Source organism: Lepisosteus oculatus, chromosome 20 (assembly GCF_040954835.1).
Source record: "Lepisosteus oculatus isolate fLepOcu1 chromosome 20, fLepOcu1.hap2, whole genome shotgun sequence".
Lineage (NCBI taxonomy): Eukaryota > Metazoa > Chordata > Actinopteri > Semionotiformes > Lepisosteidae > Lepisosteus > Lepisosteus oculatus.
The window spans coordinates 1974098-2117176 of record NC_090715.1 but is presented as its reverse complement, the minus strand read 5'-3'; the positions used below and the strand labels follow the sequence as shown (position 1 = coordinate 2117176).

Below are 143079 nucleotides of genomic sequence, written 5' to 3'. Positions count from 1 at the left end.
AAAGCCCCAAGAAGGAAAACAAAGAAATCGGCTGTTGTTTATGAGTGGCCTGCTTTCCCCTCACTCTTCCTCATGCTCTGTGGACCTGTCCTGTCACCTCTGCCCCCAGCCTCTCCCTCTCTGCCCTCTTCTCCTCCGTGTCACTCTGCTATGCTCCTTCCTCTTGTCACGATCGCTACTCCTTCTCTTAAGGGCGCTCCAACTCATCCCTGTTCAGCCTCAATCCCCACACCTGTTCCTTATTCTAACTCCCTTTCAGTCCACCTTAATAGCAGACGCTCACATCATTCGCGGCTCTACATTGAATCCTGTTTCATGTGAGCCCTGGTCCTGCTGCGTCTGGCTCCGTCATGTTCTTAACTTTCTGTTCCTGTTCCCCCCGCCGGTCCCGACCCAGTTCCCGTTCTTATTCTACTGGATGGATCGCCTGGCCCTGGACTTATGCTTGTGTTTTGGATTCCCCGTTTGGACTTCCTCTTGGATTGTTCGCCCCGGACTCACTCCCCCTGGACACCTGCACACCAAGGACACTCACCCTGTCTCCATTCCCGTCTCCTGCATGACTTTTTCCCCAGTGTTTCCTCACTACTCCGGATTGTGTCGTCTGCATAGGGCCCGGAAAGAACTGTTCGTGACACCTCTTCTCCTTGAAAATGCAGACACAGAAACTGCCCTTTCCTCACAGTTTATTCCACACAGCTCCTAATCCTGGCCCTGGTTCTCTCTCGTCTACACTGCCGAAACTCCCCCTTGGGCGGCTTCCTTGCCTACTCTGTCCACCTGCTCCGGCCCACGCAGGATTCTGCAAGCTCAGGAATCAGAACTCACCTTGAATTGTTTATCCTGTTCCTCCTGTCCCTCCCACTGGCTCCCTCTCCTGCACACATCCGACTCAAAATCCGAGTGCTCATCTACTTTGCTGTACCGGCACGACTGTTCCTTGCAATTGCACACAGAGCAAATTCTGGCTGTAGTGTCGCACACTCTGGATTAGGGCTTCTGCCAAGCAAAAAATACAGGAGGGATATTGGAGATAAACAAGTTAAAATACCTGGATGTCTTTCTTCTTGTAAAATGCCCAGAGGTCTTACCCTGGTGACCAGGCTGTGAGCAGAAATTCATTCACCAATAACAACCGGCATTCCCCTGACAGAGCTCATTCCTGCTCACAATGGGGGCATTCAGTCGAAGACAGTGGGCCACTGCCTTTGATCTGGGGATCTAATGGCTTGTATGTGTTTATGCCCTCAGAACAATGTTAGCAGGGCGGCCCGAGGAATTAGAAACAAGAAAGTGTGTTTCCAAAGGGAGGGGAGGAGATCAAGAGGGGACAGCAGGCTGCAGTGTGTTTAAAGCACAAAATTGTGACTGTTGCCCTTTTACAGAGTAAAGGAGGAATGTTGCTAACGCCGGACGCTGATTGAAATAGTTATTTTCAGGGGTCTCCCTCTCCATTTGTGAGCTTTTTCCAGGAGGCTGGTCAGCGAGAGGAGTGCAGAAGATGACCTTCCCTACTCTTGTCCAGATGAGCACCATCCATCTTACCTCACTGAGCACAAAGTCATGCCGCACTGACAGCATCTCCATCCCTGGGGCTCCCAGCAGGCAGTAGTCAGGGACCACAATGCTTTGTGGTTTCTGTTCCTCCCAGGGTTCTTAACTTTTTATTTTTGTGTCAATTGGTCACAATGACCATCTTTCCTGGGACTTTAGCAGGTGAAACATATTAAACCTAGAGGAACAGGCATTCCTGTTTACCAGTTTTGGGGTGTCAGCGACTGTGATTCAAGGGGAGTAATACTGGAAAATACCTGATGTCCTGAAGTCTACAGCCACTGGATACTCACAAACCTTTGGCTGCTAGTGATTTGCAGCTACTTAATGTTATCAGTGAGGAGTATTAGGGACTTGGGCATTACAGCTAAAAAAAAGCATGTCAGGCCCACTTATTCTATACTCTGATACTCAGCCATTAAAGGAAACTTTTGACTATAAGGTCACCTGTGTCACTTCCACATGTCAGCGGAACAGTGTTTAGCATGCAGGGATATGGGATCAGACTGCGTAACATCAACACACCACTAAAAGGATGTGCATGAACTTTGCTAACATTATTTTGTAACAGAGCTCCAAGGACACAATTCACATGTAGTACAGTAAAGTCCCTGTAATGCCTCAGACATCCTGTGCTCTTTGTCTGATACTATTTGTACATACTGGTGAAAACTGCAGTGGATACTTGTATACTCCATATATAAACCCTATCGTATCTATTCAAAACCTGCCACAGTTTGCTATGCAGCACCTCCCCGATTCAGAGGAGCATCAAAGAGAAGCAGAAATTTAAAAAGGGAGCATTGCATATTAAAATAAATTATAAAGCTGCTCTACATATGAAAGTGCCTTGCTGGCAGAGCTTTGTTTTTAAGACGCGTCTAAATTAGGTGCTGATACTGTATTTTATTTTCTTGGCTTGTAGCGCAAGGGGGAGAAGGGAAACGAAATGCTACTGTCCCACTTTAAAATTCCTTTTTATCTAATAACCCAAACAGGGCCTTAAGCTCCCTGCGCAAATGAACCTAATTCATCCAAATGAAAGTGAATAAACCGATATTCAGAAAAATCTTCAACGAGTTTGCAGAAGAGGAGTGAGGAAAACAGAAAAGTTTTCTTGATTAATGCTGCACCTTGATTGTTGGGAAACGTAGCTTGATAATCAATCATTTCTGCTTTCGTACCGTCCTCTTGCCTATCTGTACCAGTGCAGTCTGGCTTTTGAAGCACCCTGGATTTAGCCTGCTCCAGAACGAACTCACAATTAGTGTATTCAGCAGAGAACAGTAGGAGATCCCCTTTGAAGTAGGGATCAAATGAAGAGCTGTGTGTTTTTGTCCAAAATGACAGCCTTGCCAGGTTTACTAATGGGTAGCTAATAGAAAGAGAGTTTTATGATACCCATTAATTACACAGCCTGTCATGCGCTGGAAGGAGGGAACTAAGGGAGACACAGGAAGAAAGAAGGCGAACGGGGGAGAGACTGAGGAGGGGGGAGGGTGAGAGACAGGCCTGGGGGGGGGGAGAGCTGTGAAAGGGAAAAAGGAAAGGGGGCCCCACCAGCGAGAGGGGTAGAGCCAGGCTGGGAGGGGGAGCCGAGAGAAGGTGGCCCAGCAGATGAAAGACGCAGGGGAGATGAAGAACAGACCCAAGAGAGAGGAGAGGAAGAGAAAGAAAGGCAGAAGCGAAGGGGGGCCGGGGGCAGGAGAGAGAGGAGAGGAAGAGGGGAGATGGACACGAAGGGAGATGGGCCAGGAGAGGAGAGGGAGGTGACACGAGCTTCAGAGAGAACAGCGCCAGTCTAGCTCCCCCACAGGCAGAGCGCACACTGCCCAGGACAGGGCCTGCCCACATCCCCACGCTGCCCGCTCCACTGGACAGCTGACACTCACCTCTGTGGAGCGCCCACTTGGTCCAGACACTGCTCTCCAACGTTGGAATAAACCGGGTGTTTTACGAGAATGTGGGTTTTGAGGGCGAATATTTCTCAAAAGGCGGTCGATTTAATTGAGCACTCAACTCGACTTTCACCTGGCAATTTTAAAAACACAGCATGTCTAGAAATGAGGTCTCAACAAGCTGCAGACCTACATTGGGATGCCATTTTCACCCTGTTCCACCTGAGGCCTGATTGACCCCACTCTTACAGACAGTTCAACTGCTGACAGGGTGGCCATTGACTTTTCCTACACTGACATGCAATAAACCTGAGCCATGATAGTCTCAAACAGAGAAGACTGACCTGACTGAAGTATTCAAAGTCCACAAAGCAGATGTTGATGGAGTTTATTAGTCCTCATTTGGATAGGGAACTGCTCTGTTTTGAATAGTTTTGTCTAGAAACTGTACTTCCTTATTGGGCTCAGTCTGGGGACTATATATTCTAACATCAGCATATTACCAGCACAAAAAGACAATGAGTGTGGGACTCACAGGTATTTAACAAACCTCATTGCCCAGTACAGCCTATTTGAATAATATTGCTGGGCTTTTCATAACAAGAAGTCTTTCTCTGCACACTTCACCAACCAACTATCTGAAACAGTTTCTCCTAAATGTTCATAGGAGTTGACAAAATACAATTTTCCTAACGTATACATAGAAGATTATCTCTCATTTTCATGTGACATAAACCTTTTTTTGTTAAAACAACACAAGTATTTTTAATAATGCCATTTATTTTACCAGTGGGATTTATGAACAAGCAACATTTAATTTATTATCTATTGTGTATATACTGTATAATGTTTTATTATACTTACTGGTGTATTATACTTATATTATACTAATTATTGCAGATTTAAACTGACTATTTTAACTGACTAGATGTAATTTCAAATGCCACCTGTTTGTTCACTTTTTTCATGACGTTTTAAACTCTTTCCTTAAAATCCAATGGAAGCAGCCATGTTCAAGAGAAACAGGGGCCAGAGAGACAGACTGACAGGGAAACGTGCTCTGTGGGTAACCATGACAAAGTAAGAGAAACCGGAGAAGTACCAGGCCCACTTGCTGTGGTTAAACACTGCTGATGGAGGCGCACCAAGGGACAGAGACGATCAAATGGAGGAAGATGAAGACCCAGGCTGAGCTCTGGAATTAACCCCAGGACACTGACTTATGGAATAATGCTGGGAAAAACGATTTTGATCAGCTGGCTGCTGGCTCAAATATATTGTTTTTGTGATTGTTCAAATCAAACTTTGTCCTTGTCTATTCTATGTATTGTAAACTTGCAACACCACAGGGATGCTCCTATGATCATTACTGTACACACTCCTAACCTGTACAGCAATCAGTATCCTGTACTGCTCCCTCTACACATTCTAGAAAATCAGAAACATGAAGACAGTGAGAGTCTTTGGGTCTCTCCTCATGCATATTTTGTTTCTATTTCAGCATGGGTTGGTTCTTGTAGATAGCTGTTATTCAGAGATAGTACTGAAAAAAGCACCAAAAGCATACAGTAAGTTCTGCTGCTATTAATAATAATTTTAAAAATTGACATTCACATTCAATATATAGAGAGATTTTTCTCAAGATCTAAGGCTGTGGAAAATTATGTATAAATCAGAATGCAGGTTGTCACCAGTTACAGGATAAATACACTTTTCACCTTTGAGGAAACAATGGTTGAAACTTTAAAAGTCTAGATGTTTAATAACACAGACAGCAGAACATTTTGTTTGCGTTAAAACTTTTTTTTCTTTTTACTAACACTGTAAAAAAAGACGTTACTGTCTGAACACTTTGCCCATTTTCTTTTTAAAAATACATTGTTATTGTTTGACTTGCGAGCCCAGTGTGAATCATCACATCTGGGGAGAGAGAAACACAGTACTAAAAAAAGACCTTCTGAGAAGAGTATTGTTGCTCATAAAAGACAAGTTTGAAGAGTCTTTTCTTTTAAAAAAAATGACTTTTAAATGAGTTTTTCCACTGTAGCAGAGCTTTCTGCTGGGGTGTCTGTCTGTGACACCAGCGTTTGTCTGCTTCCTGCGTCGCCGTGCTCAACCAGCCCTGGCGTGAGAGGTACGATGAAGGCAAACGGGGTTCCAGAGGAATTCTGGACCAGCAGAAAGAGTCTGGACACCATTCAAAGTGGCCGTTGTCTGCATTTTAAACTGTGATCCTGCCCTTTGTTTCTAATTACATTTTGCTGATAAAGGAACTCGGGTCCTCTTTCACCACAAATGGCAATCCTACGCGATTCCTGCTAAACAATCCGGCAGGAATATGTTCTGTTTGTTTGCTGGGATCCCACAGGATTCTCTCCGAAGCGGGCCCGCACATCAAAGTGCCGGCTGTTTGTTTTGATCCTGGAGAGGCCCGCAGTCCAGGAGAAGGACAGAGCTGGGGTTCCCGCTTCTCTGGCTGAGGAAATCTCTGTTTCCTACAGGACCTGATCAAACGCTGGGCAGGATCTTGCAAAAACTCCCAGTTCCTCTCTCCCACAGAATGCACCCTTGAACCAATTGTCAGATGCAAGCATCCTGGACTTCCATCTTCACTTCTCCACCCACTGTCGGAGGGAGGGAGGGTGTTTACTCCACATGCAACCACCTGCGTTAGGGAGCCATTGTCTTCCAGAGCCCCTTATTTCTCCAGATTCTTTTGTGATTCCCAGCTGACTCAGAGTCTTTTCATGCTGTGGCAGCCTGGCTCCAAAGTACAACTGCGTCAACCGCGGGGCTGTAGGGGGAGGACCCCCTCCTTTCATGAGGCACAACTCCAGACTCTTTGGGGGTCTGTTTAGGTTCGACTGCCACAGCCAAGCCATTCTCTCAGAGAGGCATTTACCCATCTAACTATAAAATCTAGCGAGACACAGTTAGTGATTCCTAACTAGGCACATCAGCAGAAAGACCGATATGAAAAAGATTAATGTTGTGGGGGATCTTTCGCTTTCATCTCCCTGGATCCTTTCAGTATAAAAGCTGGGTTTGGCCAAGGAAAGAGAATTGTTTTTCCTACCTGTGTTCGTTCAGAGCACGGAGAGATAGGCAGAACAATCCACAAGACCACTGAGACTCTACTAACGTTCACAAACCCTCTGAGCCTGATGATCAGCACAGTTGCAGCAGGTGACACAGCGATCGGTATGGACAGAGCTTTTGGCGCAGACCTATTTCGGTGCCGGCTTTCGAGAAAACTAGTACATTTCGTGAGGCGGCTTCAGGGGCACGAGCCTAGAGGAGCTGCATCTGAATTCCTTTTGTTGCTGCCTTTTAGACCATGAAAAACACTGTAGAATTTTTGGGGGGCTTTAACAAAAAGAAAGTACAAAATATGCACTGATCTAAAAGTCTGATACACCCTGACCAGAAAAGATGCCAAAGACGATAAAAGTTCAAGGAAAAGACACAGTTCATACAGGGTAAAAAGATCCCAAATGCCATTCCTATTGTTTTCCCATACCAGATTGTGGCTGTGCAGCACCTGATTCTGATATCTTGGGAACTGCCCCATAACAAGGCTTAGTTTGTTGCCTAATATAGTGCCCCCTGCCTCTGCTGAGCTGGGCAGCTAGACATGAGCAGGAATCAGCTGGCCCCCACCCACAATGGGACAATTCATCTTCCTAATGAAGCTGTACAGAGCTGGGGAGGGGGGTGGCGGGCAGCCCTGTCCCAGTAAGGACTGTAACGATGGGCTTTTCTGTTGAGGCCAAGGGGGTGGCGGGTCCCTGGAGGACAATGATGATGTCATCTGACAGAGTGCCAGCTTTTTTCTTTTTCGGCGCCCACTCACGCCTGGGAAAGAAGCTGCGGTGGCACTCTCTCCGCTGGTGGGAATCGCAACAATTCCACATGAAGTGCCGCCGAAGGCCGCGGCTCGGGTCACATGCACAGGCAGGCCGAGGGGAGGGAGGGAAGGAGAGAAGGAAGGGGATGGGAAGGGAGATGGTCCCCTTGAACAGCTTCAGCCAAAGCTGCAAGATTCACTTTCTCAGAGTTCCTGTTCTGCATCAAAGATCGGATTCCTGGTCTCGCATAGTCCTGTGTTGCCCCTGATGAAACAGAGGGGCGGATCATTCCATAGGGACATTTTTAAAATCATGGGAGTCCATATCCATCTCAAAGCTGCCTGGCACCTCACTGCCTTGCTGACTGCTTGTCTTAGTCTAGTCCTGAAAGTTGACTTCATTGCTGGTCACTTTTGCACCATGATCTTCCAGTCATATTAACGACAAAACGTCATTCCTAGGAGGCACAATAATATTGTGAGGTCCCACAAAATTAAGACCAAAAGGGACAGACCTCTCAAACACAAGCTTTTGTTTTTGCAACGTAGCTCAAAGAGCCCTCACCACCAGAAATACAATCAGGCATCAAGAATGAGAGGGAAAATCGCTGAAGGTGTAATTACAGCCAGGCTTAGATTTTCGTTTTCCCAAGATGTTTGATTGGCTTCCACTGCAAGGCTGTTAAGTCGTGTTTTATATCTTTCTCTAAATCAGGATTGCAAAAACACAGGAATTCGGACAGAACACAGTGGAATGTGGGGCCCACTGCAGAACTCCCAACTGTTTCTGTTCACCAGGGGAGCTGGGGGGGGTGGCAGGGGGTTAGCTGACTTGTTCCACCTGCATATATCTCACCATCTGGCAGGCGTCTGGGTTCACTTGCCAGGAGACAGAGAGGCCGAGGCATGTGGGCGAGTATGTGTGGGGTTCAATAAATAAGGCAACCTTTTCAAACAAACGCCAAAGGCCGGGCCCAGTCTCGGGCTCCAAACGCCAACACAGGAGGCCGAAGGAAGGACTAGAGCATGAAGATGGCACACCTGGTAGTTTGCCAAGGTAATGCCACACACAGATGAAATAAAATGCTTTGTTGGCGTGGCTTGCATGAAAGTCTCTGGTGTGCTCAGAAATCCTGCACTTATTAAAGTAAATTAATTCTTACCCCAAAATCATCAACATTCAATTATTAACTTTTCTCTTAAAACCAAAGTGATTGATTGCGAAGCTTGCACAGAATTAGACAAATCAGAAAGAAATAAACAAGCATGCATGGTTTCCCTGTTTACTTCAGATTGCTTTTCGGTGTTTTTCCCTTTATTGTGACTGTGGTAGGTGCACTGAGCTTTAGAGCCACAAGCACATTCATTGCGTAAAGGCTCTGACATTGCCGGTGACCGATAATGGCACAGAAAAACGAAGAGATAGACAGTCAGGAAGAGCATGAGGCTCCGGATGTGTGTTTGTGTGAGGTGTGCTTGGAGATCAACAGAGCTGCCCACTTCTTACCCACTCCACAGCAGCACCAAACACACAGAGGACCAACAGAAAGGCCTCCACATTCCTTGCTCACATATGTTATTAATTAGGGCTGGCTTTACTGTTGGTTTACAAGACCCAGAAGTGCTTAGGGCTCTCGGCCTCAACTTTCCTGCTTTTCTGTTTGATTTATGACCTGCTAATTAGGTATAAAATTAGCTAAGAAAGTGAAATTCCAGTCTGATTCCAGAATACACGATTTAGAAAGCCGGAACATCAACCCGAACGGAGCTCAGTGTTGGCAAAGACTGCTGACAGAGGGATACAGGACGCACATCTGCAGCTCCCTGTCTGCACACCACAGCACAGTTCATCTGCGATGGCCTTGACAATAGCTATTCCCTTCTCACGTAGAACTAAATTAATAGATCCCTTCACCAGAATACAGTCCTGAGCAGAAACAGTGAAGATACCCTTTCTATCAGACCAGTCCTTCCTGAGTGCTGCTCTACATATGTCTGTACTATTCATTATTGCATTTCAGGAATTGCATATTTCCTGCTACTCCACAAGTGTCCCAGTCCTCTCCCGAAATGCCCCGTTTTGAACCACAGCAGTCCCAGATGTGTGAAGCAGTATTTGTGAGACCTTTAATTCTCCAGGATGCTCAGCTCTCTTCATGTGGACAGGCCTTGGCCCCTCTCCCCCTCCCCAGTGCAGTTCAATCCATAATTAAGAATGTTCTGAAGTGCTGTGTACAGAAATCTCCCAATCCGAAATGTAAGGAATGTGTTTTAAGCCACAGCTGACTGCCAACGAGAACCCATCGAACCCTGGAGTCTTAGAAGCACATACACACAGAAAAACTGGGCCATAAAATAATCTGACAAAGAAAAACAAAGAACATCTAAAAATGACTTTCTGAGCCAACAGAAGAAAAGAAAAATGAGAAACGCAAGTTTCTCATCCAGCATTTCAATTTCTTTTAAGCTTTTTTTTTATATACCCTCAGAGGGATTTCATGGCTTTCGATACGTGTTAAATATTTTCAAGCCCAACTGGTTTTTCTTTCTCCCTCCATCCTCGCAGAGTGTCCACACCGGCCCAGTTCACTTCAATCACCCGCTGTCTGGCCTGAACAAGCCAACAGCAGGAAATGTACTCAGCACCGAGGTGCCTCAGACAGCACATAGCAGTGTGTGCAGATCATGCAGGCTGAGAAGCCACCGGCTGGTCACGGTCAGCTGAAGGCACAAGCTGGACAGACTGCGGCTGTGGAACCTGCTCTGGTTTATCTGTCCAGAGAGGTTCAAGACAAGAAAGGCCCCACCTGTAGGACAGGAACACTGTCGGCCAGGGCTGACTGTTGGTGGAGCAGCTGTGTTCCAGCTCAAGCACTTCGAGCTAGTGCTTGCTAACATGGAGCTGGACCGTTCCTATGCAGCATCTTGACTTTTCCATAACTGAAAACAATAATAATAATAATAATAATAATAATAATAATAATAATAATTGCTTACACTTATATAGCGCTTTTCTGGACACTCCACTCAAAGCGCTTTACAGGTAATGGGGATCCCCTCCACCACCACCAGTGTGCAGCCCCACCTGGCTGATGCGACGGCAGCCATAGTGCACCAGTACGCTCCCCACACACCAGCCCTCAGTGGGGAGGAGAGCAGAGTAATGAAGCCAATTCATAGAGGGGGATTATTAGGAGGCCATGATTGGTAAGGGCCAATGGGAAATTTGGCCAGGACGTCGGGGTTACACCCCTACTCTTTTCGAGAAACATCCTGGGATTTTTAATGACCACAGAGAGTCAGGACCTCGGTTTTACGTCTCATCCGAAGGACGGCGCCTGTTTACAGTATAGTGTCCCCGTCACTATACTGGGACATTAGGACCCAGACAGACCGCAGGGTGAGCGCCCTCTGCTGGCCCCACTAACACCTCTTCCAGCAGCAACCTTAGTTTTTCCCAGGAGGTCTCCCATCCAGGTACTGACCAGGCTCACACCTTCAGTGGGTTGCCAGTTGTGAGTTGCAGGGTGATATGGCTGCTGGCCAAAAAGAAGCGTCAGTGCCTTTAAAAACCTTGTGCACTTTGTTTATTGAAGGTCTCAGGTTCTCCTTCGTTTTCAAGTTCAGAATATCTACAGATTCTCCCATTTGGCAACATGTGCTCATAATTGAGACCAGATGGGAAGCCCTCGTGCACCATAGCTCTCTCCCAGCATGCTTACACAGTGATGTCAGTGTTACCCGTCTCGGGAGCTCACAGCGGGCAGCTGTAGGGTACAGAGATGGAGGTGTTCCAAGGATGCAGTCAACACAGAGGGGCGTCTGACAGGATTGAAGTGGCAAAACTCCCTGTTGGCCTGGACTGGGGTGAGCAAAACACAGCAATGAAATATTAAAAATCGCCTAGGTGGTAACACTTTGTCCTCAGTTGCTAATGGCCTGTGGAAAGGGCTTCTACTTTTCAGCACATTAAAAGCACATTTGAGGTTACTCCTCGCCAGCCCTTTGAATCAGGCTTAGAAAGGTTTTTCAGATGCAACATATAAAGCAGGTGTTAATCCTTCATTCACTGTCACGAGCAGGTTTATAATGCATTAATAAGCACACACCTGTCTGAAATCTTATATTTTAAAATATATGTGTATTTAAGCATTTGAAACATATGGATGCAATCTATGAGGTGCTAAACTCAAACAAAAAAATGCAGGACCTCTGTGTGAAAGCACTGAAAGACACCAAAGAATCACAGACACATCCATGACAGTTTGGGCTCAAAATGCTCCAGAATATATACAATCGCTCTGGACAGTGCAGAGGTCAGCATAGCCTTCTGGTCTGGATCAGAGTGGAGAAGTAGGTTATTCAACAGAGGGCAGCATTTATATACTGTTCTTCATAAGGATTTCAAGCCACTTAGTGTAAAATAAGCTTTCCGGCATAGGCTCTGGCCCCACTGCAACCCTGAACTGCATAAAGCTGAAAATGGATGGATATACACAGTATACACAACCATTAGTCGAAAATGGTAATAAAAGATCTCAAGAATAAAAAACAGCCTGCTATACTCGAGGTGTCTGTCTAGTATGTTTTACTGATAAAAGAGAGGTGCTGAAAATGCACATTTTCACATGTTCAAAGATGAGCGGCTTTGAAATAAACATCCTTCTTCTAGGCACCCAGTTCAAAATGAATGAAATATGAATCTATAGAGGGAAATACATTTCTCAGCCTGAAGCTCAGCATCTTTCTTAAAATAAACACACAGTGCAAACCTTCTGAAAAAAGGCAACTGGGAAAAAATCGAAACGGCACGTCGCAAGATGAGCCAGCTGGAGGAAATAGACTTTTATGACCAGTCATTTCTCCAAAGAAATGAATGAATAAGCAACCCCTCCAAAAAGTAATAAAGAACAATTGAAACATCACAAATATCGGCATTGCGGCTTCCTCCCTCCTCTTCTGTTTACCAATGCAGAATTTGTCTTGAGCTTCACATGTCTCTCATTAATGCAGAAAAATAACTTTAATCATCTCAAGCAAACAAAGAACAGGAGTGCTGTGGGGGTTCTCCTCCTGCCTGCAAGATGTCCTGCTATTTTACACTGCATCAGAGAGAAGAGACTACCATACGCCCAGCGAGCAGTCCGAGATCCAGGATCACAGAGCAACAGGGCCATTGTGCTGACACAGAGCCAATTAATCACCGACACTGGTCAAAGGTCACACAGAACTGCATGCTGGGAGTGGCGGCAGGTACTGTTGGAGGCGAGGGCAGGAGTGCTGCTCTTGAGGCACAGTGGTGATGGTGAGATGGGGAGTGGATGGGGCCTCATCCAAGGTTTCTCGAGCAGCCTGATACCGGCAATAAAGACTAATTGGCAAAAATGTTGTAACTGCCTCAGTACTGATTGCATACCCCACTTGTACTATATGTATATTGTTATCCACGAAGGCAGGTTGACATCATTGTTAGAAGTTGCTATGGAGCAGCAGTGCTTGTTGGTTTCTATAGTGAGAGACAAAGGGAGTGACAAGGGTGAATGGCCTCAAACACTTACTGTGCTAGTGCAGCAGAAATTTCCTCCATATAAATTATTAACTGGACCTCCCATTTACACATAGTAAAAGAAAAAATAAAGGCTCTGCAGAATACTTCTGTTACCACTACATTAATCATCTTTTCTTTAAAACCTTTACAGGTGTCCATGTCCAGGTGAGATGTTAGAGCTGTGGTTTAAGATTCTCACGTTTTATTCCAGGCCGTCTGGTCTCTTGTGAGGGGCTGCAGACTGTTACTTTAATGTTTGTCTTCCCAAGCAGGTATGAGACATCCCAAAGGAGAAGACAGATTGACCTCACCCTTTTCAAACATAAACTGTAGCAGGCCGTTATTCCTGCAAGCAAACGTGCATAAATATTAGCTTAAGAAGTTCTCATCATTATTATCATAAACGTACAGAGCTATGCATTAATGCCCCAACAGACTCTGGAGAAACATGAAAATAAGAACATCAATTTGACATCAGCCCAAAGGCTTGTGACTCGTTTGATCTCACGGTCCTGTTCTGTTAAATTTCCAACCACCCTCTGTTTTACAGACCGGTTATCGAACTTCAAAATATCTCTGCTCTCAGATGGTCAATGTAATTTTGATCAACTTAGTCCCCTTTGATCCTGAAACCCTTGCGCTGATCTGCTCAGTGAGAGTTCAAACTGATTCTGTCATCCCAGGCCGGAGTGCTCTATCCACTAAGATTCCAAATCGGAGCTAAGCTGTTCCAGGCTGCCTGAGCTCAAGACAGACATGCCGAGTTGAAAGCGATTCTAATTCTGATGATCAGTGTGGCTGACTTGCTGTTAATGGGCTGTGCTCTGTTCTTCTCCATCAGTTTTAGAACAGTCACGTTCTTTCTTTTCCTTCAAAAACCTATGAAGTTTGCAAATTGTCTTGTTTGTTCCTGTATTCTTGTGGTTTTTATCCAGACAGGATGACAGCTCTTTTAAGCAGTTTTTTTCTCATTAGTATTTTTTACTGAAGCACCCCCAGTTATTTGGAGCTCCGGTACTGCAGGGGTGACACCCAGACAGAGCAGGAGTGGGGCGCACCAGGAGGCTACCAGGTAGGGACCCTGGAATGAAGCTCTTTATTAAAACTAACAGCCTGATGATTATTTCTTTTTTATCTCACACCTTTCAAGTCCTTGACTACCTCATCTTCACTACAATCCCTGACTTTACATCAAGTACATGGAAGTAATATTTGATTTCCCTTTTCTAAAATACGTCCCAATCACTTTGGCAGGACATTAGCCCCAGGGAAAGCAGACAGCGATCAGTGGATAAAATGTGTGAGACATTTTGTATCCCTGTTGACAGAATAATGACACAGATTGACTTGTGGCTTCAATGTCTTGGAGTAAATGAAAAAAAAAACACATTGTTACACTCATTTGCTGTATAAGCTGAAGAAGTATTCTAATTGACCTTTCCCCACAAAAAGGTCAGCTTCCTGCTTTCTCTTTGCGATATCAAGTTCATAATCATTGTGAATGAGAATCAATAACTTCCAGAAACCTTAACTGTCAAGCGTTGATAAATCACCTCCATTTGCATATACTGTAAGAACAATGTACTCCTCCTTGCTCTAATAAGCTCCAAGCACTAACTTGTTCCCCTTTGTAAACACATCTTTGATGTTTCAATTACCTGACAATTATTGAGGCAAAACTTTTCCCACTGTGGAGGGAAAATCTTGCGAGTTTACCCGAGTGTCAGGGAATTGGTCTTTTCTTCTTTTAAGACTTCAGACGATCCCGACCTTGTCTAAGTGAGCCCCATTTATCATCATTTAAATGTGCTTTAGAGTGTAATTGTAATTAATTAATTCCTACGACAACTGTCTGACAGTGCTTCTGAGAATTATTTGGCGGCCAGGCTACGCACGGTCTGACAAACAAGGTTTCGGAGTCTCTTTCCCACAGTGTCCGGGGCCTGGGATGACTTTGCTGTTGTGTGTGAGGAATTCTCTGAGCTCCATGGTAGAGGAGTCCCTTTCAGCCTCCGCAGAAATATGCAAGAAATTTGCAAAGAATTTTACTTGTCTCCTAAGGGTCATATTCATGGCTAATGAAACCATTTGTCATAATTTTAGCATGCTTTGGAGCACAGACATAAAATGTAATTAATTAATTCCGAAGGCAAATGTCTACCAATTACAACATTTCTAGGGAGAAAAGTATGATGTAGCCAATTTGTATTAATAATGTAGCCTTTTTAATTTGTTTATTAGCAGAAAGCAACACTCATGAAGTCTTGGGTCAGAGCCCACTCATTATCAAAGAATCTTCAATCAGGTTGTGGTTCGCAGAATTTTTGTGGCTGCATATCCTTGTTTGTCTCAACAAAAAACAAGTAAAACAGAACAAAAAGGGCTGTTTTATTACACTTAAGGTGTCAATGGGAAAACTCCACGGACATTTGTTATTCTGGAGTATAAATAAGTGCTCATTCAACATTATTCTCAATAAAAAAAAAACTTTTAAAGCTGTTTTTATGCTAATGTCTATCTTAATTGGCATTAGAAAAATTGCTTTGGCATGCTGTGGGGCTCCAGATTAGCTAAAAGAGAAAGAACAAGATAAAGCCTTCAAAAGGCCCATTTCAGAGGAATTATAGCTTCCTTTGAACATCTTCCAAGTTTTAAATACATTAAAGCCTGTTGGCATACATGTAAATTAAGCAGTACCAAAGCATTCCAATAAAACTCGCCATGAATCAGAGCACGGGTGTTAGGACAGGCTCAGAGGACATTTAGCCCAGAAAGCCAGGCTGACCAACTGGCAGGAGTTTTAACTGACCCCACTGCCCTCTTCTTTCTCTCCCTCTCTCTTTCTCTTCTCTCCTGCTCTCGCTTTCTCCTTTGCCTCAAGATTTCCCTCCCTGACATTTTCAGGCGCAGATGAAAAGAGCTGTGGCCCCAGTTGCCAATTCAGGAGTGCCAGGATGGGGGCACAGCGCAGAACCATATCTCCCCCACTGTTCCCCTAGAAAAGCACCACTGCACTCGTGCTGACCGCTGCAGTCCACCGCCAAAGCACAGAGGATCAAGCCAAATTCATCCGACTCCGGCAGTTTGCAGACATACTAATGTGTGATCTTTGGCTGGGGTGTTAATAGATGCAAAAAAATTGGAAGCTGTCTGACATGTCATACATACCCTTTACATTTTTCGCTAAACCAGCCTGTCACTGATTATTGCAAGTCATTACTTGCAATGCGGAGCTATCCAGTTTTCATCTACTGCTCAACGTACTAATGTACGAACATGAGTACTGTCGTTCTTTTTGCTCGGATAACCTACATTTATATTTATTTGATGCCTTTATCAAAGGTGACTCACAAGCACATGTGGTCAAGATGCGAAAGGTTCATATAACAGTAGTGTCAAAAAACATTAAACCACAAGCTGAAGGTGGGCACGGCAACTACAACAGTGCCAAAGGCCAGCCTAAAAAAAACACCCGCATGCTAGTAATTCCGAACTGTATCAAAGAGTGTAATACAGGAGTGACTGCTACTGTGGGGAGTGCAGAGACAACACATGTCTACAGCATCCCTAACAGACACCTACACAGCCACTCACAGCCTTATCTGTCTGCGAGTGTCTGTGGTGAGAGTGTGGAGAAGTCAGATCTATCAGTGCCCAGATGAGTTCCATTGTGTGGGGCACCACAGGTCAGCCTGTGGCACTGTGACCTTTGCCCCCCCTCCCCGGGGGTCCGTGAAAGCGTGCCTGAGAGCATGAGAGATTATGGCACTGGAGGCTCACAGAGTGCTTATCCACTCGGGACTCATGATAAACAAGGGAGACACCTTGCTAATGGTAAGAGGTGCTGGGTGATAACAGGCAGCCTCCTGCTGGGGTCTCAGTTTGTACTACACAGCCCTGGTTCTTGTGCCAAGGAGGAAGTGAAGGGAGAGTCCATCCCACACTGTGTCCTGTCTCCAACAGGGCTCGTGTATTTATTAAGCAGCTCTGCATGTTTGCGGTGGTTGAGCTCTGCTAAGCAATGCAAAATTTCACCTCCCAAAAAAAAACAGACCACACTCTACCCAAAGACCTGTGCTGTGTGGAACACGTTGTCTGATGACGTTGTAGAAGCTGAACCACTGGGATTCCTCAGAAATCTAGTACTTTGAATCAAATACCCTGAAGCTGGAGCCAGACAAAAGGATAACATCCTCTTGTCTGCAACTTTACACATGCTATCAGGTTTTTAATTATCAGATCACACGTCCCAGGAACCAACATCTGATTTAATAAACATCAAGTGTTTTATAAAAAATAGGAGGTTCTTTATTATAGAACAAACAGAATGCAGCACGGTCTGAGCTCTGCATTTTAACAGGACATTCATAGGATATCTCACATTCAAATTCAATCCTAACCCTCACTCTGAGATGCTGAGTTCAAGTTTTCAGATTTCAGAAAGATACATGTCAGCTTCCAGACACCCAGAAACCCCTCCAAACCAGCACCATTCCTGCTCCCCAGCGATAGTGATTCCATCCTCTGCACAGCATGCTTTGCTGTCAGTTCAATATGCTGATGCCTAACATTCGATTGGGCTCTAATACTAATGTTCTAACTATACATTGAAAGATCAAAATATTTATTTTCCAGGAGGCTTTATGTCCAAAAATGAAAAGTGACTTGAAAGCTTGGATCTTCAAAAGTCTGAAGCACTTCATTTAAAGCTAAGAAGATTTAGATCAAAAGGTTAGAAAAGAAACATTCAAAGGACAGCCTTTTGAAAAAAAAAACGCGGACCTCACAGATTTAAGCTCTGCAAGTTCATGGCCATTACAGGACACAGTCCATTCCTTCACCACTTTCCCTGGAGATGAAAGGGAAAATCGTCTGGCTACTGAAGACGGCACGGCTCCTTTTGATTCAGCTAAGAACCTGCAATGTCAAAAGAACGCTTGGCCAAGTTTGTTTTCCGAAGTCCTGAAGACACTTCTAAAGGCTCCTCATTAAAGCAGGCAGAACTGACAGAATTTGCACAATGTTAATTACTTTGCCTTGCTGGAACATAAAGCTGTGAGCTGCGGGCAGCATTCTTCTGGTGACCTGCTGGAGACGAACAGAGAGCAATGAACGCCTGCTTTGTCTGAGCACTGAACAGCACACTCTTCAAAACAGTAAATACTAGCCTCTCCAGCTGACAACTACTCACAAAATGGCCAAATTTGCTGAAGGAAAAAAAAAGGATCTGATATATATTGTATTTCACACCCCCCTCGCTTGTGAAACAATTGCTCTTTGCAGTGGATCCCTAAAAACACTTCAGTGCACTAATCTCACGTCTCTGCTCGGTTGCAGCTCTGCTTTTATCAAACTGGGGGCCTGGATGTAGTGAAAACCACAGCTAAAGCACACAGGGTTTGGTTTATCTTACAGAAGGTCGGCACTCATCTAAAGAAATTCATAATAGTCTTCTGGGATTGCGGAGATCTGGACAGTGCAATAAAACAGTCAGTTTATAGTTTAGGGGGTTGCAACTTTTACAGACCGTAGTCTGTAACTGTATCTGAGGCTGTTATTTTTATCCTAGCGGCCATAACCCCAGGGTAAGGATTAAGGGTGTGATTCACACTGTGGTCAGATTAGGGCTTTATAACTAACATGCACGCTAATCCACAGTAAAAGGTGAAATCTATACCAGAGCCACATCAGCTCCCTGAGTCAGAGCTCATCCTGGTTGCCGTAGTGTTAAGCAGACTAGAGAGCACAGGGCTCCTACCTGGGTGGGACAACAGTCCATCACAGAGATCACCCCTCAGCAATGCCGGTCCCCACGTATGCAGCAGGGTGGACTGGAGCAGCTGGGGAACATCTGTGTCTGTAGAGATATGAACCCCACGCCCATCAGGCGTGTGAAGATTTCCAAAATTTGAGTACCAAAATTAAGACACAACATTTTCTAGTAACATGCACGTGGACAGTAGTTCATCTTCATCGACACCCTGTTAATTCCCTAACTGTGATATACTGTAAAGTTTAAAAAAGCACAGCTGAAAATAAAGTAAATTAACTGTTGCAGAAAAGACACTTTAAAGAAAAACAGTTTCCAGAATAAAGAAAAATGTTATCACACATTGTCTGATCAGAGCTCTGTATTGAAGGGGTACGAGGTTAATATCAATGTCTCCTTTGAAAAGCGTTGCACTGAATAAAAACATTTTATTGTATGTTTTCAGTCAATTAAGGCCATCTCCCTGAGAAATCTCTCACCAGGTTCCCTTTGAAGATGATGCATTTTGATTGAAGTCTGTTGAGGTAAATTTCAATAGTGTTCCTTCCTGATGTGATGAATGGTTGAAATTGTTCCAAGAGGCTTTCCGAAGAAAAACAAAAACAATATTCCCCACCTCATCTATCTGGTATCATAAAACCACAGCCTAACCTCAGCATTCAGTCCACACCAAAGTGTTTATTGTGCTGAAAACTTTTAACGCCTCTGAAAGGCTTTGAAGTGTTTGATATGTCCCGCGCTGTTTTAACTCCAGGAAACACACACGATCCTGGGCCACACTCAAGTTCAAGTACACAGGAGGCCAGCAAGGTCTGGCCTGAAAGTGGACTCGCACATTTATGCCTCTTCCTCTTTCCAGGCCTTCAGGAGAGTCAACAAGCAGCCAAAAGCTGCTGCAATGCCCCCTGGGAGGCCAACTGGAAGCAACCTCATTATTAACAAAAACGTCTTTCATGTTCCTCCTTTCTCGGGGTTATTGACCCGGCCAGCTCCTGCTTTGCAGCAGGGGATGACCCAGCACAGACGTTTGTGAAGTGTCGTCAATCCTGTCAGAGAAAACATATTTTTTAAACCCTCGATTTCAGCACAGGGCTGTTTCGGAACGGAGGACCCAGGACGGTGTGGTGTGGCCGCGTGGAGTAATCTGTCACATTCCCCTCTCCCCTCCCAGCAGAAATGAGTGCTGGACAACCAAGAGCTCCGTGCACTGTGCCAGTCTGTGCCCGTTCACAGAACAGGAGAGGGGCAGTGTGTGGAGCTGCCTTGCTTGTCCTCTTCAGCTCACACTGAGGAAGGTAAAAGCTAAATAACAGGACCCCAGGATGTATCTGGCGATTATTCTGACAAGCTGGCTGGAGAACAGCACGCGCAGGAAGCTGGCAGCAGAGACATACTTGTCTCAGGAGCAGTGAAAAAGCTGTGAGTCCAGGTCCCACTCACACCAGCCCCAACCACGGTGAGCGGACCTGCACTGTGGGGCCGCCTAAAGAGCAATTCTCAGACTTTCCTCTCACCGTGACCATGAAGGCTGGGTCATCTCTGAGTGGAGTAATCTTTAAAACAGAACGCTGTCCTGCTCAGAGAGGTGTAGAAAACCTGCTTCAGAGTCTTAGAGAGCAGTGACAAAAATGAAGAACAACCACTCTGTGGTTTGGATGGAAAGATACGGGATGCGTAAAAATCTTATCAGAAGCACTGTGCTACACTATTAATTGCGTTCAATATTTTCAAGCAAAAGAGGCATTGCACAACCAGGCAATCCATTCTCCTTCAACTGTTCTTCCTCCTTGCGAGTGCATTATAATCGGTAGGTTTGTGTCAAAACTTTCTGATTTGACAGGGAACATTCAGAAGGGAAACTGAGGTCCGTAGGAAGGGGTGAGGAAGGAGGAGCTGTTGAGCTGCAGCCCCTTACCTCTCTCTCTCCCTCTAATGTGCACAAACGTCTACCCATGTACTGTAGATGACTAACCTGTCATCCAGAGAGAGATCAGCACCTGAAGACGAGCCATGCCAGCAGAGCTCTTGTCCTGACATGCAGCGGGGCTGTGATGAGTAATGGTTCTACTTTGCTGTTTGATTCAAGAGCTTGTTTTCTTGCAAACACCTTCCTATTAATCCCTGCATTGCTCCCCTCCCGGGGAACTAGCTTATTAGGTCCTCTCAGTGACTGGGACTGGCGGAGGAGGTACTATTATAATAATATTTTTTACACTAACATAGTGCTTTTCTGGACACTCCACTCAAAGTGCTTTACAGGTAATGGGGATCCCCTCCACCTCCACCAGTGTGCAGCCCCACCTGGATGATGCGCCGGCAGCCATAGTGCACCAGAACGCTCCCCACACACCAGCTCTCAGTGGGGAGGAGAGCAGAGTGATGAAGCCAGTTCAGAGAGGGGGATTATTAGGAGGCCATGACTGGTAAGGGCCAATGGAAATTTGACCAGGACACTGGAGTACCAACCCAACTCTTTTCGAGAAACGTCCTGGGACATTTAATGACCACAGAAGGTCAGGACGTTGATTTTACGTCTCTTCCGAAGGACAGTGCCTTTTCAGAGTATAGCGTCCCCCTCACTACACTGGGGTCTTAGGACCCACACAGACCGCAGGGTGAGCGCCCCCTGCTGGCCCCACTAACACCTCTTCCAGCAGTAAACTTAGTTTTTCCCAGGAGGTCTCCCATCCAGGTACTGGCCAGGCTCACAGCTACTGAGCTTGAGTTGGCTGCCAGCTGTGAGTTGCAGGGTGATATGGCTGCTGGCTTTAACTATAGGTAAAAGGCTGGCCGTCTCCCACCTCCAATCACCCAAATTATACAAATCTGACACCTGAATCAGGAAGGAACACAGTGTACTTCCTGATCTAACAGCACATGGCTGTCATAGCTGAATGTCCCTCAGTGTTTCTACAGGCAAGCACCTCTTCGCTCTGTACATTAAGCATGTGTCCATTAAAGGGGTCCAATCCCAGCCTGTAGCTGTGCTCAATGTAGCCCCCTTCTAGCTGTGAGGAACCACTCATACATCAGCTTCCTTGTGTAAAATATGAAAGACAGATGTTTTTCGAAATGATGTGAAACTAAATCCCCTCCATTTGGAAAAATAATGGCTGACACCCTTTTCTGTTTTTTTACTTGATCTTTCGTTGGAAAGGACTTTGTTTGAAACCCTGTAACAGCCACTCAGTCCTTAATCAAATAAGACTCATGCAGGTCGTGCACAGTTTTGATCTTTTAGAGTAAAGGGCTCTGTTTTTCTAACTGACTGCCAGGACACAAAGATCAGAGCTGTTGCTGGATTTAGTTATTTCGCAAGAGCTTGCAAATAAACAATATCCCAGAGGTAGCGGAGATATTAGTGCTATTTGATCTAGTGACTGAACATAAGAATTTGTCTGTCTGCACTTTTCATTTTCAACTGAAGATTTGAGATATGCCATCACTGCAATACAGAGGTCCAGACTCCACTGTTTGGAAAGATTCCAGTTCAAGGATTTTAAGTGGCTCATTTAGCGTATTACATGTCAGTACTCAAGGCCTGGACTGGTGTTCCTCAGCTGCTGCCCAGCCACAAGGAGAGGAGGAGCACATCTCAACAGGCAACATGTACAGTCTGTACCACTGGACATAGCTCATCACAAAAGAAAACCAGGTGATTTCTGGGGAATTGCAAAAACAAAAGAGGAAAATTCTGAAATGAGGCAATAATTTCAATTTAATAGAAACCAAAACTGATAATATAATCATTCTAGATTACGTTAGTTTCAATCTACATACAGTATTTTACACTGCATAAAAGATGCAATGTCATGGTGCCTTTTGCAAAAGTTTAAATAACACTGATCCTTCCAGACACAATTTAACTCGAATGCTCTTACCAAAAACATATCTAAGAGCAATAATGGTTTAGACAGCCTGACCTGTGGGGAGATACTGTCTGGCAGAAACAGCATCACTTGACTGAATAGTATGGAGATTGAGGTTAGAAACATCTATCGGTTTGGCTAAATTTTTTGATTACATAACAAACCACCTTTTCCGTGTTGTGTAATGAGCCAACCTTCACAAGCACTCCCCTCGGGGAGCTGCTAATGAAACACAGCCCCTCGTTCCTCCTGTGTGCACGCCCGCGCCGGGCTGTGCACATATTGAACACATTTAGAGCAGAGTGCAGCCAGAGCTGAATGGTATGTGCAATAATTAGTCCCTCGATTCCTTGTTGATGTCATTGTTTAAACCCAGTGAGCGAAAAAGAAAAGAAAAGAGGAAAAAAAATGGGTTTCAAACGCCTCACTAAATATTTATACAATCCTTTACTAAAGGAGATTATATCATGGAATGCAGTGTATTAGCCTGAGATCTCCTAATGTTTATTTGCCTGTAACTCAATCTATCCTCCCCTCTACAGTTCTCTACAGCTTTCGCCCTTTTTAAAAGCGCCACTTTTAAAAGCTTGTGCCAGTTTAATTTATGTCTTTTAATCATTTAGCTCAGTTGTGTCACACTAAAAGTGTGTGTGTAGGGGTGGCGGGGGTCTCTAGTGATTTATATTAACTCTCCAAGTGTGGCACTAGAAAGTTTCAAGGGTTTCCAATTAGCATTAATCCTACAGAACTTTCAACAGATCCTACTTTTTCCTTCCATAGCATATTAGTTCATTTCAAAACAGGGCTTTGCTCGCCCAAGTGAAGAGGAATATTGCCCTGTTCCTGAGAGTCTCACTGGAGGCTCTCCCTGGGGTATGGTCTTGCTTCAGGAACAAACGTTCCTGGAGATCCTTCAATGTGCAGCCCTGCAGCACCGTGCTAGACTCTTCCCCTGTGAAGTCCCAGCTCTCCCGGCTGCACAGATCTGGAGCCAGACTCCCTCTCACACACAGCTGCGACATGGGGACATGTGTTTCTACTGGATCCAGCGTGGCCGTGCTGCCTGTCTTTCTGAGAAGAGGCATGCTGTCTGGTAAGAAAAATGATTAAATGATTCTGATGTGATTCCTTATGTGTGATTGAATCTTTCCTGTTTTATTACAAAAAGCGGAACGCCTGCTGTTTGTCATCACCGGGCCTGGACAGCCACTCACAGACAGCCCCTGTTCCAAAGGGCCTATCAAGCCAATTGCTTCTTTTCTGATGTGAAGTCCAGACAACACATCCGGAGGAAACACTCTAATTCCATGATTGAAGGCTGAATTAGAATTGCTTAATACCGAGCTCCCAAAACAGTCTTGTCTGATGAATTGGGCTCATAAACAAAACCTTAGCTGGTACCGCTTCTTGTACCAGTACGACCGATTCCTGTTTGCTCCTTTTGGCTTTAAATCAGACTCGTCACGAGATGGAAACCAACGTGCGCTCGTCTCCGACAGAAACACACGCTTTCTTTCACGGTGATGTGTTTCATGTCCGTCCAAGCCCCGAAACCCACAGCCTGCGCCCAGAGCCACACAGATGCTGGCATTTCAGGACGGCCACGCGGGCGACATTTAACAGGCCCTGACCCCCCCTGACTCCCTGCGTAGTCAACATCATGCCTTCAGGCAATCAAAGACAAAAGCAGCCTTCTCCCTTACTCACCATCAAAAGGATTGATAAAAGGCAGATAATTGAAGAACTGCGTCCAATTCTTCAGAAGTGCAAAAATCAAGAGTAATTTATGCAGATTTTTTCTAGGAGCGGTGGGTTGTGGAACAATTACTTTACACATGGTGTCCATGAGTAGCTACACTATCTGGGTTTTGAGTGTTTATCTGGTCTGAGAGGGTGTAAGCATGCCAGCCAGAGCTGAAAGAGAAATGGAATTGTTTTAAAAAGATCTGCAAAATGCTACAGCTAAATCAAGATCCCATCAGCTCGTGCAACAAAACACACGCAAGTGAGGGGCAATCAGATAAAGTCAGAGGACGACCAAAGCGGCTGACGTTTGTTCAGACAGGAGAACCAAGCTGGGCTTCAATTAAACACTCGTTGGCGCAGAGGGGGAAGAGCAAGGCTAGAGATAAAGATCTGTCATTGAGGAGGCAGGGTCATCTGCACCTCAACACAACACACAGACTTGAGAACAAAAACGCGCAGAGGAAGGTTCGTGGAAGAAAGGAGGATCCATTAAACAAGGAATTTCAGTCCAATTTGTCTTCAAAAGAAGGTAAAAGAGCTCATTATGTGAGCTCTGCTCTTTCTTGACTATTAGATTGGCCAAAAAAAGAGGAGTTAGTCATGCCTGCTTATCTCACAACCTTATAAGCACAGGATTAAAAGATCAAAGGCGGATTTGGTTTAATATTATAGAAAATGTAAGCCCTTTATAGACGGTCTTTAGACCATGCGCTTTTCCCTCTTTCAATGCCTAGATCAAAATACAGAAATTTCATATTAATTTCATACATTATCCCATGTGAGATTAATGACCACATTTTTCATATTTAGCGCACAGGGACAACAGAAACTAGTAATGTACTTCCAAGCAGAACTTTTAAAAGTTCATGCACATAAGTTGATTTTGTTCCTATGTTTTAAAGACAAAATAAAACCTAGACATAACATGGGCGCTTTTGGAGCCACAGGTAGGGAAATACATAACCCTGCAACTTTTGAAAATAAAGAACACAGCAGGACTTTTGCGAATGTTAAAGCTGCTCGAGTTCTTCACTCCCTCTCTGAGAATATGTAGGAACTGCATACAATGAAGAGAACATAAGAGAGTTCAGGAATCATACCTGCATTTCTCTGCTAATTACATTGTATTAACTATTTCACAATGCACTAAAATACAATCCTCTTCTCTCTCTCCTGATTTCCTCCTATGCCCATTTTCAGATGTATTGTATGATTGATGATCACAAATGCCACTGTGTGATTATTAAGAATATTTATGGCTGCCAGACACCCACAAGTTTACACAAGTGGCATTAAGGTAAACCATACCCAGAAAACCATTGTAACTGCCCGAACCCGTGAAAGGAACAAGCATGTTCACACAATGACTAGGTCTGCGCCTTTCAAAACATTGTGGGTTTGGCGTGATCAAAACCGCATCCCTGCTACATTCCCAGTGATCAAAGTTCTTGTAATAAGTAACTTTATCAACAAGCTGTTACTGGTGCAGTTCTAATAGGATAATCTGATCCTCATTGTTGAAGTAATTGCTGTGATGAAGCTCTAAAAGGTAGACGGGGACTTTGAAGGTGTTCCAGGAAGGGCAGGTTCATTGCATATTAAAGTGTTCTTTATATTTCAGATCCTCTCAGCCCAGTGAAAAGAACTTGCCCCCCCCTCAGCTGAGCAGCAGCTCCCAGCGGCAGCACTTATACCTGCCAGCGCAGAGACTTGGGGCCCGCTGAGAAGCAGGGACAGCAGTAAACGATGTCACAAGGCACAAGGCAAAACACCTGACCTGGCCACATTTCAGCCATCACTTATCCCATAATATCAATTTGGTTTGCCTTTAGGGGCGGAGCAGTGGTACTGTGGCTAAGGATCTGCGCCTGTGGCCAGAAGGTTGCTGGTTCAAATCCTGCAGCTGGCAGAGGACTCCTATTTTGTTGGGCCCTTCACCCCAACTGCTCCAGGGGCGCCGTATAAATGGCTGACCCTGCGCTCTGACTCCAAGCTTCTCTCTCCCTGTCTGTGTGTCTCATGGAGAGCAAGCTGGGGTATGTGAAAAGACAAATTCCTAATGCAAGAAATTGTATATGGCCAATAAAGTGATCTTATCTTATTTGTAAGAATGTCCTAGTAATGTGAAGCAGAGAGGCAGTGCAGGGGGCTCAGCTTGCCCATAGAGGCCCCGAAACCTCTTGTGTGTGAAGGAAAGGAGCCGTCCCAGAAACGTGTATCCGAGCTCATTTGACAATTCAAGAAGTAAAACAATTCCGAACAGATAAAGTGGGACCGGTAGGATGAATAGTGCCGCACTGTGGTGAGATCTCCCTGTCCAGACTACGGTACGTTACCTGATAAATGAATTATTTCTTATTCCCCTCCTTCCTTTTTTCCAAATCCCCAGTGTTAATGAACCCGGTGGGCTCTTCCTGTCTGAAAATAGAGATCTGATCTAAAGCTCAGGCTATCTGCAGGCTGACCACAGACAACAATAATCTTCTTAAGCTTACTTTTCCTGAATTCATGTGGTGTGTGATTTGGTAGCCTATACACTGGCCAGCCCTGGACACTGGGCTCAGCCAGTGGCCCAGGGAGGGCTTGGGAACACTAATTTCCTGCTCAACAGGCGCCTTTCAGTTAACACCAGGGCTCCTTCAGAGGGACTTCAATAGAGACTGGGAGAGCCCGGGTAGATGGAGTAGGAACAGCTCAGTGGTATGGCCAAGCAACAAATCCAATTAGGAACAATACGACTCCCCATGGCTGCTCCTGTAGACTGGTGCACACTCCCTGAGTCTCCCATTTAGCACACAGCACTGGGGGGAAGAGGCACAGAGGAGGGAGAAGAGTGACCACACCTTGCAAACTGCTGGCTTGGGGTCCGTGTGGACGCCCTCCCTGATGCAACCCTGAACGAAGAGCATGATGACCCACAATGCTCAGATTAGCATCATGGCAGCCACTTTTGGAAATGCTGTTTTCTTATTTTAAGAATAAATATGTCCACCTTTCAATAAGCACCCTAGAATTGGAGTCCTTTCCTAAGAGCACCCTCCCCTCCTCCAGCCCCGATAGAATTGAATCTGCTATAAGGAAACCCATAACGAATGTGGTACAGTCCTTCATCACAGATGTTGTCTCGCAGCCACGAAGCCATGAAAGCTCCACAGCGTGTTTTCACTGTAGTACCATTATTACTCCTCTGAAAGCTTCGAAAGCTCAATTAAGCTGGGCTCACTGGAGAGAGAGATGCTGACAGGGTAAGGTGTGCCAAGAAAGTGAATGTCAATTAATCATCTCCCTGTTCCACATCTTTGGGCCACCATCTCCTCAGGAAAACAAATAAGTCCTCACAAAATATTGCCACAAACAGAGCCGAGACAGGCGATGCTGCAGCAGTGCTTTCAGACCTCTGCTCATCTCTGCACTGTGTAACTCTTGTCAGTCTGGTTGTCAAGCAGGTAGGAACAACCTCAGGAACATGCTGTGCACACTTTCCTGCACAGACCTGAAATATTTTTAGTGAAGATTCCCTTAAGGCCTAAATGAATGGAACTCTTCCCACAACATCTGTGTTTAACTCCCTCTTTATTCAGGTTCACAAAGCAAGCAAGGTGTCATCACCATCCAGTTGCAAGGGTGGGGATAATTTCACCTGCACTTCAGAGCACTGCAAGTCATTAATGTTTGAAAGCCAGGTGATTTGCACTTCACAGAGGGATGTGCTCAGGCACTACAGACTGAGTTCCTCCTCCCAGGCTTGTAGTGCGTGGAGCTGCAGGAGGCCAGACCTCACTGTACCCCGGGGTTTGTGCAGTTAAGATCAGCGCTTGCAGATAAGACAGCCCCAGCACATGTGATTAATTATGCGAGCTTTCAAGTCATCCCGGACTCACATCCAGCTTGCTCTTGCATGGGCTCAGGCAGGAGAGAGAAGAAGAAAAGTCAGAGACACAGAGAGCAACGATCAGATCAGAAAGCAGAAGAGAGAGTGAGAGACAGAATGGAAGGGAGAGAAAGATTATTTTCTCTTAAAGGAGCAGAATAGTGTAAAAGGCCTGCTTTTTCACCACCTGCATAAAAGCCCAATTAGTGCCAACTGTGGGGATTGTCCTGTTGTCACTGGCAGAGCGCCGAACAGCAGCTGAGACACGCATCAATTAGTGCACCTGAGCTCCGCTCAGCTGTGTCCATCACAGACAGGAGGCTCATTGATAAACTGGAGTGCAGAAAACTGGCAGGCAGGAATTCTGACGAGCCTTGCTGTCCTTGTGATGGTGGGTCCTGCTCTGTGATGTCTCAGAACCCACACCGCTGCACAGATCTTTCACAGGAACAACAGGGTCTTTGACAAACCTGCCCTCATTTTTGTTCGCAGAACTGCAATTGGAATCACCGCATAAAAAAACATGTATTTATATTGGCCAAAGACTGCTTTGATGGGTGGAGACGTTGACTGAAAATAGACATCTGGAGAAGGGGAACATGGGTGCAGCCAATGGAAGTCAGAGTTTCCTCTTCCTATTTTCTCTCTTTCACCGTGAAACCCCGAGATGACAAACGTGCCCACATGCGCTGCAGTCGACAGCGAGGACACCAGGCGAATATTTCAGAAACTCGGGAGCAGTTTTCCAGGCTGTGCCGCCTCACGCTCAGAGGCGCAGTTTTATCCGTCTTCGGAACCAGACAAGATGAAGAGGATGACAGATGGGGGAGCTCGAAAATCCAGATCCTAATGACTGGAGCTGCTCGGTGCCCCTGACGATTGCCTGCAGCCCTGGTTCTTCTCAGGCACGGAGCTTTTCCCCTGCGGGGAGCAGCTCTGCTCAGCTCGCTGTGACAGGTGGAGCTCAGCCCTCTGCGGTGCTCACTGCTACTTTAGCAAGTCTTGTCTCACAAGTCAGGGAAACAAATCAACAGATCTGGCGGTTTCATTTGATCTGTCTCCATCCCCAGCCGTCATTAGGCAGTTTAGCAAGGAAATAGCTGTTGAAATATACATTTCCTTGTCAGTCTATATATATATCTTCTGAAAGCGTGCATCCCTAAGTGAGCTTTTACATGGAATACTTAAAAACGTCACCAGGGACTCGCTCTGAAGCATGCTCCTAATGAGTGCTGTTTTTCGCTCTGACATTCCGCTATGGACTGGATGGACAATTGTGCAGACAGCACAAATGCCCGTTGCCCTGCAAATGCCTTATCAACAGGAGCACCCAGCTGAGAAGGGCTCAGAACTAACTTGCAGCTCGTTAGAGGAGCTGTAAGCTCTGTGCTTCTTCAGTACCTCTCTGAGCGGATGCACGGCGTCTTTCAGCAGAAGGGCTGGGTCTTCGGAGTTACAGCTAACCCATGAGCTTTCCAGGCTACAGGTGTCTCAATACAAATTGGATTTGGTTAATCTGTCTTTTGATCTCTCTACTCTGTAATACACATTTTCAACAATGACTCCTGTCAAATAAAGGATATCGCCTGGATCTTCAATTCTCCAGCAGCTGAAAGTCTTTTCATCGGATAAATGCATAATAGGAGCTGTATACCATTGCAAACCCTCAGGTTTTATGTTAAACATGTGTCAGCACATTTCACTGTTTTAGAGACATAGTATAAGTGAATCCACCCTAATCAGCCTGGAAAAGTCTTAATCCACTGGCACCTCCCTGACCTCTGAAACGATCCCAGCAGTGCTTGTAGCTGCAGTTACCAACCCATCGTATTAATTGTGACAGAGCTCCAGTGACAATCACTATGGCAAATCTCAATCCAGCAATTCCAGCCGAAGAGCAGGTAGGTATAGCCAATCTTTCAAAGATCCATCAAAACAAAAGCAGCAAAATGAAGGTGCACAGCTCCCAAATTAGAATTTGAGCAAAGGTGAAAGACTTGTTTGCTGAAAACCTCAACTTTTTTAGCTTTTCTGCCTTTAAATGCGCAATATCCAAATCGTAAAAGCAGTGAACAAAAGAGTTTAACTGCTTGGAATGCTGTCCTTTTTGTTTTTATTGACCGATTTCGGAAACATGATACACAGACAGATAAGGATGTGTACACATCTGCTCTAACACTTCAACACTGAATACTTGCTTGCTCAGGTATGGCCTCTCTAGCTGTTTCATGCAGGTCTGCACTATGCACGTTTTGCATGGTTAACCATGTTGTGGTTTTTTTCACTGCTACATATGAGCTGTTCTGGTTGTTATTATTTATTATGTCGTAATGTACCGTCTACATTGTGTGGTGTTGTCTGCTGTACTGTGTATGTCGCAGGGGATCAGCGCAAATAAGAATTCCGATGTACAAGTATGGCAGTATAGCAATAACCCCTCTACTACTCCCTACTGGAACCTCAGTTCTGCACAAGGGCTCTGCGCCTCAGCAGCACCTGAGCTCATGGCACAGCCCTGAAGACTAATCCAGCACAACGCTCGTATTTTGCCCATTACTTTTCCTTTTGCTTGTACAGCCTTCCTCTGCCGCTCCGAACAGATTCCACTGCCGGATCTGCATCCCTAGAAGTTTCCCAGCCCCCCGGCGTGCAGAAAACGATTTCTGTCCAATGCACTTTGAAAATCGATGTCAAGAGAGCTTTTATCATGGAACAACAGCAGATAACAGAGCTGCTGCAACACAGACATGAGTAAGTTTATCACACCTGCTGCCTCACGGTCATTCTGCCTGGGGAGATATTGACAACCTGATCATTTCAGACAGTAGCATTGGAATAAATGTGTCTGCTACCTTCATTTGTCCCATGGAGAATTCAGACATCATATGAAAATCTATAAGTATTTGATCATTCTTTTCTATTTCAATTTTCCCAAAGCATTCTTGACAAATAATCAACCATTATGTAATTCAGTCAATGGTCATTAAACAAAACCATACCTGACAACAATACCAAAACCAGAACCAACTGCAATAGCTGTAATGGCAAAGGACAACACATTCCACTTATTTTCCTTCTTCTGTGTGTATATGAATTTGCAGTCCAGCGGTACAACGTTCTTAATGAGTTATTCTTTTTACAGTATATTGTAAAAGCACCACCTGTAATTAATTTATTAAGAATTTCAATGTTCAGAAGGAAAGAACCTTCTCCAAACCCTCTATACCACTCACAGCATGCATCACTGCACACACACCATACACAACACCATGCACACACAGCAATAATCACATACACATGCAGACACTCAGCAACTGACACACACAGCACCACAAACACATGCACACGCAGCAAAATACACACACATGAACACACAGCAACTGACGCACACATGAACACCATGCACACACACAGCAGCACGCACATACACACACAAACACACGACAACTGATGCACACGCACATACTGTACACAGCACCATGCAAACATGCACACACATGAACACACAGCAACTGACGCACACGCACACACAACGCCACACACACATGCACGCACAGCAACATGCACACACACACATATACAAGCACACACAAGACCAGGCAGACACACGCACACACCTACAGTAACACACACACTCGCACACACTGCAGCGCTTTCAAGACGCCTCTCTGAGAGAGGAGATGACAACAAGCTCCGGAGCTCAGCCTCTGTTCCCAGCGGGCACTCTCTCTCTCGGCTCGCATCCCCCAGAGACGAGGGAAGATTAAAACAAATAGGAATTAAATCCGGAGATCCTGCGTTTTCTGGGAGGCAGCAGTAGCGCTCGGCCTCAAAACATAAGGACCCCACTCCAGGACGACTGCTGCAAATCAAAGCTTCCTGCTCGCCACTTGCTGCTCCGCCGATCCATATCACAACAACAAAACCAGCAGAAACAATTATTTATTCCTTTTGATGTTGGTTTTGAAGTTACCCCCCTTCCCCTCTCTGCGTTTTTTTAAGGAAACAAGGTCAAACAAGTTACTGTGAAAGGGCTCCTTTAAAAAGAGTTGAAACTGGCAAAAACTGGATTTTTCCTGTTTTGTTCACATCCATCCATTTTCAGAAAGTGCTTCGTCGGCCACAGGACGCAAGGCTGAGTTGTACTCGGGTAATCTGGATGGGACACCAGTGGATCACAGGGCAAACACACAGGGGGGGCAATTTGGAGTCGCCGACGAACCTCGGCAGCATGTGTTTTCTGGTTTGACTACCCACTAGTTTAGGCAAACACCATGTGGATTCAGTTCTGCTGTCTCTGCCAACAGCTGCAGCAGAGATGCAGGAACTGTGAAGAGAATAAAGGCTGGCCTACCGTACACTTCTCAGGATCAGCCTATGACCGCACACCGTAGACATGATCATACAGCATTAAACCTTTCCCTTTCATTCACCAAATAAAGAGATCTTTTTACAGCCCAGATGCCTTTTAACACATCAGTCAGTTTAATAATAATAGTAATAAGAATTCCTTAATAATAATAATAATTCCTTACACTTATAATGTATAATGGAGACCAGAGTAATGAATCCAATTCATAGATGGGGATTATTAGGAGGTCATGATTGGTAAAGGCCAGGGGGAACTTTGGCCAGGATGAAGGGGTTACACCCCTACTCTTTTCAAGAAGCACTCTGGGATTTTTAATGACCACAGAGAGTCAGGACCTCGGTTTTACGCCTCATCTAAAGGACGACGCCTGTTTACAGTATAGTGTCCCCATCACTATACTGGGGCATTAGGACCCACACAGACCGCAGGGTGAGCACCTCCTACTGGCCCCACTAACACCATTTTTTTGCAGTGCCTTCTGCCTAGCTTCAGTGGGCTGCTGGTTGTGAGTTGTAGGGTGTTACAGCTGCTGACAAAGTTTTTTTCTGCATTGGCCGGGAACTGAACCCAGGCTTCCTGGGTGGCAGGCAAGAATTCTACCACTGAACCATCATTGCTGAGGTTATGGTCCAGGCAGCCTTTAGAAGTCTTTGCTGAGGCAGCCAAAATTTCAGTTCCCAGTATAGAGATCCTTAACACTTAAAAGGATGATGGCGGACGTAGGACAGTGGACAGCACTGGTCAGGTAGACACAAATCTGGAAAACGGTACCGGAGCATTCAGGCCCGGACTACCAGACTCAGAGACAGTTTTTACCCCCGCACTATCAAACTGTTAAACTCCCAGCCTCTCTCACTCTCACCTCACCTCTCACCTATGATCTGAACCTCACAGTGCCTTCTTCCTTTCTTACCAAAAACTCACACATTGAAAATCTACCTCTACCATACATGTCAAAAGCTCACTCCCCATAATTTCTATCCCTTTATTTCATTCTGTTGATGCATATTTTTGCACATAACCTGTTACCTTTTTATTATTTTGCACATTGCCTGTTGTTGTTTTTGCACGCTATCTGTTGTCTCCGTCTTTCTTTTATTATACAATTGTATTGTTGTTGTTTTTTTCTTTGTACTACTTATGTCCAAGAGCTAGCTAAATAGCATTTCATTATACCACATACCTGTATATGAGTATAACGGCAATAAACTTGAACTTGAACTTGAAATATTAACTGCCCAACCTCCTCAAATGACCTCTTCTGCTATAGAGCCTTCAGTCTTTCAGCTCTGGATTGGACCAGCATTCTGAGATGTGCAGTATACTTCAGTATTGATGGGCAAATTGAATATCCCCATGCACGTTCGAGTGGTCTATCAGAATGCGATGCGGCTGACATCCTGAAGAAAAGAAAGCTGTCCTACTGCTGTGAAAAATATCCATGAATGAAAAGGCTTTCACGAGAGTGGAGGAAGGGATGAACATTGCAGTTATAAAAACAAATAGATCCTGATGCATTCCCACAAGCACGCATCCTTTTAATTCAGCACACCCCCACCCCAGCCCCCACCCACCACAAAACAAACATTTAGACCAACAAAAGTGCGTATGAGCTGGGACAATGATTCCCTGGCACAAGGAGGAACAAGGGCTTGCCAACAGGGAGCGAACTGGCACTGGCCCACTAGCAGTGAGCCTGCCTGGACAGTTTCAAGGCCAAAGGGCTGTAAAGACCTGACTCTTCCCAGTTTGGCTGCTTTGATCTGCGTTCTCAGCTGCGCCCATTCCCACGTTCCGAAGATTGAAATCTATTGCTCCAAGAAGCACACAGGAGGGACAAGTTAAAACTGTGCTCCATAACCGTGGGATTTTCCTGGAGCGGTTTGTCACTGCCCTGCTTTGATCAGAGTTCCCCTTGAAGAGGAACTGGGGAGCCATCATGCGGGCAGTAGAGCAGCCTTGTGGGAGTTGAAGTCTTATTTCTGGAGCCAGTTTTCTCTCATTTTATTTCATGCTTTGGTTTGTTTGCTAACTGAAGTCTTACAGCCTTCTGCAAAAAACACATGCATCGCAAAAACAAATAATCTGCAAATAATGTGCAGACAAATCACCCAAACACTGAACAGAAACTAAAATAAGCTTTTTAGTAGGGAGTAATAAGAAAGGTTACAAATGAGAGGAGGTTATTTGGCCCATCTAGCTTCTTTAGTAGCTAATTGATCCGAGGATCAAGACATTTCTTGAAAGTATCTGGGTATCGGTTTTAAAAACATGGCTGGGTAGCTTGTTCCATACTCCCAAACCCTTTGGGTAAAGGAGCGCTTCCTTTTCTTGGTTTTAGATGCACTTCTATGTAGTTTCCACTTATGGTGTAAGTAGAGCCAGCAGGGGGTGCTCACCCTGCGGTCTGTGTGGGCCCTAATGCCCCAGTATAGTGACGGGGACACTATACTATAAAAAAGGCGCCCTCTTTGGATGAGATGTAAAACAATAGGCCCTGATTCTCTGTGGTTATTAAAAATCCCAGGGTGTTTCTCGAAAAGAGTAGGGTGTAACCCCTCTCCAAATATCCCATTGGCTTTTACTGATCATGGCCTCCTAATAAACCTAATTTATGAACTGGCTTCATCACTCTGCTCTCCTCCCCACTGAGAGCTGATGTGTGGGGAGCATACTGGAGCACTATGGTTGCCATCGCATCATCCAGGTGGGGCTGCACACTGGTGGTGGTGGAAGAAGGTCACCATTACCTGTAAAGTGCTTTGAGTGGAGTGTCCACAAATGCGCTATATAAGTGAAAGCAATTATTATTATCATTATTATTGTTATTATGTGCATTTGGCTCTATAAATATAACCCTAACTCCCCTCCTGCTGCCCACATTCTCTCCCCCATCTGTTTCATGTCTCACTGTTCATTCTAAAGAAGGCTGCTGGGTTGATTTTGTCAGGACCCTTGAGGATTTTCACAACTTCTATCAGGTCCCCTCTCAGTCTTCCCTGTTCAAGACCAAAAAACTCCATAAGGCTGCCAGTCCAGTGAAGAGCAACCAGATACAGCCTGGGGCTTAAAATCTGTCCTACACTGATTCCAGAGCAATAGGAATAATAATCCTCCTGTAAATCAGGAACACTACTCCGTAGTGTACATACTGTAGATGAAGATGAGATGCAAAACAGGCAACAGAACTGCCAGGTTTATCATTTCGTCTTTCGAAAATATTCAATTTCACTACATTCCACGCACACACAGTACACTCATAGTTAAAATTCTTCTCGCATCAAACAGAAAGCACGTCTTCAGTCTGAACAATATTCTTTCCGGTTAATCATGAGCTTGTTGAGGATTTAATTTATGGAGTTTATCACGAACGTCTGGAGGGATGACAACAACCAAGTTCAATCAGACTCCGCTAGCGGTAATCCACACTCACTCCCGACTCATTTCCTCTCCCGAAATACAGTAAGTACTGGACGTGATCCCCTTCCCTCCATCACAAACGTCTTTTGGCGTCCCACCTCCACCTCTGCGGCCGCCCCTTGGCCGCTGCTCACTCTTCAAGGGGGTCCCAGCCTCGTTGCCCTCTGGCCAGGAAGTGAGCCCTCTGGCAAGCGGGTGAAGCCAAATGTTTGCTATACACTCCATAATCCTTTCGGTACCCTTAATTCTTGGGTGCTGTTACTCCTAATGAACCTTGATGTCACGCCCAGCATGGCTAGAGGGCGCTCTACTTCTCTCCTGTTCCTAGTTCCCTGTGATTATTCATGTCTTTCTGGTGTATCTTGTTGTGTGGCCTATTTACTTCCTGCTTCTGCTCTGCTCCACTCTCTGCATTGATGTGCCGATGTCCTGAGACCCCCCTAGCACCAGGTCGCCCCACGTCCGCTGCCTGAGGGCATTGGTTTCTATAAGACTCCTGAACTGCTGCGCCTGGGCTTTTTCCCCGTTCCGTCGCTACGCACATGGGTCTTTTTCTGCTCTCCTGCCTCTCCACGGTTAGTCCCTTCCGACATCCGTGACACTTGAATTCTACTTTCAATCAGTTGAGTTTTGAATTGTAATGGTGGCCAGGAGAGGCTCCCATGAACAGGGAATGGAGTCGAGGGAAGACACACAAGGTTTATTGGTGTTCACAGTGATGCTAGGGAAGTCCGTGCAGAACTGAAGGGTAGGTATCTACTGCAAATAAATCCAGGGTGGTCCACAGGAGAATCAGGAAACAGTCCATATGTCCATTATCGAGAAATCCATACGGAGACAAAACAGGAACAGACACACGAAAAAACAAGAGCCAGGAATACGGCGCTTCGCCCCAGGCCCCGGGCTCAGAAGGTCGGGGTGACTACAACTGGCCTATGCCCTCAGACTTCCCTGCGAAGCCTGGTGGTAGGCGGGCCATCAGACAACCATTTTCCAAAGCTGAGCCCCAAAGTCTGGGAGGAAGAAAACTTAAATAAGGGACTTAACTAGACACACCAGGAAGTAATAACTAAAAGGACTATCTAGAGAGGATTAGAGCGCCCTCTGGAGGAGGGGATGTGGACTGCGACAGAATTTACCTTAATTAAGGTCTAACTAATTGCCTGACCCTCAAAACAGCACTTCAATCTTCAGTGCAATACTAGGAGTGGGGTGAAGCCATCAATCCGAATTGAAGGTGGAATTTTAGGGGGTCCTTGACCCAAAGTCACACGGCATGCAGCACAGAAACGCGTTTTCTCTCTTCTGGCGTGTCACAGACAGCGCCGACGTATTTTCCCATGCTCACTGACGCCCCCTCACTTATTCTGAGGAGGTAAAAAGTCCTTCGTGTCAAATAATTCCGGGTTAGCATCAGCCTTTTGCCAAGACAATACAAATATTTTATAGACGCAAGTGAAACAGTGGCTGCTTCTCCGTGCTCTTTGAAAGAAAAGAAGAAAACTAACCAGCTTTCCTCTACCCTGAGTTTCCTATTCCCGGAGTCTCTTTATCTGCCTTTCATTAGAGACTTGCTCAGCCTCTTAGTGGGAAAGACTTCTGGGAAGCAGTCGCTTTCTCAGACGCTGTGATGTTCCTGCAGATTACAAAGCCTCTTTGAAGTTGTTACTGTTCTCTGTAAGCCCCCGTTGGTGCAGGACCTCAGAAAGGCCCACACCATCTGGCAGACCGACACGCAGACAGAATAAAGTGATTGAAACGGTTTCTTCAAAGCGGTCATGACTGCCTAGCAGATTCGTTGATTTGGGGCATCTGCCTTTTATCTGTTGTCACATGCGGCAGGCGCGCGACCACACCTAGACCAACTCGAGCAGAGAGGGCTTGAGGAGCCTGCAGCCACAGCAAGGGGGAGGCCACAATTATATCTTTAACCGGGGGGCATCTTTCTCGTTCTTAGACAATTAACACAATCCCCACCCTGGCAGGGTGTCTTTTTTCCCTTGAAGCTCAGAGGGAACCTGCGCGTTTCATATCGAACTGCAGTTTGTACTGCAGGCTGACAAGACGGAGGCCTGCAGTCAGGCTGTGGGACTCACAAGCCACCCACATCACTTTAATTTAGATTTAGGGCTGGGATGCTGGATCTGTGGGATCTTCACAAGATCTTCCACTTCCTCAAATGCTTCCCAAGTTTGAGTTGCAGGCCTATTTGTCCCTGGAATGTGCTTAAACCATATACTGCCCACGATGTACAGTACCATTTTGCTTAGTGGTTTACTATACTTTCATTTTGATCCTTCTGTATTTCTCTGCTCTTTTTTTCACCATCCCCACAGTGCAGTGGGCTTTATAAAGGAGTTATAACTGCAGTCAAGGAGTCGTGAACCTCTGTCACAAACTATCCCTGTACAACAGGAGTCCCCAGTCCTTGTTCTGATGGACTATTGTGTCTGCAGTTTTTCACTCCAGCTGAGCTTATAATGACCTGTGTCAACCCGTTATTGGTCTTACACACTGGTCAGACAGATTCTCCCAGGTCTTCAAGAGCTGCTATGGTGAAAAGACCTGGAAAACCTGCAAACAGGACCAGGACTAGGACTAGAGACACTACACTGAGGCTGTACACTATAGCTCACAGGTCACTCAGTGCAGGCTGCAGAGATTGTGCACTAGTGTTTGAAGGTAGAGATTAGTGTTACTGTGTGGACGTTTAGAGACACCTGGCCTCAAATTTACAGATTATCGTTACACTAAGGCTGGAATCCACCCTTTCCTGATTAAACTTCTTTCTAATTTGGGCCCAGATCTTAACAAAATAAGGACACCCCTGCTAAAGCACAAATCAGAAAGACCCAGTAGCTTCCACTCAGTGAAAGAAAGATGCCTCTATAAAGCAAAAGCCATCCAGCTAGAGCTGGGATCTTAATTCTTCTCGGCCTTATCGGAGAAGTGGCTGGAGGTTTTGAATAAACCTAGCCCTAAGTAAACCTTCTCAAACTAAGGGCTCTTGACTCAGGCCCCAGCGCTGCTCCAGATGCACACAGATGGTGGAAAGGAAAGTTTTGCAAAAAATAAATATCAGATGGATACCGGAAATGTTTTTTTTCCTCTGCTTTCTTTCTCGCCCCTACTCCTTCTTGATAACCATTTAAATGCTGTAGAGAGTAAATGAGGGGAAATTGTGCAGTAACCGATTTAACCTGCAGTACAAGCACCATCTGTTTGACTTATCTCTGGGTATTGCATTTCAAAAGAATAAATAGTGGTGTCTGTTCATTATCAAGTGACGCAGCACATGTCAGCCCCTCTGTTTCAACTTCACAGACATTCCCGTGATCTGCAACATCTGCGCAGAGTAATCTCTGTCATACAAAGCAGCAGGACCTTGAGGGAACGCTGAACGCTGCAAACAAGCTCCAGATAATGCGATACTGGCCAGGGGGCGCTAGTGTCACTGGGGCAAAAGACTACAAGACAAGCATGGCAATAATTCCTGAAACCACAGTCAAACTTTTTGGTTGTCTCATTCCCACGTCTTTGCTTGGCTCATAAACATTTTAATACTGGGGAAAAAAGGTTCAATCAGGGGTAAGTATAAGTGCTCACATCCCATTTTTACTACAAGAGGTCTGTAATCTGTTCCCACTTGTAGTGCTACGCGAATCAGCAAATCACTGTGAACTGTCCTTTATTAATACCGCTCCGATATTCCAGTGCCGGCATCCATCTGTTTCTCCAGGACTCTTTCAATCCTCAGCAGGTGAGGCCCTTTGAAAAGTGTCCAGGAACGAAAACCCAGAGACACTGCAGCTTGCCCTGCAGGACTGGAGTTTTACATCACTGCTTTACAGGGACAGCAATCCTTATGAGAGCACACCAGGGTTAATACTCTGTAGATCTTCATGGTTTCCCTGTTTGCCGTGCACTGTCTGTGTTATGACGCTTTCCAATAGGCTGGCCTGGGTTTCATCAAAGAGCTCCACTGCCTCGGACCACAGTTGCACTGAGTTTTTTACCATGGTATGACAAGCAGGTTTTTACCAGTACCAAGGTTATAAATTGCCATGAAAACCCTAGCGCATTGTGAATAAATACTCACTGGCACACAGAAATAACAGCTGCAGAGGCCTGTAAAGAAAATGGCTCATATTTTCAGCCTTTGCATTTATGAGGGAGGGAGGCTCTCCTGCCTCACACAGGAGCCTCATGTTGTAGTCTTAGAGGTAGAGGCAGCACATAGATCAGCGGCCCTTGTTTAAGAATCCCTCCAGGCAGTTAACAGATGTGACCTTGAGCAGGGTCTGTAGTCTGTCCTTTTCATGTTCCAATTCCTTCTGGCCCTCTCTGGGTAAAAACATTTCACTTTTAGGCCCATGAACTGCAAGGCGTGCCCAACAACAAGACAACTTCTATAAACAGAGCTTTCCACACACTTTGTTAATAATTCGTATACATATGCGGCTTTGAAAGAGGGAAGGACAAGCACTGAGCGATGTTTTGAGCACTTTTCTGATCGCTGTGTGACAGTAAGAACACCCCCCCTTCCACCACACCCTGAAGACCTACAGCACAGCTGAACCGCCTCTCCATTGTGATCGCATAAGGGTGCAGTTAAAAAAGAATATTCTATTAAACTCCCCTGAAGCACAATAAACAGAATATTACATTAAAATACAAAACAACAAGTAGCTCAATGAAAAAGACGTGACAGTGATTGGATCAACAAGGAACAGACTTGGCATTAAGAAAATCATCGAAGATAAAGACAGAATGCGGTGTTTTAAAATGTGGTTGACAGCCTGGTTTTAACGCCATGCATCCATTTGTGAAAGCCGGTGCTGTTTTGCATGAGAGCATCAACAAAGAAAAGCACTTGAGAAGCAGGCTTAAGCTTCCACAGGTGTCTTGACGTCGGGCCAAGATGTATTCTTTTCCAAACCGTGCCTCTCCCAAGCACTGCTCAGCTTTCATACCTGTCAAAAGGTGACTCTTTAGTGGTTTGGGCTGGATAGATTGGATTGTCTCAATGGCTCTGCCAGAGAGGTTTCATGACAAGAAGCAGTTCTTCTGCTGTTGGACACATCAAAATCTTGCCATTGCCACACAGGGTCTCCAGTCACCAAACGTCAGATTGGACTCTAACTTTTTTGTATTCACTGCAATGCTATTATCGTTTTGATTCTTGGACTTTGGTTCTTGAAGGCATATTTTCCCCCGTGTTCTGTACAGTACTGCTCAGCTGGACTGCTCTGTGGCAGGCCAGGTAGAGGAAAGGATGTAATTACAGCTAATACACCACGAGAGGCCACTACATGGCCTCTAATCTTTGTACACTGTACCAGCCACAGTGGGGATTAATTACAATATGTAATTATTAGTTAATTGTTCAAGGGTTTAGGAATTCACACTCACAAAAGTAAATAGGCTTTAGTTTGGTATTTAAAGGGAGCGCACAGTACTAGCGGCGGTTGGGATTTGTTTTGTTTCAACAGAAAAGATGGAATTTCACTTCTGCAGGCCATCGTGCCTGAAAAGGGCAGGATCTGTCACAGTATCATTAGAGGGTCTGCTTGCCTACCTGAAAGTGAAAATTACTGTGGACCTACCAGCCCAAGACACAGCGCTCTGGTCCCATTTGAATTTAGATCCCAGCTTCTTAAAAGTCCCCCCTTAATTCCGCAGCTGATGTCATTTTCCACCTGATCTGCTGTGTACAGTATGCACTTCAGTGATGGATGAAGTGGGTCCCTCTTATGGGCAGAGCACTCTGGGATTCTGTTGAATGAAAAGCATCACATGAAGGCAACAGTAAGCATTCCATTAGTACCATCATGAAAGGCGGCTGTACAGAAGAAAGGGGGAGGGGAAAGGGATCAAAAGGGCATTTGTTGTCCAGTCCATTGGCCCCCCAGCCCTGACCCTAGAGGAACACCGTCTCTCCCGGATCTCCTCAGCTTGCTGATGTATGTCTGACCTTTGCTAGTTGATCAATTGATATCATCAACTGGGACATGGATGGATACCGATGTCAAATCTGATTTGTTCCTTAAAGAACTGAAGGCAAAATTGACCAGAAATGCCCCAAACAGAAAACTGAAATCACTTAGCCTGTGATTAATCACTTATCCTGCTCTATTGGCACGACATGAAGAAAGAGGAATTGTACATACAATACAATCAAATGCAGCTCTGGATCCTAGGATTATTATTTTCTTGCCAGATTTTGTAAACGGGGCAGATGTGTCTGTTTACACACCACATAAAACAAATAAGAGATGTTAAATAGTTTCAGATTTTGTTCCACAAATTCCTATGCACAAAGCGTTGTTTTCCAGGACTGATACGATTTTATTCTTATAGATAAAGTCCTGTAGTACATGAGAACGACATGATCTTTCTGCCCTGCTTTCAGTCTCCTCTTAAGAAGGGAATCTGAGCGCATCTTTCCAATGCGCAAGTGTTTTGCATTTTCTAGGAATGGGCAGCGAAACTAACCACATGGAATATCATGGAAAAACACCACAGATATTTCTTTGTTTGCATTTTGGTTCTTTTGTTTCCCTCTATAACAGCGGCATCTCATTCCACATGAGCTACAAAGGGGAGGTGGTTTCCCAGGGTTCTGCTGGGAAGACGCTTTCATGTGAAAATGAATTCTCCCCTTCTCCCTCCGCCCCTCTGCTGTGGCAGAAGATGATGGATTTCAGAATATCTGCCATTAGCTAGCCCTGTTTGGTGTAAGCGATCTCCCTTTCTAATCCTGAAACGTACATCCCTGTGCAGAGTGCACGCTACGCCCCAGCTGACAGAAAGCAGACGCGCCTCCTGAGCAGGGGGGGGGTTCAGAGGCTCGGACTGGGACGGGCTGACTCACAGAGGCCGGAGAAGGAGAAGACTCCCTGTGGGAAGTTCACTCTCCCCGACCTCCCCCTTCTTTAAATCCTCCACGACCATCTTTCCATCAGCCGCCAAGTCCAGAAGGCAGGACTGGAACGCACGCCTCGTCCTTCACGATCACCTCCTTATCCTGCTTCTGCGTTAGATCTGGAGTGCGCTTCAAAGAACGGGCAAAACATTTCGTCCACGGATAAAACGTCTGGCATTCCTCGCTCAGCATGTGTGTGTGTTGAGTTAACATGGTAAATCTGCTCTGAGAGAGGAAGAGAGATGCAGGAATTCCCAAGAATGACCCTATGACTCAGATCCCAGCCCTCTCGGTCCGGGCGGAGAGCTCTCTGGGAGTCGGGGATTCGAAGTGCGCAGAGCAGAGGAGGGGGAGTCAGTGTCCTCTCTGGGCAGTCTAACACAGCTCTTCCGGCCTGAGGCTGAATAACAGGTTGCTACTCCATCCCAGCTAAGAACTATCCCAGAGTATTGGACGATCCCCTGCTTCACCTGGTAAAACCCAACTGGGCTTAAACTCAGGGTTCAATGTCAGGTGATGGTTAAGTCCGACAGAGGGTTGAGTTTGGGACAGGACCTGTGTACAAGTACAGCAGGTGTCTCCATCTGGGTGGAGAGATTTGAAGGGAGAGAGTTTTTAATACGGGCCTGGATGGCTGTGTGGCTAGAAGGCCGCCAATGAGGGAATGCTGGGAATGCTGGGAATGCTGGAGATTGTGTCTGCGGGCTGTGCGTTCGGGCCCAGTCGCACAGAAATGGGGTCAGACAACAACTGCTAACATTGTCACAAGCATTCTGAGCCACCCAGATGGCAGCAGTCAGTGTCGTCATCAACAGTTTGAAAAGAACTAACTCCGCTCTGTACTACTGCTCTGACCAGGACAATCTTCTTCCACCTGCTGACACCTCACGAGAGAAGCAGGCTGCTGACCACGCGTAGATAACAACGCCCTCTGGTGGTACGACAAAGCCCAAACCAGTACAACTGCCCAGGCGCTATGTGCTACACCGAACTTCATTTCAAGGTTCATTATCCCCGAGGAGAGATTTGATTTACGGTATATTCGATACAACAACCGACAAACATTACCAACAGAGAAGACTGTACGATCGTGTTACAGGAGATAAGAGAGTTGCTTTTTAAATAATAATTTCAACACATCACCTCCATCATTTCGGTCAGGTAACGCCAGATGTCTTTCTTCACTGGCTGTGCTCACCGGGACATTAGAAAGTTTCTCGGCACAAACACGAAAGCCTTTACACTCGCCTGCTCTTTGCCTGGTTTGTAATGCACTTCAATATACCTTCCCTCTTCAGACACGTCAAGGATTTGTATTGGGCAGATCCATCCATTCCACGCAATCTCATGTCGAGTGTTTAGTCATTACAGGAAAGCTGTTTTCTATATGCTAACGAGAGCTAATCTCTCACATTTGCTAGTTTGCTCGTGTTAAAAACAGCCGGAGTAGACGCAATATCTGAGACAATCATTTTAAAGTTGCAAATTGATAGTCACAGCTTTACCAAATTGATGTTGCTGCTTACTAACAGGGTGGACCCGAGAGTACAATAGTCCTCAATGATTGTTAAAATGGGAATCCGTAGTATTCCCATTTTACTGTATTTGCGGTGATCTATCTCGACGTGCTTTAAAGTGTTCGTTAGTAATAGTAACACATTACTGCACAGCCGGCGACATATGTTATGTGCAGACTGTGCATAGTAAGACCACAAGATGAAGATGACGATGACGTACAGTATAACTGCTTTTAATGGCAATAAGCTTTTTTTAAAGGATGGCTGCCAGAGACGGGTAGGCTTACATTAAATTGACATATTCTAGATTTTTAAAAACAGCATATAAGACTAGTATGGTTAGAACCCACCGACTCTGTACTTACAATCTGAGAGAACATAAGCCAAGTATGGCACTGAGCTTCGTTATATAAGCATGTACACGTTTGCTGAGGAAAGCTTGAATTTAACTTTAACTAGAAACCACAGATCATGTTTTACTTATGATGAGAGAGACGTATTAAAATACTTCGGCTTGGTATGTTCTGTGGAGGCTGAGACGCGTGAATGACAGCGTGTTCTGATGAGGGGATGTGGTTTCGAAAAATTAAACAGAATTACGAGATGCACACGCACAAAAAAATAGCTTTTTAGTTCGCGATTCCAGCTCCGCCGCTACTGGCCTCCATCCAGCAGAGGGCGCCCGAGAGGAGATTGTAACTCTCGATCTGTTCTCCCTGATCCGGCGCCTGCTCTTCCGGGTGCCGAACAAAAGAGCCGGACTGAGTCGGTGCTCTTGCTGCTTCGTGCTTCCGAGAAGATAAACACGTCAGATTCAAAACATGGGGAAGAAACACAAAAAACACAAGTCGGAAAAGCATACATACGAAGGTAAGGATTTAAAAACGACAAGTCGGAATGCTTCTGAACTCTGTTCGCCTAACTGGCGATCTCACGTTTCATAAATAGCTGGTTATGAATTTACCGGCCTTTGTAGCGGTACTATATCATATGTATCGCATGAACTGAATCCTTCGCTGGTATTAATGCACGCCCCCATCATGATGGCAAGTTTTAATTAAAATGGTTGGTGACAGCTGTCACTCATTTGTGCATCAAAGGATAGGCCAGCTCGGCTGAACAGAACTCATCTTTACGGACATAGTGTGTTTTGCCTGCCTTTCTCATATTGATGAAACATTTTTCTATCAGTGCGTTCCTCAGCCAATAGTCTCAAATAGGGGTTCCCAACCTTTTTTGTCAGATGAACCCCCTCAACCTCAATGATTTGTTAAAGTCCCCCCTTGAGATTTTAACTAAATCAAACCTCAATAAATGTAGATAAATGCTACAGCATCCCTCTTAACACGCTTCTTATCACTCAGTAAAATATTAATATTACTACTGTTGGTTTCTTATGCTTATTATTACGTTGTTATTTATTAATAGGACTATTTAACAACTCAAACCAAACATTTTAAACTCACTCAATGGCTCATTTGCCCTGGCATAGACCTGATGCTGTTCTAAATCGGCTAACTTTGCCTTGAAATACTCAGCTGGTTGTGTGGCCAGGTTTGCATGTCTTGTTTCCAAGCGTCTTTTCAAGAAAGATGGTTTCATAGTTTCATCTGAAGCTGCTCCAAACAAATCACACATTTAGGCAGAGGTTTGGCCTTGTCACCGTCCGTGCAGGTGAAGCCAAATTTTAAACACTCCTCGCTGTACCTGCAGAGCTTTTCCCGGTTTGGTGCTTTTGGCTTCTCCTGGTGATTTCTTTTCGTAACCACGAATCTGTCCATTTTGCTACCCGTGATCACGTAGGATTAAGACATGCTAACAACATCTGATCACATGACATTCAACAATTAGGTGAATTCTGTCATTGGTTTTTGCATACAAAATCACGTTAAAGTGTTACATTTGATTGTTTCAATGTAATATATTTACTTTCATAAACTATATCTATTTTTAGGGCGTTTCTCGAAAAGAGTAGGGGTGTAACCCCGGTGTCCTGGCCAAATTTCCAATTGGCCCTTACCAATCATGGCCTCCTAACAATCCCCCTCTATGAATTGACTACATTACTCTGCTCTCCTCCCCACTGATCGCTGATGTGTGGGGAGCGTTCTGGCGCACTATGGCTGCCGTCGCATCATCCAGGTGGGGCTGCACATTGGTGGTGGTGGAGGGGATCCCCATTACCTGTAAAGCGCTTTGAGTGGAGTGTTCAGAAAAGCGCTGTATAAGTGTAAGCAATTATTATTATTATTATTATTATTATTATTATTAAAGACTAGTGCCCTGTTTTAGGCGGAATCCCGTGTAGAAGGTGGCTCGGCAGAGTCAGTGATACTAGAACAGAGCCTCCTGCCTCTCACCCTCTGCGTGCGTCGTCTCTCGCTCAGAGTACGCGGAGAAGCCATTGAAGCTGGTGCTCAAGGTCGCGGGGAACGAGGTGACGGAGCTGTCCACAGCCCCCCCCAGCCACGAAGCCAGCAGCCCCCCCGAGGAGAAGGCCGACCATGACAAGCACAAGGACAAGAGGAAGAAAAAGAAGAAGAAAGGCGACAAGGAGAAGCACAGCCCCGTGCCAGCGGGGGAAGAGAGGAAGAGGAAGAAGGTAAGGGGTTCAGTGTGGCACTTGGGCGGAGAATGTGCTGTCACCACCTCACTCCAAGACATCGACCCCTCTACCAGCGGAGGGGTGGTTTCTGGGTGGCGGCAGGCCGCTGAGAATAAGCAGGAGAGAGTCCCTGTGTTAGATCTGGGTAATTGAAGATGCTTCGGTCGAATCGAGACCTTAGACGATTTGCTGTCTTCTTTCTTTCTGCAAGATGACCAAGAGGAGGAAGGGCCAGGACTCGCTGGACACTGACCCGGACGAGCAGGAGAGGAGCCAGACCCCTGTGAGAGCTGAGGTGCCCCAGGACAAGCACGTCGGCACCCCCATAGCCCAGATGGAGGGTGAGTGGCGCCACTGGCTGTCCTTCATCAGTCCAGTCTTCCTGCAGGCACACCCCTCCCTAAATGACTCACCTCGCCTTACCCTAGTAAACTATAAGCTGCTCACACCTTTACTGCAGGTTGTTTTTTTTTCTTAAATGTTTTGCTTGAAGGTTTTTGCAGTGTTGTTTCTGCTGCCACTCTGGTGGGAGGTTTCCTTGTGGGCGCTGGTCAGTTCTGTCTGGAAATCTAGATAGAGTGGTTGTTCAGATAATAAGCAGTAATGTTCTGAAAAAAATCTGTGCCCTTTGAAGTCAAACAGTAGAAGTGAAAGAGTCAATCTGTGGGAGAAATAAGAAAGGAAATGGGAGAAACTGAACCCAGCTGATTGAGGGAGAAGAAAGGAGAGGAGCCCAAATGCCTGTCAGAGATGAGGAATCAGAATGTACTTCCCATCCTGTGACTGAAACAGCCCTTGTTGAGTTTGCTGGGGATATGAGGATCGCCTTTTCTTTTTCTGCCTCTTAAGGATTTGATTTGGCTTCAAAACAACAACAAAAAATTAGCTCCCTCTATTATAAGACTGAGAATCGAGAGAAATGCTGTGTGAGATCCCCACTTGCAACTTAAAAATGCCTATTGGGTCATTATTGACAGAAACTGGTTACCTGGATGATTGATTTGGTCACCCCAGCAGTTTCAGATTTCTATAGTTTCAGTGAGTGTTTTCCTCCTGCTCAGTAGCACAGTTCCTTGTGAAGGCTTTTACTGCAGTTATGTTGTTTTGTTATTTTTGTTTTGTTCACTTGAATTCCCATATTGTTTTTAACTCCCTGCACTTTTGTAAGTCTGCAAACTCAAAAATGAGCCATCTAACACGTGGGTGTAACGCATCTCTTTCAGAAAAGGAGCTCTCTCCCCTCCAGGAAGCCCTCACTCAGCTCATCAGACAGCTCCAGAGGTGAGCCTTGCTGAGCCTTCAGTTTTTACTGCTTGTTTAGGGCTCTTTAATTGGATGGCTGAAAGAATTTCAGCATTTTAGACCTCTCGACTGATCAGACAGGCGGTCTGCGTGTAAACGTCTCTCTTCAGCTGTCGTTTAATTGTGTTTGGTTGGCAGGAAGGACCCCAGCGCTTTCTTCTCTTTCCCAGTGACAGATTTCATTGCCCCAGGGTACTCCCTCATCATCAAGAAGCCTATGGATTTCAGCACCATGAAGGAGAAGGTGAAGAAAGAAGAGTATCAATCTCTGGAGGAGCTCAAGGTATCCCGGTACTGCTGACAATAACAATGGCATCATCTCAGCCGTCGTGGGCTGCATATTCTTTAGCAGCTTCAGAGCCCCCTGATCATCAGTGAAGTACTGTACTCTGCTGACTAAAGGGGTAAAGCCAGCAGCAGTAGCCAGCAGCCATATCATTCTGCAACTCACAACTGGCAACCCACTGAAGCTCAGCAGGTGTGAGCCTGGTCAGTACCTGGATGGGAGACCTCCTGGGAAACACTAAGGCTGCTGCTGGAAGAGGTGTTAGTGGGGCCAGCAGGGGGCGCTCACCCTGCGGTCCATGTGGGTCCTAATGCCCCAGTATAGTGACGGGGACACTGTACTGTAAACAGGCACCGTCCTTCGGATGAGACGTAAAACCGAGGTCCTGACTCTCTGTGGTCATTAAAAATCCCAGGGCGTTTTTCGAAAAAGAATAGGGGTGTAACCCTGGCGTCCTGGCCAAATTTCCCATTGGCCCTTACTAATCATGGCCTCCTAATAATCCCCCTCTATGAATTGACTTCATCACTCTGCTCTCCTCCCCACTGCCCACTGAGAGCTGATTAATTAAAGAACTCATCAACCTCAGCTTTGAAAGAACTTAGTCTCTGTGGATTGTAGGATGAACCTCTGGGGAGTTCTCAATATTACGCCTGCTGCTGTTTTTGCTGGTGCTGTCTTGGTTGTTGATATTTGTTTTGTCAGTGCTTAAATTGCTCATTCAGTTGAGTTTATGTGCTGGCAGTGTAATGTGGGCCAATTAATTGTGGCTGCCTACTGTTCCTGCTTGTCTATGTCTGACAGAGAGAAAATATGCACTGCACATAAAGTGAACAACAAGGCTTGCCTAGACCAAATCTCCTGTTTGTGTTTTAACGCAGGCGGACTTTAAAATAATGTGTGAAAACGCAATGATATACAACAAGCCAGAGACCATTTACTACAAAGCTGCCAAAAAGTTGCTTCACTCTGGAATGAAAATCCTGAGTCAGGTAAGCAAAGCTTAGCATTGGAGGACTTCAAATGTGCACTCTGTTTCACCCTCTTTGTCTAATTGGTTAGCAGAAACCTGATGCATGATGAAGACAAAGGGTTAATGGTAGACTTGCTGGTGATCTTCAAGCACAGCGTCGCTCGTGTTACAAGGCCAGTAGGTTCAGTCGGTTTGGAGGAACAGTGGTACAGAGGAGACTGTTGAGACTTAAACAGAATTGTTAATCAAATGCGAGTCTGGTTTCTTGCTAATTGTGTGCTCTGCTTCTTTCTTGTGTTGTTGTCAAGGTATTGTACTGGTAATTTAACTTGAGAAGAATGTTATTTTACCATGCAATTGACATACAATAACATCAACATGACTCTTGGTGTCGTAGCCCAGCTGGAACAGCAGAGGGCGCAGAAGATCTGCTTGGTGTCAATGGCTGCTCTATGAGCAGTGGGGGCAGAGAGCTGGTGTTAAGAAAGAAGTGCATGTGGAGTATCTGACAGGATGATCTGGACAGGCGCAGGTCTGAGTTCATGCTTTGTGCACCGAAAGCTTGAGAGGATTCTTCCCGACTAACTGCTGATTTTATGAGGAGAACAGACCCTTTGGAGTGTCCTGGCTCTCTGTTTTTCTAAACTATAAAAATGGCCTTAAAGCGAGAGCACAGTTTTAGGGACTAAAGGGCGGCAGCTATGTAAACAATGACTGAACCCGCTTCTCCTCAGAAGAAAGGAATTCTATGATGTGTCTCTTTCTCAAGCATCAGTCCCACTCTCTGTGGTTGACTTGGCTTGGGGGTGGTTGTCTCACATACTAATCCAATGCATTTGAGCTTTTTTAATGAAAACAAACTAAAAATAGTTCACGAAACCACGGGCCAGTAACCTCTGTTCTGATTGTCACTGGCCCCAGTTTGCGTTAATCTATCTATAAATAAAACATTGGCTTGGCAGTGGAATATCGTATTAAGTGTGAGAGCTGCCTTTTGATTAGATGCTCAGACCCAGCCTGTTTGTTTCCTTTGATTGTAATAGCCTGCTCCAGATCTCAAAAGTAGTTTTAATTGGTCATACCTAGTCTTAGCCATCCCAAATCAGTAGACTGACTGCTTTACACCTGGGCGGGATGCTGTTATATCATAACAACTATCCAGGTCAGGAAAACGAATCTAACAAAACTGAAAGTGAATTGCTTTTTAGCTTGCAGGGAAATCTATCCAAAAATAATGGGAGGGATTGAGAAACTCCTCCAGATGGTTTTATTTTTCTGGCAATGGAGGTGTCTTTTTTTCTAACAGCAATGTCTGTCTTGCAGAATCAATATTTTTATAAACATGGCAGTGAATATTATATTTTTAATCCCGGTTAAGGTTGCTATATTCTAAGATAGTTTCACATACATAAAAGAACAAGAACTCTTTGTAATCGGTTTACCTTTGTAAGAGTTTGTCTTCATGATTCAGAGGCAGAGTGACTTCTGGCCACTGTGCAGCAGATACTGCACTGCTCTCTTAATCTTATACCTCTCGGGTTTCCTGTGAAGTGTGCAGTGATTATAGCGCTGTATTGCAGCTATAGTTCAACAGCTGTACAGCAATGCTGTGGGCAGAGTGAGGTTTCAGTGAGTTTCTGGTCGTACAGGAGAGACTCCAGAGCCTGAAGCAGAGCATTGAGTTTATGGCTGACCTGGAGCAGCCCAACACGCCGAAAGAGCAGGGACAGGCTGTGAAGGAGGGAGACTCCACCTTGGACCAGCCGAAAGATCCAGGGGAGCCTATGGACACCACCGAGCCCACAAAATCGCCAGGCAGAATAACCAAGGACAGCAGGAGGTAACATCACACATCAGCACTGCTGAGAGATGCTACTCACTCCCGTAATCCAGTACAAAAACTCCAGAAAAATAATCCAGTACACTGTTTGACATAAAGATTTGTTAGATTAGTTATGTGCTATAAATTCTTATAATGGTTATCTTCTTGCATCCCCCTTGCACCTCTATGGGTACAAATGTTCACAAATTCTCACTCGAGAAGCCAGTTTTCTTCAGGCAAGTCTACACAGGGAAATGGTGTTGATATTGTAACTCTCTGATCTGCTGATGCAGAATCTGTATATTTGTGGGGTTTAAGAGCCAATATAACAAAACTTCATTGCTGAATTGTCAGGTGCTATTGCCTAAATGGAATGATGGGTTTTCCAGCAAGTCTTCCTAGTAAATAAGTCCCTCCACTCTTTTGCAGGGGATGTGCAGAAATGTTGAGAGCACAAGGAATGCCATTTTCAGGTTGAATCTTGTCCATTAATGTTCCACCACTCATCTAGGTGGAAAAATCAAGTTGCAGGTCTCTAGAGTGTTTGATCTTGTGCAGTCTCACCTTCTACTTTCCACAGCAATACAGTATAAAAAGGGAAAAAACATTTTAGGAAAAATAACTCTGGAATTTCACAGAATATTGGGGAGGGATTGGCTCTATCAATAGAGAATCCTAGAGTGACTCTGTACAACAAAAAATCTAAAGTTGTTTTTCTTCTGGAGGCTGCTGATTCCAACACAGACGACTGTTCTCTACCTCATATTTATTATACTCTCTGTCACTGTGTGAATGCTTCCCATTCACATATCTATTGAATTCCCTGACACTTGTTCCCTTTGAACCATTCATTAAGCTTAGCAGTTGCTTAGAAAGATGAGAACGAGTTAGAGTAGATCTGCCGGGTCTCATTCCTGCTTTTCTGAAGGGCGCTCTATGTGCTGTGTTTTGTTCTACCTGGATTGTCACCAGGCAGGACAGAGACTCCAAGGACGACGTGCTGAAGGGGGGTCTTGTGCCGGAGAAAGAGCTGGAGATGATCCAGAAGCTCGTCGAGGACTCTGGCGGCAGGCTGAGCAGCAGGGAGGTTCAGAGCCAGGTATGGGGAGCTGGGGGACTGGGCTTTGTGTCCTCATTGAGAGGAGGATCCCGAGCTCTTGCGTGCCAGTGAGAGACACCAGTCCAAATTACACTGGAGTATCATCTTTCCCCCTTGCTTTGGATGAACACGGTGCTGCTTGGAGGCCTGCCAGTATCTGCATCCAGAGCTGACTTGATCTTTTCTGCTTTAGCTGCAGTTTGAGAGGCGGAAGACTGATGGGACCACAACCCTTGGAGTCCTCAACCCTGCAGACCTGTCGGCAGGAGGTAGGGCCCTGGAGAGCTGGACAAGAGGCACGCGATCCTCAGCAAGCTCTGAAGAGAGCATGGAAGTTTCTTTCTGGGTTAGCTGGAAGGCTACAGGCTGCATGTTGGCAGCGCCTGTCAAAGATTTGCTGGAGAGCTGTTGCTTCATGTTCAGCTGTGTTCTCTCAGAATTGGTTATCTTGGTTCCCTGAGGTTTACAAGATTCCAGGAACTCATTCCAGCGAACGAGCAAGTGTCATAGGCACGTTTCCAGCATTCGTGATTGGTTTTTGTTTTTGCCCCCTTGTTCTGTAGAACCCGGGTACTGCCCTGTGAAGCTGGGCATGATGACAGGCAGGCTGCAGACTGGCATCAACACGCTACAGGGTTTTAAAGAGGACAAGCGGAACAAGGTGACTCCAAGTGAGTTCCAGTGCTGCTCAAAAATGATTTTTTTAAATCACCTTGCACATCCATTTGTACCTGAAGACTGTTCAGTCTTAAGTTGGATCAGGAAGTCTTAAAAACAAACAAAAAAAAACGGTGTGAGAGCATAAAAGCAATCATTGTGCTGTTATCAAATATCTGTAGATGCAGCTCCTCAGTGGCCCATATTTAACTAAAGGGTAGGTTGTGCCTTTGTCTGAGTAATCATGCCTTTTTTTTCCCCCACAGTCTCATACATGAATTATGGGCCATTCAGCTCTTACGCTCCAATTTATGACTCCAGCTTTGCCAACATCAGCAAGGAAGACTCAGACCTGATCTATTCCTTCTATGGAGAAGAGCCCAGTCTTCAAGGCTCAGAGAGGCAAGTACTGTATCCACGTTTTCGACTTCCAGAGGGTAGAGACACATGGCTTCACAGCCAAGACTGCATGAGCACTTAATTTGAAAGTGCATTGATCTTTTAATCTCCCCAGATGATAGTCAAGTTAAACATAATTAGTAATAGCTTTTACAGTTAAAAAAGAGGCATTATGAAAAGCAATAAATGCTTTTGTTTCCAATACGAATTAGTTTCAATTTTAAAGCCTTGGTATGTATTCAGAGTTCATTTTGGACGGCGCCCTGATTTGGATCAGATTCTTCTGCTGTTGACACAGCCAGAGGTTAGGAGAGGAGAAACCTTTTCAAATCCTTGAAAGGGTCTGTGCCAGACATTTTGTCACTGCAGCCTCATCACTGAAGCCAGAAAGTAATGGTTTTGTAATGAGATATGTAAAGCTGAAAACTTATTGTCTGTGTGCCTAAAAGCAGCATTGCAGTTCTGAAATGAGCTTTTGTACCTTTTGAGGTTTTCCTTGTCTTGTTTGCCCTGCTCTTCACGTCAGGCTAGGGTGACAGGGTCTTGTGCAAAGCTCATTCACCAACCCCTGATATAGCAGACAAGGAAAACCAATGTTGTATTGTTCAACAGCATTCAGGAGTTTCTTTCCAAGGCGGGTGAGCATGTGTGCCACGCAACAGACAGTTTTCTGGATGCCCTGACCAATGGAGAGCACTCCAGGATGCTGAAGGAGATGGAAATGGTAGGAATGAGTGATCTGTCCAGTGAGCACTCTCCGCTCTGCAGAAGTGAGGACACAACACAAGTCGAGCTCTATAGTACAATCACAAGTTTACCTAGAATCTGACAGCAAAAACAAATTTGGTTATTTAGTGGTTTCGATGTTGCTTTGACATTGTAAATATATGTAAAAAAATGGTAGGAGAGACGTACTGTTTTTGAAGATCGGTACTGCTGCCTGCCTTTGCATGTGAATTGCATTGCACTTGATTTAATGTCACAGTAGATAGGGGGGCCTGAGCACAGCAGGCCTGGAGTTTGCCTAAACAAACAGCGTGCCTCCCCGCAGCTGGACTGAGATGAGAGTAGTTCAGTTTGAATGGGTAAACTGTAGTAAATCCTCACAGAAGCCTTTGATCCTACCACAAAGAGCCTAGATTATTTTTTCAGTGATATAAAAATCTCTGATTTGTCAAATCGGAAAAATATACAATTGGTTATTCACCTCATTCAGTTACATTGAGCTTGCAGAACTAAGATTCAACACCTAGTACAGTCTTGGTGATATGTATAATTATAGATTCTGTTAACAGGGATCAGCTGAACATGAGACTACACATAAGAGGTGCCATATGGCCCATCTGTCTTTTTCCAGTACTTAGTACCTAATTTATTGGAGGATCTCATCCAGCTGCTTCTTGAAAGAAGCCCGCGTTTTGGTTTCAATAACTTGGCTGGGTAATTTATTCCAGATTCCCACACCTCTCTACGTTACAAATAATGCCTCCTCAGATTTAACCTCATTTCAGTTCTCTGGATGTGTTTCACTCTTGATCCTGAAGTTCCTTTCTCTGAGAGTTCTGTGTAAATGTTAGTGGCACTCCGTATCCTTTTCCTCTGTCTCCGACAATCCAGGAGGGCGAGGAGCAGACGGACGGGCCTGAAGCAGCGAGCGATGCGGAGGTGAGTCTGGCCCGTCTCTCTCTCCTCTGCAGAGCGCCGGGCTCGCCGCAGTCTGGACCGGCGCCGGTGCTGGTCCGTGAAGACAGAAGGGGGGGGTGGGGTGGTGAGCAGGATGTTAAATTCATCCCAAAAGAAAAACCAAGACAGGATTCCTATCACAGGGTGATCTTCCAAGAGAGAACCGATTAAGTTGCGAATTCAGGGTTGGAAAGCTGTTTCCGTGCATGGTGTGTAATATTCCAAGAAATATCGGGAGCCAGGTTAAAAAAAAATCAGAGATCCCAATAACAGCACTGAGAATTATTTGGTTGGTGGGAGTTTGATTGTTGGGTTACGTGTAGTGGAGGCGTCACAAAGCAGTTGGCTTCTCTTTGAAATGTATTTCCCAACTGGAGGAACAACAGTGAAGATCACTTTTTGGGACATATGTGTAATGAAGGTCAAGCAGGGATCAGAAGGTTTCGACAGGCAGGTTGACAGACAGAAGGGTAGAAATGACAGGTGGAGGTGCGAGAGAGAGTTAGTGTGCTGCTTGGAACTATTTTAACTTTTTTTGACCACATATGGCAGTAGAATTAGCATCTTGTAGCCTGCTCTCATGGGATCTAGCTTCCTAGGGCTGGTCGGCACTGGGGCGAGAGACCTCCAGGGCAAACCAGAGGGGTTGGTGGACGAACAGTGCCCAAGTACAGTGTCGGAGGGGCACTGTGCTCTGGATACATCTTTCAACCGATGTCCTGAGTAGTTTATCCCACTCTGGGCTTGAACTGTGTGGCCCATAGAAAATTCAATAAAAATAAAAGCAATTCAATAAAAAGCAAAATTCTCACTTCCCTATGTATTGGTATTGTGTTTTGTGGCTGTTGGTGAATGATGGCACGTATATTAGTAGCAGTATATAAAGGCTAGGAATTAAGTATGCCTGTCCATTGGAGACTTGTGTGATGAGCTTACACTTTGCAATATTCTTCTTACCCCAGATTTCTTCTCCTTCACAGATAATCGACCCCGAGAACAGCAGCAGGAGCATCCTCACTGCCCTGAGCTCTGTGGTGGGCTTGGATCTGGAAGGGCAGACATTTGACTCTGAAGGTAAAGAGCTGAAACCCTCAGGTATGTGGTCTGAATGAAGGATATGGGAGTGTATATATACTGTAAGGACACTGATGTAATTTGGCCACAAAGGGAATTTGTATATCAAAAGTCATGTATTGCAGTGGTTCTCAAACTTTTTGGACCAAGTACCACCCCTGATCAAACCAAGGCATCCAAGTACCACCTACAAGTCATCTTCTCAAAGGAACCAAAGGAACCATCTTCTCAAAATCTCAATGACCAACATGAGCACGCGTGCATGCGCACACACTCACATAAACTTATAATAAATATTATAATAAACTTTATTTGACATAGCGCCTTTAACGGTGGCTTCTCAAAGCGCTTTACAGGATGACAACAGGAACAACAACAATTAAAAATAAACAATAAAGAAGCACCTTTTCAGTGAGAGAGGTGGGCCTGTTTAGTCTAGCAAAGCAGATGTGAATTGTATCAAGGCTCGACCAATGAATTCACAACAGAGTCTAAAAGATTTTAAAACGTCTGGCATTTTCTTGACGGTGGATGCTGCGGTGCGTCCACTTCACATCTGGAGCACCCTCTCGAATTCGTGCAACCACACCGCTGTGTCGGCTTGTCATTGCTCTAGCACCGTCTGTACAAACTCCGACGCAATTTTCCCAGTCGAGGCCATTCTCTTCGGTAAATTCATCCAGAAGCTGAAATATGTGCTCTCCTGTAGTTCCTGTTGGTAGCGGCTTACAGAACCGAAAGTCCTCATGGGACATACCCTCAACCTCGTATCTAACGTAAACGAGCAAATTAACCAATTAAAGGCATCTATAGACTCGTCTAATTGCAGTGAAAAACAGCTGCTCATCTTAACGTGCTCTACCAGTGTACTTTTGACATCATCCGCCATATCAGTAATTCTGTGAGTGACTGTGTCTTACGAAGGGGGCAGCAGGTCGAGTTGTTTAGCAGCTTTTGCTCCACACATAATATGCGTCGGCTCTTTTGCCAACGGTAAACAAAGTTCTTAACAAGTAGTGTGGGGCTTACCTTTATTGGCCATATACAATTTCTTACATTAGGAATTTCTTTTCACTTACCCCAGCTTGCTCTCCCTGAGACACACAGGCTTACCTGCTTTAGCAATCCGCAAGCTTGCATTTTCCCTGTTTCTGTTTCAGAAGTCTGTCTCAGAAGTTAAAAGAAGTTTTTATTTCATGCGTATGGGAGCAAAACACAGACGCTCGGTGTATTTTTTTTTCAAATTAACCTAGAACAGTCCTTAAATATTTTTCTATCACACTTTCCTGTGCTCACAAGATTGCCAGTGTTCCAAAACCATGCACAATCTCCTACCTCCCTATTTGCTGAAGATAAATGGAGTTTTTAATGAAAGTTCGGGAGGAATGAAGACAGCCGCGCTCATTCGACACAGCTGCTGCAATTCTCACTAATCCTGACGTAAGCAACCGGTCTCCATAAATATCAAACGTCACCCTCTCCTCTTCCTCGTTCGTTTTCTGCATCCCTCCTCCACCCCCTCTCCACCTTTGCAGCTACCCCATTGGTCGCATGGGGGTCCTGTCCTCCCCGTCCAACGGCCGGGAGGTCGGCCCTCAGCCAAGCGGGTTACGCCAAATCTCCACATCCCAATAAACAATTCTAATATCTCCCAAGCTTTCGGCTGCTGTCATTCCTCGTGAACTTAAAAAAAAAATACAATTGGTCACTTACGTCCGTAGCACGCATTCCTATACAATGGTGTAGAATGTGTCCTCTCAAGAATTAGCGCGCTGTATCATAGTACGTAGGCTGCGTATTCAACACAAACGAATTTGATAAAAATAGAAAATATGAAAACTCCAGGGTCATATGGCGTACCACCTGGCAGCGCTCTGAGTACCACGAGTGGAACCGCTGATGTATTGGGTACGCATTCCACTGAAGGTTTTTAATAGATCTGATCCTTTACTTCCAGTAGATCTCTTTGTCACTGTGAGAAAGTGAGGAAATAGCCTTGCTGTTTTGTGTATGTGATTTGGACCATCCATTGCAAAGTCTGTAGCCTGAGTTCCAGCTGGTCTGGATCTTCATTGTGATGACGTTCTCCTGCCTGCTGCTCCAGAGGCCAGCCTGTTCCAGAAGAAGCTGGATGAGACGACGCTGTTGCTGCGGGAGCTGCAGGAGGTCCAGAACGAGAGGCTCAGTGTCAAGCCACCCCCCAACATCATCTGCCTGCTGGCTCCCAGTGCCAGGGAGCTGCAGCTGGGTGCGTCAGCTTTTCTTCTGCCCTTCTCCTTGCTTGTGCGACTGTTTCCATGCACGTGTTCAGGCTCCCGAAGTGCAGGTTTGAGCTCTTTACAGGTCTTGCCTTGTTCTCCTCCGTGGAACGATCAAACCCACCAGTTTTGCGGTCCTTCTGTCCCCGAGCCAGTTCACTGGAGGGGGGGGCACATTGCACGGTGGCGGCCTGAGCGACCCTCCCTGACCTTTGCTGTCTGTCCATCTACAGCCGAGAGGGTGACGGGGAACCTGAAGGAGCTGGCAAGTCGGGTGACCCCAGGCGACATCACCTGTCTGTACGGGATCAGGAAAGCCATGGGCATCTCCATGCCAACTGGGCTGCTGGACGACAGTCTTACAGACCTCACCACAGGTCAGTACTCCGCCCTGCAGAGCGTGTTCAAAGAAACAGCCTGGGAAAACAACCACTTACCCACATTCCTGCTACAGATTATGCAGGAAGGTTAGCTTTTCCTTGCCATGAGTCACTGACTGCTAGGCAATGATGAATATGTCACTGCCAGCATCCACATCACTCCTGAATGGGCAGCATCACTTAAGGGCCTTATGATCACATGGTAATTCCAGTAGACATTGAGAAAGTGTATTGGAGAAAGTGAATAATGTGATGCCTTTTCAGGCTGAGAATCACAGGGCTAATTAACAGAATACACTTAATTCTAAGGCAGTCTCGAAGATCTAATCCATGCGCTAGATGACATGCACAAGTGTAACAGAATATGATCACGTCTGCTCCCCCACCCCCACTCCCCACCCCCCCATTTCCTGTGGTCTGCTCTGTTCTGTGGGTTCTGTGATAGTGGTGGTTACAGTCATTGAGAGCACAGCTATGCATTCGCTCTCCAGGCTGGCACAGAGCTACATGAGAAGCCATGAGTCTTTCAGGGGCCAAGTGCTTCCCACCACCTCTGTTATTCTTTTTGTAGATGCGTCAGAATCTGTGGTTGGCTTTACTGCCAGTCAAGAGGAGCTGTCAGTAGGAGCTGTGTAAACCAGCCCAGTAACCAGTTACACTAAGGGACAGATGTCTTTTCCAAGCCTGGAACATTTCATTTGAGTTGCTGTATAGAGGATGTTTTTGCTCGACGTTTGTATGCTTTTCTACACAATAAATTTCTTAGAATAGCCGTTGTACTGTGTATATATATATTTTTTTAGAAATTAAGATACTATAGTTTTTGAACCATTAAATGAGAGGAAAAAAAGTTGGTTTTGGTCCATGTTCATTTAATGGATGCACGGAAGATTGTCTGGTTAGGAGGTGGGTTCAAACTTTCATTCTTCTCTGAAAAAAAATCACAATCAACCCAGACACGCACACAAGAAACACAAAACTGACCTCTAAGTTCCTATTATAAAATGAAAATAGCAAAACTGAACAGCAGATTCACAAAGCGCTGTCAAAGTAACCAGGCTGGTTTTGCACACTGCTAGACTTCCGGTGAAATGTTTCCCTTTTTGTGGGGAGGTTTTGCAGGCCCAGGTCCTGAGCCTGGTGCATACTGCACTGCACTGGCTAATGCCTTTCCTGTGAGAGGGGAAAAAAATAAACACCCTCCTGTAGAAAGTGTTGTGAAAATCCTTTATTCCACCCATGGAAAAAATGCCAAATTCCACACCTGCATTTGTTCCTCATTGCCTGAGCTGAAGCAGCAATAACAGAAATGATCACAGGAGGGGGAGAGTCTTCCTCATTGGGGTATCTCACGGCAGTAACAGCAGCAGTGCTTCATATTTCATTACATTTCAGAGGCACACAGAAAAATCAGACTTCCCAGGGGCAGTACAGCTCAGTCTTGCAGCAGTGTGTAAAATCGCCATCGTCCATCCTTTTCAGTATAAACATTTTTTTTTAAATCACTTTGTTGCTTGACAAAGGCGCAGAAGAAAGTGTTCAGAAATAGCTTCTGTGCAGTAGGCAGTGTACCACAGCAGTAGAGAATGGCACATGTTCATAATGACCTGTAAGATGCAGCTGCACAGAACAGCGAATGCAGCCACAGTGGCGCTCCTGTCCAGTTTAAGGACACAGAATGGCAGTTTTATTAATTTGTAAGATCAAAACTAGGAAACCGTGTATTTCACAGTGCCCATTCACATTCTGTAAGCAAGAAAATATCTTGAGATTTTTGCAAGCTTTTGCTTTCCAGATTGATTGTATGGCAGTTTTGGACGCACTAGAGGTTACTTTGTTTTGGGTCAGGAACCAAAACTGCAGTATTGGTCAGAACTTCCTAGCTGTCTAAAATTAAAAACCTTTGTTACACATAATGAAGCATTTTGTTGCGACACCTAAAATGGAGCATTAGCTGTTAATAAGACAACAGGGTATCAGCAGTGGCTGTTTGAGAATATTTGGCTCAAGTCAAGTCTTTTCTCAACGCTAACCAACATGCCTCAAGAAGGACAAGGAAAAGTAACATACTTGCAACTGTTGACCTGTGAACTTAAATTAAAACCTCCACCCAAGAAGGTCTCTTACTCTTCAAGTGCAAATCGGCTGCTAAGGACTATCTATGTACATGGAGACTATTTACAGAAAAGGGGGTCCAACAGCTTAGCTAAAGCATCCTAATGCAGGCAAATACTGGAACTGCTGTTACTGCTAGGATCCCGCTGAACAGCAGCGTGTGGAATATTCCACGCGGAAGGACGGTATTCTTTTCTTAAAGGCCAGCGGCTCAGGCTGATGTCTTGACCCCTCGCTGCCAGGCAGTGCAGAGCCTCCCTCGTCGCCCCCCCCATCTCCAGCCCCAAAATGTCTTATCGCGCTGTTGCTCGTCACCGTAGCACTAAGAGGTCCGTGTGAAAAACAAGACGGGCGCAGGAGTAACAGTTAAAAGAAAAGCGGCGTCGCGGTTGGCCCTCAGCTCAGCGCCAGCCCCAGGGACTTGCTCATGTCCGTGCAGACGAAGAATGTCGTCAGCTCCCCTTTCCCCTTGACCTTGATCAGCCCTCGGCACTCGCAGGAGTAGCCCAGCTTCTTCAGGATGTTGGACGTCTCCTCGGTCACCTGCGAAACACGGCAGCCGGTCTTTAACCCCGGGGGGCAGCAGTGTTTGCTGGTTCTCATTCCACCTGTTCTTAATGACCTACTGCAGCTGAACTGGACCCCTTTAATACTGCGCCCAGGCCTTCAGCTGCTGATGGTTTAAAGAGACCTGGAAAACCTACTGTGTTTTAGCCCTGGAGGACTGGAAGACTTATTGTATCTGTGAAGGATTTTCTAAGCTCTTGTACTCTCAAAGGCTTTTGTTCCCTCTTCTTCTGAAAGCCACAATATAGCTTAAAAACACAAATCTAGCAAACGGCCACCAGAGAATGGAAAAGCAAACTAAATTCCTCAAACCTTGGGGAAATACTTTTCCCATGAAACAACAGATCTAAGCTGGCAGTGTATTTTGTAACGGTAAAAAAGTAGGAACAGTTTTCTTAAGCTTTCAAAGTCTCCTTGAACATACTGTGCACAGATACAGAAAACCATCATAAAAGACATTATTATGGTAGAGAGCACAAACATCTCATAGATACAACATCAACGACATAGATACATCTGCTATCAGAAATGTCAGTTATCTTCAGATTGTTCCAACCAGAGAGATTTCTTTGCTTTTTAACAAAGTCTGGTTTGGTCAAACGTGTGTTTTCCCCAGGGAATGCAAAAAATATTGATGTCGTGCTGTTCATCAAAGCACACAACCTCTGTTCAAATAGGTAATGTGCCATTTAAAGGAACTGCACTTAACAAGCTGTTAAAGTTGAGCTACTGTAGATGAAGTAGAGGCAACATTAGTCTACCTGGATCTTGCCCAGCTCTCCAGTACTCTCCATTCGACTGGCCACATTCACAGTGTTCCCCCAGATGTCATACTGCGGTTTCCGGGCTCCGATCACCCCTGCAATCACTGGGCCATAGTTTATCCCTGTCAGGAGAGGGAGGAAGACTTGGAGACACACTGGCAGCCAATAATGCACGTTCCCATCTTCTGTGAGAGAACCTGTTACCTCCTGGGAATGTGCTTGTCAGTACAAGAAATCCTCAATTGTAACACCCACAGGCAGAGGAACACAGGATGAAACATTCAAAAGGGAAAAAAGGCACTTCTTTACACCAATGGTTGTGGGTGTATGGAACAAGCTACCTAGCCATGATGTTGAAGCTAATACTTTGGCTTCTTTTAAGAAACGGCTAGATGAGACCCTCTGATCAATCCTCTAGCAAAGCGCAACTTAGAATTTTGCCTTCATAAAGTACTGCACAGGCACTTTTGAGTGATTTGTTTTTCAGATTGTCTCATGCATTTCTACGACAATCCAAACCGATTCTGAAAATCCTGTTTGCTTTAGCATGTGTAAAGGACTCCTCGAAAAGGCCTGAGGCCCACGCCCCTCCAGAGACACTCACCCACTCGCAGCCTGAAGCTGTTGAAGGAGTGCCTGTTGATGCCTTCCAGCTTGCCCATGAGTGCAATGGCGAACTCCACCATGTTTCCGATCTGCGTGTGCTGTCTCTCTCGGTCCTGAGCAAGCACAGCAGCAGAAATACAGGATTGACTGGGGGCTCAGTTTCTGCGTGCAATACAGGCCTAGCCAAAGACCTAGAGCGGGAGAATTCTCACACTGCATGTTACCATCCCCTCCACTGCTGGACCAAACAGCACTTTCATTTATTTACTGATCATTTAATGACGAGATAAAAGATATTCTCAAATTGCATGTGGATTGGAGGATTGGGACCTTTTATCTTGAGTCCTGCAGCTCGGGTAGCAGCCCTTCCAATCCACTCCATTTGAGCACCTTAAGTAGAAGCAGCTCTCTGTATTGTTAGAAACCCTGTATGGGAATTCTAAGCTGATCAGGGCGGAATAATACAATGGAGCAGACTGGTAGACCCACTCCTGAGTGCTTCCATCCCGAATCAGAAGGGTAAGAAAGCAGGAGACAGGTGTAAGTAGATTCACCCTGCAACTCACAAGTGGCAGCCCACTGAAGCTAAGCAGGTGTGAGCCTGGTCAGTACCTGGATGGGAGACCTCCTGGGAAAAACTAAGGCTGCTGCTGGAAGAGGTGTTAGTGGGGCCAGCAGGGGGCGCTCACCCTGCGGTCCATGTGGGTCCTAATGCCCCAGTATAGCGATGGGGACACTATACTGTAAACAGGTGCCGTCCTTCGGATGAGACGTAAAACCGAGGTCCTGACTCTCTGTGGTCATTAAAAATCCCAGGGTGCTTCTCGAAAAGAGTAGGGGTGTAAATTTCCAATTGGCCCTTACCAATCATGGCCTCCTAATAATCCCCCTCTATGAATTGGCTACAGCACTCTGCTCTCCTCCCCACTGATAGCTGATGTGTGGTGAGTGTTCATCTAGGTGGGGCCCCACCTGGATAATGTGACAGCAGCCATAATGTGACAGCAGCCAGAGTGCACCAGTCCGCTCCCCACACACCAGCTCTCAGTGGGGAGGAGAGCAGAGTGATGTAACCAGTTCATAGATGGGGATTATTAGGAGACCATGATTGGTAAAGGCCAGGGGGAAATTTGGCCAGGTCGCCGGGGTAACACCCCTACTCTTTTCGAACTGGCTGGTTTGCAGGTCTTTATCCACTGAGCAGCAAGACAGCAGCTCTTGGAGACCAGCAGAGAGCGACCTAGAAACCAGCTGAACTATAGAGCGCAGTGCAGTAAAGTTTCCTCCTGGGCTAGATGTTAGTCTCATGCGTTCAGGACTGCAGCCAGTGTGTGCAACAGCCCACCTCCAGCGGACAAGAGCTGCACCATCATCTCGCCGGAGGTACCTGGTTGTTCTCCTGCCCGGGGGTCACGCTGAGGCCTGCGGCCGCCATGTAGGTGCTGCCGATGGTCTTGATCTTCTCCACCCCACTGAACTTGGGTTTGGACAGGAGCTGGACAGGAGGACACAAAATCACAGGGGTTCAGAGCTTGCATCTTTGCAGCGTGCAACTTTTAATTCTTCCCCCAGACCTGAACACATTTTTTTTGTGCAAGGAAACAGTCAATCGTGCTGCACGCTGGCTTGACGTATTCATGTAATGTCAGCCGGGATAGCGACTGACCTCATCGAAGTCCGCGATGATTTCATTCAGCAGCCTCAGGCACTCCAGCCCCTCCTTGTTGATGTCGCACTCAGTGTAGAACTCCTTGAAGTCCGGCACGGACGCGAACATCACACACACGCAGTCGTACGATTTGTAGTACAAATCCTGAAACACCACAAGAAGTGACACACCCCCCACCCCATCCCCAGCATCCACTGTTAGTATCCTAGTTCCAGCGGACGACCGCAACAGCAACAAAAAAAGACAGAAAACGGCAAAGTGATTTAGACTGCAGGCAACCGGCAGCACTCTCTTGTAATGGAAATGAAGGTGCCGAATGAGGAATGAGCACACGCTGCCGAATACAATACACAAAGACCTTCCACACTGCCTGCAGCAGACACAAATGCCACACAGGGAGGGAATATAAAAGCCTGTCTGCTTACCTAACTGACACTAAAAACTCTGTCTGCATGTGGCTCAATTAAACTGGGTACTAGTTTCCTGCAGTCTGGACTGCAAAAGTAAACCAGGGTTTTGCTGTCTCGCAGGTCCAAGTGCCGCTGACAGCAACCTACACCACGAACAGCCACTCTTCTCAGCTTCTTTCTTCCGAAGAGACCTTCCTAGTTCCTCAATTACTTTTTTTCCCACAAATGCCAATCCATGCGAAATTCGAGCAGAACACTTCACGCCAAGGCCCTGTGAAGCACAGGCGCCCAGCGGGTCCCTGCGTGCTCAGTGATTTATAAAACACACCACAGGGGAGCAGATCTCGGCACCACTTGTAGCGGGTAATCATCAACCACACCAGGCAACCGATGACAACTGCCTGGGCTACTAGTGTGAGGAAAATGCGAGAAATGATCGTTGAAAGCTGTAAAATTCCAGAACTAAGTGTCGCTTTTTATCGGATTACATTACTACTCACTTAAAGCGCATGTTATGTAGAAAACGAAGCTAAGGCACTGTAAACCAACTCACCTTTATATGTGATTTACCCATGCTAAAGTATAACATAAAATTAAAAAAAACACATTGATGATATAAATCCTGATATATAAATCGTAGCTGCATTAAAAGTGGTTTACATTTTAAGTTGGGAGGGGGGGTTGTGTCGTATTTGAGCTTTGTATTGGACTATAGTTTTAAAATGAACAGGAACTGACTGAGCAGTAGATACAGTACTTCACTCTGTGTCCCAAGAGGCCGTCCTGTAAAGCCCTCACTCCGAAGTGAGCAATGAGTGTGGGTGAGTGCTGTGCCCAGGCAGTTCTGGGAAGAAAGTGGTTTTCCAGGAGGCTGGGTGGCGATGTAGGTGGCAGGCTGGTGCACAGACAAGTGATGTCACAATGGAGGAGGAGGAGGGGGGGGCAGGAGGAAGTCAGGACAGTGACTCAATACACATTAATGAGCACCAGGGCTGCACTCAGTCCACATCCCCGCACACTGACCGCTCCCCTCCAGCACAGCGACGAGCGCCCCACATGGACAACAATTTCAATTTGTCAGTGTGGGGGGACTGGAAACCGACCGCCCATCCTGATGTCAGAAAAGGGGAGAGAGGTTTGGGGTGGGGGTGTTCGCTATCCACATGTCAGTGGTGAAGTACTGGCACACTCCTGTGTGGGACCCCTACCTTATACTTTTCAGTAAGGAAACTGTTTTTGAGGAATCCCACCTCGTTCTTTTTATTCTCCCCCACGAACAGCGCGGCGACGTGCGCAGGCAGCACGTTCTCCAGCAGCAGACGATTGAGGTTCTCCATGGTCTCGATCTCGTCCTGCTCCTGCCGGTTCTTATTCTTGAGCAGGAAGTCCTGGCGGCAGTAGTACTCCATCTGCCCAGAGAGCAAGCGCAGCACAGTGTGTTCGGCAGTCATCATGCAGGAAACCCACTCCGGGCTTCTGGTGTGCATTCTACACACGCTCTCAATCACCAAGGTGAAGGATCACATGAATAATATTTTACACAATTAGTTCTGCATAATTGCTTTTGGCTCCTGGCCAGTCGCAGCTGTAAGGCTTAAGTGTTTTACCAAGTTACGTCATCTGGACTGTCAACCAAAAGGCACACAGGCACTAAACAAAAACTCAGAACAGAACATACTTTTTTTTTACACATGGGGCTATGGGAGTCTGAAACCAGCTACCCAGCCATGCAGTTCAAGCCGATATCCTGGCTCCTTAAGGAACATACTGCAAACGAGATCTGGCCCATTTGCAGTTAGTAGTTAATTGATCTGAGGATCTCATGCATGTGTTTCCTGAATGGAACCAGCAGATCTGCTTCACTTCCTCCAGCACTTCCACTCCAGAAACAGGGGCGCACAGCCCGAATGGTCTCCGACTTTCTTCTCAAGACATCAGACAGTGGGGTATGCGTGCAGCTGTGCCTACCTGCCTGGTCAGAGTCAGCATGGTGATCAGGAAGAGCGTGATGTAGACACAGCTCATCACCTGAGGGTCCTTCATGATGCCCGACTCCTGGAGAACAGATCCGTTACTGGAAGACAGGAAGGAACATCACGTAACCCAGTGCTCTCTCAGGCAGCACTGCTGCAGAGCGCTGAGCCAATTCGGGATACAAAACAGGCATTGTAAGTGTATTGTCCAAGACAGGAGAACCAGTAATGGAATTTCAGACACAATCCAATTTACACAGCTGTAAACAAACACATTTACCTTTATTAAGACTACCACAACCATAGATCGCTTCTGATTTCCTATGGACAGGTCCATAAAATTGTTATTTGATTTATTTGTGTTTTTAAAAATGCAGTTAATTCAGAGAGCTGGAGTCTCAAAACAGAGATGAAGGCATGCCCATAAATACACCAATACTGGAAATCTATACATATAACTCTTAACAGTTTAGTAAATGTGAATACACCATTTGAATTTTCTGTTACGTACTTGGGCAATTTCGACTTGGATGATACTGAAGTAAAGGACAGATATATATTAAGGATTCTTCCAGCAGCTAGTAAAAAACTAATTAAAATGCTTTATAAAAGAACCTCCAACACATGAACAATGGGTTAATGCTGTGAATGAGATCTATATAATGGAAAAAATAAACTTTTCTTTCTAGACTTTTTTGTTGTTTGTTGTGTTTCTTATCAAACAATTGTATTTTTTTTGTATGACCCTCCATACCTGCTGGCACAGTGTAAATAGTTCATTTTGTACAGTATATACCCTGTATCAAAAATGTAAGATGAAGGCACATGTTTATTCTGCTGTTTTGGTTATGTTCTGTTTGTAAACCTTTTCATCGCTAAATAAAAAGATTATAAATAAAAATAAACAGAGATGAAGGCGGCACAGGATGCCCACGAGGCAGCCAGTGGTGTGTGCTGGGGCTCTGCTAGGGTTGTGGTACAGGGAAGGGGATCTCACCTAATGTTGTACAGCACTTTGCTGTAGCAATCGAAGAGCTCCTTCTTTGAGTACAGGATGATGATGTAGTAAACCATGGAGGCCAGTGTGAGGAAGGTGAGTTTGACTTCGAAGCTGATGCGTAGGAAGACCCCACAGGCCACCAGGCCCAGAATACAGCAATACACAGAGTACTGAGGAAAACAAAGAGGATATTACTGACATGAAAGAACTCTTTCTTTTTCAAGACCAGTCCAGGACAATTCAAGAAATTGTCCTTGTCCATTATAGTCTCTGAAACTACTGACTGAACTTGCTTTTCGATCTAAATATTTTGTTTCTGATCGCAATACAATTGGACATGACTCTGTGAGTGACTTTCTTGACACTTGACACACATCTTTGGACACTCAGCTCAGCTGACAGCAGCACACTCAAGACAGTAAGCTGTGTGCCAGTGTCCACAGACACATCTTCCTTTATTAACGTCCACAAGGTAAATCCTCAGAAATACTAAATACTACACTCCGAGACAGCAGTGCAATGCAAACACAACAGAGCTGCTGACTCTTTAGTTGTAATAATGTATTCAATCAATCATTCTGTATGGTATAGCACCCACCACAACACTTTTCCTAAGAGCGGTTCATAGTCTTTGATTGCAGTTAAAAATATAACAGTATATAACAACAGTAGCACAGCTACATAAGCAGAACATAACTCTCAGCGGGTGAAGTCTCTGGAGGTCCCAGGGCTGATGGGTGCCCCCTCTCCAGGCAATGTGCTTGTGTTGCGTTAATTATGTTGGATTGTGAGCAGTGTTTCATTTGTCATTTACATACTTTAACCTAAAGCCACTTACAGAAAAAGCAGGGATCAGCTATGTCTCAACATCTACCACTGCAGAGTTCCTGACAAGAGGGATATTCTACCAGAGTGTATCAGCTTTAGAGCTCAGCCAGGAACGATAATCAGATGAACAAAGCCAGGCCTTTAACTTGGAACCTCCTGGCACCCAACCCCCCACCTTAAGCCTTTACCATCTGAAAACCTGCACGCCCCTGGGAGTGGGTGGTACTCACTGGCAGGTAGAACAGCCCAAAGTCCTTGTTGCTGCTGTCTGAGGCATTAGAGGGGATGTAATCGGGGTTGCACCGGTCTGGCTGAGTAAAGATGCACTGCAAGAGAGAGGAGTGGGACTCATTCAGCTTCAGATTCAGCTGTTCATGAGCTGCATCATCTTGTTCTGCTTTCAAATAAATACCCACCTATCTCTTCATACTCCCTCAAGACTATGCTAAATTAACCAACATAGGCTACTCACAGTACCCAAAAAAACGGTTAAATAAGCAGACAGGGGTACACTTGATCAAATCTGGTCACTGCAAGTCCCCACACTCTGTTCAAGAAAGAAATCCCGCTGCATACGAAGAGATGGGGAGGAGAGCGCGGTCTTTACCAGGTTGAACACGGCGATGATCAGGATGACCGCAGTGGAGACGATGGCCAGTGGGAGGCGCACAAACGTCTTCTTTACCACAGCCTCAGACATTGTCCCCAGCCACTGACAGGAAGCCAGTCGCTCTGGGAAACACCGCTGTCCAGAGGAGGAAAACCAGAGAGGAAGAGAATGGGGAGTGTGAGGAGGTAGGAAGGGTGAAACGTACAACTGTCGAGAGTCGCAGCCCTTTTCTGCCCAAGTACAAACAACCCACAGAAAAGGGCTCAACAAGCTGTCGTCGAAGCTGTAGTGCGTCTCTGTCCAGCATGGGAAGCCTGAGACTCACCAACAGGTTTCCAGCAAAACAGATGCTGAAGGTAAGCAGGAGGACACAGGCCGACACCCCAAACGATACGCCCAGCATCGTAGACCTGGGGGCACAGGGGACAAGAGCACAATTACAGACGAGAGGAGGCAGTTCTCCACTTCTAGCTCAGTGATTCCAGGGCCACATCCAGCTGTTTCTTGTAAGAAATCAGGGTATTGTCTTCATCACTCTGCTCTCCTCCCCACTGAGAGGTGGTGTGTGGGGAGCGTACTGGAGCATCACCCAGGTGGGGCTGCACACTGTTGGTGGTGGAGGGGATCCCCATTACCTGTAAAGCGCTTTGAGTGGAGTGTCCAGAAAAGCACTATATAAATGTAAGGAATTCATAATAATAATGTATTATTATGTATTTGGTAAAGAAGTGCCTCTTATTTTCAGTTTCTCAGCTTTTAATGCACTTTTAATGCACACAGTTTCCACTTGTGTCCTCTGGTTTGTGTTTCAGGGGTCGTTCTGAGCAGATCTGCATCTGTAGATGCGTTTGAGGATTTTGAACACCAATATATGGTTCGTGTCAAGCAGTGCAGACACCCTAACAGACTGCCCAAGACTTTCTTTTGGTCCGTACTATGCAAGGAACAACGAAATACACAACAAGGAGCTCAGGTGTTCTTGTTTCTTGGTAGATTACAACATGACACTGGTCAAGTCTGACACTGGTGCTGGTTTCATTATTATTTCGCCACTCGGACACAGTCTGCCACTTCACAGTAGCATCTTGAGGAAGAAGGTGAGAGAATAAGAGGGCTTCTTTTCGGAGGATGGCTGGTATTCAACAAGGTGAGGGAACAGGAAAGAGCTGTAAGCCAGTGTACCTTGCCGATGATCACAGGGACAAACGTGTTGTGACAAAGAGCACAAGCATAAAATTGTCTGGAGGTGGGATTAGATGCGCCCAGATCACCCTGAAGCTCTCTTCTCCTATTGCAGGATGACCTGCTTGCACTCGAATTAACTAAATTGAAAAAGACTGGTGCCCTAATGCTTACTACACTAAGTGCCTTACTACAAAGGAATCAACTCAAGGTGGACAAAAAGTCTCCTTTCACCTCTCTGACTTTAATGTTTCCAGGCTGACTGGATCCCTTGAAGCCTACAGGAGGGGAAATCACTCACTGTTTTGCCACAAACATCTGGACCACGAAGATGCAGAAGAATATGAACGTGGCGCAGGCAATGTAGTACTTGAAGCCAGAAAGATCGATGGCACGATACTGCAAAAGAGAAGCCGCAGGGCAGACAGTAAATGACCATGTTCGCTCTTTACAAGTGATTTCAACCATAGCCATTGTATTGCTCCAACTGACATCACCCTGAAATGTTTCTCTGCGCTGCACAGCTGTCAGATGGATAGGATTGCCTGTGCAGATGTCTACAAGCAGAGTTCCTATCTGAAAAACCTCAACGTGGCAAAACCATAGAATGCACTTAGCATGGTCCTGTTTATATGCATACTTGCTTCCACTAACCTGCAGTATGCATTACAGTTCAGAAGTTATAAGCAACAGAATGGTCACCCTGTACATAAGTAACATACCTGCTTTTCCAGCTCTTTCTTAGTGAACCACAGGGTGAGGCTGAAGATCTCCTCTGATTTAATCCACTGCCTGAGGAAAGGATCACCAACACTGGCATGAGGACCTTGGCTGTCATCCTGTCTGCACATCATGCTCTTCTGACAACAGGCACTGCCGATCCCTGGATTAATCGCTTTCCCAGATCCCTTTTCCCTTACTAGGCTGTTGTCTTCCAGGTGCTCAGCTCAGGTTTCCATAAACTGGAAATTTGTATTCCCCCCATCCCATGCAGTTTACACATGCCAGCCAATTCAGCGTAATGAGCAATTGAAAAACATTAACATGAGAGGTCCGTACTTGCTAGAGCTGAGTCCGTCAATGGTCATGATCATTTTGTTGTGAAGCTCCTCGTCGAACTTGCTCTTCTGTGACTTGTTCCTGCAGAGGGGAGAGGTGGAGAGAGTGAGGCAGAGTGGACTAAGGGGTGCACAGTGTTGTGCTGCCCAGCCATGCAGGTTAGTGCTCTGCCAGACCATGACCGTCCCGCAGCCCAACACCAGACACTCGTGCGCAGTGCAGGGCGAGTGTCACTCCGCGGTCCTGGCAAATTAGTGCAAGAGAGGCAAGAGTGAGATTCTTGTGCATTTCAGAAAGGGACTGGAACATGCCAAACACACCTTGGGAAGATAGCAGCCTAACCAAAACAGATCAAAACTGGTACTGACGTGGTGGAGGGGGACCTCTAGAGCATTTCCGGACACCACACATTTCTTGTCTAAGTTTCATATACCGAAAGCAAAGGTGAACTTGGTCAGGGGGTAATAAGGGGAGATCTGCGCACGTCAGAGTTGTTAATAGCCATGCTGGTTGTTCTGGGTATGATGCCAGTCTCTGGAGGGCCTACATGTCCAGGAGGACAGACAGACAGGAAGACAGGTGAGTGTTAGTGGAGCTCTGCCACGTTGCCACTTGCTTCTGGAAGTTGGGAGTGAAGGCCGGGCAGGGCATGCCACTCACTTATAGCTGGTGAAGGGAGAGGCAGGGAGGTAGAACAGCTCCTCGAGAGATTCGTCCAGGCTGCCAGAGTGGACAGTGAGAACAATCACACACATTGAACATCTCACAGGGACGGGACTGGGAGTGCACGATGACCACCGACTCAACACAGTGAAGCCAAGCTACAAGCCCTCAGCCTGGCGTGATGCCCGGGCCTGTTCTTGCAGTCCCACCAGGCTGGGCACACAGGCAGCACGCAGTCAGACAGGGACAGGAACAGCACAGTAGAATCACAGCACAAACAGAATCACAGATGACATAAGTGACATCTGCTTTAGAGCATAACTACAGTGAAAAACAATTAGGTCTCCCAGCACCTCTGCCCCCAAAGCCACACTGTGTTACTAACAGCTGCATTCTAGTATTTCACAAGCTTTTGCTTTTTTTTCTTTAAGACTTCTGAAGGTAGTTCACTCCAACATAAAGGGTCCAATTCAGATTACAAGCTATTTCCAAGCATTTGTCATACATGCAGAATAGCTTTGCTGTAGAGTGAAAGAGCAAAATAACATCCCAACTTTCTGTGCCTCCTGTGTCCCCGATCCCTTAGCCCCATAATCAAACACTACTGAATGCATTCCGTTTACTACTCCATTACAAGGCATTACACTCTGCAGTGAAATAAAGGACCACTGGTCCTTTCAGAGAGATATAAAGTCAAAAGCTATGTCATAGGAATCATACAGAGCTGGTGAAAAAAACAGCACAGAGTAGAATTAGAGGTCTGGACCTGTGACTACAAGGTAACTGCGATTTCAATAAGGCTCCTCCAGTTAAAATACCCAGGTGTGCAATTGGACACAAATGTAAGTCACTTTGGAAGAAAGCACCACCCTCATTTCTAACACTGTGGCATTAAGCATTAAGCATTAAGCCTTCCAAACAACAGGTGAATCCAGACACCTCCAGGTTCTCTGTTCATCTCTGAATTCCAGGGTCACTGCAGATCCCAGAGTGTTCCAGCGAGCTTCTCTTCTGTGTTTGGACTGATATTGTGGCCGAATTATTTGAGCAGCAGAAATGCTTACCTGTCTGTGGTCTTTGGGCCAGAGATTGATCGCAAGGGCATGTCCTGAAAGTGAGAAAGACACACTTAAGTATGACTGGAAAGACCTGTTTTTTATGACAGGAAAAAGTCTCAACTTGCAGAATCATTGTCATTAATGTCAGAACTGAGCAGTGTCAGACACTTCAGGTTTATGTGCAAACGTCATTCCCTCAACTGGGGAAGGGGTTCCTTGAGCTTCAACACCCCAAAACTCAAGGAGCACTGCCGGTGAAAACTGAGAGGAGCCCGTGTCCGCCGAGCGGCATGGCGGGGGGCTCTGGGGCTGGGGGTACCTTGCGCAGTTTGCCATTGGCGAGCGCGTCGCTGGCAAACCCCTCCCGGCTCTGCAGGTGGGCAAAGGGCTTGGCGGCCCCCCAGGACTCCAGGTAGCGGGTCATCCTGACGGACGCTCTCATCTTCAGCCCGTCGTTCACTTTAGGCTTGGGTAAGTGCCGGCTGTTGGAGGACTGGTCCTTCGACTGGGGGAAGAAGGACAGGTAACCGTTAGAGACGCACCATTAACCTGAGCCCCACCATGGGCAAAATGGTCGTCTTTCTCAACACAGAGGTACAAGGGGTCCTCGCGCTCTAATACTGTCTGTACCAGCCCTGCAACAACACTTAAGGCAGAGAGACCAGACACCATTGGTGTCTACTCCATTGTGGGCTTGGAAAATGGCGAGACTCCGCAAGACAGCCAGCATGACCACACCACTGGGAAGAGGAAGACAGTCTGATGCCTCATATCTAGACTCCACCCACCATCCATTAGAGCCACGAACAGCAGCTAAGGACCATGACAGAAAAGCCAGGCCCCCAGCACTTCTCCGCTGGGAACAGATCGGTCTCCAGCGATCAGGCAACCGGCGATCTAACTGCATGTGTAAGATGGGAGGGGAAGCAAGCTTGTGGAGATGAGCCCCTCTGACAGGAGGGCGCTACCTCCCGGGCCTGTGGGTGTGCAGAGAAGCAGCGCGCGGGCTGAGGTTCTCACCCGGGGGTCGATGACCAGGTAGGTCCGGATGTTCAGCTCTTTGAGGTAGGGGTCGCGCAGGTGCCCGTTGCCCTCCTCCACCTCGTAGGCCTTGTTAAGGTGTTTCAGGGTGGCGTCTGTGATGTGGACGCGCCTGCAGAGAGTCGCCAACAACCACAACAACTTTCAACACGGCAACCCTGCACTCTGACTCAAGATCCTGTATCTCCGGGGGGGCTGGGGAGCAGCAGCAGCATCTAGCCCCCACTCCTAGGCCAGGAGCTAGGCTCTGAGTCTTGTTAAAAAGAACAAATTCAAAATGATCATTTTAACTGAGCGATCTAAAATATGGAAGACATGGAAGATACGTTCATTTCAGAGCTCCCTGCTCCCCTGCATTCAGGATTCTTAACAGCCGCGCGCTTGTTGCCACGGCCATGACCGGCCTTCCCACAGGGCTGCACTCACCCGGGCAGGCCTCCAGACTCCATGTGATTGGCTAGGGTGACGTCATGTGACCACACGTCGAACTGCCACTTGCGGAGGCCGATGACGCCGCACAGCACGTTGCCCGAGTGCACGCCGACCCGCATGTTGATGTCCACGCCCGTCGCCTCCCGCACCTGCCTGGGGAAACAGGGAGGCACGGTCACGCACACCTGCGCCACATCTGCCAGACCTGGCAGCGAGCTGCACTTTTCGGCTCGGCAGCTCCCCTGCATGAATAAACACCTGGCTACAGCGTCGGGAGCTGTTTCCTGATCCCAGCCACAGCTGCTGTCCATGAGCAAAACACATCCCCACTGCTCAGGAGGAGCGTGTCTCTGACCTCTGGCCCTCTGTCTGGCAGGTGACAGCCGCTCAAGTCACTGACCAGCTGACAATTCAGGAAACAGCTGGAAGGAGGGACCACCATGATCCTGGCTTCACATCTGGGCTGATGGATTTGTCAGCTCTTTGCAGTGCACTAGTGAGGCCTCACTTGGAATGTTCTGTTCAGTGTTGGGTCTCCACACCGCTCAAGGGATATTCTAGCAATATCCTCAGAGCAGCTACAAGACAGTTACATTCTTAATAGACTGTCATGTGTGAAATCTCGCCCATCATGAACGAAAGGGACTGAGAGATCAGCCGTAAGGTCTGAAGGAGTACAGACAGGGTTAGGCCAGGAGACTATTTCACACTCTGTAGAGAAACAAGGACCCATGGTGTGTGAGACTAAGAAGGAATTTGTTTAGGATGGAGAACAGGAAACACTTCTTTGCACAAGAGGTTGAGGCTAAGAAATGTCCTGATGCAAGTTTAGTTTTGGTTAGCTACTAAATTACCAATGGCGTTCTCTCATTTCTGTCCTTTCTTATTCAAATGAGGTCATGTTCTGATAATCTTATAATAAAAAGTAATCACTATCATGTAGATAATGCCTAAAAATATATAGTCTACAATATAAGGCAAAACATATATCATTCAGATTATGAAAAATGGGGTTTGTGCTGTCCTGGAGTGGTAGCAAAATGGAATAGCCTAATCAACTAGTGAACCTTGCCTTTTAATGTGTTTCTCATATGTGAAGTAATATCTCAGTTTAAAACATGTTAAAGGGGGCAAATACCTAGAAATGTGTTTAAAATAGCATTAGTAGCCCAACCTACTTTTCTGAAAGAATAGAAAAAGTGCTAGTTGACTTGGAAATACAGTATTCTTAAAAACCCTTGACTGTGACAAAATCTCTGCACTTTCCAAAGAACCTCACAGCTGAAAAGCTCAAATGACCGACCAGTTTCAGGCCTTTTGGTAGAAGGCATCACTAATTATTAAGGTATTAATCAATCTTAGAAAAGAGCAAGAGAAGGAAAGCAGCTATACGGGGATTTTACTGCTCTTAGCTAAGCTGACACTGTCCTGCAAAGGAGCATGACATGTTTTAACATCATTAAAGAACATGGTACAAAGCCAACAGTTACAGCTTACTGGCACTGCAGTAACTCAGGATGTGTCGAAATGACAGCAATGACTGTGCATTTAGTAAAAAAAAATGCTTTTTTACTCTAATAGAGTAACAGTCTTTAAGGTTAAATTTGAAAACTATGTAACTGTACTATCTAGTGCTATAACTCAGAAGCCCATGTTATCCCCTGGAATGTTTACAGTACACCACAGAGACCTGACTGCACTATGAGCTGGTCCTCATGTTTCTTACTCGCACTGAGATGCCTTTATACCTCTTAGAACCTCTAAGGCCTTTGTACTGTGCTTCTGTTGCCCAAGAGTCAGTTTGCTAAATCTGCCAGTTAATGAGTAAAGTATCAATAAAATGACAGAAAGTTGTAGAAATGTAAAGATGATTCACATGGGATCCCTCATTTGATCAGAGCTAAGAAATGGAGTGAAAATGCCCTCTAATCCAGCAGCACACAAGACTGGCCCCAGAGACCCTGTGGAGTTTTCAGTCTATCGTTCTACCCAAGCTCTCCATCTTCCCAACCGGACGAATCCGACAGCCTTTCCCAGCATGTTGTTCCGGACGGTTTGACCCTCCAGGATCCGGGCAGCCGTTGTGCAGTGCCCACTGCCCTGTCTGTTCCTTCAGTGCCCCCCCCCCAGTCCCCTGCACTCACTTGATAGCCTCACACATGTCCAGGCCCATCTTCACACAGTTCTTGGCATGTTTGGGCAGAGACACTGGCAGCCCAGACACACAGTAGTAACAGTCTCCTAAAATCTTTATTCTCATGCACTCATTTTCCTGCAAAAAAAAAAAACAGAACACCAGTAAGAAATCGGTATGACCTGAGACCTCCTTCACCTCCTCCAGTTGCACAGAACACAAGTACGAACACACTGACTCCACTAGGCCACTTGCTGAAAAGCGCTGCCCACTGAAGCCCAGGTCTGAGGCTCAGATTCCTGGTCTTGTCCACAAAGTAACACCCTGAACACAGCAACATGCTGCTAACACTGACAATGAGAGCAGAAGAACTTCCATTCAGCTCTTCAAACATGCGCTCTTTTTGCCAAAATACATTTAGGAATGCAGGTTATTTTCAGCAGTGTTGCCAGGACTCCCACACATTGCAAGGCAGAGAAGCTTAACACAAGTCCATGTCCATGGTACATAAAAAGGCAAAAGGTGCCAGCTGCCGGCTGCCCCTTGCAATGACTTGCCTTGGCAATCTGGTCAAACTTCCCAAACAGCTCGTTGAGCATGATCACCAGCTCCTTGGGTGAGCAGTCACTGGCCAGCCGGGTGAAGCCCACGATGTCGGCGTAGAGGATGCTACAAACGACAACCACACGAAGGCCATCAGCGGAGCATGCTGGAGCCTGGCCTCGCACAGCCATGCAGCTGCAGGGCAAGAGCTACAGGATCTGCGAGGAGCTGATCTGTGCATGTGATATACGCACAGATAAACGATTAAGGCATCGGCTAAAATAAGAAAAGTTCAAGCAAAATAACAAGTGACCTGTTGTAATTTGCAGAATAATGTACAGCCAGGCTAGTGGAAAGTCCAGATTGTCCATCTGGGCAATCCGTGCAGGCATGGCCTCCTGTTGCAGCTGCAGCTGCTGCAGCTCATAGCAATACTGACTTATGAGCGATCCCCTGGTCTCCAGAAAAGATTTCCCATGCCCAGGCAGTGTGACAGTGCGAGCAGCTATACTGCATCTGAGTGGAGCTCCAGAGTACTTACTCCTGGCTCCCAGGACCCCAGTGTCCTGTGGGCGTCTTTCCTTGTTTCTGAACTGATCACGGGTTTAAAGGGATGAGGACTCTTCCATTTCAAGGGGTCTCGTCTCTGAATCTCCTGGGCGTGTTTTCAAGTCGAGCGTAAAGTAGGCAACTTGAATTCTGCAACTGCTACAGGAGCCGAGAACATTTAAAAGGCTCTAATTAAGTAAATTATATTAGTAAAGGGTTGTTTCAGTAATTGAGAGCTCATTTGGAATGAAATACAGATCTGGAATGAGGAACCCAAAGGCAAGAATGGACAGACCCTGTTCCAGACCTTGTGTCTATCCACTGACTTGACCTGGGACAGCTGCCCTGTAGAGATGTTAATGAATGCCCGGTGTTACCACCCATCTACAGCAGAGCAGTTACAATTGTTTTTCTCTCAGCCCCTTTCTGTTTGTTTTCTGTCCTTTGCTCTGTCGCACAATTGTCTCTCGTGATGGTCATGAACTTTTCCAGGTCACGTCATCCGGGCTGATTATACAGATCAAAGTAGGATTTGCTGTCCCCCCCCCCAATTTATTTATAATGATAAATGGAACAATCCTTATGACAATTTCCACAAACCTTAAATCCACACAGCTAAAAGAGAGGTCTGGTCCTCACAAAAAGGTACTGTGCCCTAGGAAACAAAGCCCTGCACACTCTGATCTCTCTTCAATTTATTTTTATGGCTATTCAGATAAGGGCTGGGTGGGAGCAGTCTTCTAGCATCTATTATCCTTGCCATAAAGATAACCTTGATGTTGACTTTTCCTATTGTTGGCAAACAGCTAATATTTAGTCTGCTAGCCCAATCGCTGAAGACTCAGAAGATAGGGCCTCACAGCTCTTTAAAGTTTCTTCTGATTCCAGCCGACTCTTCAGCGGGCACACACCAGCGTACAGCACACAAACCTCTCCTGCAACCGAATTCTGAGGCTAACTTTTTTACCAAGGACGGCAGAAATAAGCATGCATTACATATCAAAGTCATGTGACGACGTTGTGAAAAATGTCAGCTGAGGTTATAAATAGATCTTGTGAAATCCTGTGGTACAAAACAGGAACGCCGATAAACACGGAGAGCCTACTCCATTATACAGTTCTCCCACCTACAGACTATTAACTCAAATAAAATACAAGTCCTGGGAGGAAAGCAGAAGCTGCTCAAGAACAATGGGGTAAAAACATCGGAAAAACCTGAAAGACTGAAGAGTGAACAGAAAAGAACAGAGTGTGGGGTTTTCAGTAGCAGCTACCTGACATTCTCGTGCCTCTTGACATAGAGGCTGTGGAAGTTGTTGTCCTTGACCACACGCTGCTGGGCGTCCCTGTCCTCGCACTCTTTCAGCCTCTCGATGATGGCCAGCTTCATCTCCATGGAGATGTAGACGGGCAGCACCGACTGCAGCAGGTTCTCCTGCACAGAGAGGGGGGCAGCTCTCAGGAAGTGGGGGGGGTCTCCAGTGCCCCTCCACTGCAGGCACACCACCACGCCATGTGGGTGAGTTTACCCACAGTGGGATAACAGGCTCTGAGGGCCGTTTACTGTGGCGCATTGTGGTAAAAGCAGAGTAAAATGTAGCACAGAAAAGTAAAATTACACTGAGAGAGGGATGTGCTGTGACACACAAAGCAATGGAAAAACGTGGTTTAAACATGGTGTAATGGTAAAGTCATGGTAAAACTCCAGACATACCTTGCAGATTAATCACAGGAGGTTTAAAGGATAATTTTCTGCTATTCAGAACCCTATAGAGGCCAGATGCCTCTCTCTTCGCTCACTGAAGCCATGCTCTAGTCACTGGGTGAGTTATGATTGATGGATATGCATTCAAAGTAGGGAAACCGCCCAGGAGATATGAAAATAAACCTTAAATATTGAATTCCCTCAGCTGAGGAAACCATGGTTAAGCACTGGGCCTGTCAGCCCTGAGTACAGCAAGAGAAGAGGGCGTGGTGTCAGCTCCAACACGGCAGGAAATCAGAGGTCAGCTGAGGTCATCCGGGCTGGCTTTCGGGTGGAATAAAGGGCACTGTGCCATCTTGAAAGGCACAACCAGAAGTTAGCTTGGATGATCAAATTGCCAATCTGCCGTTCCTCTTTTACTGTTTTCAGTTTTAGGATCAACCCTGCGGCTAATAACATTTGCTTCAGTTTTACTGCACGTCTGGGGATGTTGCAGGTGAAATGCAGTCATTTGCACAGCTAGAAAGGCCTTGTTTTCCTATAGGTACTGTAGAAGCCAACAGCAGTAGAAGTATATTTAATCAGTTTCATGTTTCATAGCTCAGTTCTCCATTTACAAATGACAATTCCTCTCTCTTTTGCAGTTTAAGCAATCAAGAATGAAATGCTATTTCAGTCTTAAAACTTTCCGGCTAACTGTATTGCAGTTTACCTTATAGATTGTTCCAGGCAATTAGACAGCAAAGAGTTTATGGAAGTGCCAAGACTCAGTGGCCTGTTGGAATATTTTATATTAGGTTTATTTATTCACTTGCCACTTCTATCCAAAGCAGCGTCCTGGGATATGAGCTCACAACCCTGCAGTTCGGAGTCCAGAGCCCTAACGAGAGCAGTGCACCACACTGCTGCTTCTGGAACACAGGACGTTCCTTTGCATGGGCCTGAACTGTGGGAGGCTATAGGATTTCTCCACACCAGCGTCTGAACAGGCCAGCACTTTATAGAAAAGGACCAATAAGCTGAAATAAGCTGACTTTCCTAAAGAACAATGTCAAGTGTTATATTCTTCTGATAAATATGGAGACCTGTGTGACTGTTCAGCTAATTGTGACATTTTAAAGCATTAAAATCATGTTAGCCTCCTCTGCTCCAGCTGAGACTTCTCCTGCTCCTGGGAGCTGGGTTAAAGTTAAAGGAATCTGACATTTCGTAGGACTACAAAACACTGTCCCAGCACACCCGCAGGCTGATGCCCCGTTCCCCCAGGCCAGTAGGGGACACACCTGCTGTCTCTTCTCGATCTCCAGCTTCATGCGGATCTCCAGGCAGCTCAGCGTGTCCTGGAAGGTCTGCCGCAGGGCACTCTCCATCAGGACCTTGTGGAACGCGCCCACCGCATTCCCACACAGGAAGATCACGACATTGGACAGCAGCTGCAGGCAGGAGGGACACATGAGATCAGGGGTGGCGGGACCGCAGGTAGACAGAGTGAAATACAGTGACAGGCAGGCAAGCAGCCGGACACACAGAATATCCTCTCCTTAGACAGAAAGATACTTTATCGTATACGACTGTGGACATTTGTTTTTGGTTTCTCCCATAAAAGTACGAAACACACAAGCAAGACATAAAAGTCACACAAAATCACATGAAGTACATGAAACCACAACAACAGTATGGAATACATGAATAAACAGGTGGGGAAGGGGGACTACATTTACAGACTGATGGGAGCATTATGAATTGAGAATGGAGTGGGTGTGTGGAATCAGCTGTAATCTCCTTGTCATTCTGAGAACTGTATTGTGAGGTGGGGCTGCTGTTTCCCAATTATTTTTCCTGCTATTTTCACAATCCTGGGACAGTTTGGTTTTCGTTTTGAGCCCCAGGTTTCCATACCAAACTGTCACGTTAAAATGCCAGGGTGCCCTCAACAAGGCTTTTATATGACACCTCTAGGACATTTTCACTTACAATAAAGTTCTTCAGTCTTTGAATTAAAAACAGCCTGATTATACCTTTCTATTCCTGCTACAAATCCCGCTGACAAGCACGCACTCTTCCACTTGTTACACTTCGGCTAACGTCTGCCATGTGACTTCAGCTTTGCACACTGACAGCGAGGTGGAGATGATACATGGTGCTTATAAACATCACGAGTCAATCGAAGCTTTAGTACTTTCCATCACTGTCCCTGGAAACCTCTCGCTATTAGGATCAGCCCACTGACCCATTTTAGTCTGTGGAAAAACCCTCTGAAGCATGCACATACACACGCAGTTTAATGTTGCACACTGAATGTTCTTCTCTAGCTATCTAAATCTCCTTAGCTGGGGGACGGCATTAAAAAAAACTAGCAGTGCATAATGCCTGGATTAAACAAAACAAGCACTGTCCTTAATATGACAGTGTAATCATGTCCTCCGGTAACTTGACCACAAGCAGATTCGGGGCCGGCCTGAGATCCCGTGTTGAATTGTGGTGGGTGTGACAGATTATCAAAGATGCACACTAATGCACGTTCAAAGAGCTAAACTGGCTGTCTGGGATCTGTGCCCAAAGCTGTACTGTAACCAATGCAACCAGTCCATTCAAACACTGAACACTGTCCTCAAAGGAAAATGACTCAAAAGAAAGCACAGTTTGCCCCTTCTCCTGCTGCCCAGTGTCATAGAGCTTTAACAAACCCGAGAGTGTTCACTGGACAGGGAGTGGACAGGGTCAGCCTTGAAAGCAGGTCTGGTGTAGCACACATGCCTGTACAGACTGTATCTGTCCTGTAGGTCAGCTTTCCAATGTCTCTCTGCTCTTTAAGAGCACAAGGACACAAGACAGGTCACAAACGACAGGAAGCCATTCAGCCCATCCAGACAGCTGGTATAGCTGGTAGCTTATATCCAAGGATCTCATCCAGCCATTTCTTGCAATAAGGCAGAGCTCTGGCTTCAACACCATGGCCTGGCAGCTTGTTCCATGCTCCTTTTAATAAAGAAGTGCCTCTTGTTCTCAGTTTTAGATCAACTTTCAAATTGTTTCCACTTGTACCCTCTGGCTTGTGTTTCATTGGTGGCTCTGGAGAAATCCACCGGGATGCCCTTGAGGCTGTGATCTTATTAGGGCCCCTCACAATCTTCTAGACTAAGAAAGGTTCAGTTCCTTCAGCCTCTCAGGGTAGCAGTACGTATCACTCTGCTCCTCTCTGGACAGATTCCAGAGCGGCAAGATCTTTTCTATAATGGAACGACCAAAAATGGAGTGCAAGGTGCGTGTCCTCTGGTGAGCATCACTCTGGGTGACAAGGCCACCCATCGCAGGACTCCTTTAAAAGGAGTGGAGTTGAGCAGAGGCCTTCATGTTCCACAAGCACAGCCGGGATCTGTATGGGCTCTGCAGACACCTCCGAGATCAGGGCTACTCTGCACATGGTCCTGCTGATGAGCTCCACTGAGGTGCTTCAAAACAACGAGGAAGCTCAATGGTACACTGACACTTCATTAATGAAGGAGCCAGTCAGAGCAAAGCTCTTCTGCGGAAGACTGGAAGGGCTCAGGCCTGAGCACCCCAGCTCCAGTCAGTCACAAGCTCCTGGCGGGGAAGGCAAATTCACCACAGCCCACTCAAATCTGAAGCAAAACATCCCGAATACAAGCGCACCAAACACCAAAATGACACGTTCTGTTCTTCAGAAATATAAGAACACTGATTAAAGAGTTGTCTAAGGAATAAATGTCATCATTGCTAATTATTTCCTTGTGCGCTGCCTGCCTGAGGTGTTTTTTTTTGCTGGAGCTCAGGTTACTTGATTCCATTCGCAAACTGACAGCCAGGTCTTTCTGCGTTTTTATGAGAATGTGCACTTCAGAGCTATTTTAGATCTATCCTTTTTACAGGATTTGCCAGTCTGATCACCTTCAGCCTCGATTGTGTTATCAGAGTGCAGTGGAACTCACAGAGCTCTCGCACTCTGGTGAACTTTTGCATCAAAATCCAAATGAAAAGTAGTAGCAGTAGCAGTAGATGCTACTACTTAATAATAATATAATATAATAATAATAATTATTATTATTATTATTATTGTTAGGACACGCGTTTTAAGCAGAACACCTGAAATCAAACATTAAACATCAGTGTGAGCACACCTAGCAATAAATCCATGTAAGGGATATCAGGGGCAGAAGAATTGGAATTATTTTCTTTTAAAGGGCAGTACATGAAGTGCATCATAATAGACGCTCAAGCAAGTACCAGATCAGCTTTGCTGCACAACACCAAGATGTGATACAAAATATTGCAAAAAGAAAAAGTACAAAGAGTGGATGAGTTTGTCTAATATATCAGGACTACTGGAATATCTCGTGTCCATGTGCATGACCTTTTTGTTCCTGCTAAAAGGTACAGTACAGCTCTTTCCATGTGGGACTGGAGCTGCAGAAATGTCTCCGCCCACTGTCCAAACAAACAGTACCTGATTGGCTAGAGACTCCGAAGGGGCGGGCCTGAAAGTGGTGAGAGCCACACTGAGGACTATGATGTGGGACAGGGAGGACAGGACACTCAAGATCACAGCGTCTCTCATCTGGAAGGGCAGCATCGTGTAAATTGTGAAGATGATGAAGAGGAAGAAGGGCACCTGAAACGGAAGGAGAGAGTTTTGTCCCACTCACAGAGCCACTGAGAGACGACACTCTGGAATACAATCTCACACAATCTACAACAAACGTCCTACACACGAGTGGCAAGAGGCGGATAAAAAGTAAGAAACTGTGGTAGAAAAAAAGACCCAAAGTGGATTAGTTCATACTTCCGAGTCTTCTGACACCAGCTCTCCTCTTGTCCATGTTTTGATTTCTACGCGTTTGTGAAATTACAGGCTGCGATGACCTAAACCTTTGATTGGTGCATATTTATACAGTCACCACCCGCTCTCCAGAACCCAGGCTACATCTGTCACCTTTTAAACAGCAGAGGAGTTAGAAGAGCAAAGACTCATAGAGTGGATCTAAACCACATTTAAGGCACAGACCATTTATAAACTAATCTGGTGTTTTAGGATTTTTATGTAAAATGCTACAGTCTCCTATGCCAAGACAAGACTGAGATCACAGCTCGCCCTCAACCCCCAGCTCCTCTGAGATCTCTCCTCCTCTTAAATGTCATATATTGCGCTTTCATGAGCAAGAGATTATATTCCCAATCCTATCACTCCCTAATCCCCGTGTGCAACACACCCAAATTCGAGTCTGTCTCAGCAGGGGCTCGGAGGACCACCTCTTGCCCAGCATGGGTAATCTGAACTGGGTCTGCTGGAGGAAATGGTTTTCCTGCAGTCGAAAGTGAGCATTAAACCATAAACCAACATCCTGTGCACAGCAAAAGAGCAGCAACAATCATATGACCTTAATGAAGCGCACCCAGAAATACACGTGCATGCACAAGGGATCAATTAGCATGTGATTAATTAGGGTCTGTGACTGGCCATGTGATTGCTTTTGTTTTTTCTCCTTTGCTATATAGGCTTCTGCTTTTCACCTGTTGATCTTCACTGGCATCGGAACACGGAGAGAAAGACACTAATTGTCTTAATCTGATTCGGAGACAGATGGATGCCTGCACAGCCCCACAGCAGAAGTCGTTAAATGCCAATTTCCGATCCCTGCTGGCTTGCAGTTCCTGTGTGCTGTGGCTGTCTTTCTTCAGTGAGCGATGCTCAAGCTTCTCTTCACCTTACACAGACCCAGACCTGTCTTAAAGACACAACGTACTCTGGAAGAGTCTGTCCCATCCTTTACCAATATCAAGCCTTTTCAGATTTCAGTCCATTTAATGCTATCCTCAATTATTTATAAATCCATTGACAATTTCTTGCATGTATATAATGCTTTTAACTCCAAGGGCTCTTCATCCACCCATTAAATGCAGCCCCCACACAGCAATCGCACTGCACAACACATCAGGGGGAGGAGAGAGAAATTGCTTCTCTAGCTGAATTAAGCGGGGCATTCAGAGAGGCCTGACATGACTTTTAGCCAGGATAACGGACACTTATCATCCCATCAAAACAATGCCACCTCCTTCAGTCCAGTGTCCCTGGGCACCATGCTTGGGGAATGGTTCTGGAAATTCTGATCCAGAGAGAAAAGTACCACCTACTAGTCCACAAGCATCAGTTATAGCAGCAACCCAGTTTTCCTCCATATACTCCTCCCAATACTGATTAGCTTCTAACTAGATCAGACTACTAGGTGGTAATGCTGCTGCCACTTACTGTCAGGTAGATATTACAAATTAAGACTCCCGGTGAAATGCTAGAGCCTTATCACACTGTAAACAAGCAGGCTTGCGAATACATCTTTTAATCCAATAGAAATATTGCTCTCGACTTCGAGACAGTTTTGCCAACAAATACTACCTGTTAACTCTGCACGTTTATCACGTAGGAACATTTCTGCAGTGAAATGTCTGCTGCACAACCTGTACTCATTCACTCGTCCATCATTCTACATCGGTCATTCCAGTGACTAGTGAGCAGGAAGGGCTGCATCACGTCGCAATTCGCGGGATCTCCAATGCGAGTTTGCGACAACATGGCGACTTACAGCCCTTTCACAAAGTTCTTGATTCTGTGTGCAACTCAAAATATGTAAATGTTTTCTGCGACGTCAGTGAAATTTGCCAACGGGCAGGCTGAGGAACCGGGACTGCAGCTCGCCTTTCAGACCGGCTGCCAGGTGCCGCCCCGGGACGGCGGGCTGTTACCTGATCCCAGGCGCGGATGACGCTCCCGCAGAAGATGAAGACGAAGCCCATGGTGAGCAGGCAGGCCCACACCACCACGCCGAGGGCACGCATCCACCGCTGGAACAGCGCCTCCCTGCAGACCAGGCCGAACACGCCCCCCAGCACGGCCAGCACGCAGCCCACCACGCTCACGAAGGCGCAGTGGTCCCGGGCACTCTGCAAGGCAAGCAGATCGCAGCTCAGCCCCACCCAGACACACCCACCCCGGGCTTCCCAGCGAGACAGGTCTTTCCCAGGCGTCAAGATGAGCTCCGACAGTTCCTCTGAAAAATAGATCTAGAAAACTATATCTAGAAAATTCATAGGGCAGCCCTCTAAGCTTTCAATTTCCTAGCCAGGAGGAAAAGTTTCAAATCAGACTGAAATAGACATATTGACTGCTTGACTGTCTTTCTGGCCAGCCGACTGTCCGGTCCACGGGTCGATGGGCCAGCTGACTGGCTGTCTGATTGATTGATTGATTGGATTGATTGGGAGGTGTTCAAGAGAAAACTCTTTAGCTTGGCTATGTGGTATGAAATAGGAATGCAGCTGCGGCACTGTCTGGCACCTCCGGCATGCTGCAATCAAGATAACCGCAGCTGGCCAGAGGCAGTGGATTCCTGTGTCCTGTTACCCCTTTAAATGTGGCACCGACAGTGCACGGTGCTCTGAGGTTGGCACATCCGTGGAGCAGCTGGCTGTAGTCCTGTGCCGCCTCTGGGCTCCAAACCTGAGCTGCTGCCAGTTTCCACTCCGCCCCCTGACAGGCTTGGCCAGCGCGTTCCTGTCAGCTGCTCAAGAATAACATGTGGGAAATTGTTCGGATTGTCTTTTTTCCTACATACCTGCTGCATCTCTCCCCATCCTGCCCTGCCCCCTCCCCCCTCCCTCCCAGCCACATGGTTACAGCACTGTGGCGCTGTGTGTAGCAGACAAGGCTGGACCCATGATGTAGCAATTCTTTCTGGGAAACCCACTCACCTGCCAGCCCTGCTGATCCTATTTTTGTCGCGCAAACAGATCTTTCAAGATTTCTTGCCTTTTGGTCGGTTCTATTCAAATGCAAAACGGTGTTCAATTAGGCAAACACTCCGAGGCACTAATGCCTCTTCAGCTTCAACTTAATTGCAGCTCTTCAGGTTTAACATTACTTTAAATGTGCATCGAAATGCACGCAGTCATCCGAACATTTATACACAGGGCAAATTGCAGAATGGATGAATCACCCGCTATGTAGTAGGAAAGCTTAATGACTCCCCTCCTGCCTCAACTGACTTCGACACAGAGCTCAAGCCCTGCATTTGGTAATGAAGGAGCTGAGTCAGCCTCCGCCACTCTAATTCACAGGCATCTTTAAAAAACGGCATGTAGCAAACGCTTCGACCTGCCTCGTCTTTGAGGGCTACAAACGCGGGAAAAGACGAGGCAGAATTTTTTTCCCACTAGCCCTTGGACTAGACAGGCCCCTCGAGTGAGGCACATAATCATTACTGCAGCCCGTCTCTCAGCCTCCGTGCTGAAGCACAGCATCACTGTCAGCACAGAAACCGCAGGGTGCAATTACCTCTACGCTCAGGGATAAGGGGTAGGTAGAGGTGTAGTGTTAGGGTTTTCAACTATATTATTTTGCCCAATTTAAGTGAACTGTAATCTGCCCAGCCTTGTGGTTACTGTCACCTAAAAGTGGACCTTTCGGTTGTCTGCAGGGCATATCTTCTCTAGAGCGAGCTGCAAATTTCAATACCACAACTGCGCAGGTCTTTGCCTCAACCTGCCAAAGCAGCCGAACCAGCAGCAGTGTGGAGGAGTGTTCCATGTGGACTCCAGAGCTGAGGATCATAAGGTCAGATCCTGGATGGGTGTCGTTGGTGTTGTTCCACTGGGCAAGGTCAGATACTCCAAGTGCTCAGGTTAGGGTTCTCTATACAAGGCGCCGTCCTTCGGATGAGACGTAAAACCGAGGTCCTGACTCTCTGTGGTCATTAAAAATCCCAGGGTGTTTCTCGAAAAGAGTAGGGGTGTAACCCCGGGGTCCTGGCCAAATTTCCCATTGGCCCTTACCAATCATGGCCTCCTAATAATCCCCATCTATGAATTGACTACATTACTCTGCTCTCCTCCCCACTGATAGCTGATGTGTGGGGAGCGTTCTGGCGCACTATGGCTGCCATCGCATCATCCAGGTGGGGCTGCACACTGGTGGTGGTGGAGGGGATCCCCATTACCTGTAAAGCGCTTTGAGTGGAGTGTCCAGAAAAGCGCTATATGAGTGTAAGCAATTAATTAATTAATGGGTCTCTCAGTTGGGATTGTAAATGAGTAATTGGCTGACCTGGTAAACTAAAGGAATAAAAAAAACACCTGACAAAGTAACGGATGGAGCGAACAAGCCCCCGCTTGCTGGGAGTGTGGTATGACCAAGGGGTTCCCCACAGGGGAGCCTGCACAGCACCAGGGCCCGCTCCGGACCCGGGCTCTGGACCCGCGCAGGGCGGACGGCGGCACTCACCAGCCCGTAGGCGAAGAAGAGGACGAGCAGCGCGGCGCAGCACACGATGGCGATGCCCAGCATCAGCACCAGCAGCTGGTACTGGCTGATGCAGCAGTACTGGCGGTACAGCGCCACCTGCTTCAGCTCCTGCTCGTTCAGCAGGTACTTCCCCTTGGCAGGCATGGCGCTCCTGGGTCCCACTCACGCTCCAGACAGCATAGCAGAGCAGGAGGAACAGACGAGGCCCTTTCCGCTTCTCCCAGGTCCGTCGCTTTCCGATACTCCTGGTGAACCGTTTCGTCTCTTTTGGCGCAGAAGTTTCCTCGCGGCTTGAGTGCAATCCGGTTCGATTTGTGGGGAGTTTTTCGTTTCACATCTTGAGCACCACCCCAGTCCTCTCTCTCTCTCTGTCTCCTCTGATCCCAGGCAGGCGTGGGACTGCAGTGCTCAGGCCAGCAGACGGGCACGGTTCATTCCTGCCGGCCACTAAGCGCTCCTCGGCAACATCCTCGTGGAGAGTCCCGGAACAGGGAGGGGGGGGGTGGAAGAGACGAGGTTGTCAAGGAACGCTCCCGGATTCGGGGGGTTTTCCCCAAGGCTGAGCTGTGTCTCTCCCGTTGCCTGATACTCCTCACACACTGCCAGCTCCCTCAATGCAGGTCCTGAGGAGGACACACAGAGTTACTGTCGGAGGCGAGGAGGGGAAACGATCACACACGCGCACACATGAAAAAGACACGCCAGCACCCAGAGCCACAGAGGAACACGAGGCAGTCCACCAGCCCCACACTCACACCCTTCGCAGGCAGCTCGGCTGGGACCGCCGGCTTTTTGGGGACGCCTGCTATTGTCGACCAGTCGTAAAAATCACACTGCGCCCTCTCCCTCCTCTCTTTCGTGGTCTTTTCATTACCTTGGGACCAGCCCATTGAGGAGAGCTCCCTGAAAGAGCTCCGGGCGCGCGGGATTACTCAGACAGAATGAACGCTTCACAAAAAAAACAGTAAAAACAGGGGCTGGCTGAAAAAGCCAAGAAAGTTGTTTAAGTGCTCAGTAGAGAACTTGTTTCAAAAGCCCTGGCGCTCCTATTAAGACTTGGACAGAGCCTGTGATCTCCCCCATCTGTAAAAACAAGCGTCAGTCGGAGATAAAGAGCTGCGTTTTAATTAGTCTCGCGTTGTTAACTTTTAGCACGCCCTTGCTAACACAAAGGCTTGGGCTCCTGAAGAATTGCTGATGCCCAAGTTACAAAACCACAACACTGCAATGCTAAAGCCCACTGGTGGAAATGATGCATAGGAGAGGGGAAACAGCCTTTTCTATATTTAAATGATCCATCATAATTGCTGTTTGTGTTTCTCTGTTTGCCTGTGAGACTGACTGCAATGCCAGACTTAGATGAGCTACAAGTGATTAAAAATGTCTAAATATACCCAGAACACTTTTCATTTAAGTGAATTAACATCCTTTCACACGAAAGCCTGGACTAATGGCTTTGTCTTCCTGGACTCCAGTTTCATCTTAGTTGAAAAAGTACCTTTTTTTAAAGAAGTATTCAATTACACTTGGCTGTCCAGTATTTTCAAAGGTGTCAATTTTAGGAATATTTATTTTTACTGCTGCACTCACAGTTGGCATTTTCCCTTTAGAACAGAATGGCTTAGATTGCAGATCCAGATGTGGATGTCTGTTTAAAACTTCTTGCGTTGGTGAAAAATGAAAGATCTGACAGAAGGTTTTTTCTAAAATACAAAGGCCCCTCTGTTTTAAGTAGCTCCCACGGTAATTGAAATCCCAAGCTTATTAAGCCAGAACTCAATTTTGGCCTAGGTCCTGTACATGGACAGCAGCCACACTGCTTTTGCTTTTTAATAAAAGAAAACTGCAAGATACCCAGTGCTAACGGGACACTCCATTGCTCAGAGCTATTAGCGTTTTATTTAATCTCCAACGTGCTGACGTAGAGGCTGTGACATCTGAGACAGTTTTTCCAGGAACAAACAGAATTGTACACTCATCTATTTCCTTCTTAGGACACCACTGATCACATGGGCTGATGCCAATGATGGTGGTGGTGCCGGAGCTAACTCAAAATAACATTTTGCACACCTGCTACATAGTCCTTGATATGCCGAAGTCACTTTACAATCTTTGAGATGCATTCATGCACTGTTGCAACACGTCTGCTGTAACGTTTTCATTTTCCAAATCAGCTTTTAAGGCAATGCTGTTTTTTTGGCCCGATGTTTGTTTGCATTGAAGAAGGTCCTGAACCGAAGCCCCCTTTTCCAGCATAACTCACAACTCACACTGCTTTCTCGCACACGGAGACGCTGGAGCCCAGAGGCCAGCGAGGGTCTCCGACACGCCTGGCTGTCTGCAGTGACTAAACCCAGACTTTTAAGAGATCCTCTCTGCTGTCATGAGCCTTCAGTGTAAGAGGAAGTCTGTGTCGTACAGAAAGCCTGTGATCCAGGGCTGGATCTTAATGCTGAAGGCTACACTACACTCTGACCCTACAACCAACCAATATCCATCTGAAAACTGTCAAGAACATGATCTTCCTGTGATCCACCCTGGGACCTAGATTTTATTTTCCAATTGGTATTTACGGAAGAACAGGGGGACATATGGGGGTCAGCAGAGGGGGTAATCACCAACTGAGGAGGGGCAGAGCTTGTGAGAGGGCAGCACATCGCTGGCCAGGACAGGACAGGGAGAGCTGGCTATCATGGAACAGGTGGTGCTTTTAAAAACTACAAATTAAAGTTCTTAGAAACTACAAATTGCAAATTCTGCATTGCAGACCTTACAGAATATCTGGCAACGCACACAAGAGAATCATTGTTCAATGCAATTTACAATGTAATTCTTTTGAGTTTTTTTCACTTGAAATCTTCTGGCTCTGAGGGCATGCTAGAAAGACAATAAGGCCTCTTTGAAGCTGATGTTGGACAGCAAGACGAAATTAGCACCCAAACAAAGCCAGGCTACGGACCATTGTCGTCACGGTGATTCTTAGAGACGACTGCGGAATGGAACAGAACACAGCTTATCAAAAAAGCACTGCTAAGCTCCATGAGGTGTGAGCACACCATCTCATCAGCACTTCCTGTTCAGCCGTATTGCACAATCTGGAGGCAGACAAGTCTCTTAAACCAACATTGTAGCAACACACAGACAGAGGTCTTCAGATCACCACCTGCTAATGTGTTCAGATCACAAGCCTGCAACAGGCCTATTAGCTGGAACAGGTTCCGGAAAACAACCTGTTGCAGGAAGATAAAGCCGCCATTTCCTGCCGCACAAAAGGGATTTTTACAGCTTTGTCCTTCATTTACTGAGCACAAATGATCTGCCAGGTGCAATCTCTGCAAGGGACAGGGGCAGGTGTGCACAGCTGGGGCAGAAAAAAGCAACACAATTTGCACTGGAGCAAAGGGAAAGTGGGCCAGAGAGTGGGGAGGTGTAACTGGACACATCCCCCGGCTGTAAGACCCAGATCCTAACTCTCATGCCTATCAAAGGCCAGGAGAGACGTCTTTTAAACCTGCCAAGTAGCAGAAGCACATGGACAGCCTCAGGACCCTTCGTGATAACCCGGGTTCCCAAGACAGTGCCTTCCAGCCTCCTTTAAGACTCCCTGATTCCAAAAGGGTCTAGTGACAGAGGACCTTTACATTCAATTGAACTGTCCTCATGCTTCCTCTTCCAGCTGGAATTTATCAAGAACCTGCCCTATTGTGCATTCATTATTAACCTTGCTCAGTAACTGGGATTCTCCACAAACCTTACCCCTTAATCCACCAGTGCAGGCCCAGAGACCTGTAGCTCAGGAGCCTGCTGCCACCGTAGTTTATTAACCCTGTTTATCCACTTCATTAACAGGTTTATTAGCCCAGTTACACCTCCGCACTCTCTGGGCCGCCTTCTCAACACGCAAATTGTGTTGCTTTTTTGCGCCCAAACTTTGCACGCCCTCACCGTGCTGAGTTTACACCCAGAGCCTTAACAAACAGGAATCCGTGACGAGCGACAGTGTCCAGATCATGTACGTCTGAGCAGAGGATAAATTAAAAAGGCTCTTGACGAACACTTTGAATCTTCTTTGCGGACAGAGTGTCCAAAAAAGTGCATGATATTTACCACTCATTCCTACATAAAGGAATTAACCGAATGAAATCAATAACCAGAGGAGCGCAGATAAAGGCGCGTACAGTGACAAATGACTCCCTCCTCTCCTGGCTGGGCACATTATAAACAGGACTTGAAACCGCCTGAGCGCTTTGTGGGGTTCTATTCTAAAACTAATGAACATCTGAGCCAGTGCACTGTGATGCAGGGCTTATTTATCACAAAGCGGCTCGATATCATTACAGCGCGAAGCCCAGTGACTCTTTATGGTACAATTGTAAAGTTGCCATGGCAAAGGACGAGGCCAGTGAAAAACAGTCCACGCTGGAAAGGCAGCAAGAGCCAGACTGCTGATGGCTGTGCAGGTTCGGAGGCCAGGCTCCATACCGCACCCCCCTCTCTGTGTGGGCTCCTCACACATTCCTCCTTTCAGCCCCCGCAAGCCCTTCCAGACGGGGGTCCCAGCCAGCTGGGATTCAGATCGTGGCTGTCCCCCCTCACGTCTGTGGGGGGGCAGGTGGGAGTAGCCTGCACTTGCTTGTTCACCACCTGTGGTACCGGCATCGTTTCTGGGACAATTCCAAATTGAATAGAATGAAAAGAAATCGGTTTGACACTGAAATTCTGCAGGGCATATGCTCATTTTTCCCCATGGGCATGCTGTTTACTTTGTCTTGGATTTCGGCTGTGCGTCGTGCTTAATTTATACTTATAGCAGGGGGAGACAACACTACAATTTCACAAAGCAGACAACCATTCAGCTGTGGAGAACATTAAGGGTTCCCAAGAACACTGGAGTAGCTCAACAGCGCGTCAGTTTGTCACTTGATTCTCTGCTCGGTTCCTGTAACAGACTGGTAAGACATGCACCAGGAAGGCTTTGGGATATAGCAGCTCTTAGTGCTGCGTTACAGTTCATAAGAACAGGGAGGGGAAGAGCCTCACAACAGGAGAGGGAATTTAAAGGGCCGGAGTACCTGGAAAATGGTACCGGAGCATTCGGGCCCGGACTACCAGACTCAGAGACAGTTTATACCCCAGCACTATCAAACTGTTAAACTCCCAGCCTCTCTCACTCTCACCTCACCTCTCACCTATGATCTGAACCTCACAGTGCCTTCTTCCTTTCTTACCAAAAACTCAAACACACATTGAAATCTACCTCTACCACACATGTCAAAAGCTCACTCCCCATAATTTCTATCCCTTTATTTCATTCTGTTGATGCATATTTTTGCACATAACCTGTTACCTTTTTGTTGTTTTGCACATTGCCTGTTGTTGTTTTTTGCACATTGCCTGTTGTTGTTTTTTGCACACTGCCGGTTGTCTCTGTCTTTCTTTTGCTACACAATTGTATTGTTGTTGTTGTTTTTTTCTCTTTGTACTACTTATGTCCGAGAGCTAGCTAAATAGCATTTCGTTATACCATATACCATGTGTATGAGTGTAATGACAATGAACTTGAACTTGAACTTGAACTTCCTGACAGCCCCCGAGCTCTCACTGTCCTGAAAGCTCAGCACTTTCCACACACGTGCACCGCCCCCCACCCCCGTCTCCGGCAGGCCTGCCCTCGCAGCTCTCCAGAGGAACTGCTCCGGGACTGGGAGGAAGCAGAACGCCCCGCCACCGCCCGCCCCGCCGCTGGGACAGAGCACAGAGCTGGCACCGCCGGAATTGCAGGAATTCGGGAATTCGGTGGGTGCGCTGGGAGACTGAGGAGAGGAAGGAAATCCGTGCACACAAGGTGTAGGCGCACAGGGCTCCAGGGTCACCGCAGAGCAATGCCTTTCGGGCGTTACAAGCGCAAGGCTGCTGTGCAAGGTCTTCCCAGGGACTAGGTATACTCAGAATATTATCACATAAACCCCCCTCAAACCTCACGCAAGGCAAGGAGCGTGCACCGTCCAGCACTTCGGATGACTGGACGTGGCTTGTGAGGTCTAAAAAGGTATGAAACTGCCAACACAATGGGTATCCGTGTTACTGTGAGCGCCGCGGTTTCTAGCCCGTTTGACCATCGAACCCAAAGGGGCTGACTGGGTTGACTCTGAGTACAGCAGGGAGAAGCACAGTACTGTAACCTGGGTGCAACCACAGGAATGCATGGTAGAAAGTATTTCCAAAAAACTTAAAAATGTGCAAATGTACAGTAAAACTTTAACAAGGTCATTGAATTTTCTGGCTTCTATGGATTCCTCCTGCTACGATTATATTGAGTCTTTTCAACTAATGTTCAGCTGGATTCAGAGGGGATTTAACCCAGGTACATTAACAACTCTCACTGGGCCCAGACAGTCCCAGGGGACTACCTCACACAGCAGCGGAACAGAGACGCAGGTTCACAGCAGGAAAAGAAGAGGGAACTCATTTAGAACAAAGCACAAGGCAGCGCCTTACACAGAGAGTAGTGGATGCATGAATCAGATGGCCCAGCCAGGTGTTCAGAATCACTGAGTCACTAAACCTCCAACAGAGCAAGACAGGCTGCAAATGAGAGAGCCTTCCCAGAGAGAGTTCTCTGGCTCTGAACTTGAGAGAGTTCAGCCTTCCCAGCGTCCCAGCGAACCTGCTCTGTACCTCCTGGCTCGCAGGCGTCTTTGTGTTTGGCTTTTTAAATAGCAACACTTATTTTAGGAGTTGCCTTTACATTATCCCACCATACCCACCCTTTCATGACTTCATTGTAGTATTTCTTTCATATGTATTATTATTTGACTGCGGAAAAGATGGAAAAAATAGCCAAACTGCCTAATCACAAGAGAAGCCTTCGTCTCTTGGAGACAGGTTGTGACAGGTGACCTGGGGCAAGGTCAAGCAGAAGAGTGGGGTACAGGAGGAATGGGGCACAGGGCATGGGGACCCCAGTTACAGCCAGCTCTTTTCTTACTGCTGATACCCTCCAGCAGGGCAGGCCAGGCCACTATCCCTAGCAGTAGTTTGAAAAGGAAATTTCTGTTGTTGTTTTTTTACAATGCAAATTGAAAGATTTCTAAAGCTTTTGCATGGGTGACTAACAAAAGGGTATCTTCCATGGCAAGAGCAGCTCAAACGTCTCCAAGAACACAGCAACGAGACCAATCTGCCCCATGCCACCCTGCACACAGCGGGCTCCTCTGTCTGCCCTGCCCAGGAGGTGCCGCTAGGTACCCACACGCGAGGATCAGAAAATAACTGGTCAGCATCAGTGAAACCTGACAGCTCCCATTGACTGAGGCCTCTCCAGCACTGGCAGAGATTCGTGTTGGCGCACGCAGTGATGCCCATGTAAGGACCTGGGCAGGGGGAGCTACAGGAGAGCTCAGGCCAGGGAGGAGCAGAGGCACAATGACCAAAGAAGGCCGAGATGTTGGCGACCTGCTCACGCCCTGTCCTGCGCGGGGGGGAGAGGCGGCAGGGGGGTCAAGACCTCCCCGCTCCCACTGTCCCATCCAGAGGAGGGGTCCCAGCTCCGCACGGAGAGCTCAGCTGTTCCAGCTCCTTACACCTCCTCCACTTCTAATTATTCCGAGAAGCCTCCCAAAAGAATTCAGGCATGAAAAGAAAATGCTGCTTCATTTCTCTGCAGGCCAACTCCCCTTGGTCTCAGCTGTAGCAGGACAGCCCTTGCGCTCCAGCAGAGATCACGGAGGCCTGCATACTTCCCCCATGAAGAGCTGAGGAAGTGCAGGGAAAGGTTCAGACAAGTGAAAGCACAGTTTCCGAGCGGGAAAGTGGAAGGCTTTCCCTGGACAGGTCTCTGGAAATACGCACAGAATACGCCTTCATCCCTCCTGCCTCACAGGCCATGGAAAACAGGCAATGACTCAGGGGTGAATACACCGCGCACCTCGCCCAGACACAAGCAGTGCTAATCCAGCAGGGTATTCAGTTCCACTGGGCGGGGAGATGCACAGAAAATCTCTAAGCTCTTATAAAAGAGCTTAGAACAGGAAAATCAGAAATAGTAAAGCAACACAGATCAGCAGAGACAGGCGGTGAGGTACATGCTATGTAGGAAATCCCCAGCAATGAACGTGTCTTATAGGAGCAACCTCAAATCTGCAACAACACTATGTGTGAACACTGAAAACGTGTCTGGGACAACGATCAATCTTCTTGTGACTATGCCTTAAAAAAGAGGAAAACCCTATAGCATAATACAGTGGCTCAACTCACAATCACGGGCTGAAAGACAAAAACAAATACCATGAATCATTCTGAGCAGAAAGAGATAGTACCCTCGGAACACTCATCTGATTGCTCAGCCTTTCTGCCCAGCATATAATTTGTAAATTTGTTTGTTTTTTAGAGTCCTACCACTGGTTGCTATGTTTCACCCACAATGCATGAAGACCAAAGAAGGAATTAGTGAAGTAAAATCAAAAGCTGCCTTTTACAGGACAATACGCATGGGATCTTTCCAACTTCAATGCACCACTGTTCTACACCAGGTGCTGGTATAGGAACATTTAAAGCCCTGAAGGGCTGTATGCCCTGTTCTGGTTATACATCTTCTCTAGGTTTTGATGTTAAATGAGCAAGCACTCCGTTTCAAATCCAATGATAAAAACATCTTTGAAGTCATTATCCTCGTAATCTGATCGCCTCTTTCCTGACGTAACAGGCAGTCACATCCGAAATTACAGCACTGTGCAGAGCTCTTAGGAAAACAGCTGGGACAATTCGTAATGCACAATAAACAAGATCTGCTTTTGTACAAGCAGATCAGGCTCAAAGCAGACTGAAATATGTAAAGCAATGCCCTCTGAAAATTGAGTTTCAATCAGCAGACAGGCTCCAGCATGGTTTTCTTGCAGTAGTGTGCCACTGGTATTGGATTAGCTGTGTTTGAAGGACTGCTGAGACCGAAGCAGATCACTGTGATGCTACTACCAGCCTCCACTGGCCCTCAAACACTGTTTACAATAAACAGCGGAAGCAGAGCAGAGATACGAATGTGTGATGAGATACTCTCTGTAACCAAAATTCAGCCACGATTGCGCTTTCGATGTACAGTTCTGAACAGGCAGGGCACTGAAATGTGTACTGTGTTCAGGTTGGGATTTCCAATTAACAGCACAAAAAACAAAAATGAGATCCAGATTTTCTGTTTTTAAGGTGGTGTCATTTTTAATAATCACTGCATTTTTGAGGTAAATAAAGATGGTGAAAAGACGAGCTGGGGCTCCAGATGGGCTGGAAGGCCTGATTTGCCAAAGAGAGCCCCTCAGCTCCTGTGTCTCACTCTCCTGTGTCTCACACTGATTCTGCCCGTCTTTCACGCCCCAGAAACGGCACATGCTTCTTCTCCTGCCCTCACTGAGGTCATCAACACTGCCACGACCGCAGGCTCAGGATCACCATCAGAGCTGAGACACCTTCCCAGTCCTCAGCCCCGATAAGTGATCCCAGCCTGCAGCAGCAAACCGCCGAGCAGGAAGGCTTTTTCTCCAGGCACACATTTACAAGCCTACACCTTTGTCATAACCAGCCCGCAGGTAAAATGCCCAGTCTGCCCGTCATTCTGATCACACCTTGCAACATAATAATGGTAATTGTGTAGCATTCAGACAAGCCCAGCTGAACTGATAATCATGTTGACCTCACTTCACGTCTCGTTTCATGCGATCCAGGATCAGACACAGCGGTCAGGGCTCTGGACTCAGAACTGGAAGGTTGCAGGTTCAAATCCTGAGGTGGGTGCAGCTGTTGCCCCCTTGAGACTGCGCCAGTGAAATACCCAGCTTTATAAATGTGAGCTGCTTTGGATAAAAGTATCAGCCCAATAAATGAATAAAGTATTAGCATTCATAAAGTATCGTATCTATTGCAGTGTGGTATTCGTGTGACACAGCTGGTCACTTTCCCTTTTCCAAAGACACTAAAGTTCCCTCTGTCCCAGCTGAGCTATTATACACAACAACACAGCTATATGGTAAAATACTAAGATTTACTTTCACTCAAATTACTGAAAATTACTTTAAATATATAGAGGAAGCTGAAAGATAAAATCACCTTTTGTCAAGTGTAATGAATAATACTCGCAGTGTGGACAGTCCTATGATGTGATAAGGGGAGAGTGAGGCTTAAAACAAACAAACCATGCAAGAAATTCTAGAGTAGCTGACAGAGGCCACTGCCCTTAAGTGTCTCGGCGCACTATGATCAACCTCCTTCGGGAAGCTAATTAAGAGATCATCTTCACGGCCCGCCTGCTCTGTTATCTTAAGGAAATCCAGACAATGGAGGCTACACAATGAGAGAGGGGGAGGACTGGTCATTTGGGAAGGCCTGCAGGAGTATAGGTGGCCCTGCAGCTGTCTTTTCATTTCCTCTCTGCGCGCCTGGCACGTCCCTTTGGTCATCCCACCCAGCTCCGAGGGGCCAGGCTTCTTCGAAAGACGAGTAAACAAGCGCCGCGGGCCTCCGGTCTCGTCCGCGCTAACAAAGCACTGAACAGAAAACACCTCATAAAACAGGGCAGGGAACCGGTGCAGCAGGCAGGGGGGGGGGAATTAAAACTCCGCTCCCTGTTAAAATGCATGCTTGAGAGAACAGGCAGCTCATCGGTTTTAAAAAAAGGCAAATTATTCATCCAAACCTTTAAAAATAAGGTATTTAAGTATTACCTCATACCAAACTGGGTGTAGCAATAGTGGTTTTTGTAGTTAAGACATTGCAGCCACACCAAACCTGTGCACATCCCTGGGGCTTTCTGCAGTGATGAGTAAATATAAAAATGTCATATTCATAAAAACTGGCCTACCTTTCTATGAAATCTATAATACCAGGGTGTTATGTTCTACCCAAGCTTGAAACGTATCTGCTCGTGTAATGCTAGTGTTCTCTGTGAAGCCCTAGTTATCAACAGGGCAGCAGAGCAAGTGCAGGATTAAAATGAAGGGTGTTACACCAGCCTAATCGGCACACGCAGCTGCTCCAGCTGGGCACATGAAACGCACAGCTCCAGTATCGTCAGAGCTCCACCTTCACACCCTGCTGCCACCCAGTGCCTGAGTCATGTGCCCGTTCCACTGTCCCAGACACCGGTGGCGCCTCCACCAGCCTGGCGATGACGTCATCACCACCGAGACATTACAGGACGAGCAGAATGCCATGACATCATGCAGAAACTGGGCTGATGCAAAAAAAAACCAAACAGTCAAATTGTCTTTTACTATACAAGGCGAGGAATCGCCTACACAGCACAAACAACCCTGCTTGCTCACCCGATTCACACTGGTTAATAAAATATCTTCTAGTCAATTCAAGAAAGGACAGAATGTATCAGCAGCAACAATGCATCTCTATAAAACTTTCCCCAACTCACTCTGCGCGAGGAGCTACATCTGTGTGGTTTCCACTCAGTCAGACTCCAGACCTGAATCCAGACCCCTTTCCTGCAAAGCCAAGACAGGGAAACTGACAGCAGCCCATCGCGTCTGCCCTGCCTACTTCAATACTGGGCTCCGCAAGCCTCAGTCAAACGTCTCGGTCACAAGTTTAAACCTCAGAGCTGGATTCCCCCTAGCAGACAGCCTGCTGACGGCTGGCCCCTCCGCAGTCATCTTCCGCAGATGGCCTTGCGAGACGTTCACAACCCAGAGGGGCAAACAGATTTCCGTTTTGCCGAATGTTCTCATCAGCCAGAACTGCCAGGGCTTCACACAAGCTGTTCGGCACATCGCTGTTGCTAAGTAACAGGTGTTCTAGAGCAGTTCAGACAGAGCTGCGCTGTGTTGCTATGTGCGTCACGTGAAGTGTGAGGAATGAGTAAGCAGTGATGGGGGGGGGGGGTTTACGAGAAACATGCTCATGATTTCACACGATGGTGATGAGATTCGCCACAGTCGGTGCTTATCCCTCTTAAATCTAGAGTTGTAGCCCAGCTGTAGAAAAGATGACTCTTTTCCGAGTGACAGCCATCGCAAGCTCCACAGCCCGTCTTGACATCACCCCAGTTCTGCCTGCCACTGGATTAGCGTCGGGCGGCAAATCTCGCAAAATCATTTAATTCCTCCTGAGCGGGAGGTCAAGCGCAGCGAGGTCATCACATCTGCTCTCATCGTGTGGTTTGGCACCACACGCCGCAGCTGAAGCGGGACACCCGCCCATCCACCACTTGCACCACCTGCCTTCAGGCAAAATGCAAGCACTTCCAGGGTAAGGGGTCTCAGTTCAGTGTCACCCAGCTTTTAGAGATAAGCGCAGGGTGTCATGGCCAAAGTTACTCTTTCAGTTTTCCAGTGTTCCATGGCAAGCGTCAAGCAAAGAAAAAGAATGAATTAAAAAAATCATGCTGATGTTCCTCTTCCCCGATTCTCCTGTGTGCACCTACGTGCCCCTCCAACCTGTGCTTTGGATCCCCTTAATGCATGGCTTCAGCAGGTGGGCTCAAACGACGGCTCAGGCCACCACTGGCCGAGTTGGCGGACTGTACCAGACCTCTGGGCAGGTGTCCGGCGTCACTGGACCGGACCGCCGGAGGGCTGCCCCCCCGGTCCCTGCGTCTCACCCAGGCCAAGCCAAGGCACTTTTGCGGAGTCCTGTGCTCTTCTAGCTGGCAGCCTGTCTGAGGATGGGGATTGGATCATAGAGATCCAGGACGATCCCTCTGGGAGGTGACCACAATGCCCTCTGTCCAGGTATTCACACGGTCATGAATGTCCAGAGGAACCACACTGAACACCTGTGTTCTCAGTATCTTCCACGGCATAACCTTCTAGCACATTATCTCCTGCGCTATAATATCACCTGAGGCAGGAGGAAGCGTACTGTACAAAAGGCCACCAGATGCAAAACAGCAGGTCCAGCTGCCATGCTGAAATCATGGCCTCATAAATGGGTGTCATTCTGTGGTAAGAAAGCTTACCTCCGACAGGCGCAAGCGTTAACGGAAAAAGAATACACCACTCTTCAAAAGGTCAGGCTACAGGAAAGACTGATTTGAAAGCCAAAATGAGAATACTGCATGCATTCACACCAGCCTGAGGTTTCATGTACAATGAGATCTAGAGGTCATGCCTCATTCTTCAGCTGTATGAGTGGAGCAGATAAGACTTCCATTGTGTGGCTGTGCAGCACACCCCAGCTGTGGGCTCTGTTTGTAAGCCAACACCAGGTGCTGGATGTGACGCTATTTTGAAAAAAATAAACAGCATATAGAAATACGGAGTGCAACACAAAATATTATTAAGTTTCGGATTAATCTGTGCACTTTACACAAGAATGAAATGAGTAAACATGCAATGGGAGTCTGAAACTGTTCCCTGCCTTGCTTTGTGAAAACAGATCCAAGGCAGAAAGAGATCCAGAGAACATTTCAGACTGCCACCTGGATCCATCCGGCTGCACTGCTACACAAGCCCACAGGAATTCTCGCTCCTCGGATTCCCCTGGAGCACGGAGCCCCCAGCTTCTCCTTTCCGAGCCTCGCAGCTCCGTACAATCACAGAGACCAAAAATTCCAGCGAGGTCTGGTTACCTCACTGCGTCACACAGCACTGCCTCATTAAAACTGCTACGACACGCAGCTACAAAAAAAAAACACCTGCCTGTTTCATGCCAAACAGAAAAAAAGACAAAGGACTTCTGTCTTCTAAACTTCCTCTTGTGTTAAAAAAAAAACTGCGTCTGGAGAAGTATGAAATCTGACCTGTTCCTCTCTCTTGCTCGGCTGGTCCCCGTTGTATCAGGGTATCTGGGAGACCAGCTGGACACTGATTGACCGAGCCCTTCCTCACTGACCACCACACCTTCTCCTCTCCGTCTTGCCCAGCTCCCTCTCTCCTCACCACCAGCTCTCCCCAAAAAAATAGGAAGACACGTCCGTGCTGAAAGGCTTTTTTTTTTAATAGGAATCTTCTAGGGCTTTTTGAAATCCTAAAGGACGTCATTTGAGAAGGGTGACAGAGTGCTGGGTCATGGAGGTGGAGAGTGGCTGGCTGAGGACAGAATGACCGCTTCTACTCTGTAGGCCTTCTTCTGTCTTTTGGCTTGTCGTCCAGCGCAGGTGTTTGCCTTGAGAGCAAGCTGATAGGGTAGCAAGGTGGGCAGCAAACAGGAAGCTTTTCATAGCACTTTATAGCATTGATAGGCAAATGTTAGCAAACGGAATTTTACTGCTGCAATGGTTTAATAGAAACTGTTGTCAACACAGTGAACTCCAGCGACATCCTATCTTCTTTCTGAACAGGTTTCTGCAAGGCACCCTGTATTACGAGTTTGTTTCATTTCTTTTCATTTTGTGTCTTCTAAAAGGGAAACATCCCCAAGGTCTTTTTTTTTATTTTAAGAGAGAATAGGTCAAGACAAGCAGGAATATTGCCTGTATGTCACTGGACACTGTAACCCTAACACACACTGGCCAGGCAGCCCCGCCTTTCTTCAGCGAGTTGCGTTTTTCTCTCAGCCAAACCCATCTCAAATGACCCCGACCCGTGAAAAGTGGAAAGAATGAGATATTTAAGAAGGGCATTACGCACGTCTGCACCAGCTTCATAGGCGGCTTGGTGGCTTGATCGCTCTCTCTGAAAGCGCGCACGGCGCGGGCAAACTGCCTGCAGGCGGGCAGGAATGTTAGAGGATGCGTCGGACTTGCTGGGACCTGTCAGGACCGAGACGATGCTGTGCCGGGAGAGCACCGCCGTGCCAGCCCCGCTGTCGGAGCGCCGAGACGAGCCAGAGGGGTCCCGAAGGAGGAGAGAGGGAAAATCAGCGCTGCTCACCGTGCGGGCCGGGAGAGCGAGGGGCCGACCGCCGCGCTCCGAGGTGCTGCCCTAGTCCGCACCGTTCCGCGCCATCCCAGCCTAGCTGGACTGCTGGGAACGGCATCTCCCCTGGCAGCACACCCAGGCTGGCACAGCAGGTCCTGGAGCTCGTGCCAGCGCCCTCGAAGAAAGCCAGCGGGCACCGGGGCTAAGCCACAGCTGTGGAACACAGCGCTCGGTACCTGACTTGGCAAGGTTAGACTTTGACCCTTTGGTATCAAACCCTTCTGGGCAGCCTGTCCTGTATCTGTGCTGCAATGTTCACTCTCCTTGTGCCAATTTCAAATGGAAGAAATTCAAACTCCTGGTAAGAGTGCTTCCCTGCTCACCAGGTGCCTTCCAATCAAAGGCTCTTCTCTAATAATCCCGGAGCCCAGTGGGATGGCTTGTCTGGGCGCGCACTTGCACCAGTGCTACCGAAGCCCTTTTATCAGGCAAACTCAAACTGCAAGCAGGAAAAGGCTGCTGTACTGCATGCCACAAGTCAACGTTTTTGAAAAAAGCAAGTGCTGCACGGGTCACGGGTTCGCTCTTCTTGAGCCTTGCGCTCTGCAGGCTGAGTTGATCTTTCCCAGTGGCGAGATGAGAAAAGAGAGATGCCAGGCTTTCTGAGCTCCACCAATCTACAGCGCCCTGCCAGTCGGATCAAGGGTGGAGCCTTCGTCGACTTTTAACGGCCTCTGTCTACGGACGTGTTGCAGCAGAATGAAACCCAAACCACATTCTCACTTCAGGGCAGGAAGAGGCGGGGTCCAGCATCAACACCGCGCCCGCCAGCACAACGCCAGACACAGTCTTCTCTGTTTTCATTTGCCAAAACCAGCTTGGAGCAATAGGAGACTTGGAGGTGGCTGTAGAATTCCCTGCAGTCAGGCGTTTTTGGTGTTGATGCTACAGAAAAAGGAGAGGCTGCGGTATAGTGTGAAAAACCTGTATGAGAATCAGCATGCAGGGGTACCTTTCCTGTACCATCTGCCAAAGTCTGAGCTGTCTGACCCAGGGCGTTAAGAACAAATATACTAGGCAATCAAAAAAGAAAACACTAGCTTGTTCTACAATTCCATTTTCATAAGGACTTTTTTAACAGCACCTGGTGGAGACTTATCTAACAACAGAAGGGAGAGATAGACTGTTAGAAGGCAGGTTTTGTGATGAAAGCTCCGTGGCGTTATCTTTTTAATCTGGGGATGTAAGTCACAGAGAAGCACAAACACGCCAGGCAGTTGCATCAGTGCTAATCTCCGAGCACAGCAAATACAAACGCAGCTCTGAGAAACCACACACAGCCCCATTTCCCTAGCAACGCCCAGAGAGGGGCTTTTTCTGCACGGACGCAGGTGTGTCCGCCTGCCAGCGGCCGGCTCTTACAGCAGCAGCGTCGCCCGAGTCAAGACCCGGCCAGAGCGCCGAACACCCGCCAGTGCCCGTCTTGGCACAGGAAATGCAATGAGAGCCGACACTCCCCAGGGTTAGCTGGTAAAACAACATTGAGGTAACACAGAGAGCCCCGCCAGTCTGATTCTACTCTTCACCTCTCGTGTGCACCACTGACAACACACTTCAATGGACTGTGCCTGCAGTGTCAATCACCGTCTGGCCTTCACTCCTGCTGAGCTCTTGTCTGCTTAACCGAGCAGAGCTTAGCCTTTAATTGAACACATGATCTTAATTAACCTTTTCAATAGTGTTCCATTCATGAGCGGTCAGAGGCTTCAATCACCTGTGCAAATTAAGTAAATTAAATCTATAACATTTTAGTGGCATTAAAACGAATTCTGACTGAGCAAATTATTTGTTCAATTACGGATTCAATTAAGTAATGCAGGGGCTGTGGATCAGGAGGCCTATCGAGGACTGAATTGACTCGCACACCTGCCAGGCTGCCAGCTACTGGAGGAGACTGGGGCAGGCCTGGGAAGTGCCTGTGGCTCTTCCACTTTCAGGGGTGGGAAATCTATCCTCTGCTGCCCAGCCAGTGTAAATTTCAACTCCAGCCGGAATCGCAGTTCCTGTATTTTTGCTATTGCTGTGGTTTAAAGGAGAGTTGAACACAATCACAATCACAATCAAAGCTACAGCTTTTTCGACAAAAACACGCCATTAAACAGACATTTCACTTCGGGTTAAACCGCGCTTGGCTCGTGAAGCTGCTGGCTTCAGCCGCAGAGAACTTTGTTACAGTCCGTCAGAAGCAGGCTGGGCCGCTCAGCACACGGGTCACCCCGACATCCGGAGGTCACACAGCTGCTCCCCGCTAGGGACTTCCATACTGACAGAGCAGGCGGACGGGCCCGCTGCCTGCGCTCTGCGGACCACACACCTGAGTCAGGCAGGAGGCCCCAGCTCCAGAACCCCGGCTACACCCTCGTGCCCCGCTGAGGCCGGACTGTCCCCCTCCTCGGCAGGGGTGCCCCCCACGTTACCAGGAAGCCCCCGGACACTGATACCGTGACGGAACTGGTCCAGAACAACAGCAACGCCCTCCCCAACCCAGGATGTCTCCGAGCACACAGGGGATTCCTGCTCGCTAAAAACAAAGCAGCTAAAACGTCAGTGCATGCCCAGAACAAGGAAACTGCAAAGCCACAAGCAGCAAAACAGAACCAGCCTGAAACTGTTTGGACCAGATCTGCCAAAACACAAGAGTTACACAGGTGGGGCATACCACACCCCACATGCACGCACGCACGCACGCACGCACACACACTCCCACTGCCTCTTCGATCCATAAAGAAGCAGCACTAGAGGCTTACTTACTGTCCAGTTCAGCAACACAGCTTGCTGCTCTCGACCGCACAAGGATACTGAGACCCGGCCAGCCTTCACAGGACACGAGCACACGCCACAACACGCAAGACAGAGCGGGGCGGCGGGGCGGCGGGGCGGCCCCCGCGCTCTCACCCCTGCAGACACGCGCCGGGCGCCATACCTCCTCCGCGTCCAGACCCTGCCGGCTGTCCGGGGCCAGCGCCGCGAGGCGGGACGGAAGCAGGGGGCTCCGGCCCGGCTCGGACGAATCCAAAAACATGCAACGGGCCAGCGGTTGGGGGGGGGGATGGGGGGAGGGCCAACCCAAGCAGAGCAGCACGCGCGATCTGCTGCCCCCAGTCTGAACGCTTTCATGGAAAAGCTCTGCCTTCTGCAGCAATAGGTGAGCACGTCCTCGCCGGCACTTATCCACTCGGGCACTGTCATTAGTGTTACGCAACGCCCTTGAGCTGAAAGCACAAAGAACACTCGAGAAAAAAGGATAAAGACACCCACGCACGCGCGCACGCGCACACACACACACACACAGACTCACGCTGAAGACCCCCAAACCTTGGGCAGCGCGCGGGGGAATGGCCGTCCTGGGTGAGCCAATGACCAGCTCCTGCGACGGGCCAGACAGCCGCCCATGTGAAGCGATGCAGCTCCACAACGGCACGCCGAGGAGCAGCTCACGGCGCCATGGCATCCTGGAAATTAACCAATTAAGCAAACGAGGAAGCGACAGCCCTTTTCCGCGAGGAGGCTAAGTACTTGTAGCACCGCGACAACCAAGGCCACTTCTGCGCCACCCCCACCCCCACCCCCGGCTAGCCCTGAGCGGGGGGGCTCTGTTCAAGTGCAGGCAGGAACTCCGCCACTCGCACCGAGAGCAAAACCTGGGAATATCCGGCTCGTCACAGCTCCCCAGCCCACGAGAGCCGCCAAAAATAAAAAAAAGGCCCACCTCATCACGAGCGATACGTGAAACCTTCGCCGAAAAACACCCTCGCCCCCCCCAGGCAAGGTTTTAACAAGGCCTTTCCTTTGTTCTGTTTGTTTTTCGGTATCATTTGTCACGGCAGAGGCAGGTATTAATCTCTGCGCGCAGACCCGCGCAGGCCTCACAGGTTTCGGAGCCGCAGGGCTAGGGGATCGAGAGCAGGGCAGCCTGGGAGGAGCTGCAGAACAAACCAGAGACCCCTAGTCCCCTAGTCCCCCCACATCCCCAGCCCTCCTCTCTCCTCCCCCGCTGGGCGCCCCAGCTGTCGCTCCTCTGCTTTCTGTGCAGAGGGGCGCAGTCTCAGGGTGTCCACTGCTTGCACCTCACCAAGAGAAACCCCCAATCCCAGCCAAGGAACACAGGAGGTTCTCAACACATCACCTCAAGATCTGGCCACGTCGCCCTGCAACTCCCAGATGGCAGCCCACTGGAGCTCAGCAGGTGTGAGCCTGGTCAGGACCTGGATAGATAGATAAGAATTTATTGATCCCAAAGGGAAATTGATGATGGGAGACCTCCTGAGAAAAGCTAAGGCTGCTGCTGGAACAGGTGTTGGTGGGGCCAGCAGGGGACCTCACCCTGCGGCCTGTGTGTTTCCTCGTGCTCCAGTTGTAAAAAGGCGCCGTCCTTCAGATGAGACATGAAACCGAGGTCCTGACTCTCTGTGATCATTCAAAATAAATTTCATCTCAAAAAGAGTAGGGGTGTAACCCCGGCGTCCTGGCCAAATCTCCCCCTACCCTCTACCAGTCAGGGCCTCCTAATAATCCCCATCTCTGAACTGGCTTCATCACTCTGCTCTCCTCCCCACTGAGAGCTGGTGTGTGGGGAGTGTTCTGGCGCACTATGGCTGCCGTCGCATCATCCAGGTGGGGCTGCACACTGGTGGTGGAGGGGATCCCCATTACCTGTACAACGCTTTGAGTGGAGTGTCCAGAAAAGCATGATAGAAGTGTAAGCAATTATCATCATCAGTCCTTGCACTATGGGACTGGCGTACCTATGCTGCCCACACCAACACATCCTATTAAGGCAAAGAGAGGCTCGCCTGCACCAAGCAGAGATTGCTCTGTGTCGCCTGCATCAGCCTCGTCCAAGCAGAGAGTGCTTCAGCCGAGCGGCACAGAGCAATCAGCGCCTGTTCATATACACGGAGCAGCCAGACCAGCTCTGCTTTGACTCAGTCCTGTGTTTTATTAAAGGGTTTAATCTGTGTTTTGATTGACTTTATCATCAACTCCAGTTATTAGGCCTGGCCCAGGGAGAAGCATGGGTAAAGAATGAGCCCTGTGTTTCAGGTCTGGGCTCTCTGTTTGCACAGATGGCTCCACTCTGGAACATGTCAGCCCTGCTGGCTAGCTTCTTTCACAGGAATGGCTGCAACACAAGAGTGTCAGGGATGTCTGGATAAAACGACCCCAGCCATCTCATTGAAAGCGATTCCCTGGGATCCCTCAAAAACCATCTTGATGACATTTTTTTAGCCTTCTTAGAAGCTGTGAAAAGATTAAGAACCACTGAGGCTTATCAAACAGCTTCTTTAGACAGCCTGGTGTTCGCCGACATCACTGGGGACATGGAAACTAAGATCTGTGTAAGGGGGTGCTGTTCTAGCCCTGCAACAGGTACAGGACTCATTGGAAACTTCTGTATAATTTAAACCTAAAGAAATGCATGAACTCTTTCAAGTTGAAGCTCTAAAATTTGTATTTTTCCACACTGGAAGCTCCATTTTATTAGGCAGAAGCCTAATCATACTGGTGTTGCAATATCAGGACTACATAACGAAACAACATTCCTCTTTGAAAGTAAAAAAAAAACACTATCACTTTCAAAGCATAAGGGGTATGTGTCTTTTCCAGCAGATTTTTTTTTGACAGTGTTACAAAGCCATTGCGATACCACTTACACTTCGGGAGCTTCCTATCCTTGCTGATGAACAATGGGAAAAGTAAAGGAAAAGCAGGGAGTCTGTCCTACAGGATAACCCCATCCCGCCCCCTCACCACATCTGGGCCTGTTTTCTTTACTAATGGATGTGCGATAACACAGGCGTGCCAAAACAAAATGTCTCAGGCAGCAGTGCAATCACACAACGTCTCACCATAAAGTGCAACACACTCCTCAAGTAAATCAAGGACTAGAAAGCAGTGGCCAGACGGTTTCAGAAATTAAGACAAATACCAAAAGAAAGCAATGCTTTATGAATTGATTAGAAAAGACCACAGTCTGGGGAAAGAAGACTAGTGCATCCCCAGCCCAGGTGATCAAAGATACGAGAAAGGCCAGCAGGGAAAAACATTGCAACAGTAGTAAATTAAAAGCCAACCTGAGCCACTTGAGCAGAGCTTTCAAATTGTTTATGAGCGTGTTGAGGCTAACTGATAGCATCTCATCTGATCCCTCACATATTCTGCATGAACAATACCGACTGATGCCTTCAAACAGACATCTCAGAGTCCCTCGAGGCAGACACAACAAAATGAGCCATCTCTTTCTCCCACACTCAATCAATGAGTTCACAATAAAGGAGGCCGGTTTATTTGGTTGGTATTGGTTTATAGGCCAGTGCACTCAGTGGTTCTGAAGGAGTGATGTACAATAACAGGGGCTCAGGCTGATTGTGGGGGCAGTAAACATACAGGCTCTGTTGAGCTGTGGAGCTCCCAGTAGGAGAACCTACTGCAAAACGAGTTTCTGAGCAATGAGATACTGAAATATTATCAGATGGTACAATCGCTTCATCTGGGACCGAGAAGACGACAATGGGGTCTCAATCAACTGTTTACCATGCCCTAGCGCTCACTCGGGGGTCGAGATCGCACACAGCAGAGTGAGACCCCTCCAGAGGGATGGTGAGGAAGGCACAGGTCACTCGCACTTCTGGGGCAGCCGGACAACGCGTCCGCTGGCCACAAAGCTCCCCTGCTCATCCTGACCGCCCTACAGCAGGACACCCGCGGCGTTTCGGCCACCCACAGCCAGCAACGCAGATCGGTAAGTGTGGGGACAGCTGTTCTGACACTGCTGAGAGGAACAGAAAGGGAATATTATGGGCAGGGTGTCGCCGAGACTGGGGTTGTGGGCTCTGCAGCTCTGAGCCTGATGGGCTCCTGACTCTGGGTGCCAGCCAGCTGGCAATGCAGGGGCCCAGGAGTCTCCGTACCCCGCCTGTCAGGACAGAAGGGAGCTTCTGGCGTGTGTGTGACAGAAGGGGGGGGGGGGGGGGAGTCTGTTAAACGCCTTCCTGAACTCCAGGAAAACAGCCATGGAAAAACTCCGGCACCCCGCCCTGCCTAGCACAATACAGCGAGGGATCTCCACATTGTTCTGCGGCAATCCGTGCCATCCCCTGGTCCAGGCGCAGGAAAGATCTGCCATGCGAGGCCTTTCCTGAAACACTCGCAGCCAAGCTGCTTCGCGGCCGATTCCTGAAACAAACTAACAGTGCACCGAGCACTCCCGTCGAGACAGAAACCGGCTGAAATCTCAGCTGAAAGAAGGATGATCACAGACTGCAAGCACATCTGCTACCACGTTCCTCTGAAGAAACCCTTCCAAGCAGAAGGACTGCTGCTGGAAATGTCGACAGTGGACCAGCAGGTGGCACTCTTGCTTCTGGGCAAGTTCCAAACCAACGCACCAGTATAGTGACACTGTACTGTAGGAGGGGCTGACCTTCAGACTAGACGTCTGTGTAGGGCCTGACGACGTGGTCTTTACAGATTCAGTAACACTGTTCGCTAAGCCAGGGGTGTTAACCCCAGTGTCCAGGCTGAGCAGGGCTCTGGGCTTGTACGATCCGACCTACTTGAAGCTCCACGTCAATCCAGCTGGTGATCGGGGAGCAGAATTGCTGCCACGTGTCACCCAGGTGACGGCTGCACTTTCCTGGTTGAAAAAGTGGGTCCCCTCCTGTGCGAGAGGAACCTTAGCATCACTACAGAAACGTAAAGACTTATATTAAGAAGCCGCGTGCCAACCCCCTTCCCCCAGAAAGAAGATAACAGGATTTCAGTTCTCTGCCTCTACAGATAGCTGACCCAAATCGGTTTCCTTTCCCAGATTTGCCTAGCACAGCCCGTGGACAACGGGTGTCTAGTGGTTTGGCCTGATCGGTAGCTGCAGGATGGAAATGAGACAAACCACAAGCAAATGACGTCTGCCAGACAGAGACATAAAAAACACTGTTTAAAAAAAAAAAACAATGACGGCAGAATCAATATTTACATCAGCTTTCACTGGCCCCGTATTCCACACATATCATGATGAAAGCAGAAAATCAACACACATCATCAGTAACGGAGCGCTTCATGTGGGATTAAGCATTTTTGGGGCAATCATCCTCAGCCCATTCACCCCAGTCCCAGGGCAGACTGTGCAGATAGCTGATCTCTGGCCAGTACCCAGGCGCAGCGCCCCCTGCTGGTCCACAAACAGGAAGAAGCCCCCTGAGAAGCTGGTCTGTGCCACATTAATACTTCTGGCACAGTTTAATGGGGTTTCCTTGACTGCCCCCTCCCTTTAAGAACCTGGAGGGTTTTAGATACCATCCCATACCATGGAAGAGGTGTTAGTGGGGCCAGCAGGGGGCGCTCACCCTGGGGTCCATGTGGGTCCTAATGCCCCAGTGTAGCGACGGGGACACTATACTGTAAACAGGTGCCGTCCTTCGGATGAGACGTAAAACCGAGGTCCTGACTCTCTGTGGTCATTAAAAATCCCAGGGCGTTTCTCGAAAAGAGTAGGGGTGTACCCCGGCGTCCTGGCCGAATTTCCCATCAGCCTTTATCAATCATGGCCTCCTAACAATCCCCCTCTATGAATTGGCTTCATTACTCTGCTCTCCTCCCCACTGATAGCTGATGTGTGGGGAGCGTTCTGGCGCACTATGGCTGCCGTCGCATCATCCAGGTGGGGCTGCACACTGGTGGTGGTGGAGGGGATCCCCCTTACCTGTAAAGCGCTTTGAGTGGAGTGTCCAGAAAAGCACTATATAAGTGTAAGCAATTATTATTATTATTATTATTATTATTATTATTATTATTATTATTATTATCCCTGTCCTGTCCATCAGAGAAAGAGCATTTAGTATGGAGGTGTCTTTTCCAGTACAGTCAAAGCCTACTTAGCAGCACAGGATCTGTCATTACCAAGCCTCCTCATTTACCCCACGTAAATGTGTAAGGGTGTAAGGAGACAGAGATTTCCACAGAGCACAAGACTGAGTGTGTGTGGGGGGGAGAGGAGATACATTCCTGGCATTCCTGCTCCTCCAGTACCCTGACTTTAACTTTACAGGCCATGTGTAACACCAGCCAAACAAAAACACACTCCGCAGTCAGGCAGCTGAGCAGATCGCACCCCACGCTGCTGTTAACATCTAGACTATCTCCACACTCCGAACCCTGTGCACTCAGACCCCCCCACTCCACCCAAAAGGGCTATTCTAAAATAAATCAGTCCTTCTTGACCGGCACCTAGACTGTCACATGGCCTCCAGGACAGAAAGGGCAACTGTTTGTTCACAAGGGAGACTGCCACCCACACACTGCCCCAGAGCCACACGTCCGCACGGGCTGCTCCCTGCACCGCGGACCCCAGCCCAGCCCCCAGCTGACTCCATCACAGGCCTGGCCTGAGCTGCGCGACGAGGTTCACCTCTTGTGCGTGTGGGAGGCTGCCTGCGCCTGCTGCACTCGGCGAAGCACACTACAGGCCCACCACACGTCTGAGCAGAAATGATATTCCCCATCGAGCAACGCGTGCGCTCAGGTAAGGCTTCGACCAGTTCACTACGCTCAGCTGGTGTCTGAGCCTCCAGGACCTAACGCACATCTTATCCGCCCAGAGGAGAGCCCCGAACGCTGGTTTCGACACAGATTCCTGCATTACCATTTTCAGGGTCTCTGGAGACACCCGCTTGATCAAACCACTGGCTGAAAATCAAATACGTAGTTATCCAAGAGTTACAGGAGAAACCGATAGGGACGTGCAGAAAAATGTCTTCTTGCTCTTGAAATCGTTTTTTTTTATTATCATGCATAAAATGAAATGTTGGAAAAATACTCCCAAATAGTAATAGCGCTGGCACAGGATAGCAAAACAGTCCTCTCAACTACTGGCTCCATCCTTTCTGACACATAAAAGGCAAACAGTCTTTTGGAAGCATTAACACTCACCAGGAGTCTTATCTTTCAGACACCAGACACATTTCGACACTCCTCGTTCATAACTACAAGACCTACAGGACAGGACAGCACCAGGCGTTCACAGTGACACTTCTTACCATACTGGAACGGTTATCGCCACAAAGTTCAATAAACTGAGAAGAGGCCTTGCTAACAATTTAGTAAACTGATGTATTTGAAACCCTCAATATAGGTTATTGTCTTCTCAGAGATACGGGGTACCAGTCGTTTTGCCTGCTGCAATGCGATCCAGTTCTGGTTCTGGCGGGCCGGTGTCCCTGTAGGTTTTCATTCCGGCTCAGGCTCTAATGGCCTACATTCAGCTCCTTATTATATTTAAACGGGTCCAATTATCAAGTGCTCCCAGCTCTCCGAGTACCGAAGCTTTAAAAAGACATAGAAAAAGCTGCCCTGGTGTAGTAAGCCACCGGAAACAGCACAAAGGAACCTGACCTTCATCCACTACAGAAAATGCTCGTTTTGTCAAGCGCACGTTGGAAACGTTCGTCCATGGCGCGTAGCCCGAGCACATGAAGCAGACAAAGAGTTGCTCAGCTCTTCAGACAGTGTGAAGTCGCCTTAACACTTCCGATTCTTGGATAACTGCAGCAACAGGTAGTGTCTGCTCTGCAGAAAATGTAACTTGGCTTGTGTCTAAGAATGTAATGCGAGGACACCCGTAGCCTCCTGTTCAGTAGCGGAGTCTGAAACCTCCACATCCGCGGCTTCGGCAACGCGTGGACGCGGCCACCAGCCTACCCGCCTGGGCCAATTAGTGCTTTCGGAAACGAAACTTGCCCGCTTAGCTGACGCATCCATCGATGTTATTAACAAATTCAAAAGTATTTTGGATGGTTTCAGGCAGGTCAGCGTCTACAACAGCCTTGAGTAACCAAGAGAAAACGAGAAGCTCAGGTTTCGGGAAAGAATGTGTCTTTTAATTTCTCGTGTGATGTGCGATTGATTAAAATAAGTTTTTTTCTTTACTTCATTGATTTCAAGATGGTAGGTTTTAAGTATCGGTAGAAAGCACAACTGATTTTTTCCAATCGATCTAGACACAAAAGCTCAATGCCGACAGGCTGTTCGGGAGCACTGCGAAAAAACCCTGACGAGAGAGCGCGAAGAAAATATGATTTTTGTTCATGTATTACTGTATCGATGAGCAAAGGGCGTGCTTGTTTGTTTTTAATAAAAGTTTGAAGTGTTCATCTTTGCAGTTTTCAGCTCAGAAAGACACTACCCGCGGCTCTATCCGGAGAAATTGTTGACTGTGATAGTTTCACGTTTCACATTAGACTTCCCTAATTTCAACACGACGTAAAACGATCGTCGTGCGCTTAAATTTGATCCTGAAATCTAAAGAAAAAACAACCACCTAAGAAGTCACGAACCTGACGCAGACGGTACTCAAATCAGTCCAAATGAAAAACCATACTCACCTGTGTCTGCGCGCAGAGGGATCCGATATTAAATTCAGTCTCCCGGGACAGAAAAGGTACAGAGAGTACGAAGAAGCATTAAGGTGGTCTTACTCCTTCCTTTACTTCACTCTTTGCCCTCTCAAGCGGGTTTCGGTGGGGTATCCCTCAGCTGTACAGTTCCAACGCGCTGTAGGCTCAGTTTTTTTTTTGTCTGCTACGTTAAAGGTGCGCTGCGGGGTTCGTCGGCTGTAGATGCGCCCTCTTTCCGGCTCCTCTCTCTCTCACACGCACATTAAACGCGGAAACAAAACGGCCACAGCCAATCTATCAAAGTTCAACATCTGGAGGGATACATTTACATCAAAAACAAAGTCCCTGGCTGGGATTAAAATCTCTGCAACAGCAGTTTGGCGCTCAGCTTTGAGCGCTGTGCCATCGTCCACGTTTCTTATTCGCCAATACCGTCTCCAGATTACACGCTTTTCAGTAGATTTTTTAAAAGAACAATCATCCAGTCCCCACGACACAGTCTATTCGGGGTTGTATTTCCTGTATTCTGGGTAGTTTAGTTTCTTAGTACAAGCGAAAGTGTCGGATTTCGATACCTATGAAATTGGTCTCGTCGACCCAGAATTTCTGCTCCTTGTATTTGGGTTTACAGGAATTTTTCTCATAATAGCCGATTTTTTTGCCTGTTCATCCCGTAGATCTGCAGTGCCAGAGTCTCAGTTCAGTGCTACAGAATCTAAAATGTTTAATCGAATAATCGAAATGGACCACATATGGAGAAAATGGTTAAAAAGGAATGACTATTATGAACAAGTAATAGGCTTATTCCATGCTGAAAAGAGAAGAAAGAAAACACGACGTTTCGGCCGTGGAGCCTTCTTCAGGTGCTCCACAGCCGAAACGTTTTCTTTCTTCTCTTTTCAGCATGGAATAAAGCTATTACTTGTTCCTTTGCATGCTGACACAGCTACCCACCTCAATGACTATTAATGCTGTTACAAGACCCGAAAACCTTGTCAATTAAATTATCTGGAACAATCAACTACCCCGACCCCACTTGGGAAAAAAACCCAGCAAGCGGTTATATTTCTTCTTGCAGGACCTGCAATCTTCAAAAATGAACTGTCTTGTTGATCGTATCAACTGTTCGCTCGGTAACCGATCAGGACAATCCGAAATGGTTGCTAAAAAAGTGCCTGGCTATGGTCAGCGTGACGGGCTTCACAACCCTGAGGAGCAGGCTGGGGCTGTGCTGCTGAATATTGTACCGGTGCAATTCACGAACTGGGAGCTGTTTGTAAATAGATGCATGTAGAATGTACAGGAGTGCTGTGTGTCCAAAAAAAATGTCCCTCAGGGCACAATAAAATCTTATCTTAACACCAGTGGTGAGCCAAGAGCTGAGTCCGAAACAGAGCCCCCTTAGCCAGCTGGTCCTGAGGCTCACTGGCCTGAGCCACACCGACACCAGCCAGCCTCAGGACAGCACTGCTAGAGCACCACAACTCAGACCCAAGCACATCACAGCACAGATCAAACAGCAATATCTCACACACTGGGACATACACACAAACACAACATAAACTGGAATGCTACAGAACCCTAAACAGACAAAACACACTAGCCGAATATTTGACCAAGATAAGAAACAGCAAACAGAAACAGACCCTGACAAGTACAGGCTCAGTGACCACAGCCTGGCCATAGAAACTGGGTGACACAGGCAGACCTGGCTGCCCAAAGAGGACAGGCTCAGTGACACAGCCTGGACACACACACTGGACACAGGCAGACCTGGCTGCCAAGAGAGGACAGGCTCAGTGACCACAGTCTGGACACACACTGGACACAGGCAGACCTGGCTGTCCAGAGAGGACAGGCTCAGTGACCACAGCCTGGACCCACACACTGGACATAGGCAGACCTGGCTGCCAAGAGAGGACAGACTCAGTGACCACAGTCTGGACACACACTGGACACAGGCAGACCTGGCTGTCCAGAGAGGACAGGCTCCGTGACCACAGCCTGGAAACACACACGACACAGGCAGACCTGGCTGCCCAGAGAGGAAAGGCTCCGTGACCACAGCCTGGACACACACACTGGACACAGGCAGACCTGGCTGCCCAGAGAGGACAGGCTCTGCTCCCTCTGCCAGTGGGGAGAAATAGAGACAGAGGTGCACTTCCTACTGCACTGTGACAGATACTCTGGGATTAGAGAAACATTCTTCCCTAAATTCAGAAATCTAATCCCAGAGTTCCCACACCTGCCAGAATCACAACGGGCCCCAATCCTACTGGGAGAGGGAGGAGGGAACTCAATTGAACTGGCAGCTCAGTATGTGATCTCCTGTAACAGCCTGAGGAACAGTGAGTCTGTTTCCCAATAATGCTCAATCTGTTTATAGTATATGTAAATCTTTTATGATATGTCTTTGTTGTAAATGTCTGTAGATTTTATTTTACCTTTATTTTTTGTTTTGTTTAATGTGAATATCATTATTTGTATTTGCTTTGGCAACACTGATTGTACCCATCAGTCATGCTAATAAAGCACCTTGAATTGAATTAAATTGAACACTCCCACTGTGAGGATAAACCTAGAAACAGCGTGAATAGAGACTAATTAAGTGAGTTAATTGATTCAGAGCAAGCCATTAAGAGCCCAGAGTGGAGGCAATCCTGGTGATACAGGGGTTCCCCAGGACTGGCACACTGAACCACTGCCATGCACAAAGAGTCACAGACCTGCCTACTGCAGCTCTGACAAGCAGCCGTTAATCCCCAATTACTAAAGGCCTGGAACAATTTAAGAATGATCAATTCAACAGGTGGATCATTTGGAACAGGAAAGAAGATCTTTCAGTCCTCAAGGACTAGTGTTCAGTGAAACACCCCTCTAGTTAATCAATTATAATTATGAATATTATTAAATAATAGGTAATTTAGGGTGACCTATAAGAAAATCAGATTGGGGTTCACACCCTAGACCTATTGGAACCCTTTCTTAAACAATACTCCAAGCAAATTATAATAATTCACTATATAGTTGAGTTATATGTTACAGTGTTATAGTTACATAGTTAAATTACATTTTTATTTACATTTCTTAGATTCTCCTTTATACCAGAAAGCAGGAGGTAAGCATTCTAGCCAATTAAATATTTCAAGCCTTAGAATGAACATTAATTTCTGTTCATCTGTAGATTCTGCACATTTTGCCATGTTCTTATTTAGAAGACACTTTCCACATTAGTTAATTTTGCAAAAATACATTGCAGTCATCCTTGAAAACTGGTTTTATGTAGTACCACATTGACTGTCATTTATGTACATACAGTTACACACCAGATGAACATGTGCATTTGTTTTCATTTAAACAACCTTACAGGTCTACAACAAAGAGGAAAGTCAACTACACATATTCTGGGAAAGACTGTCGACAATTTTGTGTATTTTATTCAATTGTATTGCTATTTTGTGCATTCAAAGATGTAGTCCTGAAAATAATCCACAAGCAGTCGTTCATTCACACTTTGAAACAACATTAACTCAGACATCACACACTGAAAAACAAAAGATTTATTAAAGTGCAATTTAATATTGAAAGATACAATTTAAATTTGATTTGAGCCCAATAAACCCTCAGGGCTTCAATGTTTAAATTAAAGTTTTATTGATATACTCACAAAAAATATATAGTTTGCAAAAAGTTCTTTATATTCTCCAAAAAAGTACAACTAGAATATGTAAAGATGATACAGATGGAACAGTGATCAGAACAGAAAGAGAAAAAACATCCAAGAAAAAAGGAACAGTTCAACTGTTCACAACAATTAATAAATATTTTTTCTTGATACCCAAGATTATCAAGTCATGGTTTGAAATTCCTTTTGGAAGGATCTGTAAATATATTTAAGTCTTTAAAATCCTAGAAGGACAAGAGTGAGGTCTGACTCCTTGTTCATTTTATAAACCACACCTCCGCTCTTCAGATGCTGGTATGCGTGTCCTTGCAAGAGAAAATGAAGAATGTTTCTTTTTTTTTTTAAAAAAAGAAAAACATAATCGCCAATTATTTTTTATGTACCCGCAGCAAGTGAAATTGCTAATTGTGCAAGAGGAGAATATTTCAAGCTTTTTGTAGAAGGATTGAGAATCGAGAGTACAGTATTCACTGTACAGAAGAAACAGGAGGTAAAGCTCCTGACAATTTTCACTAGCATCAAATTAATAGTCTACTCTTGATAAATATTTGGAGAGCATACCTCAAATACCTTTAAAGTGTGCTACTGTACTCTTTAAATTAGGAACAGTAAACTCAGGGCAGCAAATAATACCGGACAAATAAAGTAGCTTAACGTACTTGACAGAGACTAAGAAATTCACAGGCAATGCAGAGAGAGAGGGGAGACGGGCCCACCCACTTGAACCGATATGACACATACAAAAAAGCCATTTTCCACAACAATACCCCCAACCTGCCCCACCCGAGAACAGTTTCAGAACCTACAAGTGGATACAGAACAAATGAAGGAAAAGATCACAGCTGCAAAGTTAATATTGAACAGAAGATGCAATACCGATGATTATTAAATCTAGGGCATTTCTGCTGGTCGGGCACCTACCAAGCAAAGCGGTCTAATGAACAGAAGCAGTAGTACCTAGTGAAGTACAACAAAATATCCGCAAGATAGGACTGCGTAGGTTTGTGGTTGGTAAGAGGCACCCACTTATTTTCTGCTGGGATTACGCGGAAGAGCGAGCTGGTGCCCGGCTGTGTCCTGAAAGAATTAGCACTGCAAGATGGGATGCTGTAGTGCCTCTGTGCAACAAGGCTGCCATTGTACAATGACATTCTACAAGGGAACAAAATGGAATTGGAAACTCCATGGCATTAGACCACAGCTGGGACTGGGGCTGATATGTCAGCTCATGCACCTTTCATCTATGGGAATAGTGTGTCCTGACTAGACTATAGGGAAATGGAGTAGGAAAACAGTTATACTGTATAGTGTAAACCTGCATTGCATTGGTACACAATGTAAAGCATCTGGTATTATTTACTTTTAAACAAAGCAAACATTACTCTTAATTACGCTCTTCCCAAGCTCTGCAAGAATGTAGCTTATAGTAAAGTACTATAATAAAAGATAACAGGTTCTTGTTAAAGAGATTTTCATTGCTGAAAAATGACAACACATTTAAAAAATATCTTTACTAGGTACTGAATAGTTGTATAAATAATTTTTATTGCATGTTTCAACGTTTGTAGTGACTAGGCAGGCCAGTTTAAGTCTGATTAAAATACTCCTTGTAGCGATAATGACTGAGAATTCTACATGGCACCGGTTTAAAAAAAAAAGCACTTCAAAAGAGTTGATCTGTTGTGTTGTAGTGCCACCTGTGGGCAGTGAAGGAAGTGCAGCAGAAACCCCTAACTCAGGCAAATGCTTATGCCTCCTCCATTATTTACTATTCAACGTTAACACAACTGGCTCTCAGAGTAAACGCAGTATACCTGCCACACCTGGGAGAATGCAAAAATATCCCTAGTCTTGCAAGTGGTCACTCAACATCCTGAAGTCACTTGGTCACTCATACAATCAACACAATTTGTGAATGTTTAGGGAAGGAAATAGAACATCAAGTATTGAATTACTGAAAACAGTATTAAGTTTGCTAAAATTCTGTTTGAGACAGTGAGGTAGTGTTATCGCCTAGTTACCCAGCCGATTACACCCCCCAGGCTGCCTGTTTCAGAGTACAGAGCTACGTAGGAAGCCAGCTTTCCTTTATCTCAACAAAACACAGGCAGTAAAACAAAGGTTTGATAACCCCGAAGAACAAAAAGAGAATGTGAAGTTGCTTGTCTTGATTTTCTTTTTGCAACACCAGGAGGTGGCCGACGTCGCAGGATTAAAAGCTCTCGTATCGGTACGGGTGCCCTTGTCTAGAGATGTCAAGTACAGATACAGGTGAGCTCCTACAGGTAGACTTGTGCTGATGATCAGTATTGGCAAGAGAACTGGGGTTTGGCTCTTCTTCACCTCTCAGTCAAAACATACACCTTTAAATCACAAATTAGTATACAGTGTAAAAAGTAATACTAAACTTTTTTTTTTTTAGTTGATTTTCTTTTTTTGGCTTTTTTTTTTGTACAAATGTCAAATAGTCTGTACATGTTAAAACCCTAAATCCCCTCTCAGTCCCTCAATGACAAAAGAATCCCTTAATCTTCATGCATAACTTGCAGGACCGTTCTGAAGGATCTGTTTTTTTTTTTCTATTTTTTATTGACTTTTCTTCGACTATATATATATTTTTTGTGGTTTTGTAGTTTTGTCGATTTTTTTTCCCCTCTCTGAATTTCTCTGTAATTTTGTCGGTTTTTATTTTCCAGTGTCCTCAACTTCCAACCTAGGAGTCTCGTCCCCGCTCGGTTCAGCGGGGGCTCTGTGTGATTTGGTTGAGCGCTGGGTTCGGTCCTCCCTGTGTGCGTGGCGGGGTGGGGGGGGCGCGCGCAGGTTCCCCGTCTCTCCTCTCCTGGTCGTCCGATCCCAGGGCGATCTGCTGCTGCTGCGGTGGCGGCAGGCAGGGGGGGTAGGGCGCACGCCCACACGAGGACAGCGCGCTTGGAAAGAATTCCTTCATTCGTTTCTGTGCAAACCCAGGACAAATATAAAAGCAGCAAGAGAGACCGAGAAGTCTTCCCTTTCACCCTCACCCCATTTTTTTTTTTAAGTTATAAAAAGTTTTTTTTTCTTTATATATCCCACAAGGAACAAAAAAGTCTTCTAAAGAAAAGGTCCTGCAGCAGAATGGGGACAGTTTGGCAGAGTCTGAGGGGCAGCAGCGCCCCCTATCTGCAGAGGTCCTCGTGCGCGCTCTCGCGCGGCGGCTTCCTCTTCTTGCCGTTGTACTGGTGGTGCGCCTTGCCGCCCTGGTGCGCCTTCCCGCCGGCCGACACGCTGGGGTGCCCGGAGCCCTGCTGTCCCTGACTGCTCTTGGTGGTGGAGAAGCGGAAAGGCCGCGCTGCGTTCTGAAAGGAAAAAAACAAAGCGTCACGCTGGGCCAGGAGCTGAACCCGCGGGGAGCTGCGCGGCGGGATGAAGAGCCGAGAAACACGCAGGGGCGCGGCGGCCGCTGCGGTCGCCGTGGACTCCCGAACGGCGGGGCGAGCCTCTCACCTTGGCCTTGCTGGCGCCGCCGGCGGGGCTGCCGGAGGAACGGCTCTGGGCGCAGTGCTGGGCCGCCGACCCCGCCGCCTCTCGGTGCGCGCCGGGGGTCCGGCCCGCGAGGGGCTTGGCGCTCTTACACGGCGTGCCATCCGAGTCCTGGGGGAGACAGCGCGGGAGAGATGAGACAAGGCCCAGCCGGTCTGGCACTGCCTGGGCAGGAGAGAGGATCCACGATTCGGGCTCTGTTAGGGAACTCTGCTCAAGAGACTTCATTTCCGAGGCCGTTCTCTTCACCAGCCTGATTTCTTCTACAAGATCATACACCATTGTTATACAAGCCTTTAAAGGAGTGGGGAAAGGTCTGGCAGTCTTTAGCAGCCCAGAAGGGTGTTTCTTTTATGATATATTGTTTTATTTTTAGCATTTATATAAGAACACTAGGTGAATATTAAGTTATTTCGTAAACTATATAAATCCATCTTGACTGCATGAATAAGCCTAGGCAATCCTACAAGTGTACTGGTAGCCTCAGCTGTAAAAAGATGTATGAGTGAAGATTTGTGAAGTAACTCATAGGCAACACATGCAAACATTTGATTTCAGAGCAGACAGACCAGTATAGTATTGGGTATAGACACAGCTTTATGTTTCTGACCAAATAAAATATCTGTGCTGCTATTAAAAATACATTTCTATGAAAACAACTATTTTTACAATTGTAAATGTTCTGTTTGGTAAACTATCTCTTTTACTTGAAAGCACCCAGTGCCTGTGGGTACAGATGGCAGGGTCAAACAGCAGGGGGCGCAGTGGGGTTACTCACAGCGTCGCTGGAGCTGGAGGCGGTAGAAGAGGGGGAGGACGGAGAGGAGGAGGAGGATGGGGACGACAGGGGGCCGGAGGAAGAGTTAGAGGAGTGCTTGCTCCGCGATGGCGTCAACAAGACCACCTCCTCCGACATGTTGTTGTTGCACTTGTCCAGCTGCTGCGACTCCACAAATAACGTCACCTCGTTCCCTGTCAATGACAAAGGCAGCTCCTTTAAATATTGCAATTACTCTCTCAGGAAGATGCCCTTATCCAGGGTGGAGTGCAATATTGGACTCCACCCTGGATGGAGGAAGCGTGACAACAAGGATCAGTAAAAATGCCGATAAGACACAAGCACCGCAGACAGGATATCTGCTCACAGCCTGGTCACCAGGGTGAGACCTCTGGGCATTTTAGGAGGAAAAAGAAAAGCTTTCACGTATTTTAACTCTTTCATCTCCAATATCCCTGCTGTATTTCTTTGGCATGCGAGGAATCATTTCTTTTACATTTCATGAGATTCCCCTGCTGTTTCTGTCAAAACCCCAATATGGCATCAGCAGCAGCACGGTTTGCTCGAAGTCGCTTACGGTTCAAGGAGGAATCGTTATCGTTCTGGGATGGAGAGCCCCAGTTTTTGGTGATCCAGTCCCTGTAATCCGCCACCTCCTGCGTCACCCGGATGATCCGGCCCAAGATGCTGTTGGAAGGGAAGAGCAAACACTGTGGATTAATTGTACATGTTAAAAAGAAAAGGAGGGCTCCACAACACGATGAGGTCATTTCAACCCCTGTCCCTGTTTCTCAGTGACCCCTTAGCATGTCTGCACACTTAACGCACATCACATTCGTAAAAACTGGGATTAATCAGCATTCCTGGGAAAACAAGTCTGCTGCTGTAAGTAGTTAGTGGGTCAGTAGGTGGCGCTCTTTCCCCTATATGTAAAGTGCTTAAGGATCCTGGAGGATGAAAAGGATGAAAACTAAATAAATGCAAGCAAAAAAAACAATGCATGTGAATTCCAACCGCAATATGCTATTAAGAAAACAATCTAGCAACTTTCTATGATTCAACTGTATTAACTTCAGCTTCTAAAACGAGCAACACGCGGAACTGGAGTCCACTGAGATTTATTTTTAAGTTTAATTTTTGAGCTACTCGTCAGCATTTAAGGCCACTGAAGAAACTGCTTTCCTGTCCAGAAGCAGAGATAACAGATAAAGGTTTTGGTCCCCTTGCTATATTTTAAGTAGTTCATCAGAACATCTAAACTACCATCTGGTGAAATACAACAATCCAAATAAACAGATGGCGCTTTATTCAGAAATGTGCATTGTTTCAAGAACAGCAATTTTTCCCCAGATACAAGGTGCCAGTTCTTAATTATCTGGTGTAGCCAGGTGATTTAGGAGCCCATTGCATAAAAGCAATTTGCAAATCTTTAAAACTGCCAACGGGATGTTAATAAAAAAGAAAAGTATCTCCCAAAATCTTCGCAAGGCTGCGATGTTGCAGGTTTTCCTATCAGAACATACAGCTGCAGTCACTCCACTGGCCCCAGGACTGTCTGAACGCAACTACAAGACAGCAGGGAATTCTGGGAGACCCCTGGTTTCAGGAAGCGCCAACCCCTTTCCTTCCCAGCCTCAGGTGCAGGTGCTCAGCTGGGAACAGGCCCCGAGAGAGGCTCCTGCCACTCTACCTGCAGAGTAAGGGGGCAGCCCACAGCCACACGCTTCCCTCTCACAGAGGGTTCGGGACTCGTACCTTTCCGTCTCGTTGTTGGGGTAGTACTTGGCGATGGGCGACACCGCGTGGCCGAGGATGACGTAGGCGTAGTCAAACGCCTGTTTCACCTGCATGGCACCATACGAGCTGCGGCCCACGTCGTTGCCTGCGAAGCAGCAGATCAGAGGAACGGTCAAGCCTGACGCCAATGTGCCGTCGAGTTAGCTTCTAGAGCGCAGGAGCTGTGGAACTATCGGCTGAGGCACAGGCGGTGACGAAAGGGGAGTTCTGGGTCGTGCCTGCTCTGGGCAGTCCACGCTAGCTCCAGCACCCTCAAGTCTGTATAACCATGTGCGCAGCACAGCGGTTCTTAAAGCAGGCCGCGGTGCAAGGCAAGCAAAAGCTTTCATCCCAGCTTTCACCCGGGGGCGCCTGCGGAGGGACGGACAGGAGGAAGGCAGGCCGGTCACTTGCCTGGCTGTAAGGGGTCTTCGATGTAGAGCATGGAGGGCCGGTACCCGTCCACCATGTTCTTCTGCACCTCGTCCTTGGCCACGTAGGAGCCGCCGTCCTTGATGCGGATCCCCGTCTTCAGGTAGTTAAAATGCCTCCCGTAGAGCTCGAAAAACTCGATTAAAAGCACTCCAATGTTGGCGTTGGGACTGCTGGCATCCTCCCTGGAATGCAACTAGGACAGACGTGTGGTCGGGTTTAATAATAATAATAATAATAATAACAACAATAATAATAATAATAATTGCTTACACTTCTATAGCGCTTTTCTGGACACTCCACTCAAAGTGCTTTACAGGTAATGGGGATCCCCTCCACCACCACCAGTGTGCAGCCCCACCTGGATGATGCTCTAGTACACTCCCCACACACCAGCTATTAGTGAGGCACAGCTTCCCACATTCACAACACACAACGAATACTGTTCTTTTCACTGTTCTAGCAAGAGCCGACCGCCTGGGAAACAGCACCGATTCCAGACAGCACGTACGTACGCAGCGACAGCAGGAACACATCTTCCTTAATCCCACACGGAACCTGGGAGCGGAGCGGACTCCACGCAGGCAGAGACAGCTGTGCAGGGAAAGCCTTGCTCACTCACCTGCAGAAAGCTGACGGCCATCAGGAAGAGGCTGTACGACCCGATTCCGCCTGTGAACACTTCATTGAGGTCCCGCTGCAACAGGAACTGCTTCAGCACCAGCACCAAGTAAGGGAGCACAGGATATTTCTGAAACAACACAGAATAACTGATGTAGACTGACGAAAGGCAAAGAAACTACGTACGTACTTACAGCATTATGGATAACAGCATGTGAAGAATTGCCGGTGTGTTAGACATCACTTCATATAGAGCTTTGAGATTTGGTCGAGATTAATTTCCACGTGCTTCACTTTCCAGCACCCACGATGTCACGCACATGCCCTCCGCTCGGCCCGGACGTGCAGCGGTCCCAGTCAGCGCCGTAAAGATCCGAGCCCAGGCCCAGCAGACAGGCAGGCAGGCAGGCTGGGGGAGGGGCACTGCAGCTTCTCCTTCAGAGCGCGAGTCAAAAACTAAACAGAAGGCGTTCAAATACCATCATCTGGTGTCCTCATCAACAGGCTGCTCTACGATTGCGCCTCGTAAGGAAAGCCTCGATTTAAACCGCTCATCTGAAGCGATGCAAAGAGAGCTCCAGGCTGAGCCTCGCTCACTGCTGCGGACGGCACATCTCTCAGAGGAAAGACGGCTCAGAACACAGGCCTGCAAGCGCAGAAGGACTTCCAGACCCACCTTCTTGAATTCCTTGATGAATTCGGCAGCTTTCACGCCACTCTCCACGTTGAAGCTGATGTCAACTTTGACCTCTGTGTACGAGTCTGTGAGTTTGATGATGGGCACCTAAAGAAGAAAGGAGAAGAAACTTAGGGGGCGAAGATTGTGAAGAACACAAGCCAGCGAGGCTGTTCCCTCTTCTGCGAATAAGAACTGTTAACTCTCAGGAAGGACAAACAGCATTTTCCCTTGATCAATTATTCAACACGAAAGAGATATTTGGACATTATTACAACCCCCTCCTGTCCCCGTTCCTCAACAAAAGGTGAAGGTGGCTCTGTGGCTCAGGATCTGCGCCTGTGGCTGGAAGGTTGTCGGTTCGTATCCCACGGCTGGCAGAGGAATCCTACTCCATTGGGCTCCTGAGCAAGGCCCTGAACCCCAACTGCTCCAGGGGCGCTGTACAATGGCTGACCCTGCGCTCTGACCCCCAGCTTCTCTCCCTGTCTGTGTGTCTCATGGAGAGCAAGCTGGGGTCTGTGAAAAAGACAAATTCCTAACACAAGTAATTGTATATGGCCAATAAAGTGATCTTATCTTAAAAGATATGCGCCCCCAACAGACTCAGACATTTGAATATTTTATGTAAGTTATAAGGACAGCACCTGGACATATGTTTGCAATAACAAAAAATGATCTGGTTTTAAACTGCTGTAATTTCCTCAAACGTCCCCACTGCGAGGTGACCGAAGCCACACAAAGCAACACACAAAACATCGCATCTCACAATGCAAAGCGCAGCCACGGCGCCTGTGGCGCCCCGCGAGGCAGCACCTACCGTCGCCTTGTCCAGCACCTTGACCGAGTTCTCATCCACCACGTTCTTCTTCCGCAGGGCCTCCTCCAGAGTCCACAGCGGCAGGTTGTCCCACTTCCCGAACACCACCAGATCGATATCGCTGGAAGGAGAAGACACCCGTCAGCCCCCCAGCGCAACAGGCAGGAGAGGCCTCTTGCAGACCAGCTTCTCCCGTTTTGTACAACAAGCCCTGGACTTGCAGGGGATGTACTGCCAACGCTGATGGCAGCCAGCATCTCGAAGTTTAAAGCACGTCTTAGGGACTGGAGCGCTCCGGCTCCCCGTGCACGTTTGGCTCGGTCTGTTAGACGGCTGCTGTTTTTTGGTGCCGCGAGCAGATTACACAACCAGGCCCACGGCCACAAACCTCAGTGATCTGCTTTACAGGGAAGGGGACGAGAAGATAAAGGCTCACCTTGTCGGCAAATAGAGGCCAGTACTGAAGCTGCCAAATATCTGAACCTGAAAAACAAAACCACACAAAATTATCTACCACACAAAGACTCCGGTGTTCAGCACTGCATAAACTCACTGGCAATGGAGATCAAACTTCAAACATTCATAACGAAATGGAAAGAAAGCACACAAGCAATGCAAAGTTACAAAGCTTTATCTTTTTTTAGTGTCCACGTTGTGAAGGGTAGAATTTGAGCTGGATACTAAGTATGGCTCAACAGGTGAAGCCCGAACCCTAACCCCTGGTAACTATACCTGAAAACTGTTTTACCCCAAAAAACAACTGTGGTTTCCTTTTGCTGGAGTGAAGTGATCTACTCAAGGGTACGGCAGTGTCCTACTGGGGATCTGAACCCACAAGCCTCAGGTCAGGAGCCCAGACCCCCACTGCAAGCTGTTTCCCACCACAGCGGGCGGATGGCAGGGGAGGGACTGGCAGCGGAACGCCAGGAATTCGCTCCTGCAGCTCAGCAGGCAACAGGCTTGCAGGAGCACACTGAACACGGCGCGCAGTCAGTGGGAATAAAGACCCCAGAGAAGGATAAGGGGGCGCTGTGCACAAGATGAAGGCAGTTTTCTTCCACCAGAACTGAGCGCACTCTTGACCACTCCGCACGGTCATTCGCAAGCCGTAGTCACGGCCAATTCAGCACGTCCACTTTACTGAACCTGGAGGCAGTGGGGAACAGGAGAGGGGTCCTGAGGGTCAAAGGTCCGAGTACCCAGTGCCCACACTGCTGTTGTGTCTTTGACCCCGATTCCTCCAGCACGCCCACCGGGGTTAACGGACACTAACAGGGATGAAGGGCGGAGGTTAACCCACAGCGTTCCGCTGGCCTAATGCGAACGAAACTGGGAAAACAGTATTTAAATTACCCCCCCCCCTCCGACACACCCAGCACCCAGGAGAGTCTTACATCCGCACTGGGCCAGAGGTCTTTAATCACACTCTCAATCCTCTTCACCACCTCCATCCTCATCCTCTCCTCCTCCGGCCGCGGCGACATGTAACCGTAAAAATCAATGATCTCTTCATGGAGCCTGCAAGCACGGGGGGAGAGAGAAAGGACAGTTACAGAAAGAATCCCAGTGCGATCCCAGTGCTGCTCTTTTAAATTAAGCATCCGCATGGAGATACAAAAGGCGGTACGATCACTGCACTGCCAGGTTTACTTCATTACCGTGCAATACTGGAAGCCTGCAATTTGGTTTACTTCACAAGCACATACAACTGCTCTCGCAGAAAGCCAGGAAAAACCGTTCTACCAGGTCGAGACGTCGCTCATCTTGTCCATGAGTTCCAGTTGTATAGACCAGCAGCCACTAGGCTCCTTGTCGCAGTGCCTTTACGGGGTATCAGCTCGTGACTGCATTCGCACGCTTTCTCCTTTCTCGCTTGTAGAATTCAACGGCGCGGCATCTCTTCGATCAAAATTCCAAAATTCAAACTGGCGTGACGTGAGCGCTAAGCGGATATCGAAATCGCGATTTCCGCCGAGATGCAACGAGGGATTAACGCAGTTTCGGAACAGGGCCAGCTCGCAGCTCTCCGAACCGACAGGCCCTGTGCCTGCTCACCCCGTCTACTGCAGTGGCTCCAATCCACCACCTGCACTGGCACTGTGCGAAAGCTACCGAATGAGGTAGAAAGAGCAGGCCGGAGTGGCTGGAATGCCTCCTACACCCAGCAAACTCACTATTGACTCTGTGAGGGCTGGCGGCTCTAACTTTCAGAGCTGGGTTTATCAGGCTTGCTGAACTAAAAGAACATGCTTTTTATACATACTGGCTTGTGCAATTTCACTGAAAAAATACATTAGTGTTGTTTCATTACCTGTTTTATTCAATAGCTCATTAAAGTAAAACCATTAAACTCTGTGAATACAACAAGGTTTTTCTGCCAATAATTGTTTCATTGCATGTCCAATCTGCATTCTTTCTGCAAAAGCTTTAGGGAACATTCCCTAAAGTCCGACATGTTGGTCGGATCGCTCCGATTCTTCCTATGCTCTCTGCAAAGCTTAACGCCAGAACTTGGTGGCTATCCTATCGTGCCCAGCGCCCCAGCAAACTGCCTTGGATTCTCCAAAAATCCACCTTGCAGATGCAACTGAAAACGTTTGTGTGGCACTGTCGATTTGACATCTGACCCTGGTCTATAATGCAAGTGCACAGAAACGGAAAAGTAACAATCACATTGCCCCACTGCAGCTTGAGGAAGGACCGAGAAGCAGTGCAAGAAGGTTCTTCACAGTTAAGCTGTATTTTTAAACCATGTGTATATTAAATGAAACCAATAGAAAGTGAATTCTACTTTGGTCATGAAGGCACATGTTTATTGGCTTCACAAAAAGGAGGGATGAAGGCGAAACACTGACTGCAGTACATCCGTGCGGATGCAGTGCTCAGCAGTCGAGTGATGAGTCGGCACTCCAACGTGCCTTTCTGAGCTACACTGGACAGTGTCCGTTCTGGCTGAAATGGCAACGGCTGACGTCTGGTTTCGCGCGGCCCTCGACACCCGGCGGGAGCTGCCGAATCGCGCGGACAGGGAAGAGACACCACTCCCCTGTGCAAAGCGAGGCAGACACCGACGGTCAAAGGCAGAAAAAAAGTGAAGCGAAAACATTCTAAATTTCAACAGTCAAAGGCGTCTGCTGTAAGATTTCACACTGAAATCATTTTGAAACGCTTCACACTCCGGGAAGAGGCTCAAGGCTCCAGGGGTCAGAGGTCGACCAGAGTGGCACTGACATAAGCACTCAAAGGGTCAAAGGTCAGGACACTCATTTCCCCTTCCTCCAGGAAGCCGTCAGCGCGTGGCTGTGCAGTCCGTTACACAAGACTCAGCGTGACTCATCGCAGAACCCGAGTCCAAGGTCCGCCGAGCACAAGACCACACAGCAGTGCCCCCGCCGCACATGCAGAGACACAGCGTAAAGACTCGCAGCCTGACGGTGCGCGCTGCCTGAACACGCCCTGCGCAGCACCACACCTGCGTCAGGCCCATACCTGTGTGCCCAGGGGCCATGACTCATCCTGGTCCTTTCCAAACTCTAACAAGCCTTTTCATTCCTTTGCCAATCAAAAACAAAAAGACAGAGTTCTGTCAGACTGGATCAGTTACTTTTCTATGACAACTCTTGTGCTGTTCTTCAGCTCCTCACCCCTATCCCCAATTATATTCTTGATACTTCGATTCCTGAGGGAATTATATTACACTGAATGGGGAGGGGGGGGGGGGGGTGTCATATCTACAATATAAAGTAGAATTGACTTTATATTGGTATAGGATAGGGCTTTGTACAGCCCTAGGGTGCACTGCAGGATTCAATTTCACATTGACCATTCCAGAAATGCTCTGTTTTCGGTAAAAATAAAATGCAGTGCACCCCCACGCTCTTCAGCCTGAAATTGAACTACGGTTGTAAAACTACCGTTTGTGCAGCGTGCAGCTTTCTAAAACAAGAATTAAACAGAACAGGGCTCCTGCCTGATTGAGAAGCAAACGAGAAATTAAATTCAGACGGCTGGCTTTCAGGTGGCCTGACAGACACTTGTCTGAGTAAAAGGCCACTGACTTGGCAGAAGACACAACCTCAGTGCAGGGAAGGCAATTCGCAGAACCCTGGCTAGCAACTGCTGGAGAGGAACTCCACAAATCGAGGGGGAGGGTGTGCTTCGAATTCTCCCAGCACACACTTCCCCACTGCAGAGCGGAGGCCACAGGACGTAGCTGCAGATCACGTTAGGCATGCTAACCATGCGCACCGGAGAGAAACATGCCATCTCAGCACCGCCGGGCCTGCTCGTGCCAGTAGACAGGAGGGTCAGCCACACTTACACCCCTGTGAACGAAACTGGAACAACGTCATCCCGCCCTCTGAAGAGAAATGAGAAAGGCGGTCAGTATCAGTTTCATTTTAGGATCTAGCGATAACCAGTATCCGTTTCACTTCAGGATCTGATGGTGAGTACTAGGACAGCAGCACAGGGGACCTCGGTGTGCAGCACTCCTGAATCACAGCAGTGCTTTCCAAAAATACTTGTACTTATTGTCTGCTACGTAAAACCACAGATGCAGATGTGCATGATTAAAGACCAGACGTGTCAGATCACCTTCCACACCCTTGATTAGGTATTTGTCTATAAAAACTCCCTGAAGTGCTTTAGCACTAACCTTTGTAGAGTCTGATGGAAAAAACAACCTTCTCCCCACACTTCACAAAGCACTCCGCTTGGAGAACGATGAAGGGCTTGTGCTACTAAACCCCACAGGGAGAAAACGGGTGTGGTGTTGGTTTTTTCATATCAAAAACTAGATCAGCAGCTTCTGCCATGAAAAGCAATTGTCATTTTATTGTTAAATCAGAAAATCACTTTTCAACACTATTAAGATCCATTGCCTGCAGTGGCTTATAGCTGTGAGAGGATGATTTCACTAGTGTCCATCATTACAATTAAGGTAGCCTGTAATTAAATATGCTTTCAGAGCAGGAAACGTGTATTTACAGAATGCGTGTGCCGTTTTCCTATATGCTAGTCCTGAATAATCACCCTTTAAGAATAGTCTCCATTGCACTGCACGGAGGAGCAGCAGGCTATAAATATTGCAAGGGAACCAGAGACAAAAATAACTGGGTTTCCAAGACAGAGAGCAATGACCAAAACAGCAGTGCCATCAGAGGAAAACCTGCCAAAGTCAGTGAAGGGCTTTCCTGCGTTTGCCAGATCACACCACCTTTCAGCCCAGCAACTGCCTGTGCCAGTCACACCCCCGACAGGCCACAGATTCGATTCCAACCAAACCCAGGTATTTACTAGAAATCTTCCCAGGGCTCAGTGCCATTCCACTATATGTATGCCATACATACCGAAAGGTTACCAATATGCATCGACAAAGCATTGGAGCTGCTAAACAGAAAAGCAGGAAGTGCCGAATAGTGTAGGAGGAATTTTCATGAAAATCACACACTGCAGTCAGTGTTTTTGTAAAAGAACCAGCATCTGAACATAGTGGCTCTCCATGGTATTTCCAAAGAAGCACAGCTTTGTAGAAAAAAAAAAAAACGTTTCAGTGTTTTTTAAGCCATAAGAGAGACAAAGCCACAGGCCAATAGTGTCAGAAGAGGCCTCTGAGTAAGAAGCACAATAACGATCTCATAAATATACAGAAATTTACAAGTTCTTGTTTACTGCGTTATGGAACGTTGAGCAGTGCTCATCCCATAAATAGGATCTGGCACCCTGTGACAGCTGTGGTTCTCAACCCCATGCTTAGTTTAGCAACAAACAAAATCTTCCAAAATTCCACCAGCTGAAAAACATCTGGAATCGACGTGCTTCCTGAGCTGAAAACACTGCCTAGCCCACACTCCTCATGCTGCTGACATCCCAACAGCACTGCATTCCACTCTCCACAACAGAAACCCATCCTTTACCCAAACTAACAACCCGGTCGGGCGATCCAGTTACAAGCCGGCGTGTTTGTTTTGAAAGAAACCTCTCAGAAAAACCACTTTCCTTTCTGTGAAAATGAAACACATGCTCACGTCTCACAATGCCCACAGAGAGCTGCGAGCACTCTGCGTGCTGGCATGGGGCCACACCATGCACGGTTCCTGGTTCTTATCGCACTTCCCAAACACTCCCACGGCTTCCGGGGAACGCGATTCCCTCTTCTCTTTTCCCTGGCTTGTCCTGCCCGCGCTCTCCTCTCCTCCTCCTGGCAGGGGTCCCATCGCCTAGGTCCGCTCACCACAGTGCAACAGTGAGGGCTGCGGGGGACACTGCCAGACTCACAGACACAGCACGCCGAGGCCATAAAGCCTCTAGCTAAAGTATCCGACACATCTGAATCAACACCAGTCGAGCCCTTCTTCGGAAACAACTACAGAAGATCTGCTCTCAATTTCACACACCGATTAAGCATTCTCTGACTGGCAGCAGCCCCTTCTCGATGCAGTATTGCTCAAGCAGAGGCCTGTGGCCAAACAAGAACTCCAGAGGCCTGAAGCTCCACAGCCCATACAAACCCCACACAAGGACATCACACTGCTGCTCAGTGATGTCATAAAGGGAAGCGCATTCGGGGTGTAAACCGGTTCGCTGTTTTTTCCCCCTCACACACCCCACCCACTGGGGCTCTCCCCAAGGGTGCGCTACCACCACAGATCAAGCAGAGAGCGAGAGTGTCGACTGGATTAGCAGGCAAATCAAGACACCCTATGAAGAAGCCATAAAAAAGTTTTTTTTTTAAATCATCATTAGGTCTTTTTGTCCCTTTTAACAGCTGGGGTGTGCTGAGGACCTGCTTCTAAGTGAAAACAAAGCAGTCGCACCTCCCTCTATGGAAAGCCGTCTAAAAGATGATCTCTTCCTTAGCCTCGAAGCACAACAGCTGGACAACAGCATCCCAGAAGCAAAAAAAAAAATGCTGGCTGGGTTTACAGTCTGCTGTCGCGACTCGGAGAAACCTGCCCGTTGCAAGGGGAGAGAAGACAGCTCTTGTCTTGTCCGGTTTTACACTAAAGCAGTTTCCAGGAATCCCAGTGTACACGGAAACTGCAGCTCGGTGCATTCCTCTACAAGAGATCAAGGGGTGTGCCTTGAGGGCTGCCCCGCTAGCTATTCTGCGCTCTTGCATGAAGCTACCCCCTACAGATCTCAACTGTGACTGACGCTTGGTTATTCTGCAACCAGTCCGGCTGGCAGGCTCCCAGATCAGGAGAATTAACACCTGGCCTGGAGCTCACAATCATCACTGGCGTTTGCCGCCTCATCTCGGAGCACGACCTTACAGCCGAGAGGGTTTAGCTACCAATTAGGCAGCGTTTCATAAATACAAAGTCACTGGACACAGGGAGTGCACGAGAGGAAGAATATTGCATTGCAGACTTTTATTTGCAAACACGGACGAGAAAATACAAGCAAAAATATCTTCAACTGTGGCTTGTAGTTTGCAGTAGTTTCTGAAGCAACTTAAGGTCCATTAAGGTAAGGTGGGTGAGAAGTGTAATTACTGAACGACAGGAAATTTGGAACGTCGCAAACTGATCTCTTTTAAAGAACAATCAAAAGTGCTCTTTCATGCTTGCTTTGTGTTAAAGCAACCAGAGTGAAAACTTCAACTCATTTCCAGAGCACTTGAGGATGCAACAAAAGAGCAATAGCTCATCTATGATGCAGCACTTGCTTGTAGACACCAGACATATCCCAATAACTGTGCATGACGGTATTTCTGCACCATCTCCAATTCTTACATCAAAGTCCATGGACTGCCCTAACCCCCCTGTCTATTATCCAAAAAGTGCTAATTCCTGGTGACGATCACAGCAAAATGCCACTCCCAGAAACAGGGCTACAAATTCAGGACTACACCCTGGACAGGTCACTAATTGATCAGACAGTGCACACACACTGGGACGGCCAAGGGGCTCCAATTAAAATGGTCAGCATGTCAAACCACAAGACACCTCTACAAGGAAAGGCAATGCTGTGTCTCCTGTCTCCTTTAACAGCAGTGTCTCCCAGAAAGGGGGCAGGTCTCCTCTCCCAATGGTTATAAAGGCACAGAGGTCACAAGCCAGTGAAGGCAACAGCAGAGGAAGGAAACATGTCCCTTAACATGCACAGCTTTCATTTCTCAAACTTTACAAATGTTTAAGACCACTGAGCATCTGTCCAAATACTCAATACAATAGGGGCCTAACTTAACTATTTACAAAGGAACACTTTCAATTTAGCTGCCTGGTAAATATTTCATTGCTCACTGTGTTCCTATTGTTAGTCCGTTATTATTGTCAGTCAGTGAAAGAAAAGCAGATAGTTTTGCAATGTAGCGCACACTCAATTGCAAAATTACTAGGCTTCTTCCTATTGCTAATGAAAATGAACCACATTGCTCAGGAGCAGTATATGTGCTGAGCTCACAGGAAGACCCCGCTCGGAATACTAAGCAACTACCTCTTTTATAACCAGCCCTGCATATGTTTAAATGATCAGTAGCCAAAAAAAACAAAAACATGAATTCACAAAAACAGGAAGATTTTGCGAGCAGGACAACACGTTCACCGCTATTCCTGGGCGAGAACAGAAATGCTCTTCAGGAGCAGAAGGGGTGGCTGGCTGAGCTGCTTCACAAAGCCGGGATCGGGTTACACCGTGGGACGGGCTGGGGAGGGCGGGACCCCTGTTTATTTTGGAGAGCAAGCCCGGGACATGCTCGGCGTGCGCTGCATGTAAACACACATTCCCATCCAGGTGCCGCGCCCCTCTCAAGCAGAGACGTCCCTTCTGGAGCGCTTTCTCGCCACTGACAGGCATGCAAAGCAGTTTTCCCCCCCCGATTTAAACTCTGTGGTGAGAATCGCACAAAAGGTCCAGTGGGCACTCAAGACAGCCCCAGCGCCTCCTTCGCCTTGCCAGCAGGAGCGGATCGAAAGGGCTGTTCACGGAGCACCACCGAGCTCGAAAAAGCCGTGCTCTGAACACTGCACTCACTCACAACACAGCCTGAGGGACAGCGACTGGCACCATGACCACTGACCGATATGTCTGCCACCTCTGAGGCTGTGGTCAGGGACCGTGCTGTCCCCTCCACCCCTGCAGTCAGGGAGCGCGCTGTCCCCTTCATCACTGAGGATTGATGGACGGTGCTGGGGTCAGGGACGGAGCTGAGGCTAGTGGTCAGGGATGGCACTGTGCCCTCCACCCCTGTGGCCACAGGTCAGGGAGCGCGCTGTCCCCTTCATCACTGAGGCATGATGGACAGTACTGGAGTCAGAGACGGCACTGTCCCCTTCATCACTGAGGCATGATGGACAGTGCTGGAGTCAGGGACGGCACTGTCCCCTCCACCCGTGGCCACAGGTCAGAGACAGCACTGTCCCCTTCATCACTGAGGCGTGAAGGACAGTGCTGGAGTCAGGGACGGCACTGTCTCCTTAATCACAGGCGTGATGGACAGCGCTGGGGTTACGGACAGCGCTGTCCCCTCCACCCCTGAGGCATGATGGGCAGCACTGTCTGCTGTACCAGTGAGGGACAAGGGACAAGAGCAAACGGCACACAGACAGTCCTCCTCTTGCGCCTCGCTCCCTCATGCAAAGACTTCAGGAGCTTCTTGATCCAGCCCAGACTGCATGTTATAAAGAAGGGCGATCCCACCGGCGGCCGCTCGCACAAGCACGCTAATCGATATTCCTGAAAAGCTGGCTGAGCCTCCTCGACGCTGCCTCTTATACAAGAGAAGACTCTTGCAGCAGACATCCGACGAAAAGCAGAGCTTTTTATTTCAGCTGCTGCAAACCTTTCTGCCTGCAGACCAAAGCATGTAACATAAAATAGCAAATGTTTCAACGAACACAAACTGATTTTTTCTCCAATATTGTCCATGCTTCTGTTAGTGTGGCCTTCCTCCAAAACAGCAGGCCTTTTCTCTTTCAGACAGTCCAAGTCTTAACTCCAGCTAATCCTCAATCATCCAAGTGATCATTAGCACCTCGTTAGGTTAAGTAAGCAATTAAGGATCAAAACTAATGTACTGGATGGAATGAAATCCTGTAATACAATGGACAGCTTTTAAACTAATTTATCTGCGTCTCCCAGCTCTTTGGCTTTGAAGAGGCCTAGAACATCTGCCGACACAGCGCCCCCTCCAGGATCAGGACTACCCCCTCCGCCATTAATGGCTAGCAAGCTAGAGGAGCTGTTTGGCACATGTGGCACATAGGTAGCAGCCATATCACCCTGCAACTCCCAACTAGCAGCCCACTGGAACTCAGCAGGTGTCAGTACCTGGATTGGAGACTCCTGGGAAAAACTAAGGTTGCTGCTGGAAGAGGTGTTAATGGGGCCAACAGGGGGCGCTCACCCTGTGGTCCATGTGGGTCCTAATGCCCCAGTATAGTGATGGGGACACTGCACTGTAAAAAGAAAAGGCGCCGTCCTTCGGATGAGACGTAAAACTAAGGTCCTGTCTCTCTGTATTCATTAAAAATTAATTCTGTTTCTCGAAAAGAGTACGGGTGTTACCTGGCGCCCAGGCAAAAGTTCCCAGTGGCCTTTACCAATGATGGCCTCCTAAAAATCCCCATCTCTGAACTGGCTTCATCACTCTGGTCTCCTCCCCACTGAGAGCCGGTGTGTGGGGAGCGTACTGGTGCACTCTGGCTACCGTCGCATCATCCAGGTGGGGGTACACACTGGTGGTGGTGGTGGAGGGGATCCCCATTACCTGTAAAGCGCTTTGAGTGCAGTGTCCAGAAAAGTGCTATAGACGTGTAAGCAATTATTATTATTACATCTGACCTATTTGGTATACCAAATAATTGATCCCAGGATCTCATTCCGCCGTCTTGAAGGAAGCCAGGATATTGGCTTCAACAGCACGGATGGGCAGCTTGTTCCACACCCCCACCACTGTTTGTGTAAAGAAGAGCCTTTGTTTAAAATGCACTTCCATACGGTTTCTGCCTGTGTAATGTTGCAATGCACAGCAGGACAGGTGTTCGGGTTCTGCCTTTCAACAGTTCTCCAGAACCTTCAAGCAAGTGACACGGACTGGGTCGTCACTCAGATAGCTGCTCAAAACGCTGCTTAAAATATTCAAAACAACTGGCAAATACTTACTACAGTCATAAAACTCAATGTGCTGATTTGACATACTTGCTATAACAACTCATACACGGAATGCTTAAGTCCGCAGGACAAAAATGTAAACGTTAATTCTCATTCCTTGTACCCAGATCAAGTGAGTAGAATTAAAATATTACTGAACAAACGGGGATATGTCACGTTTTCTGTTGTTCTTGCCTGTAACCACCCTGACAAATCTTATTTAGTCATTAAAACAGCTAGAATCTAAAAATATCCGCTTTTAAACAACTTTCTGAGTGCGGGACCGACTTAGACACGCAGCACTTTTAACGAGGAGGATTAAAAGCACTTACTATGCGAATGCACTTCTCACTATTTTATTAATCTAAAAATGCACTTATATTTTAAAATTCAATTGACGAGCAAGGCCAATTATTGCACTGGATCGACAGGTTCAAAAAGTTCCACAGGACACCTCTGCTGCAAAGCCTACGCTTCTCCGGGCGGCGGTTTCTGAACAATGCTGGAAACGACACCGACTCTCTCCCGGCTCGACCGAACTCGCCCGGGGCTCGCTTCCGTGAGGAGACCGTACAGGTAAGTGCAGGAGAAGCGCAACTAAACTGCAGCCGGGAGTCCTCCGGCCAGCGAGCGGGGCAGCTCTCCGGGCGCACACTGTGCGATCCAGTCACATCCACACCCCCTTACGGAACAGGCTGAGGGAAGGAGGGAGGGAGAGGCGTCAAAGTTGCTGTGAAGAAAGTACTGGAAGGTGCGCGAACCAGACTCCCCTCGCAACCGAGCGGACCCCCCGCCACGGCCAGTTTTCTTTTTTTAAATTATTTTGACATAGTCGTGGTTTGCGGGAAGAACAAGAAAACAGCGCACGTCAAGACCAGACGAGCCTTCGGGCGACACGAGTGTGTTACTCAACGGTCATCCAGCGCGGACTGGCACCGCGTCGGCACCGGCCCTTTCACGACCCGTTTCCGATCGAAACCTCACGACAAGCGCCCGCCAGGCTCTGCCCTGCGCCCTTCTTCTCCCCTGCACTACTGCCCTCTTACCCCCCCACCGCGACCAGAGTAGGGGAACAAATAAATAAATACAACCCCAAGTCACTGACTGGCTCGGAAACTCTCCGGGGCGCTCAGCTCGTCCACAAGGTCACCAGAGAACCAGCGACACGCATGTCGGCGCCCACGGGACGGGGGCTCAGCGGCGCTAAGGGCTCGAGTAGCCCGTGGAAAAGCCATGAAGGCACGCAACTGCGCAAAACCGCCTGCCCCCGACACACGGCACCGCCACCCGGAGCGCTGCCAGCGGGCCAGCGGGCCAGCGCAGGCTGCTGACAGCGGCGATCGTGCTCGGCGCTTACCCCAGAATCCCTTCGGAGTAGTTCCTCGTCTTCCACGGCGTCCCAGTGTAGCCGCCGCCGCCGCCGCCTCCTCCTGCCACCCCGTTGCCCCCGGAGCCCGGGAGCAGCAGGCTGCTGTTGAACCCGAAGGTGCTCGCCTTGTTGTCCCGCTTCCTCTTGTTGCGCAGGTCCGAGCCCCCTCTCCAGCCCCCGGCGCCCCCTCCGCCCCCCCCTCCGGCCCCGCCGCCCCTCCCCGCTGGCCGGTTGTTGTTGGTCTCCAAGGGTAAAAAGTCCCGCTGCTGCCCGATCTCGCCCTCCGGCCTGGCGTTAGACATGCCAGGGCTCCTGCCCTCGCTGGGAGCCCCGCTCTTCGCCGAGCTGGCGTCGGCCGTCCCCCCGCTGCTGCTGCCGCTGCTGTAGTTGTTGTTGAAGTACAGGTTGCTCAGACCCTGCGTCGTCTCCCAGATCTGCATCCACAAGCTGTTGGCAGGTCCGAGCTGTTCTGGCTGAAACCAGGCGATTCTCGGATCCATCAAACGCTAGTGGGCACGACACGCACCGTGCCTGCCCCGAGCGAGGCTCAGACCGTACGCGTGTGCGGCGCAGCAAGGCTGGCTCCTCGCAGTGCGATGTTATTATAAATATCACCCCTTAAATAAGAATCCCTTTAAAATCGGAGAACAAAAAACGGAAGGAGACAGAAAGCACGAAATATTTAAAAACAAAAAAACCCTCCAACTATGACAAAAGTTCAGTTTTGACAGCAAGAAGAAGGAGATCCCAGATCACGGCGGCGCACAACCCTCGCCTGTCGCTGTTCGTCTGACCCCTCTCTCTCTCCGGGTCCCTCAATGGCGGCCAGCGCGGCCCACTGCGCAGCCGCGCCGCGGAGGGGGCGGGGACAGCCCGCTGTGACGCCATCGCGCGTCAACATTTTTGTCTTGTTACGTAACAGTAACAAATCAGTCTTGGAAACAAGGTGTCGACTCAAGAATCAACTGTTTACACCCTGTTAGGGTGCTCACCATCCCCGATTTGGAAAATGACGTTCTTTCCAATGAGCCTCGATGGAGTCGATGGAGAGGTTTATGCGTACAGATTTTCTTTTTCTATTTTGACGTCCCCTGTCCTCTCATTTCACCTCCTGCCGGACTGCAGCCTGCTTCACCCCCCTGCCCGTGTCCAGTACGCTCTCCTGTCCTCCCTGCCCATCTCAGGACCTTCTTCAGAAGGGCTTTTACTAAACTGATTTGCATGTTACACCACACTCTTTTTCTTTTATGTTGTACTTTTTATCTCCTATCATAGTTCTTTCCCCTTACTTTAAAGGGTCTTGAGAAGCTTATAAAGACACTATACAAAATGAAGTGTATTATTACTATCATTATTATTACTATGTCCCACTGGTCTGCAGCCTCCCCTGTCTCCAATACTCCAGTCCTCCTTGACCATGTCCAGCTCTTCACTCTTGTGCTGCTCACTCCTCTCTCCTGCCCTCTATCGGTGGAACCAGGTACTCAGAGACATCAGGGCAGTGGCAGACTGTATATGCCCACATTTCCTCAGCTCCTTCAGACACCTGTCACCTGGACACCTGTGATATGTACCCAGTTTTATCTCCTTTAACTCCTTTAACTATAATTCAGTACTTAGAAGTTGAGGATGACACAACATTTTAGATTAAGAAATGCAAGTGCTGAAATAAACAGATACCCCTTTCGGCACGGGATTTACGAAGGCTGTGTAACCAGAAAGAGCAGATTAATTTGAAAGATTAATAATAATAATAATAATAATAATAATTTCTTACACTTATATAGCGCTTTTCTGGACACTCCACTCAAAGCGCTTTACAGGTAATGGGGATCCCCTCCACCACCACCAGTGTGCAGCCCCACCTGGATGATGCGACGGCAGCCATAGTGCGCCAGAACGCTCACCACACATCAGCTCTCAGTGGGGAGGAGAGCAGAGTAATGTAGTCAATTCATAGAGGGGGATTATTAGGAGGCCATGATTGGTAAGGGCCAATGGGAAATTTGGCCAGGACACCGGGGTTACACCCCTACTCTTTTCGAGAAACGCTCTGGAATTTTTAATGACCACAGAGAGTCAGGACCTCGGTTTTACGTCTCATCCGAAGGACGGCGCCTGTTTACAGTATAGTGTCCCCGTCACTATACTGGGGCATTAGGACCCACATGGACCGCAGGATGAGAATGATAATTGTTTTTTTTTATCTAGAGTCTGCAGTGTCTCCGGCTGTTCTTCTATTTGGAGACACACAGGAGAAGTGAAACAAGGCTCAATGAGCCCTTGGCCTGCTGTTCCATTGCACCTCTCTGGTATTTCCTCAGAACAACTGTTTAAAAACACATTTAACATTTGCAGCGTAGCGCCTTTCCATCACCTTCAGTAACCGCAGTACGCAGGTAAGAGAAACCTGAATGGGAGAAGAGCAGTGAAGTGCCTCTCTTTTCCAGCCTCTTCAGCCCTATGGCTCCTCCTACACACAGTGCAGCTGGCAGCTGTCGCTCCCTGCAAGACTGCTTTCAGTTTTCAGTCATCTGTGCTGGAAGGCGGGTCCGAAAAAGGAATCACTAATGGGAGGCAAGCGGCTTTCTTCCTACCACAATAACAGCACTAACAAAAGGGACACAAGACATTTTTCACATTCAGGACATACCTGTTTAAATGCCTGTCCGTGTGACGAAGTCTTCCCTGTTCTCCTCCGTCTGCTTCCCCGTCTCGTAGACTGCGAGGAGGTGCACGCAGCTGGCTCCCCTCTCACGTCAGCCTTGGCCAAACTAGCCCAACGTTCGCCCCATTTAACAAAGGGGGTCCCCGGACCCCTCACCTGCTGTTCTTCATTCCCGGTGAGCTCCTTAACTTAACCAAATTCTTAACTGAGCCGACACTGAGATTGGAATCAAGTTTTTCCTCCTCAGATCCCCCCGATCCCGGAGATCCTACATTTCAATTGTGGGACGCAATCGTA

General features: G+C 47.3%; 3 protein-coding genes across 11 annotated transcripts; 1 reads left to right on the top strand and 2 right to left on the bottom strand.

The window, feature by feature from the left end:
- The first annotated feature begins 45064 nt into the window (after positions 1 to 45064).
- brd7 (bromodomain containing 7) lies at positions 45065 to 59645 on the top strand. Of its 2 annotated transcripts, none has more exons than XM_015368460.2 (17): positions 45065 to 45207; positions 46725 to 46939; positions 47154 to 47283; positions 48166 to 48223; positions 48383 to 48527; positions 49412 to 49522; positions 51153 to 51343; positions 52298 to 52424; positions 52618 to 52693; positions 52988 to 53095; positions 53348 to 53483; positions 54093 to 54204; positions 55098 to 55145; positions 56144 to 56237; positions 58342 to 58485; positions 58729 to 58872; positions 59447 to 59645. In XM_015368460.2, the coding sequence occupies exons 1-17, from the start codon at positions 45159 to 45161 to the stop codon at positions 59509 to 59511; spliced, it is 1953 nt and encodes a 650-aa protein (XP_015223946.2). In that variant the 5' UTR covers positions 45065 to 45158; the 3' UTR covers positions 59512 to 59645. The 2 variants fall into 2 exon arrangements, with proteins under 2 accessions (XP_015223946.2, XP_015223945.2); XM_015368459.2 differs by having other exon boundaries at positions 56144 to 56258.
- Positions 59646 to 59730: 85 nt separating this feature from the next.
- Positions 59731 to 115823, bottom strand: adcy7 (adenylate cyclase 7). 6 transcript variants are annotated; one of them, XM_015368450.2, is made up of 28 exons: positions 115327 to 115823; positions 108075 to 108153; positions 89073 to 89716; positions 86540 to 86737; positions 84249 to 84413; positions 81067 to 81216; positions 79353 to 79513; positions 77544 to 77655; positions 76997 to 77124; positions 74847 to 75005; positions 74400 to 74532; positions 73699 to 73884; positions 73386 to 73429; positions 72319 to 72378; positions 71659 to 71739; positions 71322 to 71391; positions 70901 to 70998; positions 69743 to 69827; positions 69415 to 69552; positions 69038 to 69133; positions 67977 to 68149; positions 66975 to 67080; positions 66215 to 66415; positions 64594 to 64740; positions 64315 to 64422; positions 62926 to 63040; positions 62319 to 62443; positions 59731 to 61533 (listed from the first exon to the last, which is right to left on the bottom strand). In XM_015368450.2, the coding sequence occupies exons 3-28, from the start codon at positions 89235 to 89237 to the stop codon at positions 61387 to 61389; spliced, it is 3351 nt and encodes a 1116-aa protein (XP_015223936.2). In that variant the 5' UTR covers positions 89238 to 89716; positions 108075 to 108153; positions 115327 to 115823; the 3' UTR covers positions 59731 to 61386. The 6 variants fall into 6 exon arrangements, with proteins under 6 accessions (XP_015223936.2, XP_015223934.2, XP_015223938.2 ...); XM_015368448.2 differs by lacking the exon at positions 108075 to 108153; XM_015368452.2 differs by lacking the exon at positions 108075 to 108153 and having other exon boundaries at positions 66257 to 66415.
- Positions 115824 to 118975: 3152 nt separating this feature from the next.
- Positions 118976 to 140961, bottom strand: tent4b (terminal nucleotidyltransferase 4B). 3 transcript variants are annotated; one of them, XM_015368596.2, is made up of 12 exons: positions 140103 to 140961; positions 129043 to 129166; positions 128085 to 128131; positions 127649 to 127769; positions 126829 to 126936; positions 126154 to 126282; positions 125514 to 125727; positions 125079 to 125205; positions 123901 to 124010; positions 123324 to 123517; positions 122510 to 122710; positions 118976 to 122361 (listed from the first exon to the last, which is right to left on the bottom strand). In XM_015368596.2, the coding sequence occupies exons 1-12, from the start codon at positions 140612 to 140614 to the stop codon at positions 122182 to 122184; spliced, it is 2067 nt and encodes a 688-aa protein (XP_015224082.2). In that variant the 5' UTR covers positions 140615 to 140961; the 3' UTR covers positions 118976 to 122181. The 3 variants fall into 3 exon arrangements, with proteins under 3 accessions (XP_015224082.2, XP_006641546.2, XP_015224083.1); XM_006641483.3 differs by having other exon boundaries at positions 122510 to 122656; positions 140103 to 140960; XM_015368597.2 differs by lacking the exons at positions 118976 to 122361; positions 122510 to 122710 and adding an exon at positions 122752 to 122808 and having other exon boundaries at positions 140103 to 140960.
- Between the last annotated feature and the right edge of the window lie 2118 nt (positions 140962 to 143079).

Excerpts from the sequence above, each read along its gene's own strand:
- tent4b (XM_015368596.2), bottom strand. The coding sequence starts at position 140,614 with ATGGATCCGAGAATCGCCTGGTTTCAGCCAGAACAGCTCGGACCTGCC. Across the intron at positions 126,283-126,828 it reads TCATCAAGGAATTCAAGAAG|AAATATCCTGTGCTCCCTTA; the intron begins GTGGGTCTGGAA and ends GTGTTGTTTCAG. Across the intron at positions 122,362-122,509 it reads GCGGCGCCAGCAAGGCCAAG|AACGCAGCGCGGCCTTTCCG; the intron begins GTGAGAGGCTCG and ends TTTTCCTTTCAG.
- adcy7 (XM_015368450.2), bottom strand. The coding sequence starts at position 89,237 with ATGCCTGCCAAGGGGAAGTACCTGCTGAACGAGCAGGAGCTGAAGCAG. Across the intron at positions 71,740-72,318 it reads TCTCCCTTCACCAGCTATAA|GAACAAGTCACAGAAGAGCA; the intron begins GTGAGTGGCATG and ends TCCCCTCTGCAG. Across the intron at positions 68,150-69,037 it reads TTGGGCTGTTCTACCTGCCA|TACTCTGTGTATTGCTGTAT; the intron begins GTGAGTACCACC and ends TGTTTTCCTCAG.
- brd7 (XM_015368459.2), top strand. The coding sequence starts at position 45,159 with ATGGGGAAGAAACACAAAAAACACAAGTCGGAAAAGCATACATACGAA. Across the intron at positions 48,224-48,382 it reads CTCATCAGACAGCTCCAGAG|GAAGGACCCCAGCGCTTTCT; the intron begins GTGAGCCTTGCT and ends TTTGGTTGGCAG. Across the intron at positions 55,146-56,143 it reads AAGCAGCGAGCGATGCGGAG|ATAATCGACCCCGAGAACAG; the intron begins GTGAGTCTGGCC and ends TCTCCTTCACAG.